This window comes from Schistocerca gregaria, chromosome 3 (genome assembly GCF_023897955.1).
Source record: "Schistocerca gregaria isolate iqSchGreg1 chromosome 3, iqSchGreg1.2, whole genome shotgun sequence".
In the NCBI taxonomy this organism is placed as follows: Eukaryota; Metazoa; Arthropoda; class Insecta; order Orthoptera; family Acrididae; genus Schistocerca; species Schistocerca gregaria.
This window is the reverse complement of record NC_064922.1, coordinates 872,515,086-872,648,724: the sequence shown is the minus strand read 5'-3', so window position 1 is coordinate 872,648,724 and position 133,639 is coordinate 872,515,086. Positions and strand designations below refer to the sequence as shown.

At 40.8% G+C, this 133,639-nt stretch overlaps 1 protein-coding gene and 1 long non-coding RNA gene across 3 annotated transcripts; one reads left to right on the top strand and one right to left on the bottom strand.

Moving 5' to 3' along the window:
• Nucleotides 1-15,997: 15,997 nt before the first annotated feature.
• LOC126354934 (uncharacterized) lies at nt 15,998-90,296 on the top strand. Of its 2 annotated transcripts, XR_007565406.1 has the most exons (5): nt 15,998-16,314; nt 37,726-37,892; nt 78,891-79,000; nt 79,682-79,957; nt 89,697-90,296. It is a non-coding gene; the product is annotated as an uncharacterized LOC126354934 (long non-coding RNA). The 2 variants fall into 2 exon arrangements; XR_007565407.1 differs by lacking the exon at nt 37,726-37,892.
• Nucleotides 90,297-100,384: 10,088 nt separating this feature from the next.
• Nucleotides 100,385-130,405, bottom strand: LOC126354922 (eukaryotic translation elongation factor 1 epsilon-1). Its single transcript, XM_050005015.1, has 4 exons — nt 130,240-130,405; nt 125,712-125,921; nt 113,997-114,092; nt 100,385-100,587 (listed from the first exon to the last, which is right to left on the bottom strand). The coding sequence occupies exons 1-4, from the start codon at nt 130,333-130,335 to the stop codon at nt 100,456-100,458; spliced, it is 534 nt and encodes a 177-aa protein (XP_049860972.1). The 5' UTR covers nt 130,336-130,405; the 3' UTR covers nt 100,385-100,455.
• Nucleotides 130,406-133,639: the final 3,234 nt, after the last annotated feature.

The following is a 133,639-nucleotide window of genomic DNA, read 5'->3' as shown; positions in this document are numbered from 1 at the left end:
ACTGTTATCGCGCATAGAAGGCATTGATTCTTTCTTGCCGCTAATATACTTCACATACGACCAGAATCTCTTCGGATTTTCTGCCAGGTCAATCTGTATTATAAGTACTGCAGGAAAATTCAGGCAGAAGCTCCTATAGCCTAAAAGTGCTAATCAAATGCTTAACAACAGGAACGAGTCGCTCACAATTGGCAGGGTACGTTATCAAAAGCAAGGTCCACGTGATCTCTCATATACTTGCTTCCTAGGACACAGGTTGCCAGAGACAAATAGCGGACACGCCTCAGTGCACAAGGTTTTCGTTGCATTCAGCTTCCACCGACCAGCCATAACACGATCCTGCACCAACAGGAGCACAGCTTCTCAAGACCACGGCCGTACCACTGCCTCTTTGGTGTCACTTCCGCCTCACACCGCGATTCCTGTCAGCCTTTGTCGTTCGGAACAGCCTCCCCCCGACTGCTATGCCGAGGCGCTCCCGTCCAACCATCGGTCCGCACTCCGGCAAAGATGTACGCACGACCGCGCCGTCGAAGCCAGCCGCACGGCTCATCTAAGACGTCTGAAGAAATTTCAACCAAATTTCATACAGATATGACTTACTATCTACGAAAAAATACCGTGCGAGTAAGACACTCCTAGCACCGATAAGAATGGGTGGTGGGAAGGACGCAGCACGTAAAAATGATGGAAAACGACCGCTCCTAGTGCTGATGCATGAGATTTCAGTGTTGCCTGGCTGATTGGTGGCTGTCTTGATGACACTTCACCATCGGGAGAGAAGTTAATGGTGAGTGAAAAGCCAAATAATCGATAAGAACAAATATCTACAAATTGCAGGGTCACAGCGTTGATTGGCGACATTTCTATAGCATTTAACCCCTGCGGCTCTTATGGGGGAGTAGATATAAAGATTGTGGAAAAAGTGTAGAGATGGTGCTAAAACCGAAAACGACGAATATTGGGGTCGAATCCATAGTATTCGGGGCTGCTAAACCGATTTGTGATGACAGTTAACCTATAAGAACGGTTGTAAGAGTGGAATTGGAAGGTGGTATTGAAGGGTACGTTTCTACACCAAAGACAGATTTCATTCGTTTTCTTGTCTAATATAAGACTGGAATGACTGCAAGTAACTAACTGACTAACTAACTACATCTTTCGTTGTATTCCCGACATGTTCTAAGGAAATGAAGTGATTAGGCAGTTTAGTCAAACCTCCGCACATCCCTCAAGGCGTTTGTGGTGTTAACTGCAATATAGTTTCTTGCTTTATCCTGCTTTAATATGCCTTTTGGTTTACTAGTCATGATATATACGAACAACATGTTCAACAGTTACCAAGTCTGTGCTGTTATCATATTCAACAGGTTCCCACACTATGGAACTGAAGAGGTATGGGTCTTGAGAATCACTGCTTCTCGTGACCTTTCACCTTGTCGTCTACGGGCTGGTTGACGTCCATCTGAGAGTCGCAAGCAGACTCATCGCTAAACAGCGTTTCAGTCAACACTGGCTTTACATCGTGCAAATTTCTGTTGTCTGCAGTACAGTGTCAGAGTTAAACGACGCATGGTATCTCGATGCCGACTTCGGAGGCCCTAATGGAACCCCAATTCGGTTTCATTGGTACCTTACTTAGCTTGCATTTATCGCGAATATACCGCCTTGCGCAAAGTTCGAAGCGACTGCAAAAATTCCCAAGTGACTCCTTTATGCAAGAAGGGTAAAAGAACGAACCCACAAAATTAGAGCCCAATATCTTTAACATCGGTTTGCTTCAGAACCCTTGAACATATTTTCAGCGGCGTGGAGTAGCCGCGTGGTCTTCGGCGTCTTGTCACGGTTCGCGCGGCCTGCCCCATTGGAGGTTTGAGTCCTCACCCTGTCGTGGGTGTGTGGGTCGTCTTCAGCGTAAGTTAGTTTAAGTTAGACTAAGTAGTGAGGAAACCTAGGGACCGATGACCTCAGCAGTTTGGTCCCATAAGTCATTACCACAAATTTGCAAAATTTTCCCTATTCTCAATTCTAATATAATAAATTTCCTTGAGGCATAAAAGCTTCCGTCCACAAATCAGCACTTTTAAAAAGCATCGCTCGTGCGAAAATGGGCTAGTTGTTTCTCACATGATACACTGGGAACTATGGATGAAGAGAAACAAGCAGATTTCTTATTTCCAGATTTTCGTAAAGCATTTGAACAGTGCTACACTGCCGACTGCTGACGAAGGTACGAGCATGTGGAACAGGTTCTCAGATAAGTGGGTGGCCCGAGGACTTCTTAAGTAACAGAAGTCACAAGGGAAGGCCTCAGACAGGGCCAGCCGATTCGGCTCAAATTTTGCAGGTCGTTTCTGTACAACCTAAAACGAAGGAATCTAAGATATTTTGGCTCAACACCCCCGCGTTTTTGAGAAAATCACCCCTAAAGGCTATGACGAGCAATCGACTCAAAATTGGAGGGATCGATGGATAATTGTAAATAGGGCATTTTTCGTCATCAGGTATGGGGACCGCAAACGCAAACTTTTCAGAAATCGAGGAAAGAAACTTTTACAACTGCCGCTTCTTTACTCACATGGTAAACGCTTTTCACTGACAGCGGCCATGGTGCAATGGCCAAGGTAACTGGCTGGAAATCGGAAAACCCGGGTTCGAATCTGGAAGAAAGCTCGCGAATGTTATTCTTTTCGTTTGTATTTTTCCATATCTCAATTGATAGGGATAGGAGGGTTTATAAGGTAAGTAAATCAATAAAGAATGATAATAATAAGGTAGGCAAACTAATTTTCTAAACGCTGTGAGTTACTAAATTATTAAACTTTTAAGCCTTGTCACATGAAAACAACTCCGAATAAGAGTGCAGCGAATTCCTCAAGAGGGACCACAGACAGCCACTGCGCGACGCTTGTTTACAACGAGGCACGGGATGGATAGCACGCGGGGAGAGTTATGTTGTCCCAGTTGCCTCTTCGTCATATCATAGTTGTGAATCTGCAAGAGTGAATGTGTCCAGCACGATCCTTATAGAAGTCAATCGGAAAGGGTTGTTTTCCGTCATTAGGCTGCCGCGAACCTCGTGGATACATGTAGTGATTTTTCCATCGTTAATGTGCCGAATGAAATACGTTTTGTGAATGAATACAGTGTTATTCTGTAAGTAACATATGACGATTACTGTATGTAGTTTGTAGTAATTAGCTCGTCCGTTTATGCCGCAGTAACTAGTTATTGTTTGTTGTGTCATATCTTTTAGGTGCATAATAATAATAATGGAGGACGTACACGATTCGACTAGCGCTGTAATATATAGTTGGGAGCCTGTCACAGACGATGACAAGCGGAAAGTTACCGACGCTGTGTTTTGATTCGTAAAAGTGTTGGAAAGCAGATGCATTACCAATGAACTACCGGAAGCAGGCAGTTCTGTTTCTCGGCGTTCCAGATTGATAGGAGCAGCTATCGTCGAGCGATTTTTGGAGCTAACGAACGAAATGACTTTTGTTGATACTGAAGCACTATACCATGAAGACGAAGCAGAAGGTGATTCAGTGGAAGATATCCCGACATCGCAAAATACTCATAACACTTTGTAAATCTCCACGTCACTGGGAGTATGCACTTCATCTGTTCCCGATGAGTATTACGAAACGGTTACTAAACGATTGAACTACGGCGCTATACCCCTTGAAGTAAAAGTTAAGGCGGTAGCGCTAGCCAGGAATCATCCAAATTGGAAGTTACAAATACTGCAAAAGAATGGAGCAACAACAGCCCTGAAAAGGAAGAAGGACTTGAAATTGTGGGAAAGTGATATCGTTAAAGGAGAGACAAGATACAACAAATACCAGGCGATAAATAAGTGGACATACGACAGATTTGTCGAATGTCGTTGTCGTAACGAGAATGTAACAACAAGAATACTTCAGGAGTGGGCTGCAGGTGAAGCGCTTCAATATACGGCCAACAAGGATTTTACTTTTGCTGCATCATTATTTTGGGCAAGGAATTTCAAGTCGGAGTATAAAATTCGTCAACGGCACGTCACTAAATACGTCTCTCATAACACAGAAAGTGGCGGCTCTTTTTAGCACGCAAACCGCGTCACGTATGACCGGTTGTAATCGTGATTACGTGATCAACACCGATGAAACAGGATGCGAGTATCGGGTGAACATTCGACGCACGTTATCGCAAAAGGGAGAAAAACGAACCCTTGTCGCAGTTACTAAAAACAAACTAACACATTCGTACACAGCGCAATTTACCATCACAGCGTCTGAAAAAATGTTGCCTAAGGTTTTACTGTGTTTGTAAGAAACGAATGTTACATTTGGTCCTCGGGTTATAGAAGAGGTCAATCGTTTAACCGACTCGTTGAAAAATGTTTACATTACCTGCTCCAAATTCGGGAACCGGCGAATGCGATTTACAGAACATTTCTTGAGAATGTTTTAAAACCATACCCTTTCTGATGCCAAGTTTTGTCTAATATTGGATTCCTGGACTGGACAAATTAATACTACAATATATAACACAATGTTTATAGATGGCGAGGGTCAGCCGAAGTGCACAGTAGAAGTAATACTGCCAAACCGCACACCTGTGTGCCAACCGTGTGACGTTTATTTCTGTTGCCAGGTTTAAAACTTTATTTTCAGGATTCAGAATTGCAGTCTGCTTCTGGAAACCCAGCGGGAATTGCACAACCGCACGGATGCAATAACTATTCACAGCATAATTCATAACCAACTTTCAGCACCGATTTTACAAGCAATGATATCGTATGCGTGGTACGCATCAAAATTAATTACCGAAAAAGACGTATTTTTAAATGTAAACCAAGTTTGTTTTCCGCTGACTCTTCGGAAGGAATAGTGTAGCAATCGAAAGATTGCATTCATTAGATGTTCTTGGTGTCGTGAGTTTATTTGTTTTGAATGTTTATATGACAAGTACCATCCATCTAGTTGTTCGAAGAAAAGTGAGGACACGTAACAGTGACTGGAAGAGCCATTGTAAAGTGACCTAGAGTATCATTTTAGTTGTTTACTATCCCAAGAGGTTTGAGAAATTTATTTGCTTACCTTATTATTATCATTCCTTATTGATTTACTTACCTTATTAACCCTCCTATCTCTATCAACTGAGATATGGAGAAATACAAACGAGAAGAAAAATACCCAGTAGGTTTCTTCGAGATTCGAACTCGGGTTCTCCGATTCCCAGCCAGGTCCCTAGGCCGTTGCGCTCTCGGTGCTGTCGGCGAAACAGTGTTGGTTTACCATGTGGATACACACGCGGCAGCTGTAAAGGTTTCTTACCTTGATTTCTGGTAAAGTATGCGTTTTCGGACCCCATACCTGATGATGAAACATGCTCTATTTGCAATTATCTATCGATCCCGCCAATTTTGAGTCGATTGCTCGTCATAACTTTTAGGGGTGATTTTCTCAAAAACGAGGGGGTGTTGACCCAAAATATCTTAGATTCCTTCGTTTTAGGTTGTACGCAAGCGACCTGCCAAATCTGAGCCGAATCGGTTGGCCGTGTCTGAGGCCTTCCCCGTGTCAGTATGTTTCCTCGACTGCGAGTGTTCATCAGACACAAACGTATCGTCAAGGGGTCCCCAGGGAAGTGTGACAGGACAGGTGTTATTTTCTGTATACATAAATGATTTGGTGGACAGGGTATGCAGCAGTCTACAGCTGTTTGCTGACGATGCTGTGATATATGGGAAGATATTCTCGTTGAATGACTGTAGGAGGATACAAGATGACAGGCAAAATTTCTAGTTGGAGTGATGAATAGCACTTAAATCTAAGTGTAAAAAAATGTAAGTTAATGTGGATGAGTAGGAAAAACAAAACCACAGTGTTCGAGCACAGCATTAATACTGTGTTGCTCAACACAGACAAATCGGTTAAATATCTAGCCGCAACATTTTCAGTGCAATATGAAATGGAATGAGGATATCAAGACTGTGGTAGGGAAGGGGAATGGTCGACTTTGGTTTATTGGGAGAATTTTAGGAAAGTATGGTTCATCTGTGAAGGAGACTTCACTTATGATACTAGGGCGACACTTTGTTGACTTATGTAAGAGTGTTTGGATTCCGCTCCACGTCGGATCGAAGGAAGGCATTGAAGCAGTTCAGGGGCAGACTGCTGGATTTGTTACCGGTATTTAGAATGATATGCAAGTAATACGGAAAGGGTTCGGAAACTCAAATGGAAGGGCGATGTTCTTTTCGAGGAGCACTATTGAGAAAATTTAGAGACAGGTACCTGAGTCTGACGGCAGAACAGTTTTACTGTCGCCAACGTATATTTCGCATAACGGCCATGAAGATAAGGACTCGTACGGAGTGTTACAGGCAGTCGTTTTACCCTCGCTCCGTTTGCGAGTGGAGCAGGAAAGGAAACAACAAGTAGTTTTACAGAGTATTACAAGGTACCCTTCGCCACGCACCATGCGGTGGCCTGCGGAGTATTTATGTAAATATAGATACAGATGTAGAACTTGCAGTACTCTGTTCACGAGATTCACAGTGGGAGTCCGACTGGAACCTCTCCCCGGATTTCAATTATTATTACCTGTCTATCAGAGCCAGCCGAAGAATCCTACAGTCTTCTCGTGAAGTAGTTCTTTTGGAAGGACCTATGGCTATTCTTCTTACCGGAATACTGAACCAAGCCCATTTCGTCACCACTTATTCTGCAGTCATTGCACTACAGATAAAGCGAGCGAGGTGGCGCAGTGGTTAGCACACTGGACTCGCATTCGGGAGGACGACGGTTCAGTCCCGCGTCCGGCCATCCTGCTTTAGGTTTTCCGTGATTTCCCTAAATCGCTCCAGGCAAATGCCGGGATGCTTCCTCTGAAAGGGCAAGGCCGACTTCCTTCCCCGTCCTTCCCTAACCCAACGATGACCTCCCCCAAAAACTAACAACTACAGATATGTATTTGTGTGATCTGTCGGCATGATGTACCCACGTTCCTCGTGCAAATGATTCGAATTTTCTCAAATTACGTCAGCCGGTGATGAGTTTAATGTGCACGTTCACCGGCATGCTGTTTTGCGGTCTCCACGAAGAAAGTTCCATTAACTCCATAGACTCACCCAATACCTATCATGTACTCAATCCGTTTGTCTTCCGTAGCAACTGCTTTTGTGTATTGAAAGTACTCAATATAAGTTCGTAAACGAATTACATCTTCGTTGTCATACCCACAGTTACAGCAATACTGGAGAGTATCAGCTCGGTGGCACGTGGTCAAGATGAAGGTGGTGTTCACACTTTCCATATCCATTAGTGTAGTAAAAATCTCTCACTCCATCCAAAGTATGAACTCTACATCACTTAACAAAATGAGATGAAGGCATGAACGGTGTTTGTTTTCAGGATTTTTTTTATGAAATATCAAATTAAACAACATGATTTTTTATGTGTTGCATAAGCCACTGATGTGTTAGTAACAAGTGGTTGATGATAAAACTTTTTTGAGAAATATATTCGAATCAGACACTTGCCACATTTGTTGCAACAGCCCGATAACTTGAGGTTCAACATACAGTGTACTCTGTCCGCAACGAAATTTATTTGGCAGATCTATCTCCAGTCATATCAAGAACAATTACCAAACGACAGAGAAAGAGTACGCATATGCACACACAAAGAAACAAACACACTCACACACACACACACACACACACACACATACACACACACAGAGAGAGAGAGAGGGGGGGGGGGGAGAGAGAGAGAGAGAGTGAGAGAGACCGAGAGGGAAGCGGGCCACTTCCCTGTACCCTGTTGTTCCCAGAAACCGCGACGGCGGGTCAAGTAGCGAACCTAGTCGGCCTTGCGTGTTTGGCCCGCCGGGGCATCAAGCCAGGTCCCTGGCTGGAGGTCTACCAGGTGGGCAGAGTGGACACGCCCTGTGCCGCCCGCGCAGAAATCCACAGTTCCAGAATTCTGGAAATAGCACGTCAGTACACTACCGCATCACAAAAGACGTCCATCACTGTTTCCTTGGTCACATTTTCTTCGAAAATATTCGAAAAAGAAATGTACTCAAGAACAGTCTCACATTTAAGTAGAAACAATTTACTTACAATATCACAATTGGGATTTCAGAAGCGTTTCTCGACTGAGAATGCTATTTATACCTTCACTAGCAACATATCACAAGCATTAAATAATAAAACGTCGATAGTTGATGTTTTCTGCGAACTTCTCGTGGCGTTTCATTGTCTGGATCTGTTGCACTCTTACAAAGGAAAACTTAAGTTTTATGAAATATTGGGCTTCACACACAACTGGTTTGAATCGTACTTAACAAATACACTCCTGGAAATGGAAAAAAGAACACATTGACACCGGTGTGTCAGACCCACCATACTTGCTCCGGACACTGCGAGAGGGCTGTACAAGCAATGATCACACGCACGGCACAGCGGACACACCAGGAACCGCGGTGTTGGCCGTCGAATGGCGCTAGCTGCGCAGCATTTGTGCACCGCCGCCGTCAGTGTCAGCCAGTTTGCCGTGGCATACGGAGCTCCATCGCAGTCTTTAACACTGGTAGCATGCCGCGACAGCGTGGACGTGAATCGTATGTGCAGTTGACGGACTTTGAGCGAGGGCGTATAGTGGGCATGCGGGAGGCCGGGTGGACGTACCGCCGACTTGCTCAACACGTGGGGCGTGAGGTCTCCACAGTACATCGATGTTGTCGCCAGTGGTCGGCGGAAGGTGCACGTGCCCGTCGACCTGGGACCGGACCGCAGCGACGCACGGATGCGCGCCAAGACCGTAGGATCCTACGCAGTGCTGTAGGGGACCGCACCGCCACTTCCCACCAATTAGGGACACTGTTGCTCCTGGGGTATCGGCGAGGACCATTCGCAACCGTCTCCATGAAGCTGGGCTACGGTCCTGCACACCGTTAGGCCGTCTTCCGCTCACGCCCCAACATCGAGCAGCCCGCCTCCAGTGGTGTCGCGACAGGCGTGAATGAAGGGACGAATGGAGACGTGTCGTCTTCAGCGATGAGAGTCGCTTCTGCCTTGGTGCCAATGATGGTCGTATGCGTGTTTGGCGCCGTGCAGGTCAGCGCCACAATCAGGACAGCATATGACCGAGGCACACAGGACCAACACCCGGCATCATGGTGTGGGGAGCGATCTCCTACACTGGCCGTACACCTCTGGTGATCGTCAAGGGGACACTGAATAGTGCACGGTACATCCAAACCGTCATCGAACCCATCGTTCTACCATTCCTAGACCGGCAAGGGAACTTGCTGTTCCAACAGGACAATGCACGTCCGCATGTATCCCGTGCCACCGAACGTGCTCTAGAAGGTGTAAGTCAACTACCCTGGCCAGCAAGATCTCCGGATCTGTCCCCCATTGAGCATGTTTGGGACTGGATGAAGCGTCGTCTCACGCGGTCTGCACGTCCAGCACGAACGCTAGTCCAACTGAGGCGCCAGGTGGAAATGGCATGGCAAGACGTTCCACAGGACTACATCCAGCATCTCTACGATCGTCTCCATGGGAGAATAGCAGCCTGCATTGCTGCGAAAGGTGGATATACAGTGTACTAGTGCCGACATTGTGCATGCTCTGTTGCCTGTGTCTATGTGCCTGTGGTTCTGTCAGTGTGATCATGTGATGTATCTGACCCCAGGAATGTGTCAATAAAGTTTCCCCTTCCTGGGACAATGAATTCACGGTGTTCTTATTTCAATTTCCAGGAGTGTATAATGCAGAAAGTTGTGCTGAATAATTCAGACAATGTTGGAAAGTAGGAGAGTTTAGTGACTGGAGAGAAATCACAAAGGGAATCCCTTAGGGTTAAATTTTGAGTCCAGTTCTATTCCTTATATGTTTGAATGACTTCCCACTTAACATTCAGCAAGCAGAGTTGCTACTTCTTGCAGACGATACTAGCGTTATAATAAATCCCGTTAGAGGGAAAGCAATAGAAGAAAGTGTTACTGATGTTTGTGAGAAACCACTACATTCAGTTGTCTACAACTAATACTGTCATATCAGCAGTTGATATAATAAAAGAGTAGGAGTCACTGAACAATACAGAATGTTCCAAATGTTTGGTTGGGCGTTTTGATGAAAACTTGAACTGGAAGAAGCACACTACTGAGCTTCTCAAACAATTAAGTTCAGGTACTTTTGCTCTTCGTATAATTGCTGGTATCGGAAACAGATGACTCAATCTCCCGACATATTCTGTATGTTTCCATTCATTTATGTCTTGCGGAATAATTTTCTACGGCAATTCAACACTTAGGAAAAAAGAACTGATTGCACAAAAGCGAGTAGTAAGAATAACAGGTGATGATCACCCTGGTTAGTCATGTAGGTACCTCTTCGAGAACTTGGGTGTTTTAGCTGTTCAAATGTGTGTGAAATCTTATGGGACTTAACGGCTAAGGTCATCAGTCCCTAAGCTTACACACTACTTAACCTAATTTATCCTAAGGACAAACACACACACACACATGCCCGAGAGAGGACTCGAACCTCCGCCGGGGCCAGCCGCACAGTCCATGACTGCAGCGCCTTAGACCGCTCGGCTAGTTTCAGCTGTACCAACACAATACATACGTTCGCTAATGGAATTCATGGTAAATAGTCCATCTGAATTTCAGACGAACAGTGATACCAGTGTCTCTAACACTAGATGGAAAACTGACCTTTCCACGTAAAGAGGGAGATGAAGGGCAGAGAGTCAATTACGCTAAATACAATGTCTGTCAACACTATTGGTGTAGCGTAGCCCCACTTCCTCTACCTGCGCTAGTGCACTCCTTGCTCAGCGCGCCTTGTTAGTTCAAAATACATTGTACTAGCTTAGTGGACGCTGCTTCGCTCCCGTAGATCATACACTGAAGTGACGAAAGTCATGGGACAGCGATATGCACACATACAGACGATGGTAGACAAAGTATAAAAGGGCCGTGCATCGGCGGAGATGCCATTTGTACTCAGACGATTTTCGTGAAAAGTTCTCCGGCGTCATCATGACCGCCGACGGGGTATTAACAAACATTGAACGCGTTTGGGCTAGGCGCATGGGTAACTGCATTTCGCAAATCTTCAGGGAGTTCAATATTCCGAGATCCTGTGTGAAGAGCTTGCCAAGAATATCAAATTTCAGGCATTGCCTCTCACCACGGACAACGCGACTTCACTTAACGACCGAGAGCAGAGTGGCGGCGTTTGCGTAGAGCTGTCAGTGCTCACAGACCAGCAACACCGCGGGAAATAATCGCAGTAATCAATGTGTGACGTGCGACGAACGTATCCATTCGTACAGCGCGGCAAAATCTAGCGTTTATGGGCTATGGCAGCACACGATCGACGCGAGTGCTTTTCTAACAGCACGAATCGGCTGCAGCGCCTCTCCTGGGTTCGTGGCCGTATCGGTTGGACGATAGACGACCCGAAATCCATGGTATGGGCGGACGAATCTGAATTTCAATTGTTGAATGCTGATGGCAGGGTTCGAGCGTGGCACAAACCCACGAAGCCATGGACCAAACTTGTCAACAAGGCATTGTGTTACCTCGTAGTGGCTCCATAATGGTGTGGGCTGTGTTTACATGGAATGGACTGGATCCTCTAGTCGAGCTGAAACGATCATTCAATGGCAATGGCTGTGTTCGGCTACTTGGAGACTATTCGCAGCCATTCGTGGATTTCATGTTCCCAAACAACGATGGAATTTTAATGGGTGACAATGCGCCAGGTCAGCGAGTTACGATTGTCTGCGATTGGTTTGAAGAACATTCTGGGCAATTCAAACGAATGATTTGACCACCCAGATTGCGAGACAAGAATCCCGCCGAAACTTTGTGGGACATAGTCAAAAGTTCAGTTCGTGCACAAAATCCTGCACCGGCAACACTGTCGCAGTTATAAATGGCTATAGATTCAGCATGGCTCAGTATTTCTGAAGGGGAGTTCCAACAACTTGTTGAGTCCACGACACGTTGAGTTGTTGCACTGTGCCGAGCAAAAGGAGGTCCGACATGATATAAAGACGTATCCCATGACTTCAGTCACTTCAGTATATGATCTGCACAGAGCTTTATTTGTTGTTCTTTAATCGAATTAGTGCGTTGTACACTAATTACAACAGCTTCTGAACTTTGCACGCTATTTAAGCCTTTAGAAGCACTGTCATTTCCGAATCCTCTTCTGTCCAAAAAGCAATTAAGATCTCTAAAGTCGTAGCTTTCTATTTATCCTGCCTTTGAGTTGTAATATTTCCATAGAAACTTTCATCCCCAACCTACATAGGTAGGAATGATCATCAAAATAAAATAAGAGAAATCAGAGCTCGAACAGAAAGGTTTAGGTGTTCGTTTTTCCCGCTCGCTGTTCGGGAGTGGAATAGTAGAGAGATAGTATGATTGTGGTTCGATGAACCCTCTGCCAAGCACTTAAATGTGAATTGCAGAGTAGTCATGTAGATGTAGACATACTTCTTTAGATGTCAAACACAAAATTTCATGGATTCGGCTGTAAAAATGTTTTAATATAACGAAATATTTTCATTCTCTATTTCAGCCCCTTAGGGATTGTACTTGCAAAACCTAGTGTACGACGTATTTTCATATTTGTAACCGAGAATCCAAATATAAATCTTCAGAGATTTAGTTTGAAAAATGCTTTTGTAATGAAACATTTCCATAACAACTTTCAACGTCTATTTTACCCCCTGAAGCGCGAAATTGCCAAAAACACTGAAACGCCTCCTTTTTTATTTCTAACCGAGGAGAAAATAAAATTTTCTTAGCATTATCTTTAAAAATGCTTTCTTTATGAATGTTTTAAATTTTCGTACCTTCATCACCGCCATAGGGGTTGAACTTCGAAAAACACTGAATTAGCAATTTTCATACACGTAGTTTTAAAAAAGCGTTATTAGGACCGGTACTTTAATGATCATTTTTTTTTTCAAAAAGCTTTCGCACGCTGTGCTATCCCCTCAGTGCTCGAATTTCCAAAAAGAGTGAAGCACGTATTTTTTTATTTCTGACTCAGAAATCAAATACCAATTTTCCTAGTTTTCCCTTCAAATTTTAAGGGAAAAAAACGCTTGATCCCCTACTTCACCTCCTTAGCGAAGGAGTTACGAACCATCCCTTACTGAACGATGCCATACGGAATAACATCAACGCCCTCACCATACCTCAAGTTTCTGTCCTTAGCAGTTTGCGCTGGCCAATGATGAGTTAGTCAGTCAGTGAGTCGGTCAGTCAGGACGTCGCCCTTCGTATGCAGAGATTGCTAGCAGCAGTTACAGGTTTCACTGCAGCACTACTGTTGTGGAATATCCTTCCTGTCCAGCCATCAACGAGTGTCCACCAACAGCAAAATAAACGAAACAAAACGAAAAGTAAGTCATATTGATCAGTATGATCCCGAACTTTTGGTTCCAAATCTGAAACTGCCCCCAGTTACAGCAAAATCAAAATACAGGCAGACAGCTTTGGCGAGCGGAAGTGTCACATGGTGACGATGTAGACACCAAAATAAGTATGGCATTTGATAGATAAAGTCTTACAACCGACCTAAGCCGTCTTGCTTTAGTATTTGTAGGATGAGATTAACTTTCTGTTGTAAGACATAACCAAAGGAAATTTAAAAACTCTAAGTCAGTAAGCTCTTATTAAGTGTATCACTTTAATAGTTTGTAGCCGACCATAATGTCATAATTGTTTTATTAATTAAAATAATTTTTATTTATAGGCGGAATCACGTTTATGTTGTAGAATAAATGGAATAAAACTGTACTCTTGAGACAAGTGAGACGAAGTGTAGTCATGGAAACCATTAATGACAATTCATTGCCATCCTAGGCAGCATGTTCATCTGTGTCCGCGGATAAAAATTATTTTCCTAAACTCAGAGGTTAACGTTCTCTTTACTTTATTGACTTTCATTTTTACAACTATACACCTACTGCCAATGTATAATAAACTTCCTTGTCCTATTCACAAATCTGCATTATGGGTACACCGTGATGTACTTAGCCAACAACGGCTATGTTCATGATGTTCTGTACAAAGATGGCAACACATCTGAAGTATAAAAACATACAAAATCCTATATATGATATTGTGGCTTCAGACACCGTGTTTGACCCTGCAGTCACTATGAATGAAGACCCCAAAGCAATTAAAGACATTAGTCTCCAGTGGGCGTTGTGTGATCGTATATGAAAGAGGCAAGTTGAAAATTTATGCTCGAACACAAGTCTTCTGTGTACTAACTACATGCACTGACCACTATGGCATCTGCACACAGTGGTCACCAGAACCGCATTGACTGTCCTAGCACGTTCCCCGTCAGACCAAAATTCTCAACTTACACCACACGCTACTGATGTAGTGCCATTGCTCATTACCCTTATTATTCATGTCATCTCACCGATCACCGAAAGAGTTCGAGTTTGGTGTGCATCCGCACTGAAGGGATCATTGGCCGTTCTAGCTTCTGTTCTCTTCTTGTTTGTACTGATCGTCCACATTTCACTTCTGCACAAGGCAACACTCCTCACAAATACTTTCAGAAAATACTCTCTCAACTCTATTAAGTTGTGACATAGTGACCCGCGCTTCGCGATCTTTATATTTATAACAGTTTCTTCACCATCTGATTCACGAGAGTTCTTTTATTTATTGCGACTAGTTACGGTTAAACTTAATGACACACAAGCCACGATATCTGATGATGGTTTTGTAAGCGGAGCCAACTACTACTTTTACTGTCTCATTTATGAACATAATTTCCTCAACGTCCCTGATTTAGTTCGACTACGTTCTCATTTTTGTCGCCGTTCATTTTATAACCTCTTTACAAGATACTATCAACTCCATTGAACTGATTTTCCGAGCCATTCGCCATCTCTGATAAAATTACATCGTCATTGCCAAACCTTAATATTTTTCTTCTACCTGAATTTCAATTTTCTTTTCAAATTTCTCTTTGGTTATCTATTCATCATCCTCAATGTACAGCTTGAATAATATGAGAGGTAGGATACAACCGTGTCTCACTTTCGTCTCAACTATTCCAACCCCCCCCCCCCCCCCCCCTTCGTAGCAGCAGATAGCTTTTGCCCTCTGAATTTTATGCCCAGTTTTTCAGAAATTCAAAAATTATGTTCCAGTCACCATTATAAAACTCAGGAAAGAGAACCGATGAAGGGGAGATAAGAACGTAAGACATGCTTACAAAAATCAAACAACATACTGTCAGTAGTTTGTAGGTTACCAATAAAATTTAGCAAATTCTTCTACATGCATGTTGGTGAAAAAAGCACTTGAACTGCAATATCACGAGTGACAATACTGAATAACAGCGATGAATACATGACTACTTTAGATATGTTTCATGCGTACCACAATCATCTACAGATCAAAAAAAGTACCATATCACAAACAAGAGCAGTCGTCAGCACGGTTTGAGGTAATCCCTGTAGACACCACAAATACAAACCGAGCCGAGTAGTGCAGTGCTTAGCACACTGGACTCGCATTCGGGAGGACGACGGTTCAAACCCGCGTCCGGCCATCCTGATTTAGGTTTCCTTGGTTTCCCTAAATCGCTTCAGGCAAATGCGTGGGATGGTTCCTTTGAAAGGGCACGGCCGATTTCCTTCCCCATTCTTCCCCAATCCGAAGGGACCGGTGACCTCGCTATTTGGTCCCCTTCCTAAAATCAACCTGTAAAATTTTGATTAAGAAGATAGAGCACTATTTTGTTTTCTGAGAAAATTTAGAAGAGATGGAATGATTTTCACACCACCATATTTGAAAGAGTTAAACTACCTGGTGCTCTGTTAGCCTCGGATGACTCAATAGAATGATACTGTTTCGACAGAAAATTGCGTCAGCCGTGCGTTTACGCACAGACAGAAGTGTCAGTCGCCTCTCAGAGTTAGTCTGTCTACCATAAGGATACGACGTGCAAGTGAGCAGAGCATCCAGTGGCAATAACAAAGCTCGGGACGAGTGTTCTAAGCAGTTACGTCATGCGTGTGAAGCTTAGCTTGGCAGAAGTTACTGGCGCGTACAATTCAAGTTAATGTGTAGACGTCGAGCGGTATAACCTTTAGCAGCTGCACAAACTATTTATGTTTCATCAAGTGTTCAGTGAAAATCAGTTGTTCTACAACGGAAAATGAGACGTCGTCACAAGTGTGACACACGCCTCTATGCATAATCGCCGATTAGTTTTCGACGAAGTGAGTCTTTTCCTTCGTGCAAAACGTGAGTACTCAGTGCTATTTAAAAAGTGACCCCGTTCGTGTTGGAACCTTTTGGGGATAACAATATTATGTCAGTATTGTCCTCAGTATTCACGTTCGTATGAATTCAATTTTGACGTAGTCAGATTTTACTCTAGTAAATTTTACTTTCGATGTATTAGTAGGAATAAGATATATTTTCGGTGTTATTTGGAACAGACCAAGAATTACGAGTATCTTTATTTTGACACAGTATTCTGCTACGGCGAATGTTCTCAAACAAGTAGTTACGTTAATGTGGTGCAAATTTTCTCGAGTGTTTTCCTTAGTTCTGGTCGATTTGTCCCACTTCTAGAATTGTATTGCGTAAAATTCCAACTTAAACAACTTGTCTTTATTTCATAGTAGATCTCTTTGTACTTGCATGTGGCGCTTCTGAATCCTCTACGTCTCCGCTTCCTCCTTTCGTATTAGAGGAAGTCTGAGTTCTTAGTTAATGCATCACTTCTTCAATAATATTGCTACCACCGAGAATTCTTCAAATTTTTCAAAGGTCTCCTCGTCGAACCATTTCTACGAATTACTCTTATTTCACTAAATACCTTCATTTTTCCGTATCTACTTCGGTACTAATGAACAATATCACATGATTCTTTCATAAAGTCAAAACGTAAAAGATGGGTAAAGTTACGATCTACGACTTCAAACACATCTACATCACTATTCTGTAGTTCACATCCAAGTGCATGACAGAATGTTCACGGAACCATTTGCAGGCTATTTCTCGATCATTCCACTCTCGAACAGCCCGTGGGAAAAATGAACAGCTCAGTCTTCCGGTGCGAACTCTGAATTCACTTATTTTATTATGACCGTCTCTAAAGACCTCGTTTTCGACGGGGCATTAAAAACAAATCTTCAAATCTTCCTTTTTATTACGATAGTCATTTCTCCCTATGCAGATGGGAGACGACAAAATATTTTCGGGCAGAAGAAAGTAGGTGACTGAAATTTTGTGTGAAGGTCTCGGCGCAACGCACGAACGGCTTTGTTTTAATGACTGCCATCCCAGCTCGTCCGTCATTTCCGTGACACTCACTCCCCTGTTTCGTCATAATACAAAACGAGCTGCCCTTCTTTGAACTTTTTCTACGCCCTCCGTTAATTCTAAGGATCTCATAACGCACAGCAGTACTCTAGCAAAGGACAGGCAGATGTAGTCTTGCCAGTCTCTTTAGCGCATTCTTTTGCTTCTTGTAAGTGTTCTGCCAATAAAACACAGTCTTTGCTTCGTCTTCCCACAATATTTTCCATGTGATGGTACCTATTTAAGATGTTTGTGACTGTAATCCCTAGGTATTTAGTCGAATCGACAACCTTTAAATTTGTGTTATTTAGAGTTTTACCGAAATTTAACGGTTTCTTTTTAGAACTCATGTGGAGAACCTCACACTTTTTAATCCCTCATGGCCTATTACCAATTTTCACGCCATACGTATCTTGTCTGAATCATTATGTAATTCAGATTCATCTTCTGATGAGTTTACTAGACGGTGAATGACAGCACCATACGCAAACAATGTAAGATGGCTGCTCAGATGGTCTCTTAAATCATTTATATAGATCAGGAACAGAAGAGAGGCTACAACACTTCATCGGGCGACGCCAGATATCATTTCTGTTTTATTCGGTGATTTTCCGTCACTCACTGTTTGACAGGAAATCACGAATTCAGTCGCATAACTGAGACGATACCCCATAGGCATACAATCTGATTAGAATAGCCCTGTGACGAACGATGTCAGAAGCGCTCCGGAAATGAATAAATATGGATTCAACATGAGATACCGTACCGGTACCATTCATTACTTTGTGCGAATAAAATGCTTTCACAAGAATGATATTTTCTGAATCCGTGTGACTATGTGTCAACTGAACGTTCTCTTCGAAATATTACATAATGTTCGAACACAGTATATATTCCAAAATCTTACTGCAGATTTATGTAAGTGGTACGGGTCTGCAAGTCAGCCTATTAGGTCCGTTTCCTTTTGAGTATTGATGTGACCACTGCAGTTTTCCAGTCCTTAGGTGTGCATCTTTCGCCGAACGAGCGGTTGTATAGGATTGTTAAATATGGAACTCCTACAACATTAAGGAGACCCAAATTAGTTAGGGTCGGAAGATTTACCTTTACTAAGCAACTGGAAGATTTTCTATCATTAAGTGCTTCGCTACACCGAGAGAATAGCTCTACTTCAAAATTAGTCATGCTGGCAGTTGTTCTTGACTTGCATTTTAAAATATTTACTAAATCTTCTTTGATGTGGAAATTTCGGGAAACCTTGTTTAGTAACTCCGCTGTAGTAGCGCTGTAATCGGTAACATTATTAGACATACGCTGCTCTCGAATTCCGAAAATTCTGTTACCTTACTTTGCACAGAACCAACGTTGCTATGAAACTCAGAGAGACTTCATGATGATTTGCAGCAAGGCAAAGATTGACAGCTTCCCTTCAACAAAAACCAATGCACTGTTACGCGCATAAAGAGACGAAACGATCCATACAGTCTGATAATGCGCTGGGCAATCAATTGCTGTTATCAGTCGCAACCGCCAAGTAGCTAGAGATATCTGTCCTTGGCGTTTCAATGTGAAGCTAAAACATAAATACATTCATGAGGAAGACTAAAGCCAGATTCATATTTATTTGTGGAATCTTAAGGAAGTGTAATTCAACTTCGTTCGCTCAACTTTTTAATACTGTTTGACTGTCTGGGACCGTTACAAAGATACATTAACGAAGAAAATTAAATTAATGGAAAAACTCAAAGACCAGAGTGCTTCGTCACCCATTCCTTCTGAAAGCGTGAGAGGAACCAGGGGTGCTCAACAAACAGCAGTAGGAGCCGCTAGAAGAAAGACGTTGCGGATTGCACTTACGTAAAAGAGTCACGGAACATATTATTTCCTCCTACTTAAATCCAGGGTTCCAACTGAAATCCAGCGTACTCACCCAGACGATTTAAAGTAACCAGGCCAATACAGGTTGTCAATAGGCTTTCTTTCCGCATACTGTATTTGAAATGAACTGGAGGAAACGGTAGAGGAGATGGTACTGATGATACACTACGTAGCCTTCGCAACACACAGCGCTGTGGCTTGACAAACACGTGTGCAGCTGTAGTTATAGGCACTGTTGTCACAAGTAGTTGTTCTTATCATCGCAATCTTTCACTAGCCATCGTCCTATCGGATTTGTTATTCCGAGGCTAGTTCCGAGCTTTGAACTGACATGCCCAGCCAGTTACAAGGAACTCACAGTTTTAAATTGACTCCGAATCATGGTCTGATTTGCTATTTTTACATCTTCAAATCATTGTCAGAGGCGAAAGACGTGATACATTGGATTTTAAAAAATCCGAGGACTGGATGAGGATTTAGCCTAGAATGACTGGGCTTTTAGAGTGCCACTTACTGTCTTATACATTCACATACTAAGCCACACCGAAGACTATACTCTAATTTTCAGTAGTCCAAATTGATTCTTATATTTCTCTCAAACATTCCTCTTTTCTCCCTTGATTCTGACCTTCGAAAGCCTATTATTTTAATCTTTGTGTTTTTCAGTGTCTTTAGTTTAATACTGAAAGCATTTCTTTCCGCTGATGTTTCTTTAATATGATTTCATGCTGGTCTTCTTTGTAACTTGTAGGGGCCAGTTTGTCGTTAGTTTCTTTCCCCATCAGCAGTTTATGGCCACTTTTGCTAGCTTGCAGTCGATCACTCTAATATTCATTTATATGAACTTACACCAAATAATTAAAAAAATGCTTCGTTTGCTACTGAAACTGTCACAAAAGTTCAAAATTTATGGTGTCATTACATGAGTCTCCAATTGACCATGAAGCAGACAAGATTCTATCTGGCGAGCCAATGAGACGTGTCGCTCAGGAGCTGGCAAGGGACTTTTCTTTTCATAACTGACGCCTTTGGGGAAACCTGACTGTTAAGTGTGTTAAAAGGAACGTTCGAGTGTGTGTCTCTAATAGAAGTGTTTGCAGTGCAGTGTTGTATAGTTCATGTTCTTGCCTATAATGAGAAAGCCTGGGGATGACATCAGCTGGTTGTTCATAACCTGCTTCTCCATAGTTACAACAAAGGGCCAGCTAAAGGTAACGCCTCTACCTGACAAAAGGGTCACCATTAAAAGTGTCCCACACCCTCACTCCTCTAGACACTACAAAGAGTTTTGGAATTTATGCCAGAACACGGGTGCAAAGTCCTGTGAGCGGAAACTTTACGCCGCCGCCACTACCACCTCACCGCACTTGCCGAACAAATACGGCCGATGAAAGCAAGTTTAGGATATTCAGCCCATTTATCAATCGTGTGATTATTGCCACAATATGTTTCGGGACAACATTATTCCATTTTCAGGTGCTTAGAACTTTTAAGGCGATTAGGCCTTGTCACAACGTAAAACCGAGGTGCACAGGTGCGTTGTCAACTCAGCCGTAACACGTAAAACATCACAAACCAGTGCATCCACCGTTCCCGAGGTAGAGTGGCAACTGAGACGAGGCCTAATGACATAACAAGTTTTCAGCACTTGAAAATGGGATAACGTCTCGAAACAGTGTGTGGCAATAATCACACGACTGATAACTGAGCTGAAAATCCTCAATATTTGGTGGATGACAGTTGCGTGGTGGATTAACACCAGTTATACTGCCGACGAAGATCAATTCCGTCCGAAACCGCGCTGCTGCAACGGTCTCAGGTTCGAATCCTGCCTGGGGCATGGATGTGTGTGATGTCCTTAGGTTAGTTAGGTTTAAGTAGTTGTAAGTTCTAGGGGACTGGTGACCTCAGACGTTAAGTCCCATAGTGCTCAGAAACATTTGAACCATTAGAAAATCAATTCCACCACTGCGATTCAAATAGGATTGAGAGCCACAGTAAAATGGTGCGTTCGTGACCTCGGCTGTAGTGCACGATTTCTGCCTGAGAACGACAAGGTTACCGTCGGTCGACATGTAACTACCAGTGACGCAAATGGGAAGAGGTCGTAAATTATCTGTAATAACACAGCTTTGTGCGTAAGAAACCAGCCTGTAGTGTGAATGGGTGCGTGACGCACGCATAAACTTTGAGTGACTGCGACCGCTTATGGAAAGAAGGTGGAAAATAGTACACGTCCTTGATCTTCAAATATAACGCAGCGCTCGTCGCGGAATACTGACAAGTTAAGCATAATAGTGGTAAAAGTACTAGTAGTACTCTGCTCTACATTTACACTCCCCAAGCCACCCAACGGTGTGTGGCGGAGGGCACTTTACGTGTCACTGTCATTACCTCCCTTTCCTGTTCAAGACGCGTATGGTTCGCGGGAAGAACGGCTGCCGGAAAGCCTCCGTGCGCGCTCGAATCTCTCTAATGTTACACTCGTGATCTCCTCTGGAGGTAGAAGTAGAGGGAAACAATATATTCGTTAACTCATCCAGAAACGCACCCTCTCGAAACCTGGACAGCAAGCTACACCGCGATGCACAGCGCCTCTCTTGCAGAGTCTGCCACTTGGGTCTGCTAAACATCTCCGTGACACTATCACACTTGCCAAATAACCCTGTGACGAAACGCGCCGCTCTTCTTTGGATCTTCTCTACCTCCTCTGTCAACCCGACCTGATACGGATCCCACACTGATGAGCAATACTCAAGTATAGGTCGAACGAGTGTTTTGTAAGCCACCTCCTTTATTGATGGACTACATTTTCTAAGGACTCTCCCAATGAATCTCAACCTGGCACTCGCCTTGCCAACAATTAATTTTATATGATCATTCCACTATCGTTCCGCACGCATACTCCCAGATATTTTACAGAAGTAACTGCTTCCAGTGTTTGTTCCGCTATCATATAATCATACAATAAAGGCTCCTTCTTTCTATGTATTCGCAACACATTACATTTGTCTATGTTAAGGGTCTGTTGCCACTCCCTGCAGCAAGTGCCTACCAGCTGCAGATCTTCCTGTATTTTGCTGCAATTTTCTAATGGTGCAACTTCCCTGCATACTACAGCAACATCCTCGAAAAGCCGCATGGAACTTCCGACACTATCAACTAGGTCATTTATATATATTGTTAAAAGCAATGGTCCCCTGTGGCACGCCAGAGGTTACCTTAACATCTGTAGACGTCTCTCCATTGAGAACAACATGCTGTGTAGTGTTTGCTAAAAACTCTTCAATCCAGCCACACAGCTGGTCAGATATTCCGTAGACTCTTACTTTGTTTATCGGGCGACAGTGCGGAATTGTATCGAACGCCTTCTGAATGTCATGGAAAATGGCATCTACCTGGGAGTCTGTATCTAATATTTTCTGGGTCTCACGAACAAATAAAGCGAGTTGGGTCTCACACGATCGCTGTTTCCGGTATCCATTTTGATTCCTATAGACTAGATTCTGGGTTTCCAGAAATGACATGATAGGGAGCAAAAAGCATGTTCTAAAATTCTGCAACAGATCGATGTCAGAGATATAGGTTCGAATCTTGCCTCGAACATGGATGTGTGTGATGTCCTTATGTTAGTTAGATTTAAGTAGTTCTAAGTTCTAGGGGACTGATGACCTCAGAAATTAAGTCCCATAGTGCTCAGAGCCATTTTGAACCATTTTGAAACTATGTCCCTATGGGTTTCGAATCTTGAGCATTCCAGTGACTGGGATCTGAAAGTTTCTGTGGGTGAGACTCGCAGTACGGGATGGAAATATTTTCCCCCTCTACAGATGAGACAGGTTACAACCGTGTCCGAACCTGGCGCGACTGCATACTCAAAAAAAGCGGGAATGTTTGTTTTTTGGGAAGATTTTTATTTACTTGCCCAGACACAGCTCTGGAACTCAATGTTTGGGATAACTTTAGCTCTCTCAGCGATGCGTTTTTAATCTCATCTATGCTTGTAAGAAGACGGCTATTTAACGTGTCCTTTATTTTTGGAAACATAGGGTTACGTATCACGAATACTGAGACTGCGACTTCATTGCCGTTTTCGCGACACAACACGTTTCCACTGGAACGACTAAGCCGTCTCATCGAAGGCAATAATGGAGGAACGCAGAAGCAATGCTCAGGACGACCGTGAGGGATTCCTGCATCGTTTCCAGAGTGTGGGTATGATTTGGACATGTATATATATACCTCCTTTGGTTAATGCTGTAGAAAGTACGTGCTGCTGGCTTTCGAATCTTGAGCATCCTCATGACTAACTGTTCTACATCTATATCTGCATGGATACTCTCCAAATCACATTTAAGTGCCTGGCACAAGGTTCATCGAACCACCGTCACAATTCTCTATTATTCCAATCTCGTATAGCGCGGAAAGAACGAACACCTGTACCTTTCAGTACGAGCTCTGATTTCCCTTATTTTATCGTGGTGATCGTCTCTCCCTATGTAGGTCAGTGTCAACAAAATATTTTCGTATTCGGAGGAGAAAGCTGGTGATCGGAATTTCGTGAGAAGGTTATATCGCAACGAAATACGCCTTTGTTTTAATGACGTCCAGCCCTAATCCTGTATCATTTTCTAAGTGTCCTGGCAATAAAACGCAGTCTCTCGCTATCCTTCCCCACAACACTGTAATTCCTAGGTATTTAGTTGAATTTACGGCCTTTAGATTTGACTGATTTATCGTGTAACCGAAGTTTAAAGGATCCCTTTTAGCACTCGTGCGGATGACCTCACACTTTTCGTTATTTAGGATCAACCGCCAATTTTCGCAGCATTCAGATATCTTTTCTAATTCGTTTCGCAATTTGTTTTGATCTTCTGATGACTTTATTAGTCGATAAACGATAGCGTCATCTGCAAACAACCGAAGACGGCTGCTCAGACTGTATCCCAAACCGTTTATATAAATAACGAACAGCAAAGGGCCTATCACACTACCTTGGGGAACGCCAGAAATTCATTCTATTTTACTCGATGACTTTTCGTCAATTACTACGAACTGTGACCTCTCTGACAGGAAATCAAATCCAGTCACATAACTGAGACGATATTCCATAAGCACGCAATTTCACTACGAGCCGCTTGTGTGGCACAGTATCAAAAGTCTTCCGGAAATCCAGAAATACGGAATCAGTCTGAATCCCTTGTCAATATCACTCAATAATTCATGCGAATAAAGAGCAAGTTGTGTTTCACAAGAGCGATATTTCCTAAATCCATGTGGACTGTCCGTCAATATACCGTTTTCTTCGAGGTCATTCATAAAGTTCCAACACCACATATGTTCTAAAATCCTGCTGCATATCGGCGTTAAAGATATGGGCCTGTAATTTATTGGATTACTCCTACTACCTTTCTTGAATATTGGTGTGACCTTGCAACTTTCCAGTCTTTGGATACGGATCTTTCGTCGAGCGAACGGTTTTATATGATTAATAAGTACCTAATTGGTATACATTCTGGACCAGAAGACTTGATTTTATTACGTGATTTGTTGCTTTTCTACTTCGAGGATATATACTTCTACGTTACTCATGTTGGCAGCTGTTCTTAATTCGAATTCTGAAAAAATTTCTTCGTCATCTTTTGAGAAGGCATTTCGGAAGGCTGTGTTTAGTAACTCTGCTTTAGCAGAACTGTCTTCTATAGAATCTCCATTACTATCGTGCAGAGAAAGCATTCATTGTTTCTTGCCGCTAACATACCTCACATACGACCAGAATCACTTTGGATTTTCTGCCAAGTTTCGAGACAAATTTTCGTTGTGGAAACTGTTATAAGCATCTCGCATTGAAGTCCGCGTTAAATTTCGAGCTTATGTATAAGATCGCCAATCTTGGGGATTTTGCGTCTTTTTAAATTTGAAATGTTTGTTGTGTTGTTTCTGCAACAGTTTTCTGACCCGTTTTGTGTACCAAGGAGGGTCAGCTCCGTCGTTTGTTAATTTATTTGGTATAAGTTTCTCAATTGCTGCCGATACTATTTCTTGGAATTCAAGCCACATCTGGTGTAAACTTATTAATTTGGAAGGAGTGGAGATTGTCTCTCAGGAAGGCATAAGTGAATTTTTATCTGCTTTTTTGATCAGGTATATTTTTCCTTTATTTTTGGAGGATCTGGGGGTTACAATATTCAATCTCGTTACGACAACCCTGTGTTCACTAACCCCTGTATCCGTTTTGATGCTCGTTATTAACTGAGGATTATTTGTTGCTGAGAGGTCAAGTGTGTTTTCACAACCGTTTCCTACTCGCGTGGGCTCATGAGCTAACGCTCGAAATAATTTTCAAAGAATGCGTTTAGCACAATTTCGGATAATGTTTTATGCGTACCTCCGGAATTAAACATGCATTTTCGCCAAAATATCGAGGTTAAATTAAAGTCACCACCAACTATAATCGTATGAGTCGGGTATGTGTTTGAAATCAAACTCAAGTGTACTTTGAACCTTTCAGCAACTGTGTCATCTGAACTGGGAGGTCAGTAAAAGTATCCAATTATTATTTTATTCCGGTTGCCAACAGTAACTTCTGCCCATACTAACTCACAGGAACTATCTACTTCAATTTCGCAACAAGATAAACTTCTTCCAACAGCAACAAACACGCCACCTGTTGTTTTATCGCCTGTTACGACACGATATACTAGAACAGTATCTTCGCTGGCTTCATCTAACAACTTCTGAACAATTTGGATTCATCGCTGTTTTTGTTCGAAATTCAATAATTTTGCAAAAATGTTGCTGGCACACGTCATATATCCAAAACACCAGAAAAAATTGTATGGCATGAGCCAATGATATGCCAACATCAGTGTCGTCTCTGACTGTGATTCGATGATGGTTCATAACGATTTCTTCCACTTCTTCCACGATTTCATACGTTGATGATGTGCGGGTGCTTTCGCCACCTTCAACGTCTTCACTGCCTTCTTCGAAACGCTTATGCCACTCGTAGCCCCTTATTTTACTCACAGGAGACTCACCAACACCAGTAGTTAACATTTCTAAAACTTTGCTGCATTTTATTCCGTTCTCACAGTAAAATTTAATACAAATTCTGTGATTCATTTTTATACAAAATAAGTAACAGCAGATACTACAAAAACATGTGTATTTTTTGACACCGGACGTCTAAATATCCGGTATGGCTAACCCTGTGTAGATACTTAACTAACTTTCTCACCAATATAACAAAGAAAAATCGCGCGTATAGGACTAACACAACATGCGACATTGCAAATACGCCCATTACCTTCAGACACACCTCGTACGTCACCATTGCGCAAGCAGCCTTACGGTGTGTGGTGGAAGGCACTTCTGGCCCCTCTATCTTTTCTTCCTTCTTGTATGGAGGTCAACAATCTGGCCTGAGAGAATCTTGTAGTGTAGAGACATGAGGCTGATCTTTCGCATAGCCTCACCCTTTCGTCAGTTAGGAGAATACGGGGGTCATTCAGTAAATAACGCATCAAGTTTTTCAGAGGCGTAAATATCTCTATTGAAACGTCTCTTTACGTGCTCCAAATTTGATATTTCTGCTGCACATGTGCGAAATTTCGAACAATTCCGACAGATGGCTGTGCCGTGGTAAAGCATCAAGGAACTTGTTAGAAGCAAAGTGCTATAATTGAATTCTTAGTTGTGGAAGAAGAAATCGTTGTGAACATTCGCAAATGATCGTGCACACTACATGGTAAGGATACAGTTAATTGAACTATTGTTGGGCGATGGATGAAGGTAGGTACACCACCAGGAAGTGTAGAAACTGAGCTACTTGACCGATCATTTTCGGACGTCCTGTGACAGTCACCGGTCACGAAATAGTGCATCGTGCCATTATTCGTGCAGATGGGCGCATGACAACTCGAAAATTGGCGCTAGCTGTCAGTGAGCTTTGGAAATGCGTTTCCAACAACAGAGACTCTTGGATATTCAAAGGTATCCTAAATAAGGGCTCCAAGAATGCTCACAACAGCCCACCAGATTCATCTGAAGTGCTGGAGCAGTTTCAGGTCAGTGGAGGGGCCTTTCTGGCACGTGTTGTTACAAATGACGAAACCTGGGCACTTTGAGCCAGAAACAAAAAGACAGTCACTAGAGCGGTACCGCCCACAATCACCAAAAAAATTAAAATTAAGGCAGGTCTTTCTGCTGGTAAAGTCATGGTGGCACTCTTTTGAGACAGTGATGGTGCCATTCTCATGGATGTGCTGCCAAAACAGACACTCATTAGTTTAAAGACGTACGTGGACTCTGAACAAACTCAAGAGCTGTTTCTGACGTGTTCGGTCTGAAAAGAAGCCAACAGATATCATGCTCCAAGACGACAATGCGCGTCCACGCATGTATCTCAGAACGTGGGGACACGCTGCCAAAATAGGATGGACATCCACTGCCTCATCCACCATTCAGTCCAGACCTGGCGCCTTCAGACTTCCATCGGTTTCGCCCGCTTCAGGTTTCTCCCCGTTGTAATGCACCTCTTTCTCCGGGGGACAAATATTAATTATCATCATTAGTCGTATATTAAGCTACAAATTATCATTTTAAAGCTGTGTGGTCTCCCTGGTGAGCCTAGTCGACCACAAGTCCCCGTCGCGCTGTTCATTCTAACAAGAGAGTACATACAGGGTTGAAGACATGGAGAAAGAAAAGTGCCATGACAATATGAATTTAGAATAATATAACTTTCTTAATTGGCTTTTGTTGCACGCTCGTGGTCCAGTGATGAACCTCACCATCCGCTGTTTGTTAAATCAATTTGATGTCCAGGGTGTGTAATCTGATGCGTAAGAACTGACACATATTTAAACTTCCAACTTTTATTTTATAAATGCTGATCGGGACGATATACAATAATTTTCAATGCAACAGCTTTTCCAATACATCATTTCGTTCCCTCTCTCCTTGACCTTCTCAAAGCAAGAGTATTACAAGACGTCTCAGCAGCAACTGCACATTGTCTCTGCACCCGCCAACCACCGGCTCCTGTTCACAGAGCTTACAAACTGTGCAGTACTGCCAACCTTGGTTGTATGTCGATATTTTACACATCGCAAGTATACATATATGAAAGCCGGCCGGAGTGGCCGTGCGGTTCTAGGCGCTACAGTCTGGAACCGAGCGACCGCTACGGTCGCAGGTTCGAATCCTGCCCCGGGCATGGATGTGTGTGATGTCCTTACGTTAGTTAGGTTTAATTAGTTCTAAGTTCTAGGTGACTGATGATCTCAGAAGTTAAGTCGCATAGTACTCAGAGCCATTTGAACCATACATATATGAAAAACATAGTATGAAAAATGAAAAGTGTTTATAATATAGTTGTGTGGCAATATACCTCATTATTGTCCTCATATTAACAGTTTTGTAACCAAATAATAATATGTTTATGTTTACGTAGTTAAAGTTCACTCGCTCCTTCAAGTTGATTGTCAGCACCGCACACCTCGCCAGCCGGTGGTATCGGTAGTTTCAGTAGTCCGTTACATTACACCGTGGAACACGTGAAGATGATTAGAGTGTTATTAATGCTGTGAAAACGTTTCTATGAGCAAGGACAGGTGCTTTTACCATGAGAGGATAGATACTTTTACTTTTACATGCCACTGGCATATGGCCATAGAACACGATGAAACTTATGTGGAATAATGGTACATCTTAAAGAAATGTTGATTGATATTGTCCCCAAAGGTCCTGAGAAGAAAACTGTGTGTCATTGTTTACTGAATGGCCCTCGTAACTGCAGACGGCAGAGCCACGAGCGGGCAGGTTTCTTGCCGGATGCGACATTAGGACGGACCGCTCAGGAGGTCGCGTGCGCTGCGGGCAGCCTACGTCGGGCCGGCAGGAGCACACAGGCCGCCACGCCCTGGCCCCGGGCAGGCGTCTGTGTGTGTGTGCGTGTGTGTGTGTGTGTGGGCGGACGCCGGCACGCACCGGTTGGCATTGCAAAGTGGCGCGTCACGCGTCAGCCACGCACCGGCCCAAAATAGTCCGCCCACCGACACGTCCGCCGGTTTCTAAGTGGCCAGCTCTTTGTTTCGTATTTTGTTACCGTACCACCAAACAGAGCTTTGTCATTCGCTGGGACCACCACATTGCACAGAATCAGACACTACCAGTCTACTTATTGGGAACTATCGCGAAATTGTTGGTGGTTTGATATCTCTCTAGCCTTTAATTTCACGAATGTGAGAAACTAATCTTGTGAAACAAGCCTTGTTGTCTAACGAGTGTTAACGACAGAAGTTCTCAAGGGCATTCAATGTTGCTATATTTTTGTTCCTCGAAAAGGGTTTCTAATCGAATTGCTAGCCTATGGACAATCGCCTAAGTTATGGTACTGGTTTCGTAATTTCAGGTCAAATAGGAAACAGTACGTACTCGTAGCAATTGAAGTGAACTCACATAGCAGCTGAGTTATATTTGGCGATCCCAGGGATGTATGATGGTCTACTTGCTTTAACTTGTGACATAAAGTTACGCAGGGAACATGTAACTATTGTAATATCTGTGATTTTTTCCTTTACGTGGAGCCGCAGCCATATACGACTTACAGAAAGATACATGATGCGATCAAAAGTATCCGGACATGTGGGTGAAAATGATTTACAAGTTTGTGGCGCCCTCCATCGCTAACGCTGGAATTCAATATGGTGTTCGCCCATCCTTAGCCTTGATGAAAGCTTCCACTCTCATCGGCATACGATCAATCATGTGCAGGAATGGTAACCCATTCTTTACGGAGCTCTGCACTGAGGAGAGATATTGATGTCGGTCGGTGAGGCCTGGCACGAAGTAGGCGTTCCAAAACATCCCAAAGGTGTTATATAGGATTCAGGTCAGGACTCTGTGCAGGTCAGTCCATTACAGGGATGTTATTGTTGTGGAGCCACTACGCCACAGGCCGTGCACCATGAACAGGTGCTTGATCGTGTTGAAAGATGCAATCGCCATCCTCGAATTAATCTTCAACAGTGGGAAGCAAGGAGGTGCTTAGAACGTCAACGTAGGCCTATGCTGTGATAGTGCCACGCAAAACAACAAGGGGTGCAAACCCCCTCAATGAAAAACACGACTACCTCAAAACACCACCGCCTCCGAATTTTATTGTTGGCACTACACACGCTGGCACATGACGTTCACCGGGAATTCGCCGTACCCACATCCTGGCATCGGATCGCCAGATTGTGTACCCTGATTTTTCACTCCACACAACGTTTTTCCACTGTTCAATAGTCCAATGTTTACGCTTCTTACACAAAGCGAGGCGTCATTTGGCATTTACCAGCATTATGTGTGGCTTGCGAGCAACAGATCGATCATGAAATCCAAGTTTTCTCACGTCCCGCCTAACTGTCATAGTACTTGCAGTGGATCCTGGTGCAGTTCGGAATTCCTGTGTGATGGTCTGGATACATGTCTGCCTATTACACGTTACGACACTCTTCGACTGTCGGCGGTCTTTGTCAGTCAACAGACGAGGTCGACCTAAACTCTTTTGTGGTGTACGTGTCCCTTCACGTTTCCACTTCACTACCACATAGGAAATTGTGGGCATAGGAGTGTGTAAATCTCGCGTACAGACGTATGAGACAAGTGACACCCAATCATCTGAGCACGTTCCAAGTCCGTGAGTCCCGCCGCCCGCGCCATTCTGCTCCCTCACGATGTCTAATGACTAGTGAGGTCACTGATATGGAGTACCTGGCAGTAAGTGGCAGCACATTGCACCTAACATGCAAAACGTATGTTTTAGGGATGTCCGGATGCTTTTGATCACATAGTGTACATGTACATGACAATTGCAGAAATAATAAACAACTTACGTTATGCTGTAGAGAAGCAACGTCAAATAATAAAAACAGTAGAAGTTAAGTAGATTTAAAGAAGCATCGCACCCAATAGCGTCATCAGAAAAATGAGCTTGTAGTATTTATGAAAATTGTACAGCCCGACACTTTAAAACTGTTGACATAATTTAGCTTAAAACGGTTATCTGATGTATTTCAAAATTATATTGCATATTTTTTTCAGATAAAATGCAAAAAGTAAACAACAACACAACAAAGTCAAGTGAGTTTTAAAAAATTTACGCCCAATAACGTCGTAATTTTATAAAAAGCGTGCAATCCGAAAATCTGTTAACTTGGTTTGGCTTAAAATGGTTACATTCTGACTTGTCTCAGAATTACAATGCATGTTTTTAAAAATAAAAGCTGAAAGCAATTATTTGGATTTAATAAAAGTATAAAATAGTTACAATGGATTAGGTGTGCAATTTGAGAGTAAAGGTATGATACCTAAAGAGTTAAATGACTACCACAGGGAACTACTGAGGGCTCTTGCATAGTTTGGACGCACCGAAGATTGCTTACAGCAGCAGGAGGGAATGAATAGGGAGAGTGGGATGAGAGGCATAGGTAGGAAGAGAGGGGACTGGAGGATATGTTAAGAGAGGGAGGAGAGGGAGGAGCTGGACAGATAGAGAGAGAGAGGGGGGGTTGTAAGACGAAATGGACAGAAAGAAGGGAGGATGAGATGGACAGAAGGAGGAGGAAGAGATGGACAGAAAGAGGGGAGAAACAAGGAGATAAACTGAGAGGTGGGAGGAGGAGATGCACGGATAAGGAGGCAAGGTGATTATGAGCAGAGAGGGGGAATTAGGAGATGTGTGAAGAGATGCGCACATTACACTGATAAGCTAAAACATTAGAACCACTGCCCACCTTGACATTCGATGACACCTGGTGGTGTTACGGGCACATGTATGTAAGCGGTGCAGGCACGGACCTGGTGTCACCCTAACGAAGATTTGTGATGCAAATGTGGAAATCCAGTGAGATAAGCGACTTTGACAAATGCCAGATTATTATTACGCAGAGTCTGTGAACAACTATCTTGAAAACGGCGAAGTTGGTCGAATGTTCACGTGCTAGTGCCGTAAGCTTCTACAGAAAGAGGTAGAAGGACAGTGAAACTACCACTAGGAGCTAAATGGTTGGACGTCCACGACTCCTCATAGAATTTTCGGTGTGGAGGCTTGTCTACTCTGTAAAGTAGGATAGATGGTGATCTGTGGCATCTCTGCCGAAAAAGCACAATGCTGGTGCACGTACAAGTGTTTCGGGGCACACTGTTCATTGTATATTGTTGAAAATGGAGCTCAGCACCCTTACGTGTTCACATGTTGACCCAACTACATTGTCAAGTACGATTGCAGTAGGCACGAGACCATCGGGATTCGACCGTCGATCAATTCACACGTGTCGGCTCTTCAGGTGGACCACATTTTTGCTACACTAGGTCGATGGTCGTCTCCACAAACGCCGTCATCGAGGTGAACGGTGACTCGAATCATGCAGCGCCCTTGGATGCAGGCTAGAGGGAGTAGCATTATGCCTGCACTTGCATGCAACCTGTGGTAGTAATCGGTAACACCTTGACGGAAGCGAATTATCTGCGTTCCTTCATGATTGATGTCTTCCCCGACTGCAATGTCATCTTTCAGCAGTATAACAGTCCATCTCTTGGAGCCAGGAATGTGCTACAGTGGTTTGAGGAGCAACTCACGATAATGTCTCGGCTACCAAATGCGCCTGATGTGAATCCTACGGAATCCATCTGGGTCGCTATTGGGAGCCATCACGGCGCACGCAAATGAGCGGCCCGTTATTTACACGAATTACATGACCTGTGCGTAGGTATCTAATGCCACATACCACCAGAAAACTACCAACAAACTTTCCGATCCCTGAGACGCAGAATCAGTGCTGTATTTCGTTCCAAAGACGGACAAACAAGCTATTAAGCAAGTGGTTATGATCAGTGTGTGCGTGTCATACACATGTGCATGCGAAGCCGCAGTGAAAAGGCTAGTCTCAAAATACAGAAAGCTCAGAATATGTATGCACACTGGGACCTTCTTCCAGGTCCCTGGAGCGAAGTGGACCAGATTTGGCACACAAACTTCTTGTCCTGAGACGACCAAAGTAGGGGAGTGGGGGAGGGGTGGGGATCTATAATACACTACTGGCCATTAAAATTGCTACACCACGAAGATGACGTCCTACAGACGCGAAATTTAGCCGACAGGAAGAAGATGCTGTGATATGCAAATGATTAGCTTTTCAGAGCATTCACACAATGTTGGCGCCGGTGGAGACATCTACAGCGTGCTGACATGAGGAAAGTTTTTAACCGATTTCTCATACACAAACAGCAGTTGACCGGCGTTGCCTGGTGAAACGTTGTTGTGATGCCTCGCGTAAGGAGGAGAAATGCGTACCGTCACGTTTCCGACTTTGATAAAGGTCGGATTGTAGCCTATCGCGATTGCGGTTTATCGTATCGCGACATTGCTGCTTGCGTTGGTCGAGATCCAGTGACTGTTAGCATAATATGGAATCGGTGGGTTCAGGAGGGTAATACGGAACGCCGTGCTGGATCCCAACGGCCTCGTATCACTAGCAGTCGAGATGACAGGCATCTTATCCGCATGGCTGTAACGGATCGTACAGCCACGTCTCGATGCCTGCGTCAATAGATGGGGACGTATGCAAGGCAACAACCATTTGCACGAACAGTTCGACAATGTTTGCAGCAGCATGGACTATCAGCTCGGAGACCATAACTGCGGTTACCCCTGACGCTCCATCACAAACAGGAGCGCCTGCAATGGTGCACTCAACGACGAACCTGGGTGTAAGCATGGCAAAACGTCATTTTTTCGGATGGATCCAGGTTCTCATCATCAGTAACAAGGGAAATGTTACTGTTTTAATGAATACTGAGGATTATCACAAGAAGATCAGTGATCTCCTGGAGCCCAGCACATACAAGAAGTTGGAAAAGGATCCCACAAAGAAAGTGCTGAATGCCACCAATCGTCTGATAAAACAGTCTTCCATTCCAACAGAAGTTAAAAAGTATCTTTGTAAAACGGAGGCTTATCCTCCGAGATTATATGGTTTACCAAAGATACATAAGCCTGATGTTCCTTTGAGACCGATAGTCAGCGCAGTTGGAGCTCCTACCCAAGATCTAGCCAGACACCTTGCCTCTTTGTTACAACCTCACATAGGCAAAACTGAAAGTCATATTAAAAACTCTCTACACTTCATTGAGAAATTGAGGGAAATTATTGTCGGTCCGAATGACATCCTTGTCAGTTTTGATATGGTGTTGTTGTTCACTACGGTTCCAGTTGATGAAGCTCTCTCTCATATAGCCGATATGTTCCCTACTGATATAGTGGCCTTGTTCCAATACTGTCTATCGTCGACCTATTTTCAGTAAAATGGTGAATTTTATGAACAGATTGATGGGGTAGCCATGGGAAGCCCCCTAAGCCGCGCAATTGCGAATTTGTTCATGGAATATTTTGAACATCAAGCACTGCAGTCGACCACAAAAGACCCCTCGAAGTGGTATCGGTATTTGGATGATACCTTTTTAATATGGAATCATGAGGAGGAGGACTTGAATGGTTTCCTGGTGCACTTAAACAGCATCAACCCAAAGATCAAATTTACCATGGAAAAAGAGAATAATGGAAATTTTAACTTTTTGGATGTATCAGTTATCAAACGGGCGGATGGGGCCTTAAGCCATAAGATCTACAGGAAAGGTACACATACTGATCGATACCTCCATAAGAACTCAAACCACCACCCTAGACAAAAGAGGGGGGTCATAAAAACACTAGTGGATAGGGCCAATAATATTTGTGAACCAGGCTACTTACAAGAAGAACTAAATCATTTACGAATGGCTTTTGCGAAAAATGGTTATACGAAAAACGAGATTAACCGAGCACTTCACCCAAGTAGAAAAATGCCTAAAAATAGGGGACAGCAACAACCATCAGCTGGAAAAGTATTTCTTCCCTTCATCCATAACATCACGGATCGCATTGGGAAAGTACTAGCCAAGTTTCAGGTGGAGACTATTTTCAGACCTACTAAGAAAATTAGTGAATGCCAAAGGTCAACAAAAGATGCTCGTCACCCCCTAGCCAACCCAGGGGTGTATAAAATTCCGTGTAGTTGTGGCAGGGTTCACATAGGAACTACAAAAAGAAGCATCAATACACGTTTGACGGAGCACAAAAGAAACTGTCGCTTGGGACATATCGACAAATCGGTAGTAGCGGAACATGTTTTTAAGGATGGAGATCACGAAAAAAAATTTGGTGAGACAAGCGAGCTAGTGAGGACGTCGCATTTTTATACACGTATGTATAGTGAGGCAATTGAAATCCACAAACATCAATACAATTTTAATCGTAAAGAAGAAGGATTAAAATTGGACAAAATATGGCGGTCGTCGTTGCATCAATCACGTGACAATCGATTGCCTGCAATCGAGAGAACAGACGATAGCCAGAGATAGCTACACATCGACGACACGTGACGTGCGGTGGCGCCCTCTACAATCTCCATATAAGCGGCGGCCCCAGCTCCTAGCAGCCAGTCGTCGACTCACCTCGGAAGATGTTCTCCGTAGTTGAGAACGAAACGTCAGGGAGAAGAAGTTCTACAGATCGACCACGGCAATTTAGCCCGGAAGTGTTTACTGATGAAGACGCCGTCCGTGAAAGGCTACATGGGATGAATCCGGGTTCTGTTGACAGCATCATCATGATCGCATCCGTGTTTGGCGACATCGTGGTGAATGCACATTGGAAACGTCTATTCGTCATCGCAATACTGGCGTATTACCCGGCTTGACGGTATGGGGTGGCATTGGTTACACGTCTCGGTCACCTCTTGTTCGTATTGACGGCACTTTGAACAGTGGACCTTACATTTCAGATGTGTTACGACCCGTGGCTCTACCTTTCGTTCGATCCCAGCGAAACCCTACATTTTAGCAGGATAATGCATGACCGCATGTTGCAGGTCCTGTACGGGCCTTTCTGGATACAGAAAATGTTCGACTGCTGCCCTTGCCAGCACTTTCTCCAGGTCTCTCACCACCTGAAACGTCTGGTCAATGGTGGCCGAGCAACTGGCTCGTCACAATACACCAGTCACTACTCCTGATGAACTGTGATATCGTGTTGAAGCTGCATGGCTAGCTGTACCTGTACACGCCATCCAAGCTCTGTTTGACTCAATGCCTAGGCGTATCAAGGCCGTTATTACGGCCAGAGGTGGTTGTTCTGCGTACTGATTTCTCAGGATCTATGCACCCAAATTGTGTGAAAATATAATCACATGTCAGTTCTAGTATAATATATTTGTCCAATGAATACCCGTTTATCATCTGCATTTCTTCTTGGTGTAGCAATTTTAATGGCTTGTAGTGTAGTTAAGGAGATACTGACGTGAATCTTTTTAAACCCAAGCCATGTAGGCTGCCCTGGGCGACAGGAGCGTTGTGTGGGAATAGTATCATCCTGCACTATCCCACCAGCGTCTGGGACGTCTCCAGAAACTTCTTTGGTCTGAAATCTCTATGGCTGGAGTACAGTTGTAATGGGTGATGAGTCCCACTTCGAACGGGTCCCGATGAACAGTGAAGACGTTTCTTGAGCCACCCCAAAAGTGGTGAGAGACCAGCCTTCCTCTTATCTGTCTACTGCCCGACGACCAGGAGTGATGGTATTTGGTGCCTTTTGGTAGAACATCCGCGGCACCCTTACAACACAATAGTATGTGGACGATATCCTACACCCCGTTTGGTTTCCCTTCATGTCGAACCATCTTGGGCTTATACTTCAGCGAGATAATGCCCGCCCACACATGCCGAGAGTTTCTGTTGCTTGTCTTCGTGCTTGGCAAACAGTAAATAGGTCACCAAGGAGACATGTTTAGAACATTTGGAGCATTATGGGCTGGTCCCTCCAACCGTCTCCGGATTTTGACGATCTAGCGCGCCAGTTGGACAGAGTTTGACACGATATCCCTCTGTATGACATCCAATCACTCTATCAATGCCCAACCGGATAACTGATTGTATAAGGGCCAGAGGTGGACCAATGTGTTATTGACTAGCTCAGTTTATAAAGCTCTTGCTCTTGAATATATTATTCAGTTTAACTGAAATTATAATAATTTGTTTCTATCTACATGTATATCACGTCTACCGATTTCCATCGCATTCGGATTACTCCTTCGAAGTGGTTTTTTTTCTGTCATAGAGTGTATATCCAGAATTAATAAATACATCGAGGTGTGGTTTTCGCCTCGTTGTAGTGAACAGTATGGCGAATTTCCTGACGTTTGCAAGTAATTTTTATTGTTTCTAATCGCAGAATTACGACAACGACTTCGTTTCTTTCTAATGGAACTATAAACCTCTTGTGTGGCGTTTGAAAAAAAAAACTTGTAAGAGAACTTCAACGACACAAATTTAATACATGGCTGTCAGCAAGACTATTTTTTAACAATATTCCTTTATTCACAGATCGCTGTTCCCAATAATTTTATCTAAAATGATGATTTTCAACGACATAACATGTATGGGACTCGGTCACACAGCATCAAGATAACAGCGCCGCAAACCACTGTACCACTGTCAGGAGAAGAGGTTCCAGAAACACCTGGCCTGTTATACCAAATATAACGAAACACGTAAGTCAGGTTTGGTTCTTGTGTTTATCTGTGCACTTGAAGAAAATCAGTCTGTGCTCTGCTGTTGTAGCAATCAGATGTCTTGTTAGTAAAGGTATTGAGACTTTCACAATGTATACGACAGTCGAAAATGTGACTATCATCTATGGCGAAACTACACTGAAGCGCCAAAGAAACTAGTACAGAGATATGTAAACAGGCAGAATACGGTGCTGCGGTCGGCAACGCCTATAAGACAAGTGTCTGGCGCAGTTGTTAGATCGGTAACTGCTTCTACAATGGCAAGTTATCAAGATTTAAGTGAGTCTGAACGCCGTCCGTTGTGGCCGAGCGGTTCTAGGCGCTACAGTCTGGAACCGCGCGACCGCTACGGTCGGAGGTTCGAATCCTGTCTCGGGCATGGATGTGTATGATGTCCTTAGGTTAGCTAGGTTTAAGTAGTTCTAAGTTGTAGGGGACTGGGTGAAAGAACTTGCTTAATCAAACATGTTGTTTTTGTCCTAGCTGAGGCATACAGAGTGGCAGTTTTTGGTTCGTTACATATTTTTGGTATTATCTTATTAAGATAGTCTTTAGAAGCAAAAGATTGATGTTTTCTGATCACATGGCATGCAAAACATACTTCTGCTACAGCAATTTCTTTCTTACAAACTATCGTGATTTACTAAGTAATTTGTGGGAGTTTTATTTGTACTTGAGGATGATACGTTGAATATATGATTCTGTTTTCAATGCGCTCCTTTATATCTGCAATTTCTCCATTATACGTACTTAAACTGTATTACAGAGTTTGCAGAACGCTTCATATTCTGTTCTGCCGTCTTTAATAAAGGGGTATTTCTCGCTATATTTGCCAGAAAATTTGTACTTTCTCTTTGACAATTTCGACAGTGGTAAAACATTATAAAATACGATATCTAGAAACTTCGGCATTAATTTAAAAATCTTAAATGGCTACACAGGATAATTGAAATGGCCTGGGAGTCGGGACAGGTTCCAACAGACTGGACAAAAGCAGTAATCACACCAATCTTTAAACATGGAAACAGAAAAGATTGTAACAACTACAGAGGTATCTCTTTAATCAGCGTTGTGGGTAAAATCTTCTGAGGTATTGTTGAAAGGAAAGTGCGAGTATTGGTTGAGGACCAATTGGATGAAAATCAGTGTGGGTTTAGGCCTCTTAGAGGTTGTCAGGACCAGATCTCTAGCTTACGGCAAATAATGGAGAAGTGTTATGAGTGGAACAGGGAACTGTATCTATGCTTTATAGATCTAGAAAAGGCATATGACCGGGTTCCTAGGTGGAAGTCATTGTGTGTTCTACGAGATTATGGAATAGGAGGCAAACTTTCGCAAGCAATTAAAGGTCTTTACATGGATAGTCAGGCAGCAGTTAGAGTTGACGGTAAATTGAGTTCATGGTTCAGAGTAGTTTCAGGGGTAAGACAAGGCTGCAACCTGTCTCCACTGTCACATTATTCATGGATCATATGTTGAAAACAGTTGCCTGGCTGGGTGAGATCAAGATATGTGAACACAAAATAAGCAGTCTTGCATATGCGGATGACTTAGTTGTGATGGCAGATTCGATTGAAAGTTTGCAAAGTAATATTGCAGAGCTAGATCAGAAATGTAAGGACTATGGTATGAAGATTAGCATCTCCAAAACGAAAGTAATGTCAGTGGGAAAGAAATATAAACGGATTGAGTGCCAAATAGGAGGAACAAAGTTAGAACAGGTGGACAGTTTCAAGTACTTAGGATGCATATTCTCACAGGATGGCAACATAGTCAAAGAACTGGAAGCGAGGTGTAGCAAAGCTAATGCAGTGAGCGCTCAGCTACGATCTACTCTCTTCTGCAAGAAGAAAGTCAGTACCAAGACTAAGTTATCTGTGCACCGTTCAATCTTTCGACCAACTTTGTTGTATGGGAGCGAAAGCTGGGTGGATTCAGGTTACCTTATCAACAAGGTAGAGGTTACGGATATGAAAGTAGCTAGGATTATTGCAGGTACTAGTAGATGGGAACAATGGCAGGAGGGTGCCCACAATGAGGAAATCAAAGAAAAACTGGGAATGAACTCTATAGACATAGCAGTCAGGATGAACAGGCTTAGATGGTGGGGTCATGTCACACGCATGGGAGAAGCAAGGTTACCCAAGAGACTCATGGGTTCAGCAGTAGAGGGTAGGAGGAGTCGGGGCAGACCAAGAAGAAGGTACCTGGATTCGGTTAAGAATGATTTTGAAGTAATAGGTTTAACATCAGAAGATGCACCAATGTTAGCACTGAATAGGGGATCTTGGAGGAATGTTATAAGGGGGCTATGCTCCAGACTGAACGCTGAAAGGCATAATCAGTCTTAAATGATGATGATGATGATATATTTTACGTACAGTAAAACAACTTTTTAAAGTGTTCACTTTAGAGGGGAGTGGCGAGGACGGGGCAGTTCAGAGATAAGCAGTTAACAGCATTTCGTGCATTATGATGATTACCTGACATTGTCAGCTGCATCGGAGGCAATATTAGAATCTAAACGCGGTTGTTGTTCTTATAACAGAAGTTCACTCGCCCAGATTGCATTAAAAATATACGATGATTACTAGTTTCAGAAAAATTGACTCGTCATCTTTAGATCATTTGTACATAAAAAATTTTTACATGGCCATCCCATTTCGTCGATTTAATTTCGCTAAAACTAGTGATCACTGCGTATCTTTATGCGATCCGGGTGAATAAACTTCTGTAATAAGAAAAACACCCGTGTTTATTTCGTGCATTGCTGACAACATAAACTTAGGCCGATCATCCGCTACGGTAGAAATGTAACATGACAATAAAAAGGTTTCGTGACTGCGCACTGTAAGGATGTACACATTCCAATCTGGTATTGTTTGTAGTAATAAATATTAAAAAATAACTATGACTCAGTAAGTAGAAGACCAATGACGTTTTAAACTACATGCCATACTATTAGATAGCAAGTGTTGGGAGCATCAAGGGAAGTCAAGTTATTTATCGACTTCTACCGACACGAACAGGGTGGAACTAATAAAGGATGAGTTCTGTGAAGAGACTTCATATTGCAATTGCTAGCTTTAGTAAAATTTACTTACGTCGGTAGCAAGCTGTAGATAGAAGCTGTAGAAATGTACGATATCTACTTTGTCGTCAAACACATTTTAACCATCTGAATGTAATAATAATCAGAACCTCTGTGTGTACATTTGAAGACTGAGTGTAGAGTGGTGCTACAAGTTTGACAGTGCAAACTCGGTTAAGAATCAAAAAGGCCATAAACCTGAACATTTCAACATCCCGAAAGATGTAACCGAGACAAAAGAACTTCAAAACCGGGAAAATCCCGATTAATCTGGATGCCTGGCAATCCTAGGGCAGGCTTTAGTGACATCTCTTCTCCTGACGGGACGACAGTGATTGCGGCACCGTTATCTTGATACTGTTTCATCAAGACCAATACATGTTATGTCGTTGAAGTTCTCTGAGAAGCATCTTCCCAATTTCACAGAAAATGTATACGGAGCCATGGCCAAAAACGAAGTCACTCTCGTAATTCGGAGACTAAAAACTATAAAAATTACTTGCGGACGTCAGGAAATTCGTCGTATTGTCCACTACAACTAGACAAAAACCGAACCTAGATATATTAATTTTATTAATTTTTGGTATATCTGGAGTGGCTCCCTCACCCTTTATAAAGGGGCTGCACAAAGGAAATGATAGCGAAGACAACATTATAGATATGAATGGAGAAGTAGACAAAGATGAGGTGCGATAAGTAATGTATTACTGCGAGAAGAATCTGACAGAGCACCGAAAGACCTGAGTCGAAACGAGACCTCTGTAGTAGAAGCCATTCCCTCAGAAATACTGATAGCTTTGGGAGGACCAGCCGTGACAAAATAATTCCACCTGTTGTACAAGATGTGTGAGACTGGCAAAATACCCTCAGACTTCAAAGAAAACGTAATAAATCCAGCGCTAAAGAAAGCAGTTGCTGTCGGGTGCGTAACAGGTGCGAATATTATCCAACTTTAGGTGTTGGACAAAAATATGGGAATACGCCGAAAATTGCATACTTGAACATAAATGTAGATTCTAACCAAGCCTGCGTGTTGTGTCATTGTACCTGACCACGAATGGCACCTGTGGAATGTCTCCAAACGTTGTAAATCGCGGTCACAAAAGTGTTCTGTCTAGTTGTGAGTGCATTATGTCGGACCTAAGTGAATCCGAATTTGGGCAGAAATGTTTGGTGTTTCAAGAGGCGCCGTATCAAAGATTTATACCACATGCAGGAAAGGCGGGAAAACGACACCCGTTAACTCACAATGCGGACGAATGTGTGTGGTTTGAGTGATCGTGACGGGCTGTCACTGAGGAGGATCGTCACGAAAAATAAGAGGACGTCAGCTACAAATGTCCCTGCAGAACTGCACGTCGTATTCCCAAAGCCTGTTAGCAGCCAAACAACACAAAGGGAGCGCTATGTGCAGGAATTGCTTGGCGAGCTGGAATTTTAAAACCACTCACCAGTGGTAGAAATTCCTGTAACAGGAAAACGTGATGCCGAAGCCATAAAACCCGAACTATGCAGCAATGGAAGAATATAATTTGGTCGCATGAGTCTTTTTTCACACTGTTTCCAGTTTCCGGCTCTGTTTACGTCCCAAGAGTGAAGGATGGTGAGAGACTGGTGATGATTTGGGCATCCATATCGTAGTATTCCGTGTATCCCACGATTACTCTGCAAAATCGCATTACTGCCAAGGATTACGTGACCATTATCGCTGATCATGTCCATCGCATTGTACAATGTTTGTTCCCCAATGATGACTCAGTGCTGCAAGTTGACACAGCCTCCGTTCATACAGCCCACATCGGCCAGGACTGATGTTGTGGGTACGAGGAAGAACTAGCGCATTTACCGTGGCTACCAATATTATAGAGTCTTTGTGGTCTGGCGACGTAGCCACCATCCATACAGTTGTGTACTGCCGGTTGCCGAATCTCCAGCTCACTAAAGACATGTCGCCTGAGCCTTATACGAAACAATCCGCAGCAGCACACAGATAAGCCAGGTTGTTTACTGCCGAATATCCAGCAGCCACCAAGCTGTCGTGAGCTTCTAGTGTCGCCGCCAAACTGCACTGCCATGGTGGCACTATCTCGCCATTGGCTTCGGCGGACGGATCGACCTTCCAAGATGACGATCTAAACATTCATGGTGGTGTCTGTTTGTTCTATATTGTGTCTCCCTACCACTTTCGCGCAACGACGCTCTGAGCGTGTTTTTTTAGGGAATTAACTAGTTTGAACCTGGGACCTGTGGCTGGTAAAGAGACGCCAGACCACACGTGACATGTAGAATTCAGAAGAGTTCAGTGACGCTAGCGATGATATAACCAAATACCAAATGATCTCAGCGTCAGCTCCACTGCACTCCCTGTAAAAGAATCTTAATACTAACTAAATTTAGTGGAAGGGGTTCAAAGCTTTCCTATTTTTAGTTAGCTGGTAAAATAACGTCGAAAAAGCAGTTAAGTCTACCAATGGAAATTTTATTCGACTCACAAAACATCGTTTATAAATTGCACTATTGATAAAAGGAAGTGTTTTAATACAGGATGGTAAAAACCAACTGCGTTCAACAAAAATGTGAACGAATATTCCCTGAATGGGTTTCCAAGTTCTACAATGGATCGAAGGATGACCTATGCCATGTCACATCTATAATCTAGGTTTAAATTAAGTTTCACAAAAGAGAAAACTATCAAAATGGTCTACAGTGACCCTCAATTATCTTTAATAACTTATCTAACTTGTCGTAAATTACAGTGGCTGATGTGGCTTCTCAATAACTATATAACAGAGAAATCATCGCGTTTCAGATTTTTACTTCAAGTGGCAAATGTGAACACCATGAGCTTTAATTTACGATCGACACTAGTATTACGCAAAAAGGGGGTGTAACAAATGAGACTTCTGCAGTTCTGTATGAAGCTTTATGCGCTCAAAAATGCGGCATCCTGTGCGTTCATTACCTTTTCCGTGTTTAGGCAGCGTCAGGGCAGCGGCGGGCAGCACAGCTCCGCTCACCTCGCCATCTCGGAAACAACTCTAGCCTAACTTCTGCTTACTACAATGTACAGAAGTGGGTTTAAAAAAACTATCTGGCTATGTTTTCATCTGACCAATCAGGGTTTCAATGTTAACCTTAAGCTCCGCCTACAAAAATTCTGTCTATCCAATGAGAAACGTTATACTTTTCGTGGTGGGGCAATGTTTTTAAAGTTTGCAACGTAACAGAGACGCGAAAAAGTCTAACGCTAAAACCTGCAGCTGGTGTGGTCCTTTTAGCTTTATCGTAAGATCTATACTGTTCTTCTGGAAGGCTCTATCTTTTAACATGGGCTGGGGGGTGGTCCTAATGTAACAGACATGCGAAAAGGCTCACGCTAAAACTTGCGGGTGGTAGTGGCCCCTTTTGTGTTATCGTAAGACCTATACTGTTTTTCTGGAGGGCTCTAGCTTTTAACATGGGCTGGGGGGTGGTCCTTGACGCAACAGAGATGCGAAAAAGTCTCACGATAAAACGTGCGGGTTGTGTGGCTCTAGTGGTTAGCTGGAGACGTGTGTGTCCAGTCCGTCCCTTATCATAGGGCTTTCTAGCTTAACACGGTTCTGCTCTCGGTTTCTGTTCTCGTTTCTCCCCTCAGAACTGCGTCGGTCTCACGGTGGGAAGGTACAACATGCATTTAGGCATTCTTGTGTTAGTCTGAGGTATTCCATTTGCTCACTCGTTACTCGTATTGCTTTGGTTAATTTAATGTCACAATTTATTCGGAGCTATGTGACATACTACTAGATTTGCTTATTATGTCAGGGTTTTCATGGAAAGTGTTGGATTTGCCTGACACCTTACAACGAGACTGCATGTCTATCTTTTTCAGGTTTGCTCCTACCAGTCTCATCCGAGCCCCATATGTCATGGGAACATTGAAGCCACCTGCTTTCAGCCAAAGCTTCCTGGGTGCAAACTTCTACTTCATAAGCACTCATCTCAGGAACCACCACCCCGACTCTGAGGCTTCTTCTCCCTACATATTCTTCGAGATGGCTACACTATGTCTTCCCCCGGGAGTGGGGGGGGGGATTGATGTGGGGGAGGGAGGGATGGGTGGAAAGTGCAACCCCTGGCAACACAGCCACCAACCACACAGTGCTGCTCCATGGGTTGCCACAGCTCGGGCCTACTAGCGACGCTTCCTGTGGAGATCAGATGGAAACAATCAACAACAACACGAACATGCAAGGTTGTTCACAACTGAACCTCCAGCCACCGAGAAAGAACTGTGTGGACCAGCCTTCCTGCCAGATGGGTAAGCACTGTCACAAACAGCACAGCCATCGCGGCGCTCCCTTGCTTCCACGAATCACGTGGCCTCCGTTGGTATCCTTCCACCAGACGAGTATTCAGGTCCCAACCGCCTGCTCTGCAGTGACTTCGCCCTCCAAACTTTACACCAGTTGCGCCTAATCGGAGTTCTTTCACTGAGCGGACTCTATGCTCTGGGCTCTATGCTGGCCTAGTAGTCAATCAATTGGAGCTCTTCTGCCGAATACTCCATGCCCTACGCGGCTACGCCTAGTGGTCCATCAGTCGGATTCCACTGCAACTCAACGTCTTTCGGGATTTGTCTCTGACTCATCTCCAGGCTCGGCACCACATAAGCCACTATCACCACGGACTTCGTCCACATACTGCCTGTTTATGTGTTTGTATGTTGGCAGCGCTATAGACTGCATTAATATCACTGACAGAGGTGTGCGCCCTCTGTAAGAGACTCTGCGGCTGGTCGGACTCATAGTTAGAGGTGAATAGTCAGCAGTGATGGAGGTTGGAGGTTAATAATTAGCAGTGTTGGGGGTTTGCAGTATTAGCGGGAGCGGACCGTCTGGACGTGTGTCCGTCATCGAAATTTGATGTGGGTAATGGAATTGTTGACGATTATATAATTTTTCGAACTGGTTGTCACATGATTAAGGTAAAATCTGCTAAATACATTGTTTGCTCTGCAACAAAATCTTTCCTTTGCTAACCACATGCCTATTAGTAGTTAGAGCCTTCAGTGGTTAGAATCTTTTATTTATCTGGCTCTAATTGTGCTTGCTGTATCGCTGTAGTTCGTGTCATGAAGATTTTGTATGAGGTAAGTGACTTATGGAAAGTATGGGTTATTGTTAGGATTTCTTCTCATTCAGGGCCATTCTTTTGTGTTAAGTAATAATCAGATTGCGTTGCGTTTGTATATTGTGGGTCATAAATGAATAGGATAAGTTTGAGTTGTACTTTTCAGGGAAAATTCTGTAGGTCAGAAATGAAATGATTAAAAAATAGCAAAGTGACACTTGCATTCAATTTCATTTAGCAGTTTCAGAATTAAATAACGTAGAAGTTTCACCTTCTCAGCTATTCCCCTCCAAGCAAAAATATATTAAGAAGTTTCAATATGAACATTCCAGTGCAATGACAGTGATTATCTGCTAGGAAATTCCAGTGCAACGTAGTGACTATCTCGTACGACATTCCCCTGATCCATTGATTTGTTATCACGCTGAACCGAGAAGTACAGACTCAAGAAACTTTCATTGTATTTAGTTTATTAGATTCAATAAAGTTCCATTATTACTGGCTACCAGGAAAGGTTAATCGTAATGTGTGGTTCCCCTCAATCACGAATGCTACAATACGAAAGGTAGTGGAATTAAATTAGGTGACGCTGAAGGAATTAGATAATAAGATGAGACACTAAAAGCAAACGTAGAGTTTCGTTATTTCGTCAGAAAAATAACTGATCATAGCCAAAGTGGAGAGGATATAAAATGTAGATTGATAATGGCAAGCAAATCGTTTCTGAATAAGAGAAATTTATTAACATCTAATATAAATTGAAGTGTTAAAGAGGCTTTTCTGAAGCTATACCCTTGTACAGGATAGAAAAGTGAACAATGAGAAGTTCAGACAACAAGAGAATTGAAGTTTTCGTAATGTGGTACTAAAGCAGAGTGCTGTAGATTAGATGGGTAGATTGGTAACTAATAAGGAATTAGTGAATAGAATTGGGGAGAAAAGAAATTTGTAGCGTAACTCGACAAGAAGAAGGGTTCAGTTGATAGGACACGTTCTGAGATATGAAGGAATCGTCAGTTTACTACTCGGGCGAAATGTGGAAGTTAAAAATTATAGATAGACACTAAGAGACGAATGCAGTGTGCAGGTTCAAATGGACGTGTGTTGCAGTAGTTATTCAGAGATGAAGAGGCATGCACAGGAAGGAGTTGCGTGGAGAGTACTTTTTCCATGAATTTTAGATCTGTTATCTGGAAAGTCTAAACAAGTCGTACATATTTAGTACTCTTGGTGACATACAACGTTTTATATCATATATATATAGTTACAAATTTGTTAACAGCAACCATTGTTAATATTGATGCAGAAACGGAAAAGAATATTGAAAAAACAGCCAAATAAAAAAAATAAAGGGAATTTAATTCCAGTTCTAAGCGAATAATTTCCAGTTATATATTACTTCATCTCTTACTGGCAAGCTCGGGACAACTCCAGCTTAGCTGATTAACTACGTGTATAACTACTCCTAGACCTATTGCTGACCGGCTGGGGTGACCGAGCGGTTCTAGGCGCTACAGTCTGGAACAGCGAGACCGCTCCGGTCGCAGGTTTGAATCCTGCCTCGGGCATGGATGTGTGTGATGTCCTTAGGTTCGTTAGGTTTAAGTAGTTCTAAGTTCTAGGGGACAGATGACCTCTGAAGTTAAGTCCCATAGTGCTCAGAGCCATTTGAACCATTTCCCACTATGGTATGTGTGTGCCTCGGCAACACTCGAGTCTACGCATACGCGTGCGGGTGTCCATTTTTTTTTTACATTCTTTTGTTTTATTACTGTTAATTACGTTTATTCGTGCCTATCATTTTCTATAATGCGACTGGCGCGAAATTTCAATAGACATCATCTTTTTGATGTAGAAAGACGCCTACCAACTTCCGTTTATGTCGCGCAACTCCTTCTTAGTGCAGCGATTTTTTTCTGTCAGCATATATTAAAACACATACATGCGCTCCAATAGTTTTCGCTACCGTCGAAGCTGCAGTCGTAATGACTGAAATTAAAACTGACGGTCAAAGGCGAAAATGTTGACTTAAAGAAACTGTGTCATTCGAAAAATGTCACATGCAGCTCGAATTTTTGGCACGAGGTGCTCTCCAGCCTCGGCAGGTGTTCCGCACATGGTTTTTTGCATGACGCCACATCAAGGAGTCAAGGAGTCATTTCCGGTGAACGAGAAGATCACGAAGACCTCGTATTCATTTTGTCTTTCAGGAAACGTCTCCCCAGAAGTTCACAAACAAAATGTGCAGATTTAGTTGGCCATCATCATTTTTTTTAAGCTGATACATCCATGGAAGGTCACGCCATCTGTAGTGTATTAGTAGCGTTGCCTATCCCCACTTCTCGTCGTTTACGTTTACATATATTGGACGGAGTTTCTCACCCTACAATTTTAGATATTACGCACATAATAGCCTAAATCAATATATGACCTCGTGCAGAGAACTATTCGTAGTTTAGTTTAGTTTAGTTCAGTTATGTCATGTTCCGCAGATCATTTTCACGATTATTTTATCGATATGATGTGGAACAAGTCAGGTGTATATATATATATATATATATATATATATATATATATATATATATATATATATATATATATATACAACATAAATACTGCTAATATTAATGAACCTTTTTGTTCTACACATGCAACTACATTATTATTATTATTATTATTATTATTATTATTATTATTTTGCCAGTACTGAAACAGAGACTCGCCCATGGAATAGAAGAATTTGTCCAAAGGAAAGGATTTTAAGCTAGATTTAAAACTTGATCTGCTGCCTGCCAGACACTTTATGTTGTTGCGCAAATGATCAAAGATTTTTGTTGCTGAATAATGTACTCCTTTTTGAGCAACTGACACCTTCAATAACGGACAGGAAAGCTCATTTCTTCCTCTAGTGTTGTGCGTATGATTCTTCGCGAACTGATAAGGATGATTTATAACGAATTTCATTTGCGAATATATGTGCTCTGATGGTGCAGTTAAAATACCTAACTCCTTGAATAGGTGCCTACATGATGTCCTTGAGTGAACACCACTGCTCTCTTTTATGCAATCAATACTTTATGTCTAAGTGGTGAATTATCCCAAACATTATTGAGTGGAAATATGCAAAGTACGATAGGGGACTGATCTGTTTATTACCAAGACTAGTGATTATACGAAGAGCGAAAGAAGCTGAACTTAATTGTTTGAAGAGCTCAGTAATACGTTTCTTCCAGTTCAAGTTGTTATCAATGTGAACACCCAAAAATTTAGAGAAATCTACCCTGTTAACTGAGCCCTGTTCATATGCTACATCAATTGTTGGTATGACTCTATTCGGTGTACAGAACTGAATGTAGTGAGCTTCTTTTTTAATTAAAAGAGAGTCCATTTTCCGAGAACCACTTACTAATTCTTTGAAAGACATCCTTAACAATATCTTCAGCTACTTTTTCTGGAATGGGATTTATTATAACACTCGTGTCATCTGCAAAAAGTACTACTTCAGCTTGCTGAACGTTGAGTGAGAGGTCATTCACATGAATAAGGAACAGCAGAGGACCCAAAATGGAACCTTGTGGGACTCCCTTTGTGATAACTCCCCATTCACTAGAATTTACCACCCTCCCAACACTATTTGTGGTATTCAGAACAACGTTTTGCTTTCTGTTCGTTAAGTATGATTCAAACCAGCTGTGTGTATACCCTTCAATTCCATAAAACCTGAGTTTTTCGAAGAGTGTGATATGATCCACACAGTCAAATTCCTTGGAAAAACCAATGCCAACTGGCGATAATTTGTTATTTAGGGCTTTTACTATTTGATGGGTGCATGTGTAGATACGTTCTCAGTCGAGTTTCTCGCCTCACTTTTCATTTCTTACATTTCGATTCAGTCATTTCTGTACCAGGGATACTTATCTCGGATTGGTAAGTTAGCTCTTCTCCGCCATTAGTGGAAATTTGTATCATCATCAAGTAAACACTCTATACATAGGATGCAGAAAAAAAAACTGATAACGTCAAAGTAAGATGGCAGACATCGAATCGAGCAAAATTCGCCATCCCTACCATATAATGTTCTTAACGCCAGCACTTTCCAAATGGTTTTCCACTCTCGTTGTTTCCTCTTGGTTCTTGTACATACTGTTTATTACCTACTTTTTCCAGTAGCGTTATACCTATGTTTATCAGAATTTCAAACATCTTACAATATTTCAGGCTCTCGATAAGACAGTAATGAAACATGTAGAAATGTCAACCACTTCAACAGCCGAAGGAAAAAAAAGTTGCTATAATGATCGAGTCACGAGCGCCACAGTTCTAAAAAACAAGAAAAAGCAGGAAACAAATTAAAAAATAGGCAGTACGTGCGTCCCGCTACGTTACGTGATAATCCTGTTGGGCCATATTAAGGAAACCTGTCCGCACCTCTGTTCTCGGCAACACCAACCAGTCAATTAACGGAAGATAACGGCTTTCGCTACATTCGAAGCAGGCAACGGCCAGAAAGTAAGAGATGTGAAGGATGTGCATAGGCTTCAGAACACCAAAAGTTGTCCAGTGAACAAAGCAACAATATAAATCACCCAGCTCCACGGATTCTTATCTTCGCGGCAGATTACGGAGGATTACATTCGCTAAACGCACGATATGTAAGTAAAATTAAACTCACAATAAAGAAACATAACATCTGAAGTCGCACAAAGTTTGGTATTGGTCTTCTCCTGCTCCCAGCGCTTTTTTTCTAAAAAAAAAAACGTTTGAGGGTACTCCGACATGGGATATAATTCTGCAAGAATTAGTTATAATTGAAGCATGGGATACCACCCGTCTGCTTTTAGCCATGACGTCATCAACATGTCGAACTAAAAAGAAAATGGTATCGGACTGTTCAGTTGACTTTGCTCAAATGAAGCAGGCGACACCGAGAAACACATACAAGAGAATTTGGCATCTAACACTTCAGTTTACATTACCTCAAATGAAGCATGCGATTTGAGCGTACGCATATCCGTTTGCGAGGGCACTACATGCTTGTCGAACTGGCTGCCAGCGATTCAGTTGTCGAGAAATGTTGCAGCAGCTTCGAAATGCTTGAAACAGTAAATGACATCGATTTTCCCAACAAAAATTGCACTAGTATCATTCGTATTGCAATTACCAACAAGAAAAAAGAAATAAAAAATTTACGTCCGTGAAATAAATCTTTGGCACTCTTCCAAGTTCTCTGCAATGTAAAAAAATTACTTTGTCAACGAAAACGTTTAGGGGTACGCATCCCCCAGCGTTCCCCCAGAAATATAGCACTGCCTGTTCCTCATCTACAAAAATCAGCTTGCGGTGTTTAAAAGGGCTATTCAAAAACTATAACGTTTGTTGATGGCGTAAGGATATTAATAGACAACCCAAACCCAACCACACCAGGAACATCCGGGAGAGGGGATGGAATAAGCTAATACAGATCTATAAATAAAAGTCATCTGCAAGTATCAGAAATAGACTTTAATAATTACATTGAATGTGTTTCAGTTCCGTCAGGACTGCTTGTGCGATGTTCCAAGCTGTAACGCTGTCTCGTGGCGAGCTGCGGCGTTACGATCCTTTTAAGTTTCATCAGCAGCCATGTAGAAAGTCAAAATGCTAGCACCAAGAGTCCTGGCTGCGAACCTAACAGCACGCGTCTGACACTCATCGGAAAGTGGCGGTAGAGGGAAAACATCAAGTTGTGGGCGAGAATTCGTAGAATTCGACCTGTATACTGAGAGGCAAGTCCCTGGTTGCTCCACCTCGACAACGCCCAGCCCACAAAGTGAAGATCATTCATGAGCTTTTGGACTGCAAAGGGATCACATCCTGGATCACCAGCCGTATTCGCCGGATTTGGTCCCAGCTGTTTCTGGCTGCTCCCTAAATTGCCGTTGGCAATGAAAGGACACCGTTACGACACAGTTAAATACATCCTAGGAAATTATACTGCAGTACTGAATACAGTTCCCGAAAAGGAATGCAGTGGCTACTTGAAAACAGTTTTAAAACAATTTCAGTGGTGTATTGATTCAGGAAGAGACTATTTCGAATAACTACCGTGATTTTGTGAACATAATCTTGACTTCTATTACTCATAGTCATAGTCCTAAGGGAACTAGAACACTCTGTCTACAGTAAATAAAACAGTATGAGGGTAATTCGTTTAGGTCAATATGTACAACAGGAAAAAAAATATTCAGCATATACAGGCTGATCTCGAACTCCACTGACAAAATTTCAGTGTCCCGTGGCACGTTACCCAGCAATTGCATGCCTTTTAATTTCCTCACTCCAATTTATGTTTGTTTCTGCACAACAGCGGTAAGATCGACTGTATGCTCCGTATTGTGTGGAAACAAACTTGTTCCATTTGCTAGTGGTTCTAGCTGTCGACAACGGCAGTGCCCATTTTACTCTTAACCGTCAAACTTGCATTCAGTTCTGCTCAATTCTGTCTCCAGTTTGTTTTTCTGGCAGTCTTAGTTGTACATTAAGTCACTGTAGACTCTGCCGTGATCATGGTGGTCGACATTTCGAACAACACCAGTAAAAGAAGAGTTCTGCATTTGTTTCATACTTTATTGTAAACTGCCAGAACAGGTCGAACACATTGTGACAAAAGTATACATTTTTCGTCTGAAGATGTTACATTCTCCATGGTTTGTGTTGTACATTTCGGTGATTGCATATTACAGGCTTTGTAACTGATGTGAAGGTATTTTCACACACACGCGGGTAACTGGGGTAACAAACCAAGTACATCATAATTGCAATATCACTCTATGGCGAGCCAACGAAGACCACGGATCCCTCATACCAAATTACTTAGAAAATATACATGAACAACCTCCCAAATTTTGCAGCTGGATGTTTGGGTTCAGTCCGTAGATGGCTGGTCAAGAAATCGGCAAGCGAGAGGACTCTGACTCACATGCCTCAGGTCTCTCGCCTGGCTGCACATATACACTCCTGGAAATTGAAATAAGAACACCGAGAATTCATTGTCCCAGGAAGGGGAAACTTTATTGACACATTCCTGGGATCAGATACATCACATGATCACACTGACAGAACCACAGGCACATAGACACAGGCAACAGAGCATGCACAATGTCGGCACTAGTACAGTGTATATCCACCTTTCGCAGCAATGCAGGCTGCTATTCTCCCATGGAGACGATCGTAGAGATGCTGGATGTAGTCCTGTGGAACGGCATGCCATGCCATTTCCACCTGGCGCCTCAGTTGGACCAGCGTTCGTGCTGGACGTGCAGACCGCGTGAGACGACGCTTCATCCAGTCCCAAACATGCTCAATGGGGGACAGATCCGGAGATCTTGCTGGCCAGGGTAGTTGACTTATACCTTCTAGAGCACGTTGGGTGGCACGGGATACATGCGGACGTACATTGTCCTGTTGGAACAGCAAGTTCCCTTGCCGGTCTAGGAATGGTAGAACGATGGGTTCGATGACGGTTTGGATGTACCGTGCACTATTCAGTGTCCCCTCGACGATCACCAGAGGTGTACGGCCAGTGTAGGAGATCGCTCCCCACACCATGATGCCGGGTGTTGGCCCTGTGTGCCTCGGTCGTATGCAGTCCTGATTGTGGCGCTCACCTGCACGGCGCCAAACACGCATACGACCATCATTGGCACCAAGGCAGAAGCGACTCTCATCGCTGAAGACGACACGTCTCCATTCGTCCCTCCATTCACGCCTGTCGCGACACCACTGGAGGTGGGCTGCACGATGTTGGGACATGAGCGGAAGACGGCCTAACGGTGTGCGGGACCGTAGCCCAGCTTCATGGAGACGGTTGCGAATGGTCCTCGCCGATACCCCAGGAGCAACAGTGTCCCTAATTTGCTGGGAAGTGGCGGTGTGGTCCCCTACGGCACTGCGTAGGATCCTACGGTCTTGGCGTGCATCCGTGCGTCGCTGCAGTCCGGTCCCAGGTCGACGGGCGCGTGCACCTTCCGCCGACCACTGGCGACAACATCGATGTACTGTGGAGACCTCACGGCCCATGTGTTGAGCAATTCGGCGGTACGTGCACCCGGCCTCCCGCATGCCCACTATACACCCTCGCTCAAAGTCCGTCAACTGCACATACGGTTCACGTCCACGCTGTCGCGGCATGCTACCAGTGTTAAAGACTGCGATGGAGCTCCGTATGCCACGGCAAACTGGCTGACACTGACGGCGGCGGTGCACAAATGCTGCGCAGCTAGCGCCATTCGACGGCCAACACCGCGGTTCCTGGTGTGTCCGCTGTGCCGTGCGTGTGATCATTGCTTGTACAGCCCTCTCGCAGTGTCCGGAGCAAGTATGGTGGGTCTGACACACCGGTGTCAATGTGTTCTTTTTTCCATTTCCAGGAGTGTAAATGCTGCACTGATACCGCTCATACGCCAGGAATAAAACCAGCCTCGGAAGTGCGTGGATCTATGGTATATAAAGGATGTTTCTAAAATGAATGTAAAAAATGAGAAGGCTGGGAGGGTAGTGAAACAAGCAACTATCGCATATCAATCCCTGTCCGCATCCCTCTGCGTTCAGTAATAAGGGTCTTTTAACAGCGTTGTGCATCGCCGGGAAGGTAGGGATACAACCTGCCATCCGAGTCGACATTACAGCAGGTCTGGAGGGCAAAGTTTCAAATTTCTTTGTGGTAGCAAGATAGCTGAGAAGTGGGGTCGACGTTTCGTGACCTTTATTTGCAAACAGTTACAAAAACTGCCCGAAATTACGTCCTTCTGCTTGAAAGCGCGCTTGAATGATTGTCGCACCGTTGCAAACACCCCTGACACAGTGGGAATTGCATCAGAGATTGCCATAATTCGCGCTGCCAGTTCCGCGTCAGTTTTAATAGGTGTCCAGTTAACAACTGATTTTTCAGGTATACCCAGACGAAAAAATCAAAGAGCATGAAGTACAGGGAATGCGTAGACCACGCCACTGGCCCACCACACCCTATCCACTTCTGCTAAAGGTATTATCCAAAAGATATCGAACCGCATGAGTCAACTGTCCAGATGCACCATCATGTTGGTACCACAGGTGCTGCGGCACATACAGTGGTGCATGTTCCAATAACTCTGGGAGTGTTCCCTTAAGAAGATCTGTTTGCGTTCAGTCACTGGAGGAGCGTATATGACCAGATTATCGCCTAGCAAACCAGCCCAAACGTTGACGGCGAAACGCTCTTGGTGATGATGAGCAAAACGGTGTGTAGATTTTCCCAAGCCCACACATGTTGATTTTGTATTGAACATACTTTTTTAAGGATGCCTCCTCTATAAAAAAGTACAAAGTGTGATACTTAGAGTGAACGGCATAGTTCTGCAAAAATCACTGGCAGAAGTCAATGCGACATGGAAAATCAATCTTGTGCGTTACAGGACTTCAACTTTCTGTAGGCAAAGAGGGTGGAAATCGTCTTCATTCCGCACACACCAGACCGTGGAATGGCTTACATCCATTTCTCAAGCAACACTCTGCGAGCTTATTGAGGACGTGTTTTGTAGCAGTGCTAACATTTCCTCTTCTAACTCTGACGTATGCACTGTGCGTTTCAAACCACATCTGTCCGTCCTCCATACCTGTATCAGAAAATGAATGCTTCGGGTTCCGATGTAGGCCTTAAATACACATTCGCCATTACATCACCTAGTCAGTGGACAGTTCACCGCAAGAGCACCCGTCTCTCATAGGAGTGCATGGATCTGGCACTCGACAATTCGGAAACCGATAAACACAACCATTTAGCAGCGAGAGCATTTCCATCCGCCTCCCCGTAACCCCAACGCATGTCTGCCCTTTCCTCTAACAAAAGCGCTCCATTTCCCATCTACTCTGCACAGTACCAAACGCAACAGCGTCTCCGTTCGTTGACTCACTGACACAGGGTGAACCACACTCTCCAGCGTGTAGAGCTGTGTGACATCGCATTTGCACTGCGAAACCAAACGTGTTCGCCTCCCAGCAGATACCGAAAGAAACTCCGTAGTGTTGTCCCATCAGGAAAACTTGCTGTCATTTCGATTCAGATGGCGAGTGGTACGAATTTACGTACCTTCCTGGCGGAGCGTAACTCTATTAAGTGACACCTGGGGCCAAACGCACATGTGGGTTGCTATGTGAAAGTTGGTGCATTGTACCTATCAACATGGGTGGGAAGGTGCCAGATGCTGTAATCACATTATGTAGACCGATCGCACTACTGCCATCCTTTTGCAAACTTTATAATGCATGATTAAACACAGACTGCATTGATGAGCAGAAAAAATGAATTTTCTCCCAAACGAGTAATGAAGCTGTAGAGAAGGTCTAGGCACCTCTGGTGGCCTTATTACTTTAGTTACCGACATCCAGACTTCACAAAGTGACACCTTTTACACTACCCACCATTAAAATAACTACACCAAGAACAAATGCAGATGATAAACGGGTATTCATTTGACAAATAAATTATACTAGAACTGACATATGATAACATTTTCACGCAGTTTGGGTGCATAGATCCTGAGAAATAAGTACACAGAACAACAACCTCTGGCCGTAATAACGGCCTTGATAAGCCTGGGCATTGAGTCAAACAGAGTTTGGATGGCGTGTAGAAGTACAGCTGCCCATGCAGCTTCAACACGATACAACAGTTCATCAAGAGTAGTGACTGGCGTATTGTGACGAGCCAGTTGCTCGGCCACCATTGATCAGACTTTTCAGTTGGTGGGAGATCTGGAGAATGTGCTGGGCAGGGTGGCGATCGAACATTTTCTGTATCCAGAAAGACCCGTACAGGACCTGCAACATGTGGCCATGCATTGTCCTGCTGAAATGTAGGGTTTCGCAGGGATCGAATGAAGGGTAGAGCCACGGGTGGTAACACATCTGAAATGTAATGTCCACCGTTCAAATTGTTCAAATGGCTCTGAGCACTATGCGACTTAACTTCTGAGGTCATCAGTCGCCTAGAACTAATTAAACCTAACTAACCTAAGGACAGCACACACATCCATGCCCGAGGCAGGATTCGAACCTGCGACCGTAGCGGTCGCCCGGCTCCAAACTGTAGCGCCTAGAACCACACGGGCACTCCGGCCGACGTCCACTGTTCAAAGTGCCGTCAATGCGAACAAGAGGTGACCGAGGCGTGTAATCAATGGCACTCCGGGTCATACGCCAATATGGCGATGACGAATACACGCCCCCAATGTGCGTTCACCGCAATGTCACCAAACACGGATGTGATCATCATGATACTATAAACAGCACCTGGATTTATCCGAAAAAATGACGTTTTGCCATTCGTGCACCCCGGTTCGTCGTTGAGTACACCATCGCAGGCGCTCCTGTCTGTGATGCAGCGTCAAGGGTAATCGGAGCCACGGTCTCCGAGCTGATAGTCCATGCTGCTGCAAACGTCGTCGAACTGTTCGTGTAGATGGTTGTTGTGTTGCAAACTTCCCCGTCTGTTGACTTAGGGATCGAGACGTGGCTGCACGATCCGTTACAGCCATGCGCATAAGATGCCTGTCATCTCGACTGCTAGTGATTCGAGGCCTTTGGGATCCAGCACGGCGTTCCTTATTACCCTCCTGAACCCACCGATTCCATATTCTGCAAACAATCATTGGATCTCGACCAACGCGAGCAGCAATGTCGCGATACGATAACCCGCAATCGCGAAAGGCTACAATCCGACCTTTATCAAAGTCGGAAACGTGATGGTATGCATTTGTCCTCCTTACACGAGGCATCACAACAACGTTTCACCAGGCAACGCCGGTCAACTGCTGTTTGTGTATGAGAAATCGTTTGGAAACTTTCGTCATGTCAGCACGTTGTAGGTGTCGCCACCGGCGCCAATCTTGTGTGAATGCTTTGTAAAGCTAATCATTTGCATATCACAGCATCTTCTTTCCGTCGGTTAAATTTCGCGTTTGTAGCACGTCATCTTGGTGGTGTAGCAATTTTAATGGCCGGTAGTGTATTTTCCGGCTGTTTATATGGACCTTACCAAAGCCTAAGACTTTGTTCTGCTCCCACAATTAGCGCAAAATTTAAAGAATATTGGCGTTATACGTTTTTTTATCTGCAATCTATATCATTTGCTGGGCAACAGAGCATTAATTGCACGTCAATATAAGGGATACTTACGGCCCCGATACTAGAGCAAACGTTTGCCCCAAGGTTCGACCTCACCGCCACTATTACTTAACCTTTACACTGTAGATTTACAGCCACATCTGCCAGACAATGTCGAGATGGTACAATACACAAACGACCTATGCTTTCACATTACAAATTTTCAAATTACTACGGATGTCTCTCACTATAGAGAAGTTTCAGCATTGGTTGCACTGGATGTTTTTAGACATATCACCAGCCAAATCCATGGCTTATGTTCATATGCGACATATACGGCAAGAAACAATAACGATTTTAGTAAGTCCATTTCATGTACTAGTCAAACGAGTGGTCATGTAATTCGGCTTCTGCATCGACCAGAACCTTACTCAGTCCGTCCGTATGACATACGCTCCGCAAAAATGTGAAAAGGCTTGACTAGCAGGACAGAGCGGGTTATATTTGTGGAAAGGGGCCAAAAAACGTTGCTGTCAGTTACACTCAACATATAAATTTTGTTAGTTAAAACACACAATAACATAAGCAAGAATGAAGAACTCTAAAGGTTTTGACGAAAGAGCTCCTTTGTTTTGATTCAAATCGGCTGAAAGCCACATACAAAAATCCAAAGCCTAAGGCCTAAGCAAGGAATTGAGGTACAGGAGTTCTTCTAGAAGTTTCACTTCCTTCAAAAAAAATTTTTTTTTACTTCAGTAAAAATAGGCTGAAGGCCGCACATTAAGCAAGAACAGTGTTGTGGCTTAAGGCCAAACCAAAGATTTTCAATGTTCATTCTAAAAAGGCTGAAACCCAGCTGAAGGCCATATATCAGCCAAACAGTTTAATGGCTTAAGGCCTGGGAAGAAGGACTTTCAGTTTAACAGGCTGAGGGCCTTACCTTAAAACATTTCATGTAAACTCGGCTAAAGGCCTCATGGCAAAGAGCAACAATGTTATGACTTAAGGCAACACCAAGATTTCAGATTTTTAGTTTAAGAAAGATTAAAACTCGGCTGAAAGCCACACACCATGTCAAAACAATTTTTCGGTTTAAGGCCTAAAGAAAAAAAAAAGGCTTACAATTTTAATAAGCTAAAACTCGGCTGAAGGAAAACAGACAAGGAGCGGCGCTCTCGCAGAAAGCAACAACCAGAGTCAAACGAAGAGAGGTGATAGCAGTTGAGGCTTGATAGTAGGTTAAGTGAGCACTCAGCTTTAGAGTCCAAGATCGGTGGGCGACGAACTTGGTATCCCTCGAAAGAAGCGCCTCACAATTCCAACCACGCGTGCACGCCTCCAGCGGCTCCGGCACGACTCCGCGTGACAGGGACCTCCTCGCTGCTCTGCGCCAACCGACCGACTGCCTCACAGATGGGAACGGTCAAAAGACCAAATAGACGTCGGCCGATGAGAAGACCGACCGTACGACCAACCAACGGTCGTCCCCGCTCCAGTCTCCTTCCGTTGGACAGTGCATGTGCGTCCCCAGCGGTCGGCAAGTACTGTCTGTCAGCACCTCACTGGCGCTCTGTCCCTGACGCTGCTCCGTGCCCGACTGCACTGCTGGTCTGTCTCCAACCGACTTCCAGACACACAACGACCCGGAAATACTATCGGTCGCTCCAGAGATGGTACGACAGTGCACTTATCGATAAGCGCTGCTGCTGCCACCCATGGGCAAGTAAGGCCAGTTAGTGACGCCAGTAAATTGAATAAGAAAACGAAGCGGCAGTACCGTAAAAGAAGATGACAAACAATAAATGGCATGAACACGAGCCGCGCCCGGCCCTAGGCTATTAATATTACAGGTTCAGTTAGAGGAGTTTGGTGGGGTCAACCCAAAATACTCCAATGTGGTTGTAGATGGACTGCCTTCGCGTTTGCTGTGTTCTGCCCTACAAAGGCTTGACAGACGCCAGTACAAAGCGAAGAGATGTCCTTCAGTCAAAGCCTTTTCTTGTCGGATATAATGAACCTCCACACGAACTACCTACTCACATACGCACAATGTGGACAGACATCTGTTGGCGAATGGAAAGAAGTAAAATTATAATTTAAAGTTCCGTCCACAGTGCGGTCATTGGAGACGGAGCATAAGCTTGAATTACGAAAGTATGTAGAAAGAAAAAGGCCGTGCCCTTTTCAAAGAAATCATCCCGGCATTTGCGTGGAGCTGTTTACGGAAATCACGGAAAACCTAAATCTGAATGCCCAGACGGGGATTTGAACTGTGATCTCTCCTATGTGAGTCCAGTGTGCTGACCAACACGCCGCCCCGCTCGATGTGTTGGCCAATAAATGCTTCAATAGCAGGTACTGATTCATAAAGCAACTTCCATCAGTACCATATATCTTTTATAATATTTCACCACTGTGTCATCGAATAGCAAAAGTCTCGCGCCACCAACGTTTCATTATAGAATACAGGCATACGACAACATATTTTAAAAATGGTTCAAATGGCTCTGAGCTCTATGGGACTCAACTTCTGAGGTCATTAGTCCCCTAGAACTTAGAACTACTTAAACCTAACTAACCTAAGGACATCACACACATCCATGCCCGAGGCAGGATTCGAACCTGCGACCGTAGGAGTTGCGCGGTTCCGGACTGAGCGCCTAGAACCGCTAGACCATCGCGGCCAGCAACATATTTAGACATGTTAGGTTCCACGTATGGTGCATCCGTGCGAGATGCACCATACGTGGAATCTAACATGTGCCTGGGCCTGTTAAAGGACTTTTGAAGTGGGCAGGAATGTGCACTCTGTCTCTACACAGGTGGATAACATATTTCGTATGGTGTCGGAAGTGCATATTATGATGAGCAGATACGCCATAGCTGCCAATTCCAGCTCCCTCTGGAAGCGTCGGTACTTGCAGAGCCCCCTGTAATACCACATGGGCTTAAATACGCTGAGATACAATGATTATTCCAACAGATTTTCGATCGGCAGTGTAGCTCACACAGAATCAAGTCGCCAATAATATCAAATTTACTTGGCGCACCAGATTTTACACCGTATAGCAGAACTACAGCTTGTAACACGAAAATCGTCATGCTGTGGATGAAGGGGCGTGATGGTATCACGCTCTCACTAAGTGTGGCATCCACCGTGGGGCAAACACGTACGAATCTCTTCTTTACACGGACCTCCTGCTAGACGTCCGGTGGAAGATCAGAACCTTGTGGGAAAATACATTGGACCTTTTGTACTAACAAAAGGGGAAGATCCGACCGAGATGTCTCAGTGGTTAGCACACCTGACTCGCGCATTCGGGAGGACGATGGTTCAAACCCACGTTCTGCCAACTTGATGTAGGTTTTCCTTTATTTCCCTATATCGCTTCAGCGAATGCAAGGGTGGTTCCATTGAAAGGGCGCGGCCGATATCCTTCCCCATCCTTCCCTCATCGATGGGGCCGATGAACTCGCTGTTTTTTCCTCTCCTCCAAATCAACCAAGCAGACTGGGAAGACATTATGCAGCTGTACTACCAAGCATCCCTGCATGACCGTGTTACCACAGAAAGTTTCTGGTCACCATGTTCCCCGCCGGCCGCAATGGCCGCGAGGTTCTAGGCGCTTCAGTCTGGGACGTGATGTGTGTGATGTCCTTAGGTTAGTTAGGTTTAAGTAGTTCTAAGTTCTAGGGGACTGATGACCTCAGATGTTAAGTCCCATAGTGCTCAGAGCCATTTGAACCATGTTCCGCCTCCGCTTTAACTACAAATGGTTCTCACTGCCCCTGTATCAACTGTAGTTGAGTGACTCATCCCTATGCAATTATTCCGTGGAGGATGACATCGACCACCTCACTTTCAGTTGCCCACTGCGACAAAAAAATGGTTCAAATGGCTCTGAGCACTATGGGACTCAACTGCTGTGGTCATCAGTCCCCTAGAACTTAGAACTACTTAAACCTAACTAACCTAAGGACATCACACACATCCATGCCCGAGGCAGGATTCGAACCTGCGACCGTAGCAGTCGCACGGTTCCGGACTACGCGCCTAGAACCGCGAGACCACCGCGGCCGGCCCCCCTGCGACACTACGCGACAAACAAGTCCCTACAGTTTTTAACGCTTAGTGAGTAACAGCTTCCCACCAGAATCAAGATGCTGCTTACAACGCATGATGTGTCACTTTCTGAACATATACTGGGTGAGTCGCCTGAAACTTACACCGCGAATATTGCTATTGATGTGGGGTTTTCACAAAATGGTTTGGTAGGCGGGAGCTCGTATTGTTAACCGATAAACAGATTGTAATAATACCTAGAAAGTATATTTTTGTATAAACAAACACTTTTTAAAATAGAACAATGCCTATTAACATTCATCATCATCATCATCAGTGTTCTGCCAATAGCCAGGATTTCACATGGTAGTTCTCCTTGCAGTCCGGTCTTCTACCATCTCTTCAGGTCTGCATAATTTCCTCTTCCCTTTATGTGGTCTATCGTCTCGTATCTCCTTCTTCCTCTCCGTCTTCTCCCACAAACCAATTATTCCAAAGCATCTGCTAGCAAGCATTCCCTTCTCAATGAATGTCCCAACCAGTTCTTTTTTCCTTTCTCTTACAATCTTCAGCAGGCATCTCCTCTCACCAAACCTTTCCAATACTCTTTCATTACTCACTCTTTCCATCCAGATTCTTCTCTCTATTCTCCTCCATATCCACATCTCAAATCCTTCTAACCTTTTTTCATCCTCTCGTCTCAGCGTCCATGTTTCTGCCCCATATAGTGGTACACTCCAGACAAAACATTTGCCAAGCTTTTTCCTTAGACCTTTATCTAATTTGCCATATAAGACTCTCTTCTTTCTGTTGACTGCCTCCTTCGCTATGGCAATTCGAGTTTCCACCTCCTGGTGACATCAAGTATTCAGTTATTGTGCTTCCAAGATATTTAAATGCATTAACAGAGGGCAAACTAGAATGTGAGAGCTGATCGTTACAGGATTCTAGAGTGAGCCATTTACGAGAAAACGTATTTTGAAAAGATTCCACACCAACATTTGTTTCTGCCATTCAATCTGAGTAGTTTGCTAGCCACAATGTTATTATGTTTGCTTACAGTGTTCTTATGTGTTCCTTGAGCGCACTGCGACTTGTTATTCAGTTAGTGTGTGACAGTCCAAGCACTAGTGAGTGGACGATGGGTTTTTTCTTCTTGGTGTATGGACAGTGTAGGAAGAATGTGCCCGTGGTCTAGGGATAGCCAGCACGGTAGCTCAGCGTGTTCGGTCAGAGGGTTAGCTGCCCTCTGTAATAAAACATTCATCGATCATAAACGAACTTAAACGGATGTCTTACGACGTCCGCCCCGAACAGATGCAACGAACAAAAGCGAACAAAATGAGATTCCTTTAAAAAAAGAAAAAGGAGGGGGGGGGGGGAGGCTAGCGTCTTTGATTCATAATCAAAATGTCTTCGGTCCCGGGTTCGCTCCCCGCCACTGCCTAAATTTTGATAAATAATCTGCACTGGCGGCCGAAGACTTCCGGCATAAGAAGTCAGCCTCATTCTGCCAACGGCCTTGTCAAAGAGGGCGGAGGAGCGGATAGAGGTTCAGGGCACTCTCTTGTCCTAGGGGTGGGAAATTGCCCCTAAAGGCGGAAGAATCAGCACTGATCAACGACATGAGGATGCAGAAGGCAATGGAAACCACTGCATTAAAGACACGTAACGTGTATCCACAGGACATGTGGCCTGTAGTTGAAGAAGTGTCATGATGATCCCTCCATTGGCAAAAGATTCCGGAATAGTCCCCCATTCGGATCTCCGGGAGGGGGCTGCCAAGGGGGAGGTTACAATGAGAAAAAGATTGAATAATCAACGAAAGGATGAATAATCAACGAAAGGATAATGTTCTACGAGTCGGGGCGTGGAATGTCAGAAGCTTGAACGTGGTAGGAAAACTAGAAAATCTGAAAAGGGAAATGCAAAGGCTCAATCTAGATATAGTAGGGGTCAGTGAAGTGAAGTGGAAGGAAGACAAGGATTTCTGGTCAGATGAGTATTGGGTAATATCAACAGCAGCAGAAAATGGTATAACAGGTGTAGGATTCGTTATGAATAGGAAGGTAGGGCAGAGGGTGTGTTACTGTGAACAGTTCAGTGACCGGGTTGTTCTATTCAGAATCGACAGCAGACCAACACCGACAACGATAGTTCAGGTATACATGCCGACGTCGCAAGCTGAAGATGGAACAGATAGAGAAAGTGTATGAGGATATTGAAAGGGTAGTGCAGTATGTAAAGAGGGACGAAAATCTAACAGTCATGGGCGACTGGAATGCAGTTGTAGGGGAAGGAGTAGAAGAAAAGGTTACAGGAGAATATGGGTTTGGGACAAGGAATGAAAGAGGAGAAAGACTAATTGAGTTCTGTAACAAGTTTCAGCTAGTAATAGCGAATACCCTGTTCAAGAATCACAAGAGGAGGAGGTATACTTGGAAAAGGCAGGGAGATACGGGAAGATTTCAATTAGATTACATCATGGTCAGACAGAGATTCCGAAATCAGATACTGGATTGTAAGGCGTACCCAGGAGCAGATATAGACTCAGATCACAATGTAGTAGTGATGAAGAGTATGCTGAAGTTCAAGACATTAGTCAGGAAGCATCAATACGCTAAGAAGTAGGATACGGAAGTTCTAAGGAATGACGAGATACGTTTGAAGTTCTCTAACGCTATAGATACAGCAATAAGGAATAGCGCAGTAGGCAGCACAGTTGAAGAGGAATGGACATCTCTAAAAAGGGCCATCACAGAAGTTGGGAAGGAAAACATAGGTACAAAGAAGGTAGCTGCGAAGAAACCACGGGTAACAGAAGAAATACTTCAGTTTATTGATGAAAGGAGGAAGGACAAACATGTTCCGGGAAAATCAGGAATACAGAAATAAAAGTCGCTGGAATGAAATAAATAGGAAGTGCTGGGAAGCTAAGACGAAATGGCTGCAGGAAAGACATCGAAAAAGATATGATTGTCGGAAGGACAGACTCAGCATACAGGAAAGTCAGAACAACATTTGGTGACATTAAAAGCAACGGTGGTAACATTAAGAGTGCAACGGGAATTCCACTGTTAAATGCAGAGGAGAGAGCAGATAGATGGAAAGAATACATTGAAAGCCTCTATGAGGGTGAAGATTTGTCTGATGTGATAGAAGAAGAAATGATAGAAGAAGAAACAGGAGTCGATTTAGAAGATATAGGGGATCCAGTATTAGAATTGCAATTTAAAAGAGCTTTGGAGGACTTACGGTCAAATAAGGCAGAAGGGATAGATAACATTCCATCAGAATTTCTAAAATCATTAGGGGAAGTGGCAACAAAACGACTATTCACGTTGGTGTGTAGAATATATGAGTCTGGCGACATACCATCTGACTTTCGGAAAAGCATCATCCACACAATTCCGAAGACGGCAAGAGCTGACAAGTGCGAGAATTATCGCACAATCAGCTAAACAGCTCATGCATCGAAGCTGCTTACAAGAATAATATACAGAAGAATGGAAAAGAAAATTGAGAATGCGCTAGGTGACGATCAGTTTGGCTTTAGGAAAAGTAAAGGCACGAGAGAGGCAATTCTGACGTTATGGCTAATAATGGAAGCACGGCTAAAGAAATATCAAGAAACGTTCATAGGATTTGTCGACCTCGAAAAAGCGTTCGACAATATAAAATGGTGCAAGCTGTTCAAGATCCTGAAAAAAGTAGGGGTAAGCTATAGGGAGAGACGGGTCATATACAATATGTACAACAACCAAGAGGGAATAATAAGAGTGGACAATTAAGAACGAAGTGCTCGTATTAAGAAGGGAGTAAGACAAGGCCTTTCGCCCCTACTCTTCAATCTGTACATCGAGGAAGCAATGATGGAAATAAAAGAAAGGTTCAGGAGTGGAATTAAAATACAAGGTGAAAGGGTATCAATGATACGATTCGCTGATGACATTGCTATCCTGAGTGAAAGTGAAGAAGAATTAAATGATCTGCTGAACGGAATGAACAGTCTGATGAGTACACAGTATGGTTTGAGAGTAAATCGGAGAAAGACGAAGGTAATGAGAAGTAGTAGAAATGAGAACAGCGAGAAACTTAACATCAGGATTGATGGTCACGAAGTCAATGAAGTTAAGGAATTCTGCTACCTAGGCAGTAAAATAACCAATGACGGACGGAGCAAGGAGGACATCAAAAGCAGACTCGCTATGGCAAAAAAGGCATTTCTGGCCACGAGAAGTCTACTAATATCAAATACCGGCCTTAATTTGAGGAAGAAATTTCTGAGGATGTACGTCTGGAGTACAGCATTGTATGGTAGTGAAACATGGGCTGTGGGAAAACCGGAACAGAAGAGAATCGAAGCATTTGAGATGTGGTGCTATAGACGAATGTTGAAAATTAGGTGGACTGATAAGATAAGGAATGAGGAGGTTCTACGCAGAATCGGAGAGGAAAGTAATATGTGGAAAACACTGATAAGGAGAAGGGACAGGATGATAGGACATCTGCTAAGACATGAGGGAATGACTTCCACGGTACTAGAGGGAGCTGTAGAGAGCAAAAACTGTAGAGGAAGACAGAGATTGGAATACGTCAAGCAAATAATTGAGGACGTAGGTTGCTACTCTGAGATGAAGAGGTTAGCACAGGAAAGGAATTCGTGGTGGGCCGCATCAAACCAGTCAGTAGACTGATGACCCAAAGAGGTAATGTAACACGTAGACAACGTTAACAGAAGGAAACAAATGACGACAGAAGAGGGGGAAATTAATGTTCTTGCTGCTGTTGCAATTGATCCATTTGTTAGCTCTCACGTACTCGCACAAGGAAGGGGCATGAGTCAGACATGTGTCTACGCATTGTCCATCGACACAGGTTCTAACCTTAACACATTTCTTTCAATCAAGAGCTGCATGGGAACAATTATGAGGATCATGTTAACTTCTGTACATGGGCGTTAAGACAGGATACTCCAGATGTGTCACGTACCTTGTTAGTGATGAAGCTACATTCACCAATCACGGATAGGTAAACCTCCGTAACATGCACTATTGGTCTGTTGGATTCGTCAGCTAGAATGTCAGCATCCATGGAGTGTAAACGTGTGATATTGGATATAGAGCCATCAGCTCATAGGCCATTTTTTTCAAAGGCGTAACAATGAACGTGCCCAAGTATCGCAGCCTCCTAACGATCTTCTTCCACGGATGCTGGAAGACGTTCCCATGCAGTCTAGGAGCAGCCTATCGTCCCAACAAGACGGCTCCCCAATCCATAGAGCACGAAGTACTACCATGTTTTCGCGAACTGTTTCCAAATCTTTGAGTTGGACGCAGAGGACCTGTACGTTGGCAAACCCGTTCCCCGGATTTGAACCCTGTAGGCTTTTTCTTTGGGGAAAGTTGAAATACGCCGTCTAGGAGATATTACCTACACCGCTCGGACATCTCCGCTGAAATGCTAGCACGTCCGCAGCAGTCGTTCCATACCAGACTGGAATCGTGTACTGCCGCTGCCGGTGGTCATTTTGAACACAACCTGTGATGGTCAGTTGTCTCGTCCCTGGTCAGAATCCACATAACTGGTGTGTGCACTTGTGTTGGTCTTTAGTGTGTGTTACCACAGGTATTGCACAAGTGTCAGTGTGGAAACTTTTCAAAATACGACGTCTGGTAAACACTCGTACCAGAATAATGCAACTAATGGCACCGACATTCTAAATTACCCCACTTTTACCTGTTAAGATCAACAAACACTGTCCCATTTAAAAAAAATATATGTTTCCCCAAAAAAATACACTTTCTAAGTATTATTATTATTATCATCTTTTGTTGGCTTGAAATACGAGACCCTGACTACCAATATATTCTGTGAAAACAGCACGTCAATAGCACTTTCAATTTCCGCAGTATCTGCGGTGCAAGTTTTAGGAGCTCCACTCTGTATATAACGTTTTAATGCCTCGACGCGTCATTAGATAATTACATGTTTACAAACAAAGTAAATATTCTATGTCAGTCATGGGTGTATGTGTCTGCAGATACGTCATTTAATCTGTAGCTCATCATGTGTCAAATGCAGAAGGCAATGGAAACCACTGCATAAAAGACACATAACGAGTATCCACATGACACGTGGTCTGTAATTGAAAAAGTGTCATGACGATCTCTCCATTGGCGAAAGATTCCGGAATAGTCCCACATTCGGATCTCCGAGAGGGGACTGTCAAAAGGAAGGTGACAACGAGAAAAAGACTGAATACCCAACGAGAGGTAACGTTCTACGAGTCGAGGCGTGGAATGTCAGAAGTCTGAACGTGTTAGGGAACCTACAAAAGCTGAAAAGGGAAATGCAAAGGCTCAACCTAGATAGAGTTGGGGTCAGTGAAGTGAAATGGAAAGAAGACATGGATTTCTGTTCAGACGAGTACAGGGGAATATCAACAGCAACAGAAAATTGTAAACATGAGTAGGATTCGTTAGGAATAGGAAGGTGGGCAAAGGATGTGTTGGACAGCAAACCAAAACCAATAACGATAGTTCAGGTAGATATCCCGACGTCGCAAACTGAAAATGAAGAGTAGAGAAAGTATATGAGGATACTGAACGGATATTCAATAGGTAAAGTGAGATGAAAATCTAATAGTCATGAGGGACTGGAATGCCGTTGTGGGGGAAGGAGTAGAAGAAAAGGCTACAGGAGAATATGGACTTGACACTAGGAATAAGAGAGGAAAAAGGCTAACTGAAATCTGCAACAAATTTCAGCCATCAATAGCGAATACTCTATTCAAGAATCACAAGAGGTGGTATACTTGGAAAACGCCGTGTAGTATGGGAAGATTTCAGTTAGATTACATCATGGTCAGACAGAGATTCGAAATAAGATACTGGATTGTAAGGCTTACCCAGGAGCAGATATAGACTCAGATCACAATGTAGTAGTGATGAAGCGTAGGCTGAAGTTTAAGACTCAGTATATAGGAAAGCTAAAACAACCTTTCATGAAATTAAAAGCAAAGTTGATAAAATTAAGAGTGTAACGGGAACTCGACAGTTAAATGCAGAGTAGAGAACGGATGGGTAGAAAGAGTACAACAAAGGCCTCTATGAGGGAGAAGATTTGTCTGGTGTGATAGAAGAAGAAACAGGAGCCTGTGTAGAAGAGATAGGGGATCCAGAATTAGAATCAGAATTTAAAAGAGCTTTGGACGGCTTAAGATTAGTAAAAGCAGAAGGGATAGATAACAGTCCATCAGAATTTCTAAAATCATTGGGGGAAGTAGCAACAAAACGACTATTCACGTCGGTGTCTAGAATGTATGAGTCTGGCGATGAACCCACATCTTTCTTTCGCAAAAACATCACCCACACGACTCCGAAGACTGCAAGAGCTAACATGTGCCAGAATTATTGCACAATCAGTTTATCAGCTCATGTGTCCAAGCTGCCGACAAGAATAATATACAGACGGAAGGAAAAAAATTAGGATGTATTAGATGACGATCAGATTGGTTTCAGGAAAAGTAAAGTCACCAGAGAGGCAATTCTGACCTTGTAATTGACAATGGAACCAAGATTAAAGAAAAATCAAGATACGTTCATAGGATCTGTCGACCTGGAAAAAGCGTTCGTCAATGTCAAATGGTGAAACATCTTTAAAAATCTGAGAAAATAGGGGTAAGCTATAGGGAGAGATGGGTAATGTACAACATGTACAAGAGCCAAGAGGGAATAATATGAGTGGCCGACAAAGAATGAAGTGCTCGTATTAAAAAGGGTTTAAGACAGAGGTATATTCCTTCGCCCCTAATGTTCAATCTATACATCGAAGAAGCAACGTCGGAAATGAAAGAAAGGTTCAAGAATGGAATTAAAATTCAAGGTGAAAGGATATCAATGATAAGATTCGCGGATGATATTGCTATCCTCAATAAAAGTGAGGAAGAATTACAGGATCTGCCCAATGGAATGAGCAGTCTAAGAGTACAGTATGCAGACTGAGAGTAAGTCAAAGAAAGACGAAAGTAATGAGAAGTAGCAGAAATGAGAACAGCCAGAAAGTTATCAGGACTGATGGTCACGAAGTAGATGAAGGAACTGTGTGCAGCAAAATAAGCAAAGATAAACGCAGTAAGGAGGACATCGAAAGCAGACTAGCACTGGAAAAAGGGGCACTCCTGGCCAAGAGAATTCTACTGGTATCAAATATGGGTCTTAATTTGAGGAAGAAATTTCTGAAAATGTATGTTTGGAGTACAGCATTGTATGGTAGTGAAACAAGAGCTGTGGGGAAATTGAAACAGTAGAGAATCGAAGCATTTGAGATGTGCTGCTACAGACGAATGTTGAAAATTAGATGGACTGATACGGTAAGAAATAAAGAGGTTCTGCGCAGAGTCGGAGAGGAGGGGAAAGTATGGAAAACACTGACAAGAAGAAAAGACATCAGTGAATAACTTCCATGGCACTAGATAGAGCTGTAGAAGGTAAAAACGGTATAGGAAGACAGAGATTGGGATACATCCAGCAAATAACTGTGGACGTAGGTTGTAAGTGCTATTCTGAAATGAAGAGCAATTGTGGCGGGCGGCACCAAACCAATCAGAAGACTGATGACTAAAAAAAAAAAAAAACAGGTGTAAATGCTGACAGAGTGGATTATGTTCGAAGGCCACAATAGCTGAGAGCCTTACGCTAGTTAGCGCTATGATTTTTCGTAAATAAGTTTCTTTTGTTATTAGTAATTGATCTTGAATCTGATCACCCTGTTTCGGAAGTCTTGTGAGTCCCATTAAGACGGTGCTGGAAGGCTACTCAAAACAACGTCGGGACCGCTTCTCTCCAGCATTCTCCTCCAATAGAGCTGCTGAACCATACCTAAAGATCCCGAAGCCTCAGTTACATTACACTTCAGCAGATCTTGCCAGTGAGAATCTCAAAATACTAGTTATTAGTTGCCAGTGTATTCCCTGCAATGCCTCTCAAAGAATGCAGCAGCCCCCACAGATTACGAACTGAGGGTTAGTTGAAACCTGAAGTGGGAAGTAGGGAACTTTTCGACAACACTTGGAAAGTATACTGTAAAGATGGATTAGGCTCTCCAGGAGGACGACTGCTTATAGCTACAAGCAGAAGCATTGGATCTTGCGAGGTGCAAAATGATTCCGACTGCAAACTAATATGGGCAAAGGTAACTGGAGTTGCGTGTTTATGCCGACCGCCAGATACAGACACATTTACATCTGTATCTTACGTAGATACTCCGCAATCCACCTTATGGCGCGTGACGGAGGGTACCCCGTACCAATACTTGTCATTTCCTTTCCTGGTTCACTCGCAAGTAGAACGAGAGAAAACGACTGTCCGTATGCCTCCGTATCAGCCCTAATTTCTCGTATCTTATTTTCGTGCTCCTTATACGCAATGTATGTTGGGCGCAGTAGAATCGTTTGGGCCGAGCGGAGTAGCCGCACGGTCTAGATGTCGTGTCACGGTCCGCGCGGCTCCCCCCGTCGGAGGTTCGAGTCCTCCCTCGGGTTCCCGTAGCATCTCCGTAACATTTAAGTGTTGTTCGAAACTATCGGTAACAAATCTAGCAGCCCGCTTCTGAATTGCTTTGATGTCTTTCTTCAATCCGATCTGGTAACGATGTCAGACACTCGAGCTTTACTCGAGGACAGATCGCACTAGCATCCTACATGAGGTCTCCTTTACAGATGAGCCACACTTTCCCATAATTCTTCCAATAAACCGAAGTTCACTATTCACCTTCCATACCTTAATCCTCATATGCTCGTTGCATTTTGTATCGCTTTGCAAAGTTACACCCAGATTTTGAATCGACTTGACTGTGTCAAGCAGGACACTAGCAATACAGTATCCGAACATAACAGGTTTATTCTTCCTACTCATCAACATTAACTTTTCCCACACTTAGACCCAGCTGCCATTCATCACACCAACTAGAAATTTATTCTAAGTTATCTTCTACCCTCCTACACTCACTCAAGTCGACACCTTACTGTACACCACAGCATCTTCAGCAAACAACTGAATCCTAACTCTAGTACACACTAACTCTAGTACAGTATAAATAGTATATTACGGAAACTTACTTAGTATTGGTTTATCAGAAGTCTTTTTCATAGAAGCATAATACCATTGTATGTCCAGAAATGCCCACATTGCATGTGATTATTTTGAACTCTGACAATTTAGAATAACTGAATCACATCTATGTATTGATTGTTGTGATAGCAGCAAGGAACATATATATAAACATATAAGCATTCTTTATATACCTTGGTTACATTTTTTATGCATGCTTTTATATATGTTCCTTATTGCCGACACTACAGATAGAAAGATGTGATTCGGTTTCTGCACCACAAGTTGTGCAGTTGGTCACTTTCACCCTCTGAACTTACCACAAGCCTTTATCCTGTCTGTTATTCTCTATAACATGTTGTTAAAATACACAGTTTCAGCCATTTTCTCTGAACATTCCTCCGGTCTGCAATGACCATAGGCTAAGTGATAATAGTCTGCTATTTCGGTGATGTACTTGGAGTGCCAACACACCCACCAAGTGTAGCTATCATCATCTTTGGACATATACAAGATATTGTTGTACATCCTGTATCACTTTCTCAACTTTTCTCCGCCTTTATTCTTTTTGTTACACTTGGTCTTCACTATCTTCAAGCATTCGTCCTTGCTCTGATAACGACGCATATTTTTACAAATACTCTCTACCCTCTTTCGTCCTTCTACGTCTTGAAAGTAGTAAAACCTCAGAACACCTACAGATTCGTCTTCCACTATTCGCTGATCAGCTGCAGGTAAACGGGACAGTGCGTCCGCTGTTGTCTGTACCTTTTACATAACATACATCATGATTAAACTGCTGCAAATAAAAAGGCCATCTTGTCAGTCTTTCCTGCAGTAAACGACAATTTTTGAGATAAGAGAGCGCTTTATGCTCTTTGTGAATTAGTACTTTTCGCTCCCACAAGTAACCTTTAAATATCCTAAAACTATTGCGAGAGCTTTCTTCTCAGAAATCTTATAGTTTCGCTCACTTTTCGTCAGCGTCCGACTTGCGAACGCAATCGTCCGGCGTTCCTTGTTCTCTCCTTCTCCTACCTCCTGGAACAGTTCCACACCTAAACCATAATTTGACGAATCCGTTCCCATATGAAATGGTAACGAATGGTCAGGATGGTATAATATATTACTCTGTAACAACTCGCTCTTCAGTCTCTCAAGTGCGTCCTGACAATCGTTAGTCCACAAAAGCGGTGTATTCTTGAAGGTTCATATTAGCGTACACTCTGCTGCAGTGTGAAAATCTCATTCTGAGAACAGAAAAGTAAATTATCATTAAAAGTTAGCAGCAAAGGATCTGGGGCCTCCGAGAACAGATCCTTTCATTGAGAGAGTGACAAAATTGAGTAAACGTGACTATAAGTAAACATTTAACAAGGAAGTGTACATTCTGCACAAGTTGTTGTGTGGGTTTAGTGTAAGAATATCTGATTTTCAGCCCAGAAGTAACTTTGTGAACTAATACATCTGTTCAGATGTTGTACATTCGTTAAATTGGAAAAGGTGTGAAAACTCCCACTTACACAAAAATGCGAAATGGAGAGTTGTGAAAGCTTACATATTATTTCATTACTGCCCTAAACTATTCTTAATTATGTACAAAACAACAAAATTCCACAAAAAAATCTTTCTTTTGTCAGGTAAGTTATGCATGTTATTATTATTACTGGCAGTGGCTCTAGTATAAACTTGTTTGATAAACACAAGTGCTATACAGTGAAAACTATTAATTTCACACTTTCTAATTTATCTGAATCTAAAAGTTTGTGAACACCCAGCATGTATACTCTCAAGCCACTAGTGTCTAGTACAATTGCTTTTCCTACACAACAATTCTTAAACCCATGACTGGTGTTGTTGTCACGACCATCACATCTTATTTTTAATACTTTGAGATTGAACTGATTTTCATTTTCCAGCAAACATTTCCTTATGAATCTTTCAACCTCTGACCTATATCTTAATGAATGAGAGAAATCATCTAATACTGTCATGTATCTGTATATCCATTAAGTGTGGGAGATCTCTCTCTCTCTCTCTCTCTCTCTCTCTCTCTCTCTCTCTCTCTCTCTCCAACATATCAATATGTATTATTTGGAATGGTCTTGTTGCTCTTTCTCTCATGATGAAAAATGCCTTTCTTGTTAGCTTAACTCTCACACAAGCTTCACACACTTTCTCTGCTAAGCATGAACGATAAGGAAAACCATTACACATTTTCTTGGTCTTTGAACTTCAACTTATGGCTGGATAACCTTGCTCCTGATTTCTTGTTAATTTCTTACAATATATTTATGGCTTTATGTTACTTTAGAATGGATATTTTTCTTTACAAATTTGAACAGATTGTTTAACACAACTGTGCAATTTTTTTCAGTAATAACATTCATGGAAATCAGATTTTTGTTCAGTTGAGAAACATAGGTAAGGTCCTTCATAATACAGTTTTCACCCACAGAGTTTTCTCTTGCCACTATCTTCATTGAGCGATCTTGTTTGGCAACTTCAACAACATTGTCATAACCTCTCACATATTTTAACTTGTCTACTTCATTACACACAAGACCTGCGCATGCACTATAAGGAACCAAGACCATTTCTTCCTTCTCATTAAATTCTTCTGAATTTTTTTCTTTGTTGCAATCATATGCAATAAGTACACTGTTTTTTTTCTTACATTCTTTGCTGATGTCTTCTTTCTTGTTCTCTTCAGTGACAGCATCTTTCTTGTGCTCTTGAGTGATGTTTCCTTCAATGACTGGATCGTTTTTGATATGTTCTAATGGGAAAAATGCTATTTTTGTGTTGTCTTTGTTCTTAAAATAATATTCTTCTGTGGTTGTTCTTTTACAGAGAGGACAGGGCTTGAAAGGTCTCATTCTTTGTTCTGGAAGTTTTGTGTGTGTTGGCTACTCTTCTCTGTGATAATATTTTTTTCCATTTAGAACAGTGGTCTCTCTTCGTAGGCTTCTTGTTTTCTCTTGGGAAATGTCTATGTCCACCACAGTTGTTACACATCAGATCGATTCTTTTGTTTTTGTTAAAATGAACATCAAAGGTAACACTCTCTTCTTGATAGTTATTTTTCAGTCGTTTCTCTTCTGTTATGAGCACTGCAGCTTGACTGTCCACAGTCTTCTCACTACTTGATGACGAATGCTATGCTAGAGATAAAAGTTTGAATTCACCTGGAAAAACAGACAGTACCTTGCGTATGAGGATAGTGGAAAATCTCTTCTCACACAAGATGGTTCAATTGAAATGTTGTATTCTGTAGAGCTCTGACACTACTAGGTACCTCTCTAGTTTTGTCAAATTTGAAACTATGAAATTATTGAAGAAACCGCCGAGTTCTTTGAGAGGTATCTATTTTGTATGTCACTTTAAGTTTATCATGTATACCTATGGAAGTTTCACAACAAAACACACAGGACTTCACTTTATTGACATTTTTTTTGTTGTGTAACATTTTGCCTTGCTGACTTTTCTTCTTTTAAGAATAGAAATAATGTTGTCAGCTGCACAGTTTTTTTATTAAATTAACTTTTCGAAACTAGTCAAGAAATTAATTTAATTGTGCAATTGACAGTTGATTGTTTCTATTCTTAAAATGTGTTTCACAGCTGCTGATTGACAGCCTTGAATCAAATTCATTTTTTCTGTGACATTTTTCTTGTGATTCATTTCATGCACATCACACAGATCTTGATTAAAACTGTGTGCCAGCCTGAGACTTGTACTCGGCACCTTTGCCTTTTGCAGGCAAGTGCTCTTACCAACTGAACTACGTATGCACTTCCGACGACCAGTCCTCACAACTTTACTTTTATGTTGGCATTTAAAATACAATCAACATAGTCTATGTTTACACTGCACATGGATGCCAATCAGTGAACAACCAACTCCAGAAACAAAGAGCAATTTGCGGAAATGAGTAAACTCAAGTAGTAATGTCTACCAACATGGTCACATGAGTAGAACACAAATGACGCACTGAGATCCATAAAGTCTAAAGCACACTGCCATCAATCGCACATTTAAATGAGCATCAGAAAAATCAGTGATACAGTTTTTCGTAATTTTCGTATATACAATGTGAGCCTACAGCAGAGGTAAATGTGACTCACCAGAAGATCAACATATTTCTGAAGCATGAATAAATGCTAAAATTTCACAATGGATGGTGATGTGCTTTAGGCCCTTATGATCCTGAGTGCTTCAAGCGGACTACTGTATGATAAAGTGCATGCTTAATATACCACAACTCATTCAGAATCCCACAAGATAGGTTTACTGTCAGTACAACTTTATCATACACTGATGTCCAATGTAATTTTCTACAGTACATAGTGAGTGAGTTAACATATATGAGGAGTGTGCTATCATCTAGCAGGATTTATGCTCAGTGAACGGGGTGCAAAGTCTGCTGCAGTGCACTACCACCTGGTGACACTGATGTGAACTTCTAGTTGAGTGACAAGGGCTAGCTGTGCACATCATGAACTGTGCACGTAGTTTATGAAATCTGTTTGCATTTGGGCTGTAAGGCAATTGCATCACACGAGTTGCACATGCACAAAAGCTCCTTAAAATGTTCACAACTGAAGATGTGTTTGCAATGCAGATGCCAATTTTCACGGAGTCTAGAGGAGCTGCAGTGCAATATATTTAAGTGCTATATCTTTCAGATTGCAGCATCTATGTTATGTTTAACAACATTCAAAGAAAAGTAACTCTGCAAGTTGTCGAAGATGAGGGTGTTTACATGCTCTTTTGCTCTTATATAGCAGCCATCACTGGTCCTAGAATATAGTATTCCAACTCAATGGGGAAGAATAGCACCTAAATTTAACAATAATGAACAACGCACGAGCTATGATCTTTGCAGGAACTGAAGAAAGAACTATGGGGAAAAGACATGCTTAAAGCTACAAGTTAACCAATAGAAGTCCAACTACCATCCATGTGTCACACTTGTTGAAAAGTATTTTGCGAGAAGATCAGAACTGTCAAGACTTCAAACTTTTGGAGTTTTTACAAAAAATCTACACTATTTGAAGAAATTTGAAGACAGGAATAAATCACACATTTTTGGCTGGTTATATTCCATATGTCTACAGATTGTCTGATGCAGAAAGAAGTAGTATTGTATCAGTATGTCTTGTATGAGTGACAAAAGAAACTTCAAAGGAAACTCCCGTTACTAGTGAAGAATCAAATGACATTGCCTATAAAGTAAATTCAGGTTTCCTAAAAACAGAAGAACTTGTAGTCAGATCAGCGCATATCTAGAAACATAACTGAAGAAATGTACATAGCTGTACATGTTGGTGATGGAATAATTATAGGAAAAGTGTGGAGAAAATGGGAATCATGTTGAAGAAACTTGAGAAGAACTTTGAAACGTCTGTGCAATAAAATCCAGATATATACCAAGGGATACAAATAATTAGGACAGATGATGAATATTTCTGGAATAAGAATTGTATGAGAAGAAAATACTGTAAAAGTTCAATATAACTGACTGCATGGCTCCCCTAGCTCCAAAGCAGAAGGCAAGCAAAGAAAATCACAAGAATTAACACATCAAATTTCCTTATCATGAAGCCACAGGAAGTCTTCTTCATTTACGATGTAAAACTAGACAAGATCTTGTATTCACAGTCACTTATGGGAGCCACTTGACTGATGATCCAAAAAAAAGGAACCTCTTTCTGTAAGTCCACACACACACACACACACACACACACACACTCACTCACTCTGTAATATCCAGTCGCACTGGTCAGAATTCTCCAGCTTCTCAAGCCACTGTAGCACAATTCTGGCCAAGTGACATGGACAGTTGTTCTAATAGCTGATGCCATTGCTGTCAGGCATGGTGACTTCATAGATTCCTCCCATGTGCATCTTGTCAACAGCATCTTTCATGGAGGTGAATACACCTCTGGCTTTGTTCATGCTTTGAATAGAGTCATACTGAAGTGACCATTTCTCATTGACAGAACTGCCGGAGCTATGCCACCTCTTTGCCTGCACCCTTGGTGGGGTCCCGCCATGCCCTCAGTACAGGCCTGGCTTTGATAGACTGACCTAATAACCAATTGGTGGAGAATGTTTCCCACATGTTCACCAATTCCCTGCATGTGGGATAATGGAGGTGCTTTTACTCCAACTGCTCCTTGCCGTTGGCTTTATTACACGTTGTTCTTTTCTAAATTCTATTGTCTCTAAACATATAATGTACTTTACACAGTTAGAACTCTAGATTCCTGCATAATTTGTAACATATGGCTTCATGGTTAATATGCACAGTGTACAAGTGTTCTGCTTGGGAGGGATGTCAGTAAGCTTATTACACTCTTTCACATCAAGAAAGAGTAGTACATCCTTTACGCTTTGTTTTGAAGTACATGATAAACTGTAAGTCCTTTAACAACCTAAGTAAATCAGTTCAAAGTTCTTTTCAATTTCCACAGGAAGTTGGATGTGACAGTGCAGTTGGATACAGAGGTGGTGGAAGCAGTGCAGTTCCTCTTCAGGTTGCATTCAAAACTTTTATAAGAAAATGAGATTCATCAGATGTAATGTAAGTTAATGAAACTAACAGTAACTGTAAAATATTTTCTGGTTTGAAGCAGAAGCTTATGTAAGGCCTGTCTAGTGAGACAGAAAGATGAAAAAATAGTGCAAATACACAGCAATTCTATCACTTTCTCAGCTGTGCTATAGTCTCTTATAGTTAAAAAAGGTTACCTCCACAGCTGAGATTTTAGATTGACAATAGAAGGGAGGCTGCTGACCGGAAGTGAGCTAGTTTGATTCCTGGTGTAGAGTGATATTCCAGTCAAAGATATGGCCAGCAATAAAAGAAGAAATGGTAGTAAATGGTTTCTGATCACCCGCCCATGAGGTGATGTCCTACATTACTCTCTCGATCTTTTAGGAAAGTAGGGTGTTAATCACTATTGACAAATCTGTCCTTCAAATGGATACCTAGTAGGCCACTCTTTTGGTTTTACTTGCAAGAGGAGTTTCACCCTCATCCTTCCTTCAGAATAAAAAATGCTCTATACCAACTAATCACAATCTTTTCCAGCTGCACTAATTCTTTCTGAAGGATAGGCACCAATATGATCAATACAGAAAACCTTTCCAATTAGCATCCTGAGCTACCGTTTGTGGTCTCCCAGCAAGGATTTACTTTAATTTATGATTTTTACAATTAGAGAAGATATGTTAATCTATAAATATTTTTCTCTCTTTTCAGGAGAATGCTGTTACATTATGAAAATTATTTGGTAACCAATATCTGAAGCTGGACTGCTGAGAATCTTTGTATCAGAGAAGAGCTTGAAATACCACTGGCTGGGGGAAAAAAAAGTCTTGATAGATGAAGAATGAATGAAAAACACTGTTGCTTCTAACATGCTGTATGACTGTGGCATATCTTTGGTGCAGGGTCAAAGGGGCTCACGTCAAAACTATAAACTCTTTTTGAGTAGAGCTACAGCAAAGACCACAATCCTCTCTAAAATCCAAATAGGTATGTATTTAAACTAACAGCACATTATTACATAGTAAATATTCCTTATTTTATGGCCCAAATTTCCTTGGGCTCATAAGTTTATTTTTCCCCTCTTTTCATCCTGTAAACATAGATATGTGCTGCAGCCCATTCGCATAATAATTTTATGACCTTAATGACTGTGACATGAAACAACTTTATTTGCAAATAATTACCACATTCAGACAACATTATATGAGGCACACTAAATATTAAACAAGGAAGTACATACTGTGTAAATATTTCTATAACAACACATTATGAATTTTATGAACAAGAACAATATTGTGGATTCAGTTACTCCAGAAATCAGCCTGATGTTATAAATAAATCGAACACGATATGACAAGAATGCTACTCCTAGTCAATTTCAGTTAGATCTGGATCTTGTGCAATTGTATCACGATCTGTAGGAAGACTTTTATAAAAGTTATGAAACACTTGGTGTAAGGGGCAGTAAGTCAGGTAAATCCTTCTTCTTTTCACTGGATACAGACATGAGTGATTTGTATTTCCTTTCCACTCAGTCCACTGATGGCCTTCCCCTTCTTCTGAAACGCAACATCTTGAAAGGTTTGTCACCCAAGGAATTCTTGTAGTTGACCATTCCTTCATTGTTAGTATACTGGAGCCATTGAACAGCATGCCATGAGTAATGTTCTCAATCTGTGTTTTTCTTTCTAGAAATCAAACTAGATTTGAGCAGTCCAGCCAAATCATAAAACTGATCTTGGTTTAATTAAACAACATTTAATTGTAGTTTTTTGCCAGTGCTCCTTGGCAACTGGTACAAATCATGAGGATAGTAAACTGAAACATTGCATTTTTTCCCCCTCTGTTTCTCTATCAAGGAACAGTTGATGTCACATTCCATGTGCTTGTGTCCAGCAACTGGGCATTTATGATTGATGACCTTGATGTGAGGGAAGTCTCTCAACACCTTAATGAACATTGCTGCAATATGGGAGTTTTTATTTTGACCCCCACATGTGTAGACAAATGCATGTATAAGCACGAAGCAATTTCGTTTCCTACCCCACCAGCTAAAGCTTCTTGCCACATAGTTGGTGGATTGTCCTTTACAATTGTGATGTACTGTCAAATTAGAAGTCCACAGCTGACATTTGTAGAAAGCTACAGAAGGCATGGCGTAGGAAGGCATTGCTGCAGATCAAAGCTGAAATGTTTTTTAGAATCGTCTTGCTTACACATATCATTGTCTTTTGCTTTTGATAAATAAGCAAAGTCAGCTGCCTCTTGCCTCTTGATATAGTTTTTGTTCGGTTGAGTAATTTTGTAGACCTGCTGCATTACCGGTTTCTTTTGCAACTTCTATTTTCATATGTAAGACGTCACATTTGTGGCATATATCTACTTCGGGTTTTTGAAGGATGGTTTCAAGGCATGAAATTCCCTTTCGTAGATAAATCTGGATACAGGTTTTGCTTTGTTCTCTGTGTATAACTGGTACGTAATTTGCAAATTCAGATGAGCAGGGAGATATCTCTCGTCATTGCTTCTTCTGGTGTAATGATTGTCATACGAAGGGAAAGACAATAAATGAGCTCTTACTTTATTCAATTCTTCCTCACTCATCTTACGTTTCATAGTATGTTTTACATGCCCTTTACTGGGGGTGTTCCAGTAGCACTTTGTCTTTTATTTTTAATGGTGTGTCTTAACAAATTTCTCATGCTCATCCAGTGTGCTGAGGGAACAGTGTTTGCATACAGGTTTCCTTTGACCATTGATTTCAAAACATTATTCACGGTTAATATTCCTGTTTCTAGAACATGTTTCCTTTCTGGTCTCCTGGTTGCCACATGTTTAGTAGTGGCATGCTTTGCTATAAATGCAACTCTTTTAACATTGATACCGAGACCCCAGTATTCTGAAAAAAATAGTTTTGGGAATATCATTTTCCAGTATGAAAAAACATTTATTTTTGCACTATTTAAGAGGTTTCATCTTTCTAGCACCTACTCCCTTCCCACTAACATTAATATCTAATCCAACAATATTGAATAGCCATACCTTCACCATTGCCATTGCTTGTAGAAGGCGGCTCAATTCCATATCTTGAAAGAGATAGGGCTCGCAGGAATATTTTGCGCAATGTATTCTTGTTGCTGATCTGAATCATCAAGAGGGACGTTTAGTTTTTTAGTAACATGACTTTTTCTTATTATTATTTCATCATCTAGGCAGCTCTGACTTTCTGAACCTGGTACATATACTTTGTCTTGATGACAGTCACCATCATAATCCAAAATATCTGACAGTGAAGATGCTAGTTTGTTCATTGATGGTTTGTCAGGGGCTCCCTCCATAATATACCGTATTTTATTGTGTTCGGATAATGGTGAAGACAATATTAAATTGTTATCACTGCATTCATCTTAAAAAAAAATGTAGAAATTAGTAGTGTTTCATATTCAGTATCCTCAATTATTGTTTCTGTAGTTTTACAGGAAGTGCAATCTGACACAACTTTTATGAAGAGGTCTATATGACTACAGTTTATTTAGTCTTGTAAAATGGAAGCTATTATATCAGTTTAAAGATCCACTTACTTGTGTTAATGCCAGTCTGTTTCTGCAGTGAATGAACCATTTCCTTCCCACAGGTAAACACTATTGAACACATTCAATAAACAGTGAATGTTAAATCTTCCCTCTTTCACAATGCAAAAACAATTCACATATTCATAGCACAAGCTTCCCAAATAATACAGTATTGCCAAAACGGGGAAAGATTACAGAATACCAAATATAAATTAAAAATGTTTTATATTAGATTATATTAGATTAAATTAGATTTAATTTCATTCCAATTTATCTGTAGTGAGGAGGTCCTCGACAATGTAGAACATGTCAGAAAAGCAACAATACATGACAAATATTTACAACTCAAACATATAAGCTAATGTACCATTCCACAGGTCCCAAGTGGAATGAGCATCATTTTTTAATGAATGCTATATGAAAGAATCATTTTACAAATACTAATGCACTGAATTTAAAATAAAGAAGTCTTTATTTATTTATAAGGTAATAAATGTGTAATTCAACTACCATAATACTTATTTTGCACTGAAATGGTGCATAAGTTAGACTGTACTTACTTATACACACACACACACACACACACACACGTACTGAAATTGTGCAGAAGTTATCAGTTGGTTCTGCTGAGAAATTCTTCAATTGAGTAGGAGTTGGCCACCAATAAATCCTTTAGGCTTCTCTTAATCTGAATTTCATTGGTTGTTAAGCTTTTTATGGCTGCTGGCAAGGTATCGAAAATGTGTGTTCCTGAATAATGCACACCTTTTTGTACAAGACGAAGTGACTTTAGATCCTTGTGAAGATTATTCTTATTTCTAGTATTGATTCCATGAATTGAGCTGTTGGTTTGAAAAAGTGATATATTTTTAATGACAAATTTCATTAAGGAATAAATATAGTTCCCTAAACAGGCTTCTGCAGGATGTTCTTGAGTTCACACCACTGCACGTTTTTGTGCCCGGAAAACTTTAGCTTGGCTTGATGAATTACCCCAAAAAAATAATCCCATATGACATTATGGAATGAAAGTAAGCATAGTATGCCAGCTTTTTCATTTTTATATCCCCTATGTCTGACACAATTCGCATTGCAAATAGAGATTTGTTACGACGCTTCAGCAGTTCTGTGGTGCCCAGTTGAATTTATTATTAAGCTGTAATCCCAAGAATTTAAAACTGCCCACTTCTTCTATCTGCTTGTCATCGTATGTCAGGCATATACTCAGAGGACACCCCTTACAATTTTTGAACTGCATATAGTGTGTTTTTTCAAAGTTTAGTGACAAAGAATTGGCTAGGAACCAGTGATTAATGTCCAAAAATATTTTATTAGCTGATTTACACTTGATTTGCTATTTATTGCAATGTTTGTATCGGCACACAAAACGAACTTGGCTTCTGGTAATCCTACTGATGAAAGGTCATTGATATACACAAGAAAAAGTAAGGGTCCTAAAATGGAACCTTGTGTGTTACTAAGGGCATAAGTCAACATAAAAGTTATTCAGCTTATAACATGCTGCTGATACTAAGGGCGTAAGTCGACATAAGCCCTTAACGCAAAACAAATGTTAGCAAATATGACTTAAGGCACAGTGCCCATTTGATTTAGTAGGCCTTGTTTTGCACCCTGATGTAAGCCCTTTATACCACACTAAAGCTTGGGTTTTCTTTGTCATGGTCATTTAACAAACCATAATTGACCAAAAAGTGACTTACATCCTTACGACCCTGCACTAAAGATATATATCCTGTAAACGCCTGACCCGTTCAACTCATAATTGGCAAGCTGCAACTAAGTTACAAATGCATGCAGGGCAACAAAGAAATTACACATGGACAAATGTTATTAGTAAACAGAAATAGATTGGTGGCTCATCAACTGTTTTCAGTCAGTTAATATGTCATCATTAAGAGTTTCAGATGCAATAACTACATATCACTTTAAACAGCAATGTACTGAAGCAGGAGATATTTCTACCATGACAGAAAACAGCCAGCTCTAATGTTCATGGGTCTGGTGAATAAATAAATAAAGTACATACACCTAACCTCACCAGACGAACAGGTAGATTATGGTTTAACATCTTGTCAACAGCATTATCACTGTGGATGGAGAACAAGCTCAGACTGTAAAAAGATGGGGACAGTAACATGTCACATCATTTTCATATAAACTAAAACATTTGTCTTATATAATTTAAAGAAACCACGAGAAATCTAAATCTTTGTTGCTCGATGGTTGAATGAAGTTACTCCCAAATAAGAGTTCAATGCCCTAACCATTATGTCATTTCACTTCATACAAATAATGTCACCTTGATCCTGTGAAAGTTTAACAGGCTTGCAACTTTTGATATAAAATGCTACTTGTTGTGGCTTGAAGTGGACTAGCTTGTGAAAGTACTGAAAAAGTATTCTTGACACTTGTTGTTTGGGTGGTTGTATCACATTGTTCTATAGGATTTTTTTGCCACCAAATATTCCGTTACATGGTGGCTAAGTGTTTAGTAATACTTAGCCCATGACTCAAACCTGACCTTGGAATAACATTGTTTGATTAGCGGTGATTGGAAAGTAATTTAATATGAAGCAAAACTGTGACAATAATGGAAAGCTTAGAAGTGGGGAGCTGTGTGAAGAGGAAACAACATTTAAAGATGCAAATGCTGTAGCAATCAATTAGAAGATGTACAATGTAGTGGACAAAAATGAAAAAGCTAATGAAAGGTTGTGTAAAATTATAAAGCAGAAAGATGATTTAGTAAACAAAGACAGAGTGAACAGTGCATGTATAGTACAAAATAGTAATGGTGAGGTGTTTGAATTAAAAGAAAGTAGAAGGTATGTTAGTACAAAAAGACTACGCAAAAATATATTTGATATATAGGATGAGGAATATATGGGACTGGTTAAATTAGAAGCTACTGGTTTGTCTAAAGAGGATGAGAAACATTTAAAGTATAGAACACCCAAATACAGGAATCCTTATGTGAGGACAGTAATTTACTTGTACAAAAAAAAGTGTCAAGTAAAGAGACAGATAGTTCTGTCGTTGAGAAGATTCCACCTAATGTAGGCTTATATGCTGCTGAAAGTAACAAAATGTGGAAGAGAACCCATTTAATGTTACTAAAGAAAGAGTATGACAGCAAATGTAAGGAGTTAGTAGACGGACAAATTGAAAACATCTGTAAGGTAAATTATGAAAGTTTTATGATGTTGATTCTGTCTCATAATGACTGAGTTCTATTTAACTTTACTGGTATTGGAAATCATTATTATTTTGTTAACTGTTTGAGGATACTGGAAATTATAATGTGGGGTAATATGTGTACAGCATACAAGGCAGTAGGTTTACATGCAAAGTTGGAAACAAATGTGTTAAAAGGAAAATGGTTTGTGTGTCATGCTTTATTTTCTTAAAATTTTGAGGGAAAGATGTATCACAAGTACATGCAAATTTCATTTCTTTAATAGAAACAGATGATGCAAAATGCGACGACGATTTGAATGAACATTAGCATGTGAGCCCTAAGGGGTTCATGAATCCTTTTCAAGATATTTATCTGGCTATCACAAGGTACTGAACTATTTTCTATTTTTCAGTCTTCTGCATGGCATCTTTCCACGTTACCTTCTTCTGTCTTTCTGTTCTCTCTCCATTCAGTAATAAGGGTACAAGTGCTACACTTTATTCAGGGTAATATCACTATAACAAGGAAAATTTATTCACATGTATTACTGGAAAGTGAAAAATTATCTCAAGTTTTCTGAAATGAAGTTGAAATTTACAGTTTCAAAATAGAAAGTACTTCTGATAGTAACAACATTTAATGTTTCATATTCATGTTCTTTCTACTTCAATAGAGAATAATGTGTTTGAATACTGGCTGTATTTAAGGAATTATTATGCTTTATTAATGAATTATGGTCATATATGGGAAAAATTATGTTTTATTTAAAAGAATGTGGTTATGCTCTAGATTATTTCATGAAAATTAGATTGTTAAGATTGATGAATTGTCATAGTGTAAACCTATTGTCAGCAAATGGACAGTGATTGTTATGGAAAATCTATTCATAAAATTAATATTGTTGTGAACAGAAAACTTCAAACTGGAACTTCATATACTTTAAAAATTTTATTTACTGTCTCCATTACATTTTGAAATGGATTTTGATCAGAGGAGGCGAGCTGTTTATCGGTTTACAGGCACATAGGTAAATGAAAGAGGATGTTTATGAGACCACACCAGTAATAAAATTTTTAAGGGCTGTGTGTTTCAAACTATATATAAAACGCATATTTTCTGAGGCTTTTTGTTGTGCCTATCTACAACTCATTATCTCCCCATGGGTATTAATGTTTCAAATGCCTTTGATAAGAAATTGAAGATTTTGTATATGTGCTAAACAGTTGTGGATTGAATATGAATGTTTTCAGTTCTGCACATTCATATTCATTTCACAACCGTTCATATTCATCATGACAAACAGTACTTATTTACAGCAAGGGGTAAGATAACTTTGATATGTTCTGACTGTGAACCTGATGGATATAAGAAAAATATGAGTTACAATCAATAGTTATGTAAATGAAAAAATGTGTTGGTATAATGAAAATTAATGGAAATAGTTGACAATAAACAATATTCACTGAAATCATGTTGTTGCTGACTATTAACAATCCGACTTCTCAAAAGTACTAATGTAGAAGTAGAATGGGTATGGGGAAGCATTTTTGCTGAATTTGTTCTGTATGTCTTGTGCAAGCAAGCATCAATTACATATTTCTTTTTGATTTTTTTCTCTGTTCCATTATGAATAACAACAACTGAAAAATGTAAGAAGTGACCAGTGAACCAAGGCAATCAGTGAGAGCTAAACAACTGATTCCTTGTTGCCATAGGTTGCAAATGAGGGCATGGCTGTTTTTAAGTGCACTGAAATATGGTTTTGTAGTGCAAGTGTCTTTTAGATGAAGTAATTGAAGATAACTGGTCGGACATGCATATTACTGAAATCAACGTCCTTTGCGCAATTTGGACTAGTTTTTGTGCATATGAAAAGCAAAATTAAAAAAAGAAATGTGAAGCTAGTAACTGAGAAGTCATGTTGTACGAGTGTATAAGTGTCAGAAACGTGTACTTGAAGCTGCCAATTCAAATTTATTTTTATGTAGAGATAAATGTATTTTTTATGCAGAGGTAAACGTAATTTTTTATGTAAAGGTAAATGTAATTTTTCCTTCTTTATTGTATTTGTATTTGCTTCCTGTGTATCTAGTAAGCTGCAATTTTTGGAGTTGAGTGTACAGTTTAGTAAGATTTCTGTTTTAAGTGACTTTACCTGTGTGCAAATTTTGCCTGGGGATAATATCTGGCACTGTGTGAAGATGCTTGACATAGGGTGACCAGATGTCCTGTATTGATACAGATCATCCTTTATTTTAGCTCAAGTGTTCCCTTGTCCTGGCAAAATACATAACAGGGCATATACTGTCCTGTTTCTCATTAACTGTCCCTTATATTTTGAAAGGTGCATTTTCAAGAGAGATGTAGCATAACCGAAAGGAGAATAAACATGGTCATACCCAAAGAATAAAGAAAATACCCCTGTTGATTACACCAAACTAAACCAGGGATGATTTCTGAAATCCTTTTGTTGGTACTACTTAAAGCTTTCACATGGCAAGCAGTTCATTACTTCCACTTTCTTTGTGCATTGCCTATTGCTTCAGCTCACCACATTTAAAAATGTGGTTTTAATGGATTTAAAGAGTCACACCTAACCTTACTTTATGTTGCATATTGCAAACATTTCATATAAATGCCAAACAGAAAGTACATATTTAATGACTAAAGCTAGGTTTCCATTTCTGAAATTAGAATAATAAAGCGAGAACTTATTTAGCACATTGCGTAAAAGTACTTCTTGAGTCTACAATGGGAGTCAGTATGATGTTCTGCAATACATTAACGTTAAGAAACACAAGTTAACAGTTTCAAGCATAACTTTGTCACAAAGTTTGATGTCTTTTTGCACAAAACATGAGAATAGTGTCACTGCAAAAGAAGAAGAAACTCGTCTAGCTGCTGAGGAAGCTTCAGTAGCTTTCCATGCAATGTAATGAAACATGGTGTGGCGAGGGCCTCCCGGCAGGTAGACCTGATCGCCTGGTTCAAGTCTTTTGAGGTGACATCACTCTTCAGCCACTTGCACATCAATGAGGATGAAATGGTGATGATGGAGACGACACAAACACTCAGTCCCTGAGCGGAGAAAATCTCCAACCCAATTGGGAATCAAACACCCCCCAACATGACAAGTCAGTGTGCTGTCCACTCAGCTATGGTGGCAGACAATGAAACATAATCATTTCTTCAGGTCAGTGGACTGCATTGCTGCAATAAACAGGTTGTTTTGTTAGAAAATCTGTTCTAGAACAAAATGTGAATTATAATAGTAAATGTGTTGGCTCCATATGCATTGCATCACATTTATGAGGAGCTTAAAGATGTAAAATAAATTTCAGTTATGGTAGGCATTTCTAATCACAAAAGCGTAAAACTGATATGAGGGCTTGCTAGATACATCGTGCCAAGTAAGGGCATTGAAGTAAAGGTGGCCGACTTCAGGAACGCAACAAGTGATACAGTGAAGTCTTAATACTTAAACAGATTTTGATGAAAATATACTGAAAGAAACATGTGAAAATGACCTTTTTAAAAAAGTGTACCATGTTAAAAATGGTCCAGAAATATTGAGTGTGTCAGTGAAAAATGGTCTATCATTTTCAACATCTTTGCAACTCAAGATATCTGCCGCAAAAATTTGCAGCTCATCACTGAGTTTTCACTACTTCTATCTGGTACTAACACTGCTGCTGAAAGTGTTTTCTCTGTCACAAATGCTTTATGGGCAAAAGAGTTGAATAGGTTTAGTGTGGAAACTGTTATAGAAATAATTATAACTGAGACTCATTTTCAAAATACTTCATGTGTTGATTTTTATAAAATTCTTTTTGAAAATATCAATCTCCCAAATGATACATTCTTCTGCAAAGTATAACTGAGTGTGAGAGAAAAGTAACGTAATGATATAATAACCACTGAAGAGGAACCAGTTAAATTAAGTATTTTTTTTCAGGTGATCAAGAGTGTGACCCTAGTAAAAAATAAAGAGGCAGGTGAAACAGAAAGAGACAATTGTAAATCGAATATTAGATGACTTCCATTCATCCACTAGAGGACAGCACCAGGTGATGGACAAGAGCTACTGGATGAGAAATATTGAGAGTGGACTGGGTTATCAAAAGAAGAAGAAGCAGGAGTCAAGTCGAAGGAAGGAAGGAGGTTAGAGTTTAACATATTATGGACAGCACAGCCATTACAGACTAAAGCAGAGTCAAGTGGAGTGGGGGTAAGGAGAATTGAAACTACATGGATGATGAATTAATGTGCAACTTTTTTATGAACTGATAAATAGTAAGGTTTTGGTTTGTATAAATTGAGATGAGGAGTGTGACTTAATTCATTTTCACACCACAGAAATTGTTACTAATTTTATGAATTTTCCGTAATGACAAATTGTAGAAAGTTTAATTGTTATGTGAAGAAGCTGTCTCAGTTTTTGGTGTTATAACTGAAAAGGTTTTGAATATAGTGCAACTGCATCTACAGTAAAAAGTGTGTAATATTAATTTCAATTTTCTGAATATCCTGGTCCTAGCTTTTTCAGCATGGAATGTTCAATAATAGAATGCAGTATGACATTAATCAACAAGTACTGCAAGTAAAAGAACACTTATCTTATTAGTAACAATAAGAACATTAAGTACTGAGTTTTGGTACGTCCTGTGTTTCATTGTTGTGTTAAATGTTAGAATCTTTAATTTCTGTTATGATTGGTCATGTTAATGGTACCAAAAGTATGGGATCCCTTTTGAGATTTGAAGATTGTCAATTGGCAAGAGAAATACTAACTTTTGAAGTGGCAGAAGTTGGTGTTTGAGTAGGTACATCAAGTAGGTCTATAGAGTTTTCTTTTGCCATTAAATATCAAGTACCTCAAATTCTGGCCTACCATTTCATCACTTCTCATTACAAATTTTATATTTAACAATGGACTTCGTGTATCACACTTGTTCCACACAATGGTAAAACTTTTTATGAAGGGCTTTGTAAAACAGGCACTCTGCTCATTATTTTTGAAATCCATGGTATCTTCATGAAATGTTAATGACACATGTACAGGTAGATTTTATAGTAAGGATGGTCGCAGTGGTTTTTACATAATCTTAATTTGATATATTGTAACATAATATTTACAATGGAGATGGAAGAATGTGGCTGCATGCCCTTTTTACAAGTCTTGGTGTAACATAAGAGTATGAAATCACAGAACTATCGGTCATGTGGTGCATCTAAAGTACACTGATAATTTATATTCGCATGTGATCACGTAGCATTACTGACAGACAACGACCATTCTCCAGACAGTGGTACACGGAGCTCAAAGCTTTCCAAACACAGATAACCTGCAAACAGAATCGTAACATCTCCAACCTAAATTTGTGCTATCAGATAAAGAGGGTGCTACCAATACATATAAATCACAAGAAAGAAGATAATGATAAGAGTTTCACGACAACAGCCTGTCAGTCACGAATCAGAAAGTTTCCACTACAATACATAGAGTAATTAGGATATACTAAGTTCAAATAATGTTTTCTCCTTCCAGTCTAAACTTCAGAGGTTTTGAGCTCTAGCAAAGATAACATGGCAACCACACAGACCAAGAATTTATAGGATTACAGATAAATGCAACGAGTCTTACACAGGACAAAGGAACATATACCCTTCACAAGTGTGTTTTAGATCACCAGTGACATACTAGTCTCCAATCCAACAAATCTGCTTAAGAACATTGCATTTCGGAGAGTCATTTGATGTTCTACAATGAAACCTACAACTCTGCAGACACCATGGGTTAACGTATTTGTAGAAATTTGACTGCCACAAAACATCAAACAGGACTGGTTTCACTTGGATACCAGAACACAGAATATATCATCTATGTAATCAGCATTATTCTGCTAATTAATTAAAGAAGAATCATCAATCCAATATCGAAAATCTGTGTTATCACTACGGAGGGCATAGTTACGTAAAAGCTAATTCCAGTCACAGATACACAGTTACTTGTGAATACACCACGAATGCACCAGCGGCGAGTTAAATGGAGGAATTCACTATGCTTTTGCCTGTTTACACCAAAGAAGACAGATTCAAAATGTTAAGGCACCATGGATAACTGGCAGCTTCATCAAAATTGTGTGGAACAGTGAAACCTAGCTGCCCAACAGTTTGCTCCATCGATTCTGAACTAATGTTACTGCAGCCTCAGCAAAATGACCCATTCCTCAGGAATAATAAATAATATCGACAGGTCTGACCTCGGCAACCAGAGACAGTGGTCATGTGTGTGTGAGCTGCATTAGCATGAATGTGTGTGTATGTTGTCTATTTCAGAAGAAAGTCTTATGTTCGAAAGCTTAACATGTTTAGTGGTCTTTTCGTTGTGCAGGTCTGCAACTCAACATCTATGCTATACAGTGAGAAGCAATCTATCTGTTTCATATACTGTCATTCTTCCAGCCTGGATTTTGAGAGAAGGCCCCTTCCCTCTACCGCCACCCATAGAACCCAATTCTCTCAAAAGAATTCCTGACATCTACTGTTAGATTAGATCAGAGCAATTTTTCATTACAACGATCAATTGACACACACACACACACACACACACACACACACACACACACACACACACACAACAATTCTGCAAGACCTGTATAGCATATGTTACACCTATGGGTCTGTGGGTTCGTCCTAGCACATTCGAACAAGAGACTGATCTCATTTTTGTTGCTTTCTAGTAAGCTGTCTTACCGACTAAGCTAGGGCATTCAACGTATGCTTATAGTAGTGGTATATATTACTTTATTACAGCACAGATCTGCATGACACAGGCAATGTTCATAAAAGATTATAAATCATTTTAAACAATATCGAGACTCCCCAGAAAACATATACTACACTCCACCATTGATAAGCACCCACAGACATTTTGGAAAGTCAGCGTCCTTGCTCTATTTATGAAGTAGGTTAGATTTTAACCTCCTTGGGTGGGACAGATACCACGATGCCTCTGTGCTTGGAGACGAGTGCTCAATGCGGCACTTACTATTAAAAAATGCAGTACTTGCTATTAAACAGATGCCAAATGAGCTATATCTGTCCCAAAAATAACATTCCGAATACTGTACACACTGTCTTCAGTTGCTGGAATTACCAGAGAAGTTTCCGAGGTACTCACGTATAACAAAAACATGTAGTTTCAATGATACACCGCACTAAGGATCTCCCCAAAACATATTATTGAGAGTATGGTTTATCATGCTACGGTGGCGATTTTGCTGCATAAAGGTTCTGTTATATTATGAATGGATACAATTTGTGTGTGAGTAGGCCTCCGCCACACACCGTCAGGTGGCTTGCGGAGTATGCATGTAGATGTAGATTATTTAATTAAGTAAAAGTAGATTTGCAGTTTCACAGCAGCTCCCTTTATTTTAAAAACTGAATATTAATGCAATACTGGCAGTAGGTATATTGAGATAATCAGAGTCTAGCGCTGGAAACTTCACTGCTTTTTGAGCACTTGTCCAGTGGAGTTGAGAAACGAAGTAATAAGATTTCTGGTAGCCGCATTATTTCAGATTCTGTGTAGCTTTTAATTTTAAAAAATCAACTATATTACAGTGCCTTTTAGGGCACTTGCACGAAGCATACTTCCAAAATTCAATGTAGAATAAATTAAAAATTTCATAGTATTTGTGGTCACGAGTGAATAAATTGGCTTTTAAATTAGTATTTGGGGCATGGAAAGTAACATTCTATACATCACACAAAAGTTTTGAAACTGTGTTTTTCAGGATGCAGTATAGACCTAATCATTGGAAAGACGTAATCACGAGATGTCAAATATCAAAGTGTCACTTATAGTTTTACTTGAGCCAGAATGGCATCTTTAACGTGAGTATCAGATATTTAACACATCTCCAATCACCTCCAGGTAAGCACTAGAAATCTATTTCGCTGAATTTATTTCAAATTGTGCAGACATATGTCACTTAACTGTCAATGACTGCCATTCAGAAGAGGTGTGACAGACAAACAAAAAGTCTGGAATAAGATACTCTGAACACCTAAAGCACTGTAAAGTGGAAACACATACATGCACCACATTTGAAAACCACTTCATGGAACAAAATAAGCAGCCTACTGGCATAAAAACGCCAGTAAGCAGCAACAATAACTTGTAGACAGTTAATGTCCACCTACCACAATCCAAAAGATACACTACAATACACTTCAGTCATAAGATGCACCATCCTTGTCACTTCACAAATTATTTTTCTAGGTTATAATCTACACCTAAAATTTCCTATAAAGATTTTGCCTACTTGTGGTTTCCAACAAACTGCGATTTCAGTCCATAGATTCAGAGCTATATTCCAATTATATTTTTCATCCTCAGGATGACACAAACTACTCCTTTGACCAAACTTAATCAGTTTCCCACAGTCCATGTTTAATATTCTGTTGGCCATTATGACTGAAAAATGAAACTGACTTAAATTTCACCGATTGTTGTCCAAAATCTGTATGTTCTGGTGATGAGATCAGCTACATTGTGGCCGCACAAGTAGTGGTGTTTTAATTTGACAAACTCTGATGATGCCAGTTGGCAGCGGAGTCCACAAATATCAGTGTCACTGTGACCACAGCCTTACGAATTGTAATTGCTGACAGTAGGTTACTTCTCTGCATATTTCATGTTAAATTCTTTGGCATTGGTAGTGGGAAAGCAGTTATGACGATCGATAACCAGTTATGAGAAAATTCCAAACTGTAATGTATGTCGATACAATGCAAGACGCCAAATTCAATATGTCTGCTTTATTAAATGAGCAGAAACATTTAAATTCCCAACAAATCAAGAAGAAACCAGCATAACTATCATTAATGAAAACCCTGGGAATTCTGTTCACAATATTAAAGACCACTGGCAAAGTACTGATATCTTTGAAAAGAATTCAAATGCTGAACATATAAAATTTTTCACATTTGGATCTGATCTGTCAAAGTTACAGACTCCGTCGAGTATTACATAATTTATTGTCGAAAAAAATAACCAGTGAAAAGCTAAAAAATTAATGTACCACCTAAATGAATTGCTCGTGTCCATTCATCACACACAAAACAAACATGGATTTAGAGCTCTAAGTCAGTGCACATGGTAATTACAAATCTGTTCACCATTGGAGGAAGCACACCTTAAACTAAACACAAATTTATAAAGGGAGTAAGTGTTACAAACCCAAGCGTGTTCAAGGCACTGCTGCCTCCTATTGTCAAGGAAAAGGAAATACGCTACCAGGATATTGCGTGGATTTGATGGGCATTGGAACATACTATAGGAGAGATGGGCAGGATTCTAGATTGGATGTTTGTTGTTCCCTCATACAATGGTAAATATTCAACTCCCAGGTGAAGGACAAGGTTCAGTTGATCCCATCTAGGACAATACCGGGCAATGAGTGGACTGGTCCTATGCGGCTGATTCTTGTGAGTGTGTGAGGATACAGTGCAACCAAGGGTCTTCTCGTCATTGCAGATGGACCATCCATGATTGGTCAGAGTATATGGCAGTGACATTTTGATGTTGTGTTTATCGCTGTCAAAATGCTGGTACTGCTGATAGTGGCATGATATGGACAGAAGTATGGATCGAGCTTGTCAGAGAGGTGGAAATCAGTGGGAAGGTGACACATTGGGCAGAGGAGAATCAGGAGAAGCAAACAGGTGAGAGGAGACTGAGGCCTTGTTTACATAGGACTGGGCAATGGAAGCTAAATCATGGGCAAATTCTTAAATTATTATTCAGCACTATCTTTGAGTATGACTACACTAAATTAAATTGCGAAAATGAATATCACTGGAATTTTGACAAGCACCACTTGGTTGTTGCCAAATATGCAGATGCAGTATCAGACTGAAGTTTCAATTACTCAGAAATACTTTGTGTGTATATATAATGTCTGCTTGTGTCTGTGTATGTGCGGATGGATATATGTGTGTGTGTGTGTGTGTGTGTGTGTGTGTGTGTGTGTGTGTGTGTGTGTGTGTGTGTGTGCGCGCGCGTGCGCGCGCGCGAGTGTACACCTGTCCTTTTTTTCCCCTAAGGGAAGTCTTTCCGCTCCCGGGATTGGAATGACTCCTTACCCTCCCCCTTAAAACCCACATCCTTTCGTCTTTCCCTCTCCTTCCTGAAGAAGCAACCATCGGTTGCGAAAGCTAGTAATTCTGTGTGTGTGTTTGTGTGTTTTGTTCATGTGCCTGTCTGCCGGCGCTTTCCCGCTTGGTAAGTCAACTGTGATAAAGCGAACTTCAATACCGAACAGAGTCATAGCTGTCAATTTTGTTGATACTGTAACCTCCATAGTCCTCTGGTGCAACTTGTTCATATCCTCCTAGCTCCATTGTTGCTACTATTGTGACTGCAGTGATGGCTGCAACAACTGTTCTTGTATATTGCACTCCACGATGTCATGCGTTTATGTTCATATCAAACAAAGGGAACTTTTAACAATTAACAAAGTGCTTTATATTTTTATTTGACTGAATAGAGTGAATGTTACACATACACTTTAAACAACATACATGTAAAGGCTCCCCCCACAGTTACCTATGATCGTAAGATGGACAGCTGCACAAACATTAGTAACTTGCTTTTTGGAAATTTTTTAGTACTAGACAACACAGATACTATTAATTCCATTGGCACATGGTAAGAAAAGTACTGATGCATCTCTTAGCATATGTGAGCAGACAATGATGTTACTCACCATATAGCAGAGATGTTGAGTTGCAGATAGGCACAAAAAAAAAGACTCTCACAGTTAAAGTTTTTGGCCATTAAGGCCTTCATCAACAAAACACACACACACACACACACACACACACACACACACACACACACGCAAACGTGCGCGCGTGCACATGATTGCAGTGTGGTTTCAGTTGCTTGAGACTACAAGGCCTTAATGGCCGAAAGATTTAATTGTGAGGGTCTTTTTGTTGTGCCTATCTGCAACTCAGCATCTACACTATATGGTGACTAGAAACTTTCCTTCTCTAATATTGTTACATTCTGTCCTGGATTTCCCATTGTTTGAGTAGATGATAATGTTCATTAGACAAAGCAATTAAAGTGGAATGAACACACTGTAGGATCCACCCATAGAACAGTATCTGATGAACCTAGTTAGAAAATGTGTATGTAAAGATGCATCCAAACATAATTAACAGCTCTTAGTATCAACATAATTTTACAATGATATAGGAAAGACAGACTGCTACTTACTGTAAAGAAAACAGGTCAAGTTGCATGCAGGCACAATTAAAAGACACTTGCATAAAGCTTTCGGCCACAGCCTTTATCAGCAAAACACACACACACACACACACACACACACACACACACACACACACACACACACACACCGCTAACTCCAGCATCTCGGGCCACAATTCCTATCTGGAGGTTTCCATTGTTTGATTTAATTTTAATGAGTAACACGTGATGGAGGCAGGGGATTAATGCAAATGAATTTCAGAAAATATTTACTTATTTTACAATAAATACAATTGTCAAGTATGTTAAGTTTACATCTGTAATCTACAGGTCAGTAGGTCTACCCTGTATGCAGTTAGCAACTGTTAGTCAAGTACAATCAGGAAGTTTAAAAAGTGAAGTTTCAAAAGTAATGTTGCCTCTCCTCCCCCTCCCCCCCCTCCCCCCTCCAGCAGTAAGCCACTATCACCACTTATCCACTTGCACAATCAATCCACATTCTCTGAAAATTATTTCGAGCAGTTAGTTCATGAACCCACACGAATAGTAAATGGCTGTGAAAACACACTTGACCTCTTAGCAACAAATAATCCTGAGTTGTTAATGAGCATCAAAATGGATACAGGGATTGGTGAACAGAGGGTTGTCGTAGCGAGACTGAATATTGTAACCCCCAAATCTTCCAAAAATAAACGAAAAATATACCTATTCAAAACAGCAGATAAAAATTTATTCGACACCTTCCTGAGAGACAATCTCCACTCCTTTCAACTTAATACTATAAGAGAAGCCCAGATGTTCCTTGAATTCAAAGAAATAGTATCGGCAGCAATTGAGAGATTTATAGCAAATAAATTACCAAACGATGGAGCTGATCTTCCTTGGTACACAAAACAGGTCAGAACACTGTTGCAGAAACAACGAAACAAACATGTCAAATCTAAAAAGACGCAGTTTATACAAAGAAACTTTGTCTCAAAACCTGGCAAAAAATCCAAAGATATTCTGGTCATATGTGAAGTATGTTAGCAGCAACAAACAATCAAAGCCTTCTCTGCACGAGATACTATTGAAGACAATGCTGCCAAAACAGAGTTACTACACACAGCCTTCAAAAACGCCATCACAAAAGAAGACAAAGCAAATATTCCAGAATTTGAATCAAGAACAGCTGCCAACATGAATAACGTAGAAATAAATATCCTCAGAGCAGTGAAGCAACTTAAATCACTTAATAAAATCAAGTCTTCTGGTCCAGATTGTATACCAATTAGGTCCCTGAGTATGCTGATGCATTAGCTCCATACTTAACAATCATATACAACTGTTCACTCGACGGAAGATCCGTACTCAAAGACTGGAAAGTTGCACAGATCACACCAACATTCAGGAATGGTAGTAGAAGGAATACACCTAATTACAGGCCCACATCATTAACATCAATGTGCAGCAGGATTCTGGAAAATATATTGTGTTTGAACATTATGAATTACCTCGCAAAAAATGGTCTATTGACACATAGTCAATGTGGATTTAGAAAACATTGTTCTTGTGAAACACAACTAGCTCTTTATTCGCGTGAAGTGTCGAGTGTTATTGCCAACAGATTTCAGATCGACTCCATATTTCTGGAATGCTTTTGACACTGAACTACACAAGCGGCTTGTAGTGAAAATGCGTGCTTATGGAATATCGACTCAGTTATTTCACTGGATTTGTGATTTCTTGTCACAGTTCATAGTAATTGACGGAAAGTCAGAGTAAAACAGAAGTGATTTCTGGCATATCCCAAGGTAGTGTTATAGGCACTTTTGCTGTTCCTTATCTATATAAACAATTTGGGAGACAATCTGAGTAGACATCTTGGTTGTTTGCAGATGATGCTGTTGTTTATCGACTAATAAAGTCATCAGAAGATCAAAATAAATGGCAAAACGATTTAGAAAAGATATCCGAATGGTACAAAAATTGGCAGGTGACCCTAAATAACTAAAAGTGTGAGGTCATCCACATGAGTGCTAAAAGGAATTTGTTAAACTTCAGTTACACAATAAATCAGTCCAATCTAAAGGCCGTAAATTCAACTAAATACCTAGGTATTACAATTACGAACAATTTAAATTGGAAGGAACACACAGAAAATGATGTGGGGAAGGACACTTAGAAAATGTAACAGACCTACTAAGGAGACTGCCTACACTATGTTTTTCCGTCCTCTTTTATAATATTGCTGCATGGTGTGGGATCCTTATCAGATAGGACTAACAGAGTACATTGCAATAGTTCAAAGAAGGGCAGCATGTTCTGTATTATCACGAAATATGGGAGAGAGTGTTACTAAAACGATACAGGATTTGGAGTGAATATCATTAAAATAAAGGTGTTTTTTTGTTGTGACAAAATCTTCTCATGAAATTCCAATCACAAACTTTCTCCTCCAAACAAGAAAATATTTTGTTGACACCGACCTTCATAGGGAGAAATGATCACCACGATAAAATAACAAAAATCAGAGCTCAAATGGACAGATACAGGCGTTCATTCCCTCCACGACCTATATGAGATTGGAATAATAGAGAATTGTGAAGGCAGTTTGATGAACCCTCTGCAGTCACTTACATGTGTTTTGCAGAGTATCCATGTGGACGTAGATGTAGATGTAGATCTGTACCACATTGTTCAAATCTCAAGGAAAGTACTGACAAAATGCACCTTTCTTTATCTTTTCACCATGTAAATTGGTTGGAAGTTTTCTTAATGATTCAGTAGTCTTCCTTTTTATGCTGTTCACTTTTTCATCTAGTGTAAATTCTGACCTTTTTAACTTCCTAAATTAATAATTTTCTGGTCTTTGATGAATACAATCATAATACATGTTATGAAGGAATAATTTAGTGTTTACTGTATAGTTTTTGTACCATCATAAAATTCAAGCACAAGTTTTCCTTGACAAAAATGATTTTCATTACATCTGGTGAAAGAGAGGAAACTAGATACTGTAATACAAAATTAGCAATAGAAAAGTCAAGTGAATTGGTGAGATCGAAGAATTATAAAATGGTGGTCAACTTAAAAACAAGAACAAAGATCTGTTCAGGTCCTGTTCACAATGAGGTCATTATACATAGATTAAAATTACTTTGTGATTGACATCTCAAGTCAAGTGGTAGGGGCCAACTTTCATATCCAATCACAGTTCTTTCTAGAGCACCACGTGCTCACTGTGTTGCCTGTTTGGTAGGTACGTGCAGTGCTTTGTAAAGTAACGTTAGCTGTATGCAGCAACAATGCCCCCAGCACTGCAATCGTCAATCACAAAGTAATTTTAATCAGAAAACAGAGAGAAATTACAAACATCCATCGGAATAATATATTTACATCGATACTGTCACAGTCAGATGCACAACACAATGATTGCTCACATTCTTTACACATACAACAGCCTTCTGCTGAACATGATTAATTTGTTGTTTTGCCTCAACTTCGTGTCTTGCTGCAAATGGTTGTACCATCGTGAAAGATGTACATATTGTTCCTTTTCTTGAAATGTCAAACTGGACTGAAACACAGAAACAGAAACAGAAAGAGATATATATGACACTGTTTAACATTGGTTCATGTAATTTAATAACACCTACATTACATCTTAGGCGAAGTGTGTGACTGTTACAAATTGAGTGAAAAAGAAAGACACTGCAGTCAGTCACTACTATCCATACATTAAATTCAAAAACAGGAAGTCACTTATGGGGCAATTTATAGAAACTCCTAACACAGTCAAACTCAGTCAACTGCATTTTTACACAGGCCCCCAGTAGCACAATGAAAGGTACAATCAGTGCAAGCTGTAGTTAATGTGCCACAACATTTACAAACATTTAATTTCATCTGCAGATGTCAATAATTTGGCACAAAATAAGATAGAAACAAAACACACGTGTGAAGGGATACAAAAAGCTTCAGAAACAGATTCCACACACACACACACACACACACACACACACACACACACACACACACACACACACACACACAATAAAAACCCAAGTTGTTTGATCTACACAAATCACAAAGCTTATTTAGGAAATCCATATCATCAATGACAACAAACAAATAACTGACACTTTCATTCACAGTATTGACTGCAGCAACAGACGAATATATAAAAAATGTTATGCTGTATTTAGCTGCTTATTTTACATTACACAGAAAGGAAATAATTATAAAATTCCATACTTCAATATATATACTGAATATACTAGTAGCTCATTGCATTTTGTGCTCTCAAAACAATCATTTGTGAAAAGACATGTATATCTGCCAGCTGAATTTCTAAAGTATGCGATAAAAACCTTTATCTTCCCTTACAACAGTTGAGTCAACCTATCCTCATAGCAGGTGAGTTTCTCTTAACCTTCACCAACCAATCCCTCTTCTTGAAGGAGGAACATACTAGTTCTGATCATTATATATAGTATTTTCTATTTCAAGTGTTCCTTATTGGCAGTACTTGGGGTTCTGCCACTGAATGAAGGTACTGGCCAGCCATGCTGTCTCCTTTTAATTTAACAGTTTTCTAAACTGAATTACCCTTCTGACACAGTATTTAACACTGGTCACATGTCTCACTGAACCCTTCAGATAAGAACAGCTAGTGTAGCAGTTATATGTTATTGAAACCCATGCAATGTATGGAACGAATGATTAACACTGTAAATACTGGACTAGGGGATCTCATGTAGTACATTCAAAACATGGCGCACACCCACCTACTTCTGTGTCTGCATCTTGCTACACAAAGTTCGGCCAAAATAAACAAATAAATAAGTACTATGGCACATAAAGACTTAATGTCTTCCAGTGTTGTCCTCGTAGAACTACAATCTGTGCAATATTAAAAATACAGGATGAACGTCTAAAAGGGGAAATGGAGTTACATTGTATAAGCAGGCCATCAATGTACTTTCTAGGAACTGGATATGGAATAAGTTTAAAAACAACTGCAGTCAGAACATATGTCATACTATAAAACTTCAGAATATTAGCTGAGTACAGCCTAATCCATGTTAAGCAACTCCAGCAGCACTGTAACTATTCTTGGAAGTGGTAGCAGATGTCCTACAAACTTGTGTTGTCTTTTTGTACGATACGGCTCCTGTGTCGGACAATGCAGACACACATAGAGAAGCATTTTTGAGTGTGTGTGTTTTTGTTAGCCTGCTAGCTACAAGGAAGGATATTATCCAAAAGGTTAGTGATGTTTTCAATATTTTTTGTATACCCGTCAACTGCTCAAAGCCTCAAACACTCCTGCCACTGCTTGTATTCTGCCCTGAACCATTCCGACTGTTGTTGTTGTTGTTGTTGTTGTTGTTGTTGTGGTCTTCAGTCCTGAGACTGGTTTGATGCAGCTCTCCATGCTACTCTATCCTGTGCAAGCTGCTTCATCTCCCAGAACCCACTGCAACCTACATCCTTCTGAATCTGCTTAATGTAGTCATCTCTTGGTCTCCCTCTACGATTTTTACCCTCTACGCTGCCCTCCAATACTAAATTGGTGATCCCTTGATGCCTTAGAACATGTCCTACCAACCGATCCCTTCTTCTGGTCAAGTTGTGCCACAAACTTCTCTTCTCCCCAATCCTATTCAATACCTCCTCATTAGTTATGTGATCTACCCATCTAATCTTCAGCATTCTTCTGTAGCACCACATTTCAAAAGCTTCTATTCTCTTCTAGTCCAAACTGTTTATCGTCCTTGTTTCACTTCCATACATGGCTACACTCCATACAAATACTTTCAGAAATGACTTCCTGACCCTTAAATCTAGACTCGATGTTAACAAATTTCTCTTCTTCAGAAACGCTTTCCTTGCCATTGCCAGTCTACATTTTATATCCTCTCTATTTCGGCCATCATCAGTTATTTTGCTCCCCAAATAGCAAAACTCCTTTACTACTTTAAGTGTCTCATTTCCTAATCTAATTCCCTCAGTATCACCCGACTTCATTCGAATACATTCCATTATCCTCGTTTTGCTCTTGATGTTCATCCTATATCCTACTTTCAAGACACTATCAATTCCATTCAACTGCTCTTCCAAGTCCTTTGCTGTCTCTGACAGAATTACAATGTCATCGGCGAACCTCAAAGTTTTTATTTCTTCTCCATGGATTTTAATACCTACTCCAAACTTTTCTTTTGTTTCCTTTACTGCTTGCTCAATATACAGATTGAATAACATCGGGGAGAGGCTACAACCCTGTCTAACACCTTTCCCTACCACTGCTTCCCTTTCATGTCCCTCGACTCTTATAACTGGCATCTGCTTTCTGTACAAATTGCAAATAGCCTGTCGCTCCCTATATTTTACCCCTGCCACCTTCAGAATTTGAAAGAGAGTATTCCAGTCAACATTGTCAAAAGCTTTCACTAAGTCTACAAATGCTAGAAACGTAGGTTTGTCCTTCCTTAATCTAGCTTCTAAGATAAGTCGTAGAGACAGTATTGCCTCACGTGTTCCAACATTTCTACGAAATCCAAACTGATCTTCCCCGAGGTCGCCTTCTACTAGTTTTTCCGTTCGTCTGTAAAGAATTCGCGTTAGTATTTTGCAGCTGTGACTTATTAAACTGATAGTTCGGTAATTTTCACATCTGTCAACACCTGCTTTCTTTGGGATTGGAATTATTATATTCTTCTTGAAGTCTGAGGGTATTTCGCCTCTCTCATACATCTTGCTCACCAGATGGTAGAGTTTTGTCAGGACTGGCTCTCCCAAGGCCATCAGTAGTTCCAATGGAATGTTGTCTACTCCGGGGGCCTTGTTTCGACTCAGGTCTTTCAGTGCTCTGTCAAACTCTTCACGTAGTATCATATCTCCCATTTCGTCTTCATCTACGTCCTCTTCCATTTCGATAATATTGTCCTCAAGTACATCGCCCTTGTATAGACCCTCTATATACTCCTTCCACCTTTCTGTTTTCCCTTCTTTGCTTAGAACTGGGTTTCCATCTGAGCTCTTGATGTTCATACAAGTGGTTCTCTTTTCTCCAAAGGTCTCTTTAATTTTCCTGTAGGCAGTATCTCTCTTACCCCTTGTGAGATAAGCCTCTACATCCTTACATTTGTCCTCTAGCCATCCCTGCTTAGCCATCTTGCACTTCCTGTCAATCTCATTTTTGAGACGTCTGTATTCCTTTTTGCCTGCTTCATTTAATGCATTTTTATATTTTCTCCTTTCATCAATTAAATTCAATATTTCTTCTGTTACCCAAGGATTTCTAGTAGCCCTCATCTTTTTACCTACTTGATCCTCTGCTGCCTTCACTACTTCATCCCTCAAAGCTACCCATTCTTATTCTACTGTATTTCTTTTCCCCGTTCCTGTCAATTGCTCCCTTATGCTCTCCCTCAAACTCTGTACAACCTCTGGTTCTTTTAGTTTATCCAGGTCCCATCTCCTTAAATTTCCACCTTTTTGCAGTTTCTTCAGTTTTAATCTACAGGTCATAACCAATAGATTGTGGTCAGAGTTCACATCTGCCCCTGGAAATGTCTTACAATTTAAAACCTGGTTCCTACATCTCTGTCTTACCATTATATAATCAATCTGATACCTTTTAGTATCTCCAGGCTTCTTCCATGTATACACCCTTCTTTTACCTATGATTAAGTTGTGCTCTGTGCAAAATTCTACCAGGCGGGTTCCTCTTTCATTTCTTTGCCCCAGTCCATAATCACCTATTACGTTTCCTTCTCTCCCTTTTCCTACTACTGAATTCCAGTCACCCATGACTATTAAATTTTCATCTCCCTTCACTATCTGAATAATTTCTTTTATTTCATCATACATTTCTTCAATTTCCTCGTCATCTGCAGAGCTAGTTGGCATATAAACTTGTACTAGTGTAGTAGGTGTGGGCTTCGTATCTATCTTGGCCACAATAATGCGTTCACTATGCTGTTTGTAGTAGCTTACCCACATTCCTATTTTCCTATTCATTATTAAACCTACTCCTGCATTACCCCTATTTGATTTTGTGTTTATAACCCTGTAGTCACCTGACCAGAAGTCTTGTTCCTCCTGCCACCAAACTTCACTAATTCCCACTATATCTAACTCTAACCTATCCATTGCCCTTTTTAAATTTTCTAACCTACCTGACCGATTAAGGGATCTGCCATTCCACGCTCCGATCCGTAGAACGCCAGTTTTCTTTCTGCTGATAACGACATCTTCTTGAGTAGTTCCCGCCCAGAGATCCGAATGGGGGACTATTTTACCTCCGGAATATTTTACCCAAGAGGACGCCATCATCATTTAATCAAACAGTAAAGCTGCATGCCCTCGGGAAAAATTACGGCCGTAGTTTCCCCTTGCTTTCAGCCGTTCGCAGTACCAGCACAGCAAGGCCGTTTTGGTTAATGTTACAAGGCCAGATCAGTCAATCATACAGACTGTTGCCCCTGCAACTACTGAAAAGGCTGCTGCCCCTCTTCAGGAACCACACGTTTGGCCTCTCAACAGATACCCCTCCGTTGTGGTTGCACCTAAGGTACGGCTATCTGTATCGCTGAGGCACGCAAGCCTCCCCACCAACGGCAAGGTCCATGGTTCTTGGGGGGGTCCGACTGTATAGACAAGATATTTATAGAAAATCTGAAAGATGCATTCTGTCACCAATTAGCATGCACAGTCAGTAATACCATTCACAGCACCAAAAAATAAATGTACTTTCCCATGTACCAGTAAAGATAACCACTATGCATATAGTACAGGCCTTCAGCAGCAGAATATGTGAGAAAACTGAGACCATTACTCCCAAGCTTGCATGTAATTCTATGCAGCTATAGTTATGTGATATGGTCAAATTCAATTCACCAAATGTTTAGGGACTTTAACTGAGCATCTAAGAAAGACCATTCATAAGATCATGAGTATATGTTTATGTGACTGGTATAATTATTTAAAACACATGTTAGAACTATTTACTGGGACAAAGTCATTCTTTGACATCAGTAAACATGAAAGAGTACGCACCTATTAAGGTACCACAACAGCAACAGTCCCAATAATGGTTCAAGATAATTATTATCATGCCAGCAATGTCCATACATGCCAGGAAACCTCACTGCTCTGAGAACAGACTGAAGACTTTCATCTCTGTAGTGAACCTGAGACTGAACAAGAAAAACTTCTTGTCCTGCACATTTCTCTAGTTCAACAGCTAATGAGAGAACCCCTGTAGGGACACTTGGTAGCAAATGTCCCAATACGGGCAGCATCTACTCTCAGTGCAACAAGTAGTCAATCGCCATGATTATTTAGATTTCAAACCCATCTTTTAAGAAGAAGATTAAACCTAATGAGAAACCTAAATGTCAAATGTAGCTTTTCAGTATGTTTTCCTTGATGTTCAGTGCACTGAACATCATGAAAAAAAGAAAAAAAAACACTTAAAATCAATGCATAGCTTCTTCTGGAGAAAATTTACGACAAATGTTACCCTTCTAGTTCTTTTAACCAACAAGACATTGTTACTATAGCTGAGTAGTAGGATAAAGTATAAAACCATCCACAAATAATGACTACAGAACGGCAGTCAGAAAAGGGCAAAAGGAGGAGAGGGGGCAAAAGGGGGAGAGGGGTGGGGAAAGGGAGAGGGGGATGGGGAAAGGGAAAGGGAGAGGGGGATGGGGAAAGGGAGAGGGGGAAAGAATAATGCTGACAGTTATGATGGTATTCCAATGAAAATTATGCCTGTCCCTTACAAGATTCTCTCTAAAGCACTGCTAAACAGAATCAGACGTTAATATTGATAAACAGATTGCAGAGACCAGGCTGGTTTAAGATTCAGCTTTCCTGTCAAAAACAAATTTTTCAACCTGAAGATCATTATCAGATAAAAGGAAACTAGGAGGTTAGACTATATTGTTGTGTTAGTTGACTTCAAGCATATGATTCTGGTGACCGAGAATCACTATTGAATGTTCTGTTGTTTCATTTGATGATACATCTAGAAATTTAGTTAAACAGACACACTCCAACACAATAGCAAAGTAAAATTCAAGAATTGTATTTCAGAGCCCTTTCAGATAAAGACTGGAGTCGAACAAGGATATGGCTTTTCTCCACCAAATTTTAATTGCATATGAGAAAATGTGAACCAAGGATGGAGAAAACTGCTGAACAAAAAAGAAAGAAATGAAGACTGCACGTTTGTCAACTGTCTGGCTTTCACAATGACTTGGAAATTTTTGTCAAAATCATTTCAGCAATCATGAAGATCAACCACCTTAAAGATACAGCACACACTGTAGGGAAAATTTAGAGAACCAGCATTTGAAGCTGACTGCCAAACGACTTCACTGGTGCCAACATACATTGTGCGTAAGGACCACGGAGAACAGACACGAGAAATTGGGACTCATACGGAGGCATACATGCAGTCATTTTTCCCTTGCTATATTTGCTAGGAAATGGCTAGTGGTTGTACATGGTACCCTCCACCATGCACCATACAGTGGCTTGTGGAGTATCTATGTAGATGTAGATGCACTGCTACAACAAATATTCTTTGAAAAGATGAAATACATCATTGGCCAGAATGGATTATAACTAGGCACCTTAAAATGTACGTTATATTTTTGGCAAAATTAGCATGTTTTTGTAAATGATCAGATATAAAAATTTAAGAGGTTTCCACATGTTGGGCCAGAAGATGAAATTTATCTAAGAAACATAGGAGAACACAGACTGGAGGTGAAATAATAGTAAAACAGCATAAATAGTTTTTATTCTCTATAATGAAAGCTCCCAGAGTGGATGTTTGCTTTTGCACAAACATCAACAGTTTTTTCCTGAAACGGTCTCTGCTCATTTTCTTCTTTTGACTAATGGCTTAACAAATTACTGTTTCTGTTGAGAAGCAGCAGTATTTTCTCACCAGTGAATGGAGTGCTACTCTGATTTAAGGAGTTTCTGGACATTAATTTTCTTCTCCCACTCAATTATATAATTACAAACTCTGAAAAAAACTGTTTTCGAAACCACTGAAAAACATTTTTCAATGGTCCCTTGTGGACACGTACAACTGAGCGACCCATACCGCTACAGATAGAACCAACAACATACTTAAGAGTAGAGGTAGAACCAAAAATAATTGTCTACTTGCACTTTACAGGGACATACTCAGTGTGGTCGAAACATACGGATTGGCTTCGTTCCCTGGATTCTATAGTGCCAACGTTTGAAAGTTCTATATGATGGCACGAGCATGCTCTTAGAGCAGATGCAACAACAGTGATGAATACTAGTTTTTGTTTGAGAGTAAATGGTAACTAGCCAGCAGGACAACCTAGACAGTGATGGCTTGATACCCTGCCACAAAGATGTCAAGATATCAGGGCTGCACCCTAAACAGGCACAAGATTGAATAAAATAGTGACAGAGTCAAAACACTGGACCTGCCAGCATGAGGGACAGACATTACAGAAGAAGAAAAGAAAATACTGTGGGCACTATAACATGGCAGTCAGCCACGAGTGTGAACAAATGAGTGTTTCGAATGCCTAAGGGGTGACAAGCACTGCAGGGTAAAAAGACCCACATTCCTCTCACAGGGCAGTCAGCCTAAATTTGTGTTGTGTTTCTGTGAAAGTAGAACTGACACATGATCATAGGAATCACTGATCCTTTCTAGTGTTGTGGGAGCCTTAATTCAACCCTGTAGTGGACCAGAACTATTCTGTGACAAAACGAGAAGATTAGTCGATCTGTTGATGCTATATAGAGAAAAGCAGGAGGGCTGCTTTGTTGTGTATGCCCATACTACATGAATCACAGAGGCTGACAGAGCTGCAGCACGAACGGAGCACCCGAGACCTGGCTTCTACATGGGCAGAGCATGGCACTGGCGAAAGACCACAGCTAATGTATCTGGCAATGAAGAAGGTGAATGCCAGGATGGCCTGTTAACATGAACAACATGCTAATAAACAGGTTGTGACTTCAGTTACATGATGATAAAGCTTGTTGTGCGATATGCATGAAAATAAATTGTCAAACAAATTATAATTTTTAATTAAGCTGTAAAAAGACAGAAAATTCTGCACACGAACACTATTAACTTAACCTCAGTATGTTAACATTTTACTAGGGGCTATGATGCAATATTTTATGTAAATATGATTTGTTATGTTAGTAAAACATTATGAAATCTGCTTTGAGTCTCATTGTGCTACAATGACAAGCAGAATACAGACATGTAACTGACTAGTTTCTGTGATTTCCTTTCTAAACACACCCACAAAGTCTGATTTCTCTTGTTCTTCTTTCTAATAAATTTATTCTCTTTGTGATGTAAAAGCAAGAGAGCCACACTCACTCATTATTTTCCATTTTGTGGCAACGTGTGTCCCAGCGCAAACACTTCTGAGCTGAAAATGTATTGCCGCAAATATTGTTAGACAACTGTGGCAATTTGTGTTGCCTTAATGTTGCCCCACAACATTATCGGGATAAATTGTTGTCAATATGCTATTTTTACAGCCTATCCAAATGTACCTTTAGATTAGTTGACTAACAAGGTCAGCTGAAATCCAATACATAAGTATACAGCTAGTTTAAATCAATAACAATAAAAAAGAAAATGTTACTGTTCTGAGCGCACAATGATAATGAGTATCTCTTACGAAATTCTGGAATTTTTTACAGTCTAAGTAATCCAAGAGATCTATGAGAGATGGGCATTGCTAGAGACAAAATAAATGTCAAGGGTGACTTCAGAAGGACGTTAAGAAGCTACATTTATTATGTCAGGGTTATCTTTTAATAGCAGAAATACAATCATATTGAAAACATGGTTTTTGGTGAACAGTTCTCTTACTTAAATTAGTCTTGCTTCACATCACTCAGTGCATGCATGTATAAATGAACAATGATGGGAATATATCTTCAAGATATTCACCCAAAGGGCTTAAAACAAGAAAAATAGAAAAAAAAGTCCCAGTACACAAAGCTTCAAATCTTCCCCATACAGAGGTACTAAAATGCTCAGACATAAATGTACTGTCAAAGAATGAACATAATAATGCAAGTTAGAAACTAATTCTATTCCAATAGTAGAGAGGCTTTCCAACTGTATAGTGTGCACATATTTCTTCAAAAAAACACTTGAAGAGTTGATATCTATGACAATGCAATCAAATTTCACTGAAATTTTCCTGGAATAAAACATTTGTATTCTGACCATAATTACAAGACTGAAAAACATATTTTCAGAAATGTCGTCACTTTATCTGTGACAAAAGTACTGCAGATGAAATACAGTGACATTCTACATCTATATCTATATTCTGCAAGTCACCTTACACATATGTGGTGAATTTATTCCGTGACTGTCCAGAAAAGTGATTACAGAGGAACAGTGTGATACAAATTATTGTACTGTACTGAACTGCACTGGCGCAAATATTGCATTCTTTTCTTTTTTTTCTCTTTTAAAAGGTAAAACAGTTTTATTTAATGATTCTAAAACTCTAACATTCAATCAATCTAAAGAAACAACTTCCTTCTTCTGTTACTGTCTATGAACTACACTATAATAAATTTATTCGAATAACACAAAATTTTTTGTTGGTATATTATTTCAACGTGATCACCCTGAGCAGGAAATTTCAGATTCCTAGCTATTCAAAATAAGTGACCACCACATCAGCCACTCCTACAATTTATCACAATATTTGGACTCAACAATGTAAATTTCACACAACTCTAATGTCTGAAGCAAAGAGATTTTGACTTTGCCAGCATACAGACAGAAGATAATATTCTGCCTAAAGCTACATACATGGTTTTTTTATTTAACATATTAGATAAAAATAGCAGCTGAGAAACACACTGATGGAAGGAAGAAAATAACAATGCCAAAAAATAATGTAATGTACTGACATTTGGGGATACATTGTGCCACATGTCATTTTCTGGAATGGAGTTCCATGCCTGTTGAACTTGATTGGTCAATTCAGGGACAGTTAACGCTGTTTGTGGATGACGCTGGAGTTATTGTCCAATGATGTCCCATATGTGCTCAACTGGAGACAGATCTGGTGATCAAGCAGGACAAGACAACATGACACTATTCTGTAGAGCACGTTTGGTTACAACAGTGGTATGTGGGCAAGCATTATCCTGTTGAAAAGCATCTCCAGAGTACTGTTCATGAATGGCAGCAAACAGGTCAGATCAACAGACTGACATACGAATTTGCAATCAGGGTGCATAGGATAAAAAACAAGAGTGGTCCTGTTGTCACATGAAATCACATCCCAGAACATAACAATAGGTATAGGTCCAGTATGTCTTAGCATGCAAACAAGTTGGTTGCAGGCTCTAGGCTGGCCTCCTTCTAACTAAAACACAGCCATCATTGGCACTGAAGTAGAACCAGCATCCATCAGAGAAAACAACAGACATCCACTTTGCCCTCTAATGAGCTCTTGCTTGACACCACTAAAGTTACAAACGCTGATGGTTTGGGGATAGTGGAGCACATGCCACAGAGTGTCTGGCTCAGAGCTGTCCTGAAAGTAATCAATTTGTAACAGATCGTCATGTCGCTGGAGTGTCAACTGCTGCTCAAACTGCTGCTGCAGATACAGTAAAATGTGCCAAAGCCATAATACACTGAACACAATGGTCTTCCCTCTCAGCAGTGGCATGGTACACGTGGCCGTTCGAAGCCTGGTCTTCTTTCAACCATTTTTTCCTGTGACCACTGCTGCCAGCAATCATGTCGCTACGTTCCTGCCAAGTATTTCTGCAACCTCACAGAAGGACCACTCAGCCTCTCGTAGCTCTATTACATGACCTCATTCAAACCCAGTGATATGTTGACAAGAGCAGCTTTTTTGCCTTACATGCAGTCTTGACTAACATCAACTCACCACATCCAATCTTAAAAGTTAAGGTTGTTGTTGTTGTTGTTGTCTTTAGTCCTGAGACTCGTTTGATGCAGCTCTCCATGCTACTCTATCCTGTGCAAGCTTCTTCATCTGCCAGTACCTACTGCAGCCTACATCCTTCTGAATCTGCTTAGAGTATTCATCTCTTGGTCTCCCTCTATGATTTTTACCCTCCACGCTGCCCTCTAATACTAAATTGGTGATCCCTCGATGTCTCACAATATGTCCTACCAACCAATCCCGTCTTCTAGTCAAGTTGTGCCACAAGCTCCTCTTCTCCCCAATTCTATTCAATATCTCCTCATTAGTTATGTGATATACCCATCTAATCTTCAGCATTCTTCTGTAGCACCACATTTCGAAAGCTTCTATTCTCTTCATGTCTAAACTATTTATTGTCCATGTTTCACTTCCATACAAATACTTTCAGAAACGACTTCCTGACTTTTAAATCTATACTCGATGTTAACAAATTTCTCTTCTTCAGAAACGCTTTCCTTGCCATTCCCAGTCTACATTTTATATCCTCTCTACTTCGACCATCGTCAGTTATTTTGCTCCCAAAATAGCAAAACTCCTTTACTACTTTAAGTGTCTTATTTCCTAATCGCATCACCCGACATAGTTAGACTACATTCTATTATCCTCGTTTTGCTTTTGTTGATGTTCATCTTATACCCTCCTTTCAAGACACTGTCCATTCAGTTCAGCTGCTCTTCCAAGTCCTTTGCTGTCTCTGACAGAATTACAATGTCATCGGCAAACCTCAAAGTTTTCATTTCTTCTCCACGGGTTTTAATATCTACTCCGAACTCTTAAAGGTAATTAGCACTTACTGCCTTACAGTACGTATTTCATACATATCTGAATTGCATCCTCATAGTGGCACTACTAATGTCTTTCTTATGTGAAATTTGAAGTGACATAACTTTTTAGTTGTAATATGCCTACCAACTTTCATTTATGTATCACAACTGCCACTTGTTGTTGCGTTTTTTTTTTTTTGTCAGTGCATTTGAGAAGGAACACTGGCTTCTTTCAAAGTAGCTGGTTTTCTGATAATACACATATATAAATTAATGAAAAAGTACTTGACATAATAATTGTTAGTATGAGTAGGTAGCATAGGTCATAATTTGTTGTAAACGTTCCAGAAGTAGTCAGCAGTGGCTCCTCCTGTCTATTAATTTAACTTGACTTGTTTTATATCCTGAAAACTCTCCTGATGATATTATAATAAATTAATATCACCAAGTGGCTCAGTGTTTATCTAGTGTCGCTGTAATGTGCACTAACTCTATTCATCTCCTCCCCCCCCCCCCCCCCCCCCCGTTCTCTCTCTCTCTCTCTCTCTGTATCTAAATATCTAGTCATACTTAAGTCTGCACCATGTTAGGCTCGCCACATTCCTATCCTGTTACCTTGGGGCCTTCACCTCCTGGCTGTAAGCCGTGTGTGTGTGTGTGTGTGTGTGTGTGTGTGTGTGTGTGTGTGTGTTATCATTATTCCAAAGACAGGAACTGCCCATTGCTTAAATGTTCAGCTACGCTTTCAATCTTGTTTTTAAGTGCATCTTGACTGCTCAACACATCAACTACATGATAAAGTGGTTAGCTTTATTACTCTTTGCTTTATTTGAGGTCCATTATTTTATCATACATCTCTCTCAAAACATTATTCTGGATACTGCAACTATTAACTATAAAATATAATCAAGGATAACATTTTATTTTTGCACAGGTAATTGTTCTAACAGCAGTTACAAGAATGTAGTGTAATAACAGCAGATACAAGAATGTAGTGTAAAGATTGCTTCAGTTGCAAACATAATATCTGTAATAATTATCAAAAACAAAATAATGTCAGTGTTCACTAGCTTCTTCAGTGTTTCAGAACTAGCATGCAAAGTAACACGACCGTCATCAGTGTGCACGGAACATTTAATCCAAGGACTTTATTCTAATGATGAAATTAATAGTAATTTTTGTTTAGTACTCACCATAACATCATACAACAGATGGTAATACATCTTGTCCACTAAAGTTTGATGATATGAGACAAAAAATGTTTTGTCTGCCAAGAAACTATTCAGTTCCTGAAAAAATATGAACATAAATAAGTGTGTACAACATGTAGCAGTTGACTAACAAATGTACCACAAAATGAAAAGTACAAACAAGACATTTTACATTTATTTTTAATTAGATTATATTTGTCTCCCTTATATTTGTTAGTAATCATATTGGTGCAATAATTAATGTGTTCCATTCAAAGCTGTACCGAGCTGATCCTACTCCCCTGCTGAAACTGCTGACCCCCACCCTTTCATAAAACTACATGGATTCAGAAAAGTTTATAATTTTTTTCATGGGTTACATAAAAATGAAGCAAACTGAACACTATTACTTAAATCAACAGTACTGATTAAAAAAATATTTGCATGCAACAAATGAAATATATCATTGCAGTTAGTACACTAAAAATTGTATAAACTTTCTAAAAATATTGAAATTAAAACAAAAACTGTATCTTATTTTTAAGGCAGCTACTGTACATTGGTTTTTGTATGACGTATAATAAAGAAAAGATTTTAATTGCTTGTCATAAATTACTAATAGTGTATAATTATTAATAAGAAACTAAAAATGTGTTACAATTAAGAATCGAGAAAATTTATTTATTATAATTTTACTTGGCATTTCCTTGCTTTTACCGAAGCAAATTCATTGATTACGCATGTGAAGTCGAGTTTTACAGCTGTGTCATATTCTATCAGTTGTTGTTGTTGTTGTCTTCAGTCCTGAGACTGGTTTGATGCAGCTCTCCATGCTACTCTATACTGTGCAAGCTTCTTCATCTCCCAGTACCTACTGCAACCTACATCCTTCTGAATCTGCTTAGTGTATTCGTCTCTTGGTCTCCCTCTACGATTTTTACCCTCCACGCTCCCCTCCAATGCTAAATTTGTGATCCCTTGATGCCTCAAAAAATGTCCTACTAACCGATCCCTTCTTTCTGCAGTCTTCTTTTTATCCACAGTCAACCATACGCAGATTTTTTTATCGTTTTTAACTTGTTGGAACGACAATTATAACAGCTACAAGAGTACAGTTTCTCAATACAGCTGAAGTCTGTGAAACATGGTACAAATAAGTTGTCTGATTGCTAATCTGAATAATTTTCTCATCCTGAATATCTTTCACATTTCATTTTCATGAGTTTGGTTACAAGGAGAAGCAGTACACTCAGCAGTGGTGGTGAAGATTGTTAGATCTGGAAGGAAAGGGGAGCAATGTGAGTCATGGTGAAGTTACATATCCCTCAGGACAGTGAATTATCCTCTCCTCCATGTTTGCCCACATTAACAACACACAAAATATATGAGGGACATGCATAAAATAGTTTGATATGTTAAAAGAGAAAGGCTCAAGGAGTACCAGTAAATGGTACCTTAGTGCTCACTCTCTATGCCAGTCCAATAACTAAAGACTTTAGATTTTACTACTCTCTCTCTCTCTCTCTCTCTCTCTCAAGAAACCAACAGCTGTTGTCTTCAGCAAGCATTAGAGGTAGATAGTTTGTTCATATGTGGGTCCACAGTCTCCAAGAATTTTGTGAAAGAAAACACTACCAGTAATACACTCTATAGTTATCCTTTTTTACTAAAGATAATTATGCAGCCTACTACCGACAATGTTTTCTTTCACAAAATTTGAGACAGGGGTACATCTAATTTCAGTTTACATCATAGGTCAGTTAGGATGGTGCATTTTTTGAGTATATGAAGTACCATCAAAGGTGCTCCATACACAAACAATGTGGTGGGGTGGGGTTGGGGGAGGGGGAGTCCTCTTGTTGCAAGACAGTTTGGTAGTACCAACATGTAAGATGACAGATAATTTGCAAGGTGCCTAGAGTCAAGTTTGCCACTCTTAGTAGCCTCTGTGACCATCCAGAGTTTTTTGTACATGGCAGTATATTGCCTTTTTGTATCCCAAGCCCACAAAATGCAGTGCCTGAGATGTGACAAAAAATCAGTGCCTAAGGCTCCCAGTTGCATATTCTTCAGGTGACCTTGCAGTATGCGATACACATTTTACAGGTGTTGCTTTTTTCGCCTCCACTACTACTAGCATTCTATTCTTTAGTGATACTAGTACTAGCGAAAGTGAAAAACTGAAATGTTCAAATGTGTGTGAATTCCTAAGGGGTCAAACTGCTGAGGTCATCTGTCCCTAGACTTAAATACTACTTAAAACTAACTTATGATAACAACACCCCCCCCCCCCCCACACACACACACACACTCTTGCCCAAAATATTTAAGGAAAAACTAACTGGCAATACGTATTGGGTACACAGCACCTCCAAGAATATTCATCCAAATGGCTCTGTAGTATTGAAATGCATCATTTCCCCCTCCCTACAACAGATTTTATGGATGACCAATAACCTTCTATACTCTTGGTACAAGCCCCAGTACTTGAACTTCAGAATTCAATGTCATGATTCATGAGACGATGCTGAAAATCCCTATTCCCCACATTCCTATATGAAGAAAACCCATCTGGACTAACTGAAGAGCCCTCGACAACATGACCTTTAATTAATTTCACCAACATTTTCCCATTCCATTAGGAACCACTTTAAAAACTACATCATCAGACTCTGGGGCTGAAATTCCAGCCCCCCAAACCCATAATCCCACTGTAGGATTCCCCTTTTATACTTGGTTTTGCCAAAAGTAGACTCATCAATTTCACAGATGACACTTGCCATCTCCCCCCCCCCCCCCCCCCCCCAAGGGTACTTTATATATTTCCCACATACTTCCCTACACAACAAACCAGTCTAGAGTGACATGCTCACCCATGCAACATTCATGTACACATAACCAAACAGAATACCTCAAATACCAACATATGTAATTTCTATTATATCCCTCAAGACCAGCTTCAATTTCTCAGATCATGTTCCTCTCTGACTTGAATGCCATACTCAATCTTTCGTACACCTCCATATAAATACATCATGTCTATGAGATGCTGACACACTTATCACACGCATATGTTCACCGCACTCACGACATCTAACATAATCAACAATAAGGGCACATACTAGCAAAAGCCAAATGAAGGAGATAAATCCATTTCTACAAACAAAAATTGAAAAGTAAAAACTGTACAGAATGAAAAACAATTCTTCCAAATTGTCTCAAACTCACTAAGAATGGAAATAAGTACCAAACAAACTGGAATGAACAAATGATTTAAACTAATAGAAGTGACAAAAATCTTACACAATGTCTAGCCCTGTCTTTTAAAAACACATTCATTTATTTCAATTCACAATGATGATCCTTTGCCACAAAAGATAACCAATTTATTACCTATGGCTCAAAAATAAAGACATTAATATCTACGAGTAAAGTATGACACCACTGGTCAAAGCCGATAGGTTATACCCCATTCTTCAGTAGACCCTTATGAAATAACTGGCATTAAAAGTTTGGATCCTCAACATTTCAATCGCATATTTCGGTTTAATGACCACAAGTTCCTAAACTTTAGCAATATAATTTTATTGCTGTATTTTTTCTGAATCAGACATCTCTTATGAATTAATTAAGGGAACTAAGATTATGAATAATTTAGAATCATAAATTGTTTATTTCAAGATGGATTGGGATTTCAGAAAAACGCATAATAATAATGTTACATGTTCTTTTGTGAATTACTAAACTGAAACATTTTTAAAAAACCGAGCTTTAGTAAAGTCTTCGAATCCATGCAAAATAGAAAATGTAGCCTTTTTCCAAGCACATGCAACTCTTCTTTATGGTTTCTGTTGATGACATCCTCTTGGATAAAATATTCAAGAGTTAAATAATTCCAAATTCGAATCTCTGAGCAGAGACTGATGTCCCTGCTCAGAGATTTGAATTTGGAAAAGAGGTAGTTTAACGAATTTAAAAGAGAAATGGATAGATTGAAGATAGATTACAATGAATTAGTGAAGTGGGCTGCCAGTGAGAACACGAATTCCAGCTGCATGAGTACTGAGTTATCAACAGAAATTCAGATGCTATGAAAAGTAGGTCTAATACTGAAAGACAAAACAGAGATCTGTGTGGGCTATGATGAACAGCATATTGAACACAATATCACAGCCAAGATGTAAACAACATTTGTACATGTTTATATGTCTATTAACTCTGCAAATGATAAGAGAAACTGAAGAATGTGTGAGTAGATAAAATGAAACTACTAAAATCATTATGAAAGTTGAAAAATTAATAGTTATGGAGACATGGAATTACACAGTAGATAAAGAATGAGAAGGAAAAGTAGTAGGAGACCACACATTGGGGGAAAGCAGTGACAGGAGAAGCCGCCTAGCAGAATCTTGCACAGACACAATTTATCATACAATGAATAACCCAGGATGGAATGTAACAATATTATGAAAACGCAATTTCCTACTCACCATGTAACAGAGATGCTGAGTTGCAGATAGGCAGGACAAAAAGACTGTTACAAATAAAGCCTTTGTCCATTAATGCCTTTGTCAACAACACACACACACACACACACACACACACACACACACACACACACACACAGAGAGAGAGAGAGAGAGAGAGAGAGAGAGAGAGAGAGAGAGAGAGAGAGAGAGAGAGAGAGAGAACTATTCCACTTGGTATGCAAGACATATAAGACTGGCGAAATACTCTCAGACTTCAAAGAGAATGAAATGATTCCAACTACAAAAAAAAGCAAATGCTGACAGCAGTGAATATTACTGAACCATCAGCAATCTGTGGCTGTTTACTGATAATGCTAGGGTCTACAGAAAGCTGTCATCATTGAGTGACAGCAGTAGAATACAAGATGAAAAACAAAATTTCTAGTTGGTGTGATGAATGTAGAAAATTGTAAGTTAATTCAGGAAATTAGGAAAAACAATCCCGTAACATTCAAACGCATACTAGTAGCATGCTACTTGACAGTCAGGTTGATTAAATAGGTACATATAACAACACAAAGCAACATGAAATGGAACGAGCATGTAAAGATTGTACTGGGTAGGCGAAAGGTCAACTTTGGTTCGTTGGGAGACTTTTACGGAAATGTGGTTCATTTGTAAAGGAGACTGCATGTAGAACACTAGTGCAACCCATTGTTGAATACAGGTCAAATATCCGGGCTCTCCACCAGGTCAAATTCAAGGTAGACATCGAAGCAATTCAGAGATGGACCACTAGATTTGTTACCAGCAGATTCAATGAACATGCAAGCATTATGGAGATGCTTTTGAAACTTAAATGGGAATACCTGGAGGGAAGGCAATGTTCTTTTCGAGGAACATTATTGAGAAAATTTATAGGACCGGCTTTTGAAGCCGACTGCTGAACAATGCTACTGCTACCAACATATATTTCACATAAGGATTACATACTTAAGAGAAATTACGGCTGGTATGGAGGTATGTAGACAGTCATTTATCCCTCACTATTTGTGAGTGGAAAAGGGAAGGAAATGACTCTTAGTGGTACAGGGTACCATCCGCCATGCACTGTACAGTGGCTTACGAACTGTGTATGTAGATTAGTTTAACAAGGCATGGCTGCAAATCACGAACGAGTTATTTGCAGAAGAGTGGAAAAGCTGATAGGTGCCAACCACAGAAAGATCATTTTGGGTTCTAGAAATGTTTAGCAACATATGAGGTGCTACTGATCCTACTACTTGAAACAAATCATGTTTAATCCAGCCAGTTAACATGCTACAGACACTCCTCATTATCTTATTAGCACAACTATAAAACCATGACTGCACTGCAAGGGTACACAAATTTATCAATTATCCCATTTGGCAAAAAAAATTATACTCATTACAGCTATACTGTAGACAATCAGGAACTCTTAGTGAAATTGTTTCCACTCACCATTAGCTAATACAGGAAATATCAGGATTTGAAGATATTGAAATACCATCACCATACAAAATTACACGTGACAAAACTGAAATCTAAGAAACACCAATATAGCTGTAGCTATCTAAATTAGTGCCTTTTGGGAGTCTGTAAAAAACAAGGATACAAAAAAGTGGGTGCATTAAGTAAATGGATCTAAAGATATGGGCTAGTTACCTTTATAATTTCTAGCTTTTTGTCATTAATTGTTGTAGTATTCTATTTTAAATCACAAAAAAACTATGAAATTCCTGCCACAGGGCTGCATTGTAAATAGCCAGACATGAACCGAGAGCAGTCATTTGTGAGTGAGTCAACTGCATTACTGCTCAACTTCTGGCATCATCAAAATAATAACTGTTTTGCGGTAATAAAATGTTCACAAGTAACAAAGCAATGTTGCTTTAAAAAAACACTTACAACTTCAAATGCACTTCCACCATTGACACTATACATCACAGTTCACAGAAACCAACAGACACAGAAGGTTGACACAGAATGAAACAAAAACTACACATGAAAACTTTTCATACTTAGATGGCTGAGTGAAGAAAGTCAAACCTGCATTTACAGAATTTTTTAGACTTGGGTGAATCTTTTGACAATGTTGACTGGAATACACTCTTTTAAGCACTGAAGGTGGCACGAATAAAATACATGGAGCAAAAGATTATCTACAGACTGTACAGAAACCAGACAATAGATATCAGTCAAACTGAGTCAGTGGTCAAGAACAGTGCGAGACAGGGCTGTACAAGGCGTAAACATTTTGTTTTAATTATCACCTTGAAAAATTACAGTTATGCAATTACTGTTTGTTTGTTTGCAGATACATATTTGCAATCTGGGTATACATCAAAATACCAGAACAGCAGTACCCTAGCAAGTCACTAGAGACACCTAAACACATAGGCATACACTAGTGTGGCACTGGGATTTAAATGTTTATCAGATCTGCTGACAAATACCAGCAAATAAACTAAAAATGTACTAGACCCAATATTAAGCTCGTACTGCGGGCACAGGGATAGAAATAAAAATCTTCAGTTTTGCCAATGAGATTGTAGTTCAGTCAGAAACAGCACAGAATGTCGAAGATCTGTTGCACGCATTGGATAATGCCTTGAAAATAACATCAACTTAAGTAAAACAGGAGTAGTGGAAAGTAGTCAAATTAATTCAGGCAATGCTGAGAAATCAGACAGATTTGGAAATGTGACACTACTAACTGCAGACGCGTTTTGCTATTGTTGTTGTTGTGGTCTTTAGTCCTGAGACTGGTTTGATGAAGCTCTCCATGCTACTCTATCCTGTGCAAGCTTCTTCATCTGCCAGTACCTACTGCAGCCTACATCCTTCTGAATCTGCTTAGAGTATTCATCTCTTGGTCTCCCTCCATGATTTTTACCCTCCACGCTGCCCTCCAATACTAAATTAGTGATCCCTCGATGCCTCAGAACATGTCCTACCAACCGATCCCTTCCTCTAGTCAAGTTGTGCCACAACTCCTCTTCTCCCCAATTCTATTCAATACCTCCTCATTAGTTATGTGATCTACCCCTCTAATCTTTAGCATTCTTCTGTAGCACCACATTTCGAAAGCTGCTATTCTCTTCTTGTCCAAACTAGTTATCGTCCATGTTTCACTTCCATACATGGCCACACTCCATACAAATACTTTCAGAAACAACTTCCTGACACTTAAATCTATACTTGATGTTAACAAATTTCTCTTCTTCAGAAACGCTTTCCCTGCCATTGCCAGTCTACATTTTATATCCCCTCTACATCAACAGTTATTTTGCTCCCCATAGAGCAAAACTCATTTACTACTTTAATGGGCATCTCAATTCCTAATCTAACACCCTCAAACATCACCCGATTTAATTCTACTACATTCCATTATCCTCGTTTCGCTTTTGTTGATGTTCATCTTATATCCTTCTTTCAAGACACTGTCCATTCCATTCAGCTGCTCTTCCAGGTCCTTTTCTGTCTCTGACAGAAATACAATGTCATGGTTTTTAATTACTACTCCAAATTTTTCTTTTGTTTCCTTTACAGCTTGCTCAATATACAGATTCAATAACATTGGGGATAGGCTACGACTCTGTCTCACTCCCTTCCCAACCACTGCTTCCCATGCATGTCCCTAAACTCTTATAACTGCCGTCTGGTTTCTGTACAAATTGTAAATAGCCTTTCGCTCCCTGTATTGTACCCCTGCCACCTTCAGAATTTGAAAGAGAGTATTCCAGTCAACAATGTCAGAAGCTTACTCTAAGTCTACAAATGCTAGAAATGTAGGTTTGCTTTTCCTAAATCTTTCTTCTACGATAAGTCGTAGGGTCAGTATTGCCTCAAGTCTTCCAAAATTTCTATGGAATCCAATTTGATCTTCCCCGAGGTTGGCTTCTACTAGTTTTTCCATTCGTCAGTAAAGAATTCGTGTCAGTATTTCGCAGGCGTGGCTTATTAAACTGATAGTTCAGTAATTTTCGCATGTGTCAACACCTGCTTTCTTTGGGATTGGAATTATTATATTCTTCTTGAAGTCTGAGGGTATTTCGCCTGCCTCATACATCTTGCTCACTAGATGGTAGAGTTTTGTCGAGGCAGGCTCTCCCAAGGCTATCAGTAGTTCTAATGGAATGTTGTCTACTCCCGAGGCCTTGCTTCGACTTAGGTCTTTCAGTGTCTGTCAAACTCTTCACGCAGTATCATATCTCCCATTTCATCTCCATCTACATCCTCTTCCATTTCCATAATATTGTCCTCAAGAACATCGCCCCTGTATAGACCCTCTATATACTCCTTCCAACTTTCTGCTTTCCCCTCTTTGCTTAGAACTGGGTTTCCATCTGAGCTCTTGATATTCATAGAAGTAGTTCTCTTTTCTCCAAAGGTCTCTTTAATTTTCCGGTAGGCAACATCTATCTTACCCCTAGTGAAATTTGCCTCTACATCCTTACATTTGTCCTCTAGCCATCCCTGCTTAGCCATTTTACACTTCCTGTCAATATCATTTTTGAGACGTTTGTATTAATTTGTCCTTATTCATTTACTGCATTTTTATATTTTCTCCATTCATCAATTAAATTCAATATTTCTTCTGTTACCAAATGATTTCTACTAGACCTCGTCTTTTTACATTCCTGATCCTCTGCTGCCTTCACTATTTCATCCCTCAGTTACCCATTCTTCTTCTACTGTATTTATTTACCCCATTCCTGTCAATTGTTCCCTAATGCTCTCCCTGAAACACTCTACAACCTCTCGTTCTGTCAGTTTATCCAGATCCCATCTCCTTAAATTTCCACCTTTTTGCAGTTTCTTCAGTTTTAATCTACAGTTCATAACCAACAGAGTGTGGTCAGAGTCCACATCTGCCCCTGGAAATGGCTTAAAATTTAAAATCTGGTTCCTAAATCTCTGTCTTACAATTATATAATCTATCTGAAACCTGTCAGTATCTCCAGGCCTCTTTCATGTATACAACCTTCTTTTATGATTCTTGAACCAAGTGTTAGCTACAATTAAGTTATGCCCTGGGCAAAATTCTACCAGGCAGCTTCCTCTTTCATTTCTCACCCCCATTCCATATTCACCTACTATGCTTCCTTCTCTTCCTCTTCCTACTATCGAATTCCAGTCACCAATGACAATTAAATTTTTATCTCCCTTCACTATTTGAATAATTTCTTTTATCTCATCATACATTTCATCAATATCTTCGTCATCTGTGGAGCTAGTTGGCATATTAACTTTGTACTACTGTGGTAGGCATGGGCTTCATGTCTATCTTCACCACAATAATGCGTTCACTATGCTGTTTGTAGTAGCTTACCAGCATTCCTATTTTTTTATTCATTACTAAACCTACTCCTGCATTACCCCTATTTGAATTTGTATTTATAACCCTGTATTCACTTGACCAAAAGTCTTGTTCCTCCTGCCTTCGAACTTCACTAATTCCCACTGCATCAACTTTAACCTAACCATTTCCCTTTTTAAATTTTCTAACCCACCTGTCAAATTAAGGGATCTGACATTCCACACTCTGATCCATAGAACGCCAGGTTTCTTTACCTTGATAACGATGTCCTCTTACAGGAGTCGTCAACTTAAGTGGGCGCGAATAACAATTGGATGGGCAAAGTATCTATTAGGAACATTACCTATGTAGATTGTAGACAGTTGGGAATGTGGGTCTCACAGGAAGCGTTAAGGGGATAAGACCCTGCAGTCATATGGATACAGCATCTGCCATGTAAACAGGAGATCCTGGGTTCGAGTGTCCCAGTCAGGGCACACATTTTCAGCTGACCCCATCAAGGTATGTCAACAACACCTATCGGCATGTGAGTGTTTTCAAGTAATTATCATTTACACTACATTCTATTGAATTGCTCTACGAAATCATGTTTCCCTTTACCTCCATCACTCAGGTTGCTGAACGTAGTGATTTTCTTAGGTATTGAGTATTGCAAATGAAGTTTTCTATATGAAAACTCTCTGGGTCATGATAGTGGTGCAAAAGCTATTTTGATCAGATTATTACATGAATGTCTCTGTTACTGTAACAATACTGTCATATTTGACAGTCAGTCATGAACTGTAAATATCACTATTATCACTACGTAAACTTGATACTTAATTTTCCAGTCCAGTGTGGAGAGCATTCTGTTTCCTGTGTGCTAGTCCACAGTATCCTTTCTTCCAGGAGTGCTAGCCCAGTAAGGCATGCAGAAGAATTTCCGCGATGTTTAGAAAGTATGAGAGTGTTACTAGCAGAATTGGTGCTTTAAGGCCAGGTAGCACACCAGTAATTGCACATGGAAGTCAATGTTATAGGTCTGGCTCCTAGTCTGATTCTCAGTTTCTTTCTACCAGAAGTTTTAAAAAGTGGTAAATCATGGAAGATTGTGTACAGTTTCTCTAGATAGCACCATCAATGACTGCCATGCTGTTATCTGTTGCAAAACAAAAGCAGCTTACTTGTGTAACTCCTCATTCAAGATCTCATACTGCATATATTCATTTCTACCATTATTTCCATTTCCTCTATCGTATTTGCATAATTTTGACCTTAGAGGTCTGGCTCTCCCCTCCACCCCAAATCACCACATGGAAACTTGTTTTTGACACACACGGGAATTTTCAATGCTCTAAGTCACAATAAGTACTGTTAAGTCCTGGCATATGCCAAAATCTATAACAGATGATTTGCAATTTACGTTTCAATGTCACAACCAGTTGAAACTGTCCCCTTTGCAGTCACAGACCTGTGCACGTGAGCATACATGTTATTTATGAGAAGTTATTAAATTAAGTTAATTATATACAACTACTGTATCTGTAAAAGTGCGCTTCACATTAATTTTGACATCTTATACTGTGTACTGGCAACTATGTTAGTGAAAGACAGTTATCACACATAAAAAACTTGTCTATATCCAAGATAAAAGAATGACAAAAAGAGCAAAAGAAACAATTAGGTCCCAGCATCACTTTGAAAAATTAGTTCATGCTGTTTCTGACCCTATACAGCATTTTGTCAGCTGACAGTCTATGGAGTAAATTACACTGCTGCATAGTCAAACAGGGATACTTGAAACGGGGAGTGTTTAACATGTTCTAAAATAAAGAAAAAAGTAGACAAAAGATATACAATAAAAGGAATCAGCACCCCACAACATAATGTTTTGTAGTATCTACTTCAACAGTGCAGAAATTTCACCTTTAGTACACGTTGCTGCACGCCAGGGGAATCCAATAAATTAATGTAGCAAACTGCATATTCAACCCACTGTCTCACACAAGCTTCTTCTTCTGCTGTTTTTCCTAGCAGTGAATTATCTGCTTTCTTAGCTAATGACAATGCAATTGTTCCAAATCCTGTTACTAGTTCATCTGGTAGTCTTCCATTGCTCAGATCCGATGCACTAATCTGTAAAGACCAGCATACCATCCATCAAATTACAGAAAAATAGGCCGAGTCATAATTTAATTAAGAGCTATAAACAGAAATTGAAAAATGTCAATATTACTGAAGCTTCCTATTATGATACATCAAAATGCACATTGAGAAAGGAAGAATAAACTAACCAGAATTGATCACAAAAGACCAAGATTTATGAAAATAAAGCTTACAAAAACACACTCAAATTCAGAAGTTTGTGTTTACCATGATTGGCATCATAATCGGCCTCACCTTAATGCGGCTGTTAGGAGCGTTAATGTGGGGCTGGGGAGGGCACTGATGGCGGAGGGCATGGATCACATCTCAGTTGTGCCAGTTGGGTCTATCAGTAGATGGTGTCTCACTAGGCATGGCCTGCACCTCAATAGGTATGGGAAGGGGAGGCTGGCTACACTTATAGGTGACAGTGTAGTGGGTGGTGGTGGTAGTGGTATTACTCATGGAAAAATTCCTGTGGTAGTTGGTGTTAGAGTTGCACCTTTCTTAGACTGAAGTCAGCTGATAGGTATACCTGCTTAAAGGAAGTGCCTCTAACTAAGGGCTCACCTCCAGAGGATGTAATGTTTCCAAGTAGAAAAGCAATTAGCATATTTCATCAAAATATAAGAGGTATTAGAGATAAAGTTAGTGAACGGCTAATAGATTTTAACTCTGAAATTATTGGTATATCAGAGCACCACTTAAATAATTTGATAATTCAGAGGCTTCCTTTACCAGGCTACAGATTAGCTGGCTGTTTCTCAAGGAGTTCCTTGCGGAGTGGCTCTGTACGTAAAAAACGGTATTTCATTTGAGTACATAGACATATCATGACACTGCACTGAACAGATATTTGAAAGTTGTGCAGCATTAGTTGAATTTAGTGAAACAAAACTTCTAATTGCTGTTGTTTACAGGTTCCCTAACTCCGACTTCAGAGCATTTTTGCTTAAGCTAGAGAGGGTTTTTGATTCACTTTGTAGAAAGTACCAGAAAGTAGTTATATGTGGTGACTTTCAATATTAATTTTGTACATGATTGTGCAAGGAAAAGGATGTTGGTAGATCTCCTAAATTCATATGATCTGATGCAAACTGTGTTTTTTCCAACTAGGGCGCAGAGGAATAGTAGCACAGTCATATACAATATTTTTATTCCTTCTTCATTATTAGATGGACATTCTGTTAGTAAAAGGGTCAATGGCCTTTCACAGACCACGATGCAAAAATTTTAACATTAAAAGGTTTTTGTACTCAAACAAAAGTCGTATTTAATTACAAACTACGTAGGAAAGTTAATCCAACAGCAATAGAGAGTTTTTCAAAATTTGTCAAGGAACAAGAGTGGCAAGATGTTTATAGTGGCAATAATATAGATGATAAATACAATGACTTCCATAACACATTTCTCATGCTCTTTGACAGTTGCTTTCCATTAGCACTTTCTAAACGGGGTAATAGCAGTAAGGGACAGCCCGGTTGGCTGACTAATGGGATAAGGATATCATGTGGAACAAAGCGGGAATTATATCAAAATGTTAGAAGTAGTCACAATCAAGCTACTGTGACCCATTACAAACAGTATTGTAAGGTGCTTAAAAATATTATTAGCAAAGCAAAAAGTATGTGGTATGCAAATAGAATAGCTAATTCACAGAATAAAATTAAAGCCATATGGTCAGTTGTGAAGGAAGTTTGTGGTCAGCAGCACAAGGTCGATGATATAAAGTCAGTTCGCAGTAATAATATTTCTGTTACTGATAAATCAGATATATGTACAGTATTTAACAACCATTTTCTGAGCATTGCTGGTGAATTAAATAAAAATTTAGTTTCTACAGGAAATCATATAAATTTCTTATTAAATGCCTTTCTGAGATTGATGTCTGAAATACTCCTCTGATACAGACAAGAGGGAGATTGAGTCAATAATTAAATCACTGAAGACTAAGGACTCTCATGGTTATGATGGAGTGTGTAGTAGAATATTAAAGTACTGTGCTGCACATGTTAGCCCTGTATTTAGCCATATTTGTAATTTTTCCTTTAGGAATGGTCAGTTTCCTAAGCGATTAAAGTACTCAGTAATAAAGCCGCTTTATAAAAAGGGAGAAAGTGATGATGTAGATAATTTTAGACCTATTTCTATGCCATCAGTGTTAGCAAAAGTTATCGAAAAGGCTGTGTATGTAAGGTTAATTGATAATTTTAAATCACATGATTTGCTATCAAATGTACAGTTCGGCTTTAGAAGTCGTTTGACAACTGAAAATGCTATATTCTCTTTTCTCTGTGAGGTACTGGATGGGCTAAACAAAAAGTTTCGAACGCTTGGTGTATTTTTTGATTTAACAAAGGCATTTGACTGTGGTGATCTCACAACATTGCTCCAGAAGTTGGATCATTACGGAATAAGGGGAGTAGCTCACAACTGGTTCACCTCTTACTTCAGTAATAGGCAGCAAAAGGTCATTATTCACTATGTTGATAACGGCTGTGATGTGGGATCTGAGTGGGGTACTGTCAAGTGGGGGGTGTCCCAGGGATCAGTGTTGGGGCCACTCCTGTTCCTTATTTATATAAATGATATTCCCTCTAGTATTATGGGTAACTCTAAAATATTTCTGTTTGCTGATGACACTAACTTAGTAGTAAAGGATGTTGTGTGCAACATTGACTCGGTTTCAAGTAGTGCAGTACATGACCTCGGTTCATGGCTTGTAGAAAATAAACTAACATTAAATCACAGTAAGACTCAGTTTTTACAGTTTCTAACACACAATTCAACAAAGCCCGACATTTTAATGTCACAGAACGGGCATATGATTAGTGAAACTGAACAGTTCAAATGCCTAGATGTTCAGATAGATAGTAAACTGTCGTGGAAAGCCCATGTTCAGAGTCTTGTTCAAAGACTTAATACTGCCATTTTCACTATTCGAACAGTATCGAAAGTGAGTGATACTTCGACACGTAAATTAGTCTACTTTGCATATTTTCATTCACTTTTGTCGTATGATATTACATTTTGGGGTAACTCTTCCCATTCCAGAAGGATATTTTTGGCTCAGAAACGGGCGGTTCGGGCAATAAGTGGTGTGAGTTCACGAACCTCTTGTCGACCTCTGTTCATGAGTCTGAGTATTTTGACATTGGCCTCTCAATATATATATTCCTTATTGTCGTTTCTTGTTACCAATATTAGTTTATTTCCAACAGTAAGCATCTTTCACTCAGTTAATACTCGTCAGAAATCAAACCAGCATTTGGATCGCACTTCCTTAACTCTTGTGCAAAAAGGTGTGCAGTATACTGCTGCATCCATTTTCAATAAGCTGCCACTCGAATTCAAAAATCTTAGCAGTAATCCACACACTTTCAAATCGAAACTGAAGAGTTTCCTCATGGGTCACTCCTTCTACTCTGTCGAGGAGTTGCTTGAAAAATTAAGCTGATTCTCATTGTGATGCTGATAGCATTTGCTTAAACTTATGGACTGATTTTCTTTCAGGTTCATGAACATTTATTTTTATCTGTTATTACTTTTACGTTGTAAGTTCATGTACTGACACATTCCATAACCTTGGAGATTTTCTCCTCAATTTGGTCCTACGGAACTTGACATGTAAATAAATAAATACACCATCCACCTCAGTTCTCAGATCCTTGACATCATAACACAACCATTTTACATTTCCTTCATTCTCTGCTGAAGGCTTGCTTTATCGACGACACAGACTACTTAGGCATATGTCTGTCTATATTTTACAACACTGCAATCCCATCCAAGCTGTCTTTGCAAGTGAAAGAATTCTAAGAGGCATGTATATCCAGCCTTCCCAAGTGCATGGCAGGGGGTACTTTGCACTATACCAGAGACTGGGGTTTCTTGTCGAATGAACTACGGGGGCAATAACTGCATCTGCAAGTAACCCAATCATTTCTCTGTTGTTCCCGTGAGGGCTTATCAAGCTATATCTCAATATCTACAATTTTGTTTTCAGAGAGTACTTCACAGTGGAAGATAATACTGATATTAACTGCCAAGTGATTATTATACAACGTAAAAAACACTTCAATTCCATTAGAAACACAGCATGTGGTTTCAGCTCGTGTAAGCTAGGTACCCTTCAATAAACTCTTTAAACTACAATACAATGGGAAGCAATTTAAAAAAACTTATCCCTGTTTGGATTCTACTGCACAGTCACACACATTCTGCCAGCTCTTAAGTGAACCTGGGCTGGTACTAAGCGAAAATTTTGTAAAGTCTTGAAAATACACCTGAGAAAATACAGACAACATACCGTTACATTTCCTCCAGCATCCGATTTTAAATTACGCGTCTCCACACCCAGGCTTCTGCATAGCTGCCGAAGTCGATTTTCATCACATAACACCATTTTCGCACCTACGTTAACTGTCAACAAACAACAACAGTACACACAGGTTTCCGGATCAGAGATTATGATTGCGCGTTCAAGCAACGTAACTTTTTCGCCAGTCAAAAGCAAGGGATAAAATCAGTAATTAGTACGAATTTCAGTTTTTCTGGTACGACTGTGAAAAGAGCGTATCATTAAACAAATAAATATCTAAATTGAATATGTAAATTGAAAGCTTCATCAATAAAAAACAAAAACTAAACTGTGATCCACACTATCATTTCTGTTTCGTGAGCTTTCTTCTGCGGTATCTTAAAAATCTGATATTTGTTAATTGTAGTGAGGGCCAGTTTCGATCAACTTACTTAATATAAGAAATTCTGCTGGGAAATATCTATAGGTAGTAACGCCAAGGACCCAACGTATCATCTCAACTGCCTAAAGTCAATGTTGTGCATACATCAAAATCATTTTCTAGATTTATTTCTGATTACCTCGTCAAACGTAAAGAATATAAGTGTGAGATAATGTAGAAATCCTCATGAAAGCAGTCAGACATTTCTATATACGATATACTTCATCTGTAATGGGCGAAGTTTTACTTGTGAACTCCTGTAATAACTTGCATGTTGCAGACACAAGAATATTTTACTTTGATTTCTTCTTTAGCGTTTGAAAGATTTGTAAGTTCTCCTGTGTGATAAATTAGTGTTATAGAAGCTGTTGTAAGATCGTTGCAAACGATCTTGCAAATAGATCTGTTGATTTTCTTAGTCTTTTGTTAAACATTTATTCATAATTTCGTCAGTGTCATTCCAACCCATCATATTGTACTTTGATGTCTGTTAGATTTCAGTTTTGTCAACACTTGGTCACAACAATCAAGATTAGCTATTTTGTCTATGATAAATGTATTAAAAGTATGTTTCATTCTGACAATATAGTAATTCTGTAAATATAAGCAGTTCTAGTATGGTGTAATATATTCAAATATTTGGCAAAACCCTGACATACGGTCAGGACAGTAGTATTATATCCAAATGTTTTGTTTTTATGTTATACTTTCTGACTTGTTCTACACCCATGAGAATCATATCATTTTTGGGTCTGTGGAACGAAAACATAATCTAATATAATTTTAATAATTGGGATGTGGATGTAAGAAACAAGCTAGCAGAACAGGACGACATGAAAAAATACTACATGGTGTTTCTTTTTATTCGTATAACCAATGTTCTTGATGCATTTCCGTCCTTAAAACTATGCAGCGAAACTTAAAATTGTGTGAGTCACCTACACAGGAAATTTGGGTTGCGCTGGGAACAACACAGTGATTTGGCACCCCTGCAGAACTACAGCCAAAATTTGTATTTTGTCACATGTACTATATGAATTCTGAAACTTACCTCTCAGCTAGTGTGTTGCTCCTCTGTCTCTAAGTTCTTCCTGTTATTCGTTTTCTGTTTGTGCGACGTAAATATGCCCTGACATTGACGTTGCAATTTTCAGGTTTTGCTTTTCCTCACACTGGAGTCTGTTTCTTCCTAAGCCATTCACCTAAATACTTAGTACTTGTGTTTAAAAAATCTGGTGTAAGTTCATTTTCACCTACATATTCTGTAAAAATGGCTGTCACAGCTGAGACCAACTCAGGAAGTGTTGGGTTATGTAATATTTGTCTTCCAACTTGGTTGAAAAGAAAATGATACTTATTTAATGCTCACAGCTGCAAGTCCTTAAATTCTTCTGTAGATGACCTTTATACACTCCTGGAAATTGAAATAAGAACACCGTGAATTCATTGTCCCAGGAAGGGGAAACTTTATTGACACATTCCTGGGGTCAGATACATCACATGATCACACTGACAGAACCACAGGCACATAGACACAGGCAACAGAGCATGCACAATGTCGGCACTAGTACAGTGTATATCCACTTTTCGTAGCAATGCAGGCTGCTTTTCTCCCATGGAGACGATCGTAAAGATGCTGGATGTAGTCCTGTGGAACGGCTTGCCATGCCATTTCCACCTAGCGCCTCAGTTGGACCAGCGTTCGTGCTGGACGTGCAGACCACGTGAGACGACGCTTCATCCAGTCCCAAACATGCTCAAGGGGGAACAGATCCGGAGATCTTGCTGGCCAGGGTAGTTGACTTACACCTTCTAGAGCACGTTGGGTGGCACGGGATACATGCGGACGTGCATTGTCCTGTTGGAACAGCAAGTTCCCTTGACGGTCTAGGAATGGTAGAACGATGGGTTCGATGACGGTTTGGATGTACCGTGCACTATTCAGTGGCCCCTCGACGATCATCAGAGGTGTACGGCCAGCGTAGGAGATGGCTCCCCACACCATGATGCTGAGTGTTGGCCCTGTGTGCCTCGGTCGTATGCAGTCCTGATTGTGGCGCTCACCTGCACGCGCCAAACACGCATACGACCATCATTGGCACCAAGGCAGAAGCGACTCTCATTGCTGAAGACGACACGTCTCCATTCGTCCGTCCATTCACGCCTGTCGCGACACCACTGGAGGCGGGCTGCACGATGTTGGGGCGTGAGCGGAAGACGGCCTAACGGTGTGCGGGACCGTAGCCCAGCTTCATGGAGACGGTTGCGAATGGTCCTCGCCGTTACCCCAGGAGCAACAGTGTCCCTAATTTGCTGGTAAGTGGCGGTGCGGTCCCCTACGGCACTGCGTAGGATCCTACGGTCTTGGCGTGCATCCGTGCGTCGTGCGGTCGGGTCCGAGGTCGACGGGCACGTGCACCTTCCGCCGACCACTGGCGACAACATCGATGTACTGTGGAGACCTCACGCCCCACGTGTTGAGCCGTACGTCCACCCGGCCTCCCGCATGCCCACTATACGCCCTCGCTCAAAGTCCGTCAACTGCACATTCGGTTCACGTCCACGCTGTCGCGGCATGCTACCAGTGTTAAAGACTGCGATGGAGCTCCGTATGTCACGGCAAACTGGCTGACACTGACGGCGGCGGTGCACAAATGCTGCGCAGCTAGCGCCATTCGACGGCCAACACCGCGGTTCCTGGTGTGTCCGCTGTGCCGTGCGTGTGATCATTGCTTGTACAGCCCTCTCGCAGTGTCCGGAGCAAGTATGGTGGGTCTGACACACCGGTGTCAATGTGTTCTTTTTTCCATTTCCAGGAGTGTATGTATTACATCTATGATACAAGTGCAAATTTCGTAACCTACCCTCGTGTGATGTATGCAGTATATTTGAGCTACTTAGTTTCATTGCATTACAATGACAAATTCTATATCATTATACAGTGTGTATATGTGGACAAGGAAAAAA

Excerpts from the sequence above, each read along its gene's own strand:
- LOC126354922 (XM_050005015.1), bottom strand. The coding sequence starts at position 130,335 with ATGGTGTTATGTGATGAAAATCGACTTCGGCAGCTATGCAGAAGCCTG. Across the intron at positions 114,093-125,711 it reads TGCAGCAACGTGTACTAAAG|GAACTGAATAGTTTCTTGGC; the intron begins GTGAAATTTCTG and ends ATATTTTTTCAG. Across the intron at positions 100,588-113,996 it reads ATCTGTTGTATGATGTTATG|TCCAGTTTGACATTTCAAGA; the intron begins GTGAGTACTAAA and ends TCTGTGTTTCAG.